The sequence below is a fragment of the Erythrolamprus reginae genome, chromosome 1 (assembly GCF_031021105.1).
Source record: "Erythrolamprus reginae isolate rEryReg1 chromosome 1, rEryReg1.hap1, whole genome shotgun sequence".
Classification (NCBI taxonomy): domain Eukaryota; kingdom Metazoa; phylum Chordata; class Lepidosauria; order Squamata; family Dipsadidae; genus Erythrolamprus; species Erythrolamprus reginae.
The window spans coordinates 331,747,126-331,858,208 of NC_091950.1; the positions used below are offsets into that span (position 1 = coordinate 331,747,126).

At 39.3% G+C, this 111,083-nt stretch overlaps 1 protein-coding gene across 6 annotated transcripts; it reads right to left on the bottom strand.

Moving 5' to 3' along the window:
* Positions 1 to 6,703: 6,703 nt before the first annotated feature.
* FRMD1 (FERM domain containing 1) lies at positions 6,704 to 63,486 on the bottom strand. Of its 6 annotated transcripts, none has more exons than XM_070733880.1 (14): positions 63,169 to 63,486; positions 44,873 to 45,076; positions 37,081 to 37,171; positions 33,173 to 33,252; positions 31,473 to 31,549; positions 27,313 to 27,499; positions 20,941 to 21,096; positions 18,556 to 18,621; positions 16,570 to 16,638; positions 14,468 to 14,642; positions 11,834 to 12,169; positions 11,512 to 11,628; positions 10,141 to 10,214; positions 6,704 to 7,410 (listed from the first exon to the last, which is right to left on the bottom strand). In XM_070733880.1, the coding sequence occupies exons 2-14, from the start codon at positions 44,966 to 44,968 to the stop codon at positions 7,123 to 7,125; spliced, it is 1,812 nt and encodes a 603-aa protein (XP_070589981.1). In that variant the 5' UTR covers positions 44,969 to 45,076; positions 63,169 to 63,486; the 3' UTR covers positions 6,704 to 7,122. The 6 variants fall into 6 exon arrangements, with proteins under 6 accessions (XP_070589981.1, XP_070589985.1, XP_070589982.1 ...); XM_070733884.1 differs by having other exon boundaries at positions 63,190 to 63,313; XM_070733881.1 differs by lacking the exon at positions 63,169 to 63,486 and adding an exon at positions 62,315 to 62,700.
* Positions 63,487 to 111,083: the final 47,597 nt, after the last annotated feature.

Here is a 111,083-nt window from a genome sequence, read left to right on the forward strand (position 1 = left end):
TTGGCTGAGGAGTGCTGGAAGTTGAGGTCCACACATCTTAACATTGCTGAGATTGAGAAAACTTGCTGAAATTGAGAAACACTGCTCTACTGAAAGGGTACTTCATTTGGAGGAGAAGTTCAAGCTATACTCAGACCATAGAAAAGCTAAAGAGGCCAAGTTAATGGCAACATAGATACTTCTAGCAAGATCAGTCAATGGTAAGGATCCATATCAGACAATCATACAACACCGAACTATTAATCCACTTTTTGTAACTCCTAATAAAATTACAGTTACACAAACAGAAATTTACTAATAAGAGTGAATAAGAGGTGTGGGAAATTATGCCAACCTTATGACCCGGGGACTACAACTTCCAGAATTCTGGAAGGTGGAAATCCATAGGTTTTAAGGTTACCATAATTGTCCACCCCTGCAATAATAGGCAATAATTGAGTTCTTTGCAGAAAATAGCAAAATGCAGTAAGGGATAATACTCTCCAGTATTATGGAAAACAAAGCTGAAGGGGAAAATACCTTGCAGAATAATTGAAAGGAAGGCCAGTTATTATTAAAGAAAGATTTGAAACATAGACTATACTTGCTTGAGGATTAAAGATAATGCTTTGCACAGCCAACCTATAAAGAAAGATCATGCAGTCTGCACAATCTGTTGGTTTCTCAAAAGTTTCAGGAAATGAAGATGTCAAAGAATAGCATGGAGAAGAAAACCTCTGAGAAGGGGGTCTGAGTAGCTATTATTAAAAGGTTACTGTGTGCTTTCTGAAAAATGAATTATTTTTAAGTTATCAGCATCCATTTTATCAAAAAAGGTTCTGTGTGTTTTAAAGCAGGGGTGCCCAACCTCCAGTATGTGGACCGCGATTGGCCCGCGACATGCCAGAACCATTGCAAACAAGCAATGCCCCATCCGTGGGATGCAGGCAGCACACGAAACCACGCCCCCTCCAGTCCACCCAACCTCTCTCCAGAGAACTGGTCCTAGTGCCCAAAAGGTTTGGGGTTACTGTTTTAGAGGAACAGAATTACAATTATTATATACTAGGGGTTTTTTTTCTTTTTATTACATACTACAGTAAAGTTACAAGAAGAGCAATAAAATGAATTTTTCTAATTGTTTTCAGGCAAAAAGAGAGCCTAATTAGTGGATCAGAACTGCCGATGTGCTTAGGTTTGGGTGTTTTTGTAGCTTGAACAAAGACATGTCTTTGCATTTATAGAAATTCACATTTGAGTATTTTTATTTGAACTATCCCTGAAATATACTGTTCAGCAGCTAATACATTCAGCAGAAACTCAGAGATGTCTGCTTTGTTTCACGTTATAATTTTGACATCTCCCTATTTTCATTATTTTTAAGCATGTACCTTGTTTCCTCTCCTCTTTCCCAGACAGTATCTGCTTTCCCCCACAAATTGAGTTTCCAGAACTTATATCACCTTCTTTTTTTCCCCTCTCTAGCATTGTATTTCCTATTTGGAGCCATTCCATTTCTGATGAGGTGAGCAAAACACAGGTAATTCAGTTTTAGGAAAAAATTATCCTGCAATCTACAACTACTACGCTGCAAAAACATATGGACCTTAAAACTTGACCAGAGCAAAACAAAACAATAGACACAATTTATATAGACTTCTGTAAAGCCTTCAACTCAGTGGTTCATGATAAATTACTTCTCAAACTGAAATCCTATGGCATCTCTGTACCCCTACATGACTGGATAATTGCGTTCCTGTCAAACAGACAACAAGTGGTCAAAATAGGGAACATTCTATCTAATCCCATTATTGTTAACAGCAGTGTATGCCAATGCTAGGACCAACACTCTTTATACTTTATATAAATGACCTTTGCGATCACATTACACATTACTGCACTTTCTTCGCCGATGATGTAAAACTCTTCAACACCACCAACAACACTCCTACCCTCCAAAAAGACCTTGACTGTGTCAGAATGGTCAAACATCTGGCAACTCCAAATCTCAATCAATCAATGCTCTATCCTGCACATTGGCAAAAAGAATCAGAACACCAAATACAACTGAATAAATAAGACCTCACTCTGTCAAAGATCTTGGAATACTCATATCAAATGACCTAAGTGCCAAAGCCCACTGCAACAACATCATTAAAAAGGTTTCAAGAGTTTTTAACCTCATCTTATATAGCTTCTTCTCCGGTAATATCACACTACTAACCAGAGCATACAAAACATTTGTCATACCAACCCTTGAATATAGCTCATCTGTCTGGAACCCACACCGCATATTGGTCATAAATACATTAGAAAATGTCCAGAGATACTTTTCTAGAAGAGCTCTCCACTCCTCTACTCACAACAGAATACCTTACGCAACCAGACTTGAAATCCTGGACTTAGAAAACTTACGTTGCCTTAGGCATGACCTAAGCATAGCTCATAAAATTATCTGCTACAATGTCCTACCTGTCAATGACTACTTCAGCTTTAACCACAACAATACATGAGTACACAACAGATGCAATCTCAAAGTGAACCACCCCTAATTTAACTGTAGGAAATATGACTGTAGCTAGAGTGGTTAATGCCTGGAACTCACTACCTGACTCTGGTTTTGTCACCAAACCCACCAAACCCCCAAAACTTTGCTCTTAGACCATCCACTGTTGACCTCACCTGATTCCTAACAGGTCAGTAAGGAGCATGCATAAGTAAACCAGCATGCTTACCGTCCCTGTCCAATTGTTCCCTCTTATCAGTACCCATCTTATATATATAAACAATGTTATATCTATGTATATTACAAATACGTTCTTGACAAAATAAATAAATAAAATAAATAAAACCAAACAGGTTGGCAGGCAAATATTCCTTTGGAGTGCCGAGACCTTCCCCCCCCCATTGTTTTTCTGTAGTAGCACACATTTGTATAGTTTTGGCTACCTTTTATTATGTAAATAGATGACTGGTGTGGAGGTTTTTTTTTTAAATAGAAGATATTTCCTTTCATGAAAAGGAAAACATTGGATATAAAAGAGGGAGATGTCATAAATATTATTCAGTTGAGACAGCTGGATTTTCTATCTTCTATAGACTATAAAGCATTTTAAAACACAAATCCCATACAATCAGTTAAGCTGCACATAAAGTAGAATCTCAGGATTGAAATTAGAAATACAGGTTGTAACTCTTGGATCAAAAAAAGTTGCGTGATAAGAGTGTTTTCATTAAGGCTTCACATCAGTTGAACCCGATTCTCATTTCCTTTCCAAAGCTTTAAAGATTCTGGGGGCACAGTCTAGCCATAAATAAAACCATGTTATGAGTTTGACAGAAAACAATAAAATATTAAATAATGGCACCTGGAAATACTATTAAACTTACTACTGAATCTCATGGTTCTCCACAAGAACTCATCCTTATATTGCCTGTGGTTTTGATATTCCTCTTTTGCCCTGCTCATCTCCTCATATCTCTTGCGGGAAATCAAGCCAAAATCTGGACACGCTGCACATTTTTCATTCCAAAAAATAATGGCACTACTTATACAGCAGATATATCACAGCCTTTTTGTAATGTGGTAGCACGTAAAGAAAGAGATTGGCAGTGATTTTTTTTCCATGCACAAATGTGAAAGTTGGTATCATTTATAATCATGCAGATACAATAAAAGTATTGTTGCAAAAAAAATATTTTGAGTTGTTGGTGCAGCTGAGTTACTGCTTTAACTGGGCATCACAGAATCCTTCTCTGTGCAAGAGAATTTTGTGGTAGAAAAGGCTTAAAGTTTTATGCTGTTCATCTGTGTACTAAAATTCTTGCTGTCATGCCTTTTACCCGGGCGTATAAAAGAGCAACAATTTTTGAACCAAGGTGCTTCAAATGGGCTAATTTACAGAATGTGTCCATAATCTGAAACCCATGACTCCTGAAGGGTTGAAATAATAATAATAATAATAATAATAATAATAATAATAATAATAATAAGTAGTAGTAGTAGTTATGGCTGCTTCAGTGTTACTGGCTGCTGCTGCTGTTATGTGACCATTTTCAACATTGGTGACAGTTTCACAGGCAGTCTGGCAACTACTCACTCACACACCCATCAGCCACTACTTACCTGACCGCTGAAAATGAAGGAAAGGGAAGTGGGAGAAACTCGCAAGGAAATTCAAGGGGGAAACTGATGGAAAATCAGAGGTCGCTCCTACAGCCAATATTTTTTTTGTCAATTCTGTTTTTCTGTTTAACTAAGGAAAGGTCTCTAAAACAATGGCCAAACAAGGAACAAGTTCTTTTAAATGTGAAATCATGAAAATAAAATAATGTCAGCTTTTGAATGAATGGATGAATGAATGAATGAATGAATGAATGAATGCATGCATGCATGCATGAATGAATGAATAAATGGATGGATGGATGGATTTCCTCCTCTGATTGAATGCAGGTAGTTCTTGACTTATGAGCACAATTGAGCCCAAAATTTTTGTGGCTACGCAGGGTAGTTAGTTTTGCCCCATTATACAACCTTTCTTGCCACAGTTGTTAAGTGAATCAGCAGGATTGTACAGGGAATCTGGCTTCTCCATTGACTTTCCTTGTCAGAAAGTCGCAAAAATTGATCACACGACCCTGGGACATTGCAACAATCATAGTGCCAAGCAACCAAATTTTGATCACCTGACCATGACAATGCAGCAATGCTTACAAGAGTGAAAAATGGTTCTAAGTCATTTTTTCCAGTGCCACTGTAACTCTGAACGGTCACTAAAGGAAAAGTTGTAAGTTGAGAACCAACTCTAATATCGTCTACACATTGTCCACATTGCCCATCTACATTGCCAAACTGACCATCTCAGATTGTCTCTCAAAATACAACTACCTTTGAGAGAAGATCATTTTCATTGAAAGAATTAAAAGGAAAATTCTAAAACTATCAAGCACATACCACCTGTATAACGTATGCTTCTTCCAGCCTTATGATTCTGTGGTTCTTGGTCATCCATTTCTTCATTATTCAGAATGAAAACTTACAATTTGCTGAAATGGCATTTATATAATTTTAATGTTTTTGTTTTTAAATTTCATGTGGGAAGTCTGGTGTGGACTGTGGCTGTGGTTGTAAAGTAGCCTTTTAACCAATGTGGCAGTTTTCCCAAAAGGGGGAGCGGAGCGAGATTTTTTTTTTAATCTGAGTGATGGGCATCTAACGTGGTCCATAGAGATTCAGAGTCAAATATATATTTCTTCAAAAATGCTAAAGGAGAATAAAAATTGGGGCAATAGTGATGAAGTCTATTATAACTTGCGCACACCTACAAACTGAAATGTTCCCTTCAATTCTATGATTTTTTTAAAATGGTGAACTTAGAGAAAATCATCTTATTGCTTTAAGGAGATTAATTCTACCAATTAGAGAGGAGATTGGAAACATATGGGAATATAGGAAAAATGAGGACAAGAGCCTATTTTTCTTTTTCCAGAATAGGTTGACTGCCAAGATATTCCTATAAGTGGCCCCATTGCCCTTCCAACCCCATCTTTGGAATGACAATGTTTTATGACACAGCATTAATATAAGGGGCCACTGAGGGAGGAAAGAGCAGTCTCCAGCCCTATTTCCCAACTCCCAATTTCTGAAAAGATTCAGAACAGACCGGCTGGCATGATGCTATCAGCTCATCACAGATAGATGGTACGGTTTAAGGAGCATCGAAATGTCTCTCAAAAGAAACACATGCTCATGTATAATAACTCACGAAAGATATGGCAACATCATGCTTGAAATGAATCAAGCATTAGCAAGCCAACGTTTTGAAAGAATGAGTAGTTAAGAGATTCACTAAACACAGTGCGTTTTCTTCCATTTCAAGCAGTGATGGTGAGCCTATGACACAGATGCCACAGGTGGCACACACAGCCATATCTGCTGGCACGTGAGCCGTTGCCCTAGCTCACCTCTAACATGCATGTGTGTGCCGGCCAGCTGGGTTTTGGCTTGTATAGAGGCCCTGGGAGGGCATTTTTGGCTTCTAGAGAGCTTCCAGGGGGATGAGGATGGTGCTTCCCTGGAGCCTGGGGAGGGTGAAACATGTGCCTACTGGGCCCTCCAGAAGTTAGGAGACAGGCAGTTTCTAGCTTCGGAGGGGTGGAGGAAGCTGTTTTCACCCTCCCCAGGTATTGAATTATGGGTATGGGCACTCATACGTGCATGATAGCACATTTTTTTATTTTATTTTATTTTATTATTTTATTTTATTGATTGATTGGATTTATATGCCACCCCTCTCCGAAGACTCTTTTGGTACCCGAGGGAAAAAAGGTTCGCCATCACTGATCTAGAGCAAGAGTCTCCAACCTCGGGCACTTTAAGACTTGTGGACTTCAACTCCCCAAATTCCTCAGCCAGACATACTGAGAATAATCATCATATAAAAAGTGCACCTCATCCCAAATCAATAAGCCATCAACACTGAAATGTATTATCCTTCAAACGGGGATAATTTTGATCTAGTTCTGAGTACCCTTTATACCAAAAATGTAGAACTTTCCAGCCAGTTACTAAAAAGGGACAACATTTGTTTGTAAATTGTTTGTGTTTCTTACATCTATTACACATATCAGGCCCCTAAAAACATTACTGCACGTTAGTTGCTTCTAACAAACAGAGACACCTCTATATAGAAGTAAATAAAACAAGAAGAGGCAAAGGCTGAAAAACAGTTTATCCCACCCAGATTGATTTATTCACATTGAAAATAGGAAAAAAAGGTTTATAATTTAAAAAAAAGTTGGAAGGAGAGTCAAGAATTTAACAACAACAAAAAGGAGAAAAGTTTATAAAAACAATGCATATTCTATCATGATGAAGCCAAGGATGATGGAACTCACAAGCTTTGGCATAGTAGATAACTGCTGGCAATAGACTGCTTTCAGGAAAACAGAAATGCCCCCTAAATTATACATAGTACAACCAGGTGAAGAAAAAGTGTCTGAGGCACCACACTCGGGGAAGACTTTTAGGTTGGACATCCACTATTTGTGGTCCTTCGCCAGCTGTATTTCCTAGTTACAAATTGTTCCAACAGTAGTACTTTGATTGTTTGGCAGATGTTCTGAAAAAGATGGTCCAAAAATTTACACCACAAATTCTTCTGGGAACTGATCTTCTCCCAAGAGATCCAAAGACAAGCAGTTCATGGACCTCTTTCCATAGAGGGCTGACTTAGTTTTACAATCGGCTGTTGAATACACACATCCGTAGCTGGCGAGTTTATCCTCTAAGGCAGAACCAAATGTGTAACTGTGAGAGGTATCCGAAGACAACATGGTACTCAGGGGTGGATGTTGACATTTGCGGAGACGGACGTCATCTAGACTTTGGCTGTGCTGCTCTGGGGACTTTGCTGCTTTGGGTAGGGCAATCTGCCAATTAAAGAATCTTTTTAAACATTCCGCATTCAGCAAACAGGACTTCCAAAATAAGTTTGTTTATGCAAGTTGCCCCAATATCCCTCTCATCCAATATTACCAGCATTGTGAAACTTGCCTCAATGAAAAAAGCTATGAAGCTATTATGAAGTTACTCAGTGCTCAATGGCTACATTCTAAGCTCCGTTCTCACTGATATATACACTAAACTAAATGTTAATCTAAATTGAAAGAATAAAGGAACAGATTTAGCAAATCACATGCATGCACTTTATTACTGATTTAATGTTTTTATTCATATATTGTTAATATTGTATTGTATTATATATTATTATGTGATCTGATTTGAACAGTAAATACTAAGATTTAGTTGTTCTGCTAAAATGTTCTACTTTTTTTATTTAAATCCAAATAATAAAGTTTGGTAAGGTGGACAGTTTACAAAAGGGGTCAAATAAATATCAACTGTTTAAAAAAGGTCTGAGAGACAGAATTCCAAAATATATGAACTTTCATTTCTGCAGGTTATTTATGAAACTGTAGCAAATAGAATTTCCGCGCACAGGAGAGACCAACACAGTTAAGGAAGAAGCTATTCTAATGTTTGCTTTTCTTTTCATTCCTTTTGGATAGTCTGGGGTTGTGACAATATTGCATTTCAATGTGTATACAAGATTTTCACAATGTTATAAATATAATGGAGATGGCAAGGACAACAATTTTAAAAAAAGGAATGGGTCAGCTAAAATATCATTTTGTATTCAGATCCAGCACATAAAGAAATTTAGATATCTTGAATAATGGGCTATGACTGAGAAGACCTCAATTCAAATCCTTTATTTTTCATGAACTGCATAGGATGTTATTTTTGTCAGTGAGGACTAAATAGGTTGTCCTTTCTTCCCACATACATGCAAGGCAATGACTGAAGATATTAACACTGAGAAGCCTTCAATCAAGAGAACTCCAAGCCCTTAATGGTAACTAGGTTATACTTTATGTTCATAAATATCTGGACATGCTCTACCAAATTTGAGTACTTTTATAATTCAACTGAAGAGATATGCAGCATTTTATTACATTTATCGAAATGTGCTACAAGACCATAGTCTTAACTGCATGTTTAACTCCCATTCTACAGTAAAACCATTATGTATAATCTCAGGTTAAGCTGTGTCTACCCAGCTAAACAAATTCAGTGTTACACAGTCATCATTTAATGTTTGACGTTTCACAATTTAAAGAGAATGAACTAAACTACCATGTTTGACGTTTCACAATTTAAAGAGAATGAACTAAACTACCATATTTTTCAGGCTATAAGATGCACCGGAGTATAAGATGCACCTTAGTTTTTTGGGAGGAAAATAAGAAAAAAACTGATTGGGGATGGATAGCCTCTCTGAATACCTTCAATCAGCTGTTCCCAGGGGTGAACTTTAGCAACAGATTCGTTGGTAGTGAGCTCTGGGTCTTGCTTTTCCAGCCTGTGAATCCTCTGTTTCAGAGGCATTTTTCTAGCCTGTGGAACCTCCATTTCAGAGGCATTTTTCCAGCCTGTCAAATCTCTGTTTTAGAGGCTTTTTTTCAGCCTCTGAAGCCTCTGTTATAGTTCCTCCCAGCTTTTTCTCTCCTAAAAGAGAGTAAAAATTTTGGGTGCGTCTTATACCCTGAATGTAGCCCCACCACAGCCTCTCAAATGGAGGTTTCAGAGGCTGGGAAAAAAAGTCTCTAAAATGGAGGTTTCACAGGCTGTTTTCAGCCTCTGGGGCTACATTCAGTGTATAAGACGCACCCAAATTTTTACTCTCTTTTAGGAGGGAAAAAGATGCTTCTTATACTCCAAAAATACAGTACCTAGGATTATTGATTCTAGGAAAATTAATAATTTTTTTGCCTTTGCTAAGCTGAACTTGACTTCACTTTCATATCTTTGTTGCTCAGGTATGCTAGGAAATGAAACTTGGGAAACATTCTTCACTGAGCCCTTTGAGCTCCCCCAATAAACTGAGAATAAATAGCAAATCCTACAAACATGTTCAGTTTTTTCAACCATGCAGTAGCAACATTAACATTACAGTGAAAAGTTGAAAGTATATTTTCATCTCTATTCAGGCCAGATTATTATTGCTTAGGCATTTCACAGGATCCTCCCTTTGGAAACTAAATCCAAAAACTAAGATTTTCTATGAATTCTTTGTTTGGGATCATATCCAGTTTCTAGAATACATTACATTAGGTTTTTAGGTGTAGAAATAGATGTGTCACAAATCCAGATTTCCTCCCATATAAGACTAGCTGATTCCTTTTGTCAGCTGGCGGCATTTAAAAACCTCTACATTTTATGAGCAATTCTTCTGTAGCTAGGGAATTTTAAAAGTACGATTTCTGGCGGCCAGTCAGGAACAATAGAATGAAATGATGATGCATGAATGGGCAATGTATGAATTTCGGCAAAAATACTGGGGTTGAGATTTGGATCCCCCCGCCCCTTCCAAATAGTTGATTCAAAACATGCTGTTTTAATTTAAATGCACACTGGAGAAAAAAAGGTAGGGGGAAAAGATTTCATTTCTCAGCACTCTGCCATCCACTGTTGTGGCAAAATTTTGTGATGGTGGCATTCTGGTGGATTCACAGAGGACTCAAAGTTCCTGGACAGAGCAGAAGAGAAATGAAATGAAATGAGATTTAATTGCACTCTTTAACGAACCATGATCTTACCTGATTAAGCGAGTCCACACTCTGGCCTTTGACCTTTATTACGGTGACATGTACCAGAGATAGGGGGTTCTTATCTGTGAAGGGCAGAGAGGAAACCAGGATAGTTGGTGACTGTTGAAAATGGAGACAGGTTCTGCAACTTCCAGAGACAGAGTTGGAGCCACCTCTCAATATAGAAAATCAATACAATTGTAATCAAAAGAAAAGACTCAATTCAATGCATGATAAACTCTGGGCTGCCAGGATAAGATCCTAAAATTATAAGCAAGTGAACCAGAATTTCAAGACTTATTGTTTGCAGAGGAACATCATAGCACTAGAGTTTGTATATGTCTCATTAAGTGCAAACCTGATTCAAAGCTTGAGTATGTCAATACATGGGCCAACTATGCTTGGTTTTAGTAGGAACTGGATGCATTGATTTCAAAGGTATGCATATATATAGATAAGAGTTTGTATCTATTTTTTAAAAAAAACTTCAGTCCAAAAGACAAATCTTCCAGTAATATGAATTTAGATTACTTCCTGAAGAAAAGGGATGATAAAATAACCTTAAATTTGTCATCCAAACCTTTTGCCCTCCTACCAATATAATTTACACCTGCTGGTCAGTCATAATGGTATGCTGCTCGCCAGTTAACACATCCAGTCTTAGAGCTATCTAATACGCTATGGTACACTAGTACTCTCAGGTAAATGCATATAAATATTTAATAAAATCTTGTAAGGCAAGTTATAGAGAAAGCAAAACATATTATAGATTTAAATTGAAGACCCGGCAATATGCTGGCTCTGTTAAAAAGTGCTATTGCTAATATGTTGTAAGCCGCCCTGAGTCTAAGGAGAAGGGCAGCATAAAAAAATCGAATAAATAAAGTGACTTTAAGTTTCTAAGATGCATAAAAAGTGCTGAATATGCTAATGGTTCATTTAGTAATTTAGGGACCCCACTGTTTAGAGAAACTGATGAATTTATTCTTTATGAAATCCAGACCACACAAAATGTTAGCCTTGCACCTTAATCAACAATGGACAAATAAACTTGCCCACATATGTCTTTCCTTACCCTTTACATATGAATCCATCCAGTTCAGCGAAAGAGTAGAACTGAAATCTTTTACATAAAATTGATCTCATCTGAATAACAGATAATCCAGCTTGTTTTAGTTAAGAGTTAAGAAATATCAACATTTTACTAACAGGAAGCAAGACCGAAACATGAAGAAGAACCATGCAAATAATAATAATAATAATAATAATAATAATAATAATAATAATAATAATAATAATAATAATAATAATTTTTATTAGATTTGTATGCCGCCCCTCTCCGAAGACTCGGGATGGCTCACAACAACAATGCCATCCTACCTTGGCACCAAATATCATCTTTTGCCTGACAATCGATAGATTCCTCATGGATCATTTCTTCAAAAAGAGATTCATCTGCAGGTAAAGTGTCTGGCTCATCCACAGTCAATTCCACCTCTAGACACAACATAAGCAGAGTTATCAAGAATGCTGCCTTTTTCTAAACCCACCTGCCAGCCATTTTTCCAGTTTCCATCTTGCCTTGGAGACAAAATGGCTACTAGTGATTCTATATAAGAGGTATATAAGTCTAAATGCTAAATGCTATTGCTATTAGACAAAACAGCTACCATACCAATGATTATGTCCTTTCACAGCTTACCATCATCGTGCAAGTCGTTTTCGGCTTTCTCTTTGCTGTTGCTATCAATTCCAGAGCTACTATAACTGATGTTGGAACTGTAGGACTGCTCCTTCAGATGGATTGGATCCATTGCAAAGGGTTCATCCACAGACATCTCCATGGAGATGTGGTGTCTTGAGTCAGCATCAATGCCAGAGGTGTGTGAACTGCCATGGCTGTCAGTAGACTGTCGAGATAGGCGGTTGTTACTCTCACGTTCTCTGCTGCTCCCACTGTCGTGCGAATGTTTATCTGATGAATCAAAATCTATCTCCAAAGTATCACTGATGTAGGATTCTCGATACCTCTTTTTCTCTGGAAGAGTGGAGGGGGAGATAAAGAAAAGTGTGAAAAAGTGAAGAGATAACCAAAGAACCGACTGGCAGATGATAATAATAATAAGACCTTGAAGCCAAAGCAATTAATGTTTGTATTAATATGTTTGTAATAATATTTATTATTATAGTATATGTATTGAGCTGTAAATATGAGATAGGTGGAGAAAAAAATAAAAAAAATATTTTAAAAAATGTGAAAAAGAAATATACTGAATTTTACATAACCATTAAAGTTATTATATTGAAAAAAAAATTACAGCCACACAATACCAAAAATATTACAGGAAAATGAGAAATAAAACCTAGCAACCAAGAACTAATTATTTTTTTGAAAAGCACTATAATTATCATATATAGCATTTGTCGTGGTGCCGCAGTTGTTAGCGTGTAGTATTGCTGCACGAATCCCAGTGACCGATTAGGTCCCACAGAGTCGGCCTTCTCCAGGTTCCGTCAACAAAACAATGTTGTTTGGTGGGACCCAGGGGAATAGCCTTCTCTGTGGCGGCCTCGGCCCTCTGGAACTCTCCCCAGAGATCAGGACCGCCCCCACCCTCCTTGCCTTCCGTAAACTACTGAAAACCCACCTATGTCGCCAGGCAGGGGGAAAGTGATTCCCCCGGCTGCCCCGCTTTATGTATGGTATGTTGAATTGTGTGATTGTTCTTAATAAGGGTTTCTTAATTATTCTGCTTTTTAACATTGGATTTGTAGACTGTATTGTTTGATGGGAGCCGCTCTGAGTCCTCGGAGAGAGGCGGCATACAAATCCAATAAATAAATAAATAAATTGCAAGCTACTTCTGCTGACTGCCACTGACTGCAATTTGGCAGTCTGAGTCTCACCAGGCTCAAGGCTGACTCAGCCTTCCATCCTTCCAAGATGGGTAAAAATGAGGACCCAGATTGTTGAGGGTAATATGCTGACTCTGTAAACCACTTAGACAGGGCTGTAAAGCACTGTGAAGCAGTATATAAGTCTAAGTGCTATTGCTATTTGTGATATGTCTCTGTTCTAGCATTGTTCCAGGAGCTGCGGTGGTGCATTGGTTAGAGTGCAGTACTGCAGGCTACTTCTGCTGCCTGCTAGCTGCCTGTGATTTGGAAGTTCATATCTCACCAGGCTTAAGGTTGACGCTTTCACGCTTCCAAGACAAGTAAAATGAGGAGCCAAATTTTGGGGGGCAATATACTGACTCTGTAAACTGCTTAGAGAGAGTTGTAAAGAACCGTAAAGCATTATATAAGTCTAAGTGCTATTGTGCCACATAGCAGTTTTCCTGGCTCTTCATTCAACCATACTTCTTTTGCATTGGAATTATTCCACGTATTGAAATTAATAAAAAAATGGACATTCTTACAGAGGAAAAATTGGAAACAGTGTGAATGCATCCCTACCAACATGCATGTAAAATGTAAAATGTGATATTTTGGGTGTGTGTGCTAATTTTAGGCTTGTTTTGCAGTTGTTTAATGTCCACTGAGCTTAAATGGACTCCAGGGGATGGTAGGATAGGAAGGCCTAGAGGAACATTGTCCATGGGGTTGTGTTGAATCAGACATGACATGACTAACAAAAAAAAATGTCCACTGAATAATATAACCCTACGCTGGAGCACACACGTCTTGAGACCACCTACTTTCCATGGGATCTGCCTATCCAATAAGATCAGGAAGAATAGGGTCTCATTGGGTCCCACCTATAGAGAAGTCATCCATAGAAACAATGGAGGAAGACCATGAGGCTGCTCTTTCTTACAGTAGGATATCTGTGTAATGTAGAATTATGTTCCTCAGACTAGAGATGGAAATTCTGATTTATTGGTGGGTAATTATTCATTGATATCATCTGTTTTATGAATATTGGGTATGTAAGCTGCTCAGAGTTTGTGATAATTGGAGGGGCCCCTTAGCTTAGTTTAAACACATAAATGAAGAATAAAATGCAAAACTGGGTCGGAAAACTTTTTCTTCTTTCATCTCAACATCTGCCGTTTTTTGCTCCAAACAAGCAAACCAGAAAAAGGTAATAATGATTAGCAGTCGTTACAGGTGTCATTGAAAGTCAATTGATAGAATACAAACTTTGGCAGGTTTCTCTAACATTGTCAATCCTTGATTTTGATCCTGCTTCACTCAAAATGGGTCAAATGGTGTATTTGGCTCACCAAATAAATATTTACAATTTCAACCAACCCACCCACCAACAAAAGCCTTAATCAGGTATCATTTTTTTAAAAATATTTTTTTTATTGGCAGTATCATTTTCATATACCTTCTGCATCTTCCATTGTCTGGATCTGTTTGACTATAGGCTGGATATTAAGAAACAGCCGGTGACTGTTGCTGAGCAGCTGTAGCAAATGGCGAGAACGGAAGGGGCAGCCTGTGTAGTAAACCAACTTACGGGCAGAAGGCAAGCCATCTGGCTGGATCACAAATTTTTTCCCCTAAATTAAAAAAAAGAAAGAAAAAAGATGAGAGAGAAGAGGGAAGCAAAAATGTAAGTCTTTGAAGGACGCTGGAATGAGTCATAGAATCTGTGGATAAAAAGAATGTCCTTGGTGGAATGGTGGAAGGTCTTAAGCATAAAACGTATCAGGAAAGACTTAATGAACTCAATCTGTATAGTCTGGAGGACAGAAGGAAAAGGGGGGACATGATCGAAACATTTAAATATATTAAAGGGTTAAATAAGGTTCAGGAGGGAAGTGTTTTTAATAGGAAAGTGAACACAAGAACAAGGGGACACAATCTGAAGTTAGTTGGGGGAAAGATCAAAAGCAACATGAGAAAATATTATTTTACTGAAAGAGTAGTAGATCCTTGGAACAAACTTCCAGCAGACGTGGTAGATAAATCCATAGTAACTGAATTTAAACATGCCTGGGATAAACATATATCCATCCTAAGATAAAATACAGAAAATAGTATAAGGGCAGACTAGATGGACCATGAGGTCTTTTTCTGCCGTCAGACTTCTATGTTTCTATGTTTCTATGTTTCACTATGATGAAGTGAAGTGAATTTGATGGAGTGAACTTCTACAGACAATTCAAGCATTTTCTTTTGAATTATGACTGCTTCCTATCAGTAAGGTTATCACCTCGGTCCCAACATCTTCAGATGTCAAGATCTTTTAAGGTTTTTATTTATGTTTATTTATTCAATTTTTTTTAATGCTGCTCTTCTCCTTAGAATCAGGGCAGCTTATAACATGTTAGCAATAGCACTTTTTAACAGAGCCAGCATATTGCCCCACAATCCGGGTCCTCATTTTACCCATCTCAGAAGGATGAAAGTCTAAGTCAACCTTGAACCGTGATGAGATTTGAACCGCTGATCTGCAGATCTACAGTCAGTTTTAGTGGCCTACCATACTGCACTCTACCTGCTGCGCCACCTCAGTTAAAAAAGCAACACATTGGCACACAAATAGGTAAAGAAATTTTGATGGGTTGAGGCTGTATCTTTGCACTATTTTCTGGGGATTTTTTTTTTGTTTTTTTGCTAAATTCAAGCCTTTTTCAAGGGTGAATAGAATAGAATAGAATTCTTTTTTGGCCAAGTGTGATTGGACAGATGAAGAATTTGTCTTTGGTGCAGATGCTCTCAGTGTACATAAAAGAAAATATACATTTGTCAAGAATCATGAGGTACAACACTTAATGATTGTCACAGGGTTCAACTAAGCAATTAGGAAACAACCAATAGTAATATAAATTTTAAAGATAGAAGCAACAAATTACAGTCATGCAATCATAAGTGGGAGGAGATGGGTGTTATGAGCGATGAGAAGACTAATAGTAATAGTAATGCGGCCTTAGTTAATAGTTTGACAGTGGTGAAGGAATTGTTTGCGTAGCAGAGTGATGGCGTTCAGAAAAAAAAAGTTTATTGTGTCTAGTTGTCTTGGTATACAGTGCTCTAAAACAATGTTTTGAGGGTAGGAGTTGAAACAATTTATGTCCAGGATGTGAGGGGTCTGTAAATATTTTCACCAAAAATTGGGACCATTTTCATTTCAACTTATATGTTTATGAAGGTTTCTTTTCTTCTCCTATGTATTCACTGCCCCCTTTTGGCATTGCTACTACAATTTATTTTATTTTAATACACTATCATTGCAATTCTATATAGAAGCTCACTTAATTCACTTGAATTAATTCCTGGTTTCGTGAATAAAGGACTGCAGGACTACAGGTTAAATTACATTTTATCTATTTGTTTTAGAATAGACACACATATGCATGCGGATTCATGTATGTTCATACAAATATATTTTATATTTAATTTATTTTTATCTGTTTCAAGCTTTTAACAAATAACATGATTTAAACTAAAAGTGGGTTTTAAACTGTCATATTTAACACTTACCAAAAATGCAACTTTCCCAATATACGACCAGGGAAAATCATAAAGCAGTTGACGAACATGGTTTATTTCCTGTAACAATGTTAAACATATGAGAATTCATTCACCCCCCCAAAAAAATATGATTCTAAAATTTGATCCCTGCAATTTTAAAGGATATTTCTGCATCTTAAAAAAGTGCCACAATTACATATTTATGTTGAATTTCTAAAATTATCTACTAATAATTTAATATTATTGTAGGTTTGCTTTACTTTTGTAAAGCTGGATCATGCAGGGTGAACTACAGAAGGAAATGTAGTTTTGAAATCTCTATGCTAAAGTTATTGTCAACATTTTAACAAGAACATTGAATACCAGTTCTTTACCTAATGTTAAAATGAAATTCAGAATGTAAGCCTCAGTAAAATGAGGAAAGAAATGTTCTGATGGCATTAACTTCATTATATACTATCAACAATATTGAAGCCAAAATTTCAATTAAAATGTCCATTAGAAATCTATCTGAACCAGAGACTTTCCCTGTTTTTATAGATTTAATTTATAACTATACAAAAGATACTTGATTGAAATTCCTTTGATCTTTTCTTTCAAGATGCATATGTAATAATCCAGTGCTTAACACATGTTTGAAAGTATCCAACATACAGTAATTATCACATTTGCGGAGTGTCTATTAATGTGAAAACCTCATCTCACATTCCTTTTTGAACTAATCAAATAAATTTAAATCTTTTAATGGTGATACTGTACATTAATGTTTAACCTCAAGTCATATTAGCAGAATATGGTTGGATATAACAGATTGTGCAATTGTTTATGTGATTTACTAAGGATAAAATATATTAAAAAATAATCTAGTCAGGAACAAGTCTTAGATGAGGTTTAAAAAAGCTTATTTTTATTTTGTTGTATTTAAGGTTTGCCATATAACCACCTGATTAAATTCAAATATATAATTTGGAAATATACAGTACTTCAACTATGTAATCAAAATTATTTAGAATAATACTGTAAGTTAATGTAGAATAATTTTTTTTAATTAAAATACACAGTTAATATCATATATACTTTTTAGTGAAACAGATGAGCAAAACATCTATAGAAAATTTCTGGCTTATTGCTTATTGTCTAATAATAATTAATAAAATTAATCAAACAGTGATAAAATCCCAAATACTCTTAATGTCCAAATCTTAAAACCATTTTCTATTACAATCTCACTGATGATGAAGAAAGTAACACGAGTACTTGTGACTAGACTGAAGAATTAACACCAATTTTATTTATTTATATCACACCTTTATTATTTTTATTCAAGGCAGAGAACATATGCAACATAACTTCCTCCTCCTATTTTCCCCACAACAAAAACCCCTGTGAATTGAGCTGGGCTGGGAGTTGGGCTGAGCGAGAAACACTGACTCAAAGTTACTCTGCCGCAATAACTCCCAGCGACCAACTAGAGCCCGCAGGGTTGGCCTTCTCCGGGTCCTGTCAGCTAAGCAATGTTGGTTAGCAGGGCCGCAGGGGAGGGCCTTCTCTGTGGCAGCACTGGCTCTCTGGAACCAACTATTCCTGAGATCTGTACTGCCCCCACCCTACTGGCTTTCTGGAAAACCCTTAAGACCTGGCTGTGCCGGAAAGCCTGGGGCCATGATCAATAGACACACTTGTAGATCCAGCCACAATAAGATTGTATGAATCTAGGTCCAGGTAGATGATATTGTTTAATCAACGGGACCTGGAGAAGGCCAACTCTGTGGGACCTAATCGGCCGCTGGGATTCGTGCGGCAGAAGGCAGTCCTGGAGGTATTCTGGTCCGATGCCATGTAGGGCTTTATAGGTCATTATCAACACTTTGAATTGTGTCTGGAAACTAATTGACAACCAGTGCAGGCCATGGAAGCATTAAGGTCAAGCTTAATAAAGTGAGATCTTATATACCTGAAGGGAAATCTGCATTCCAATGCAATGGATGTTCTTACCTGATAGATGTGTATCCCTTTAAGCGTCAAACCAAGGATGATTGTGGGACGATCCTCCTTCTTATCCTGAGAAGAAAGAGAGATTCAGCATGACAAGGAATTCTGCATCTTCACTTCCTTGAGAATTAGCGAAGATGCTATTACCCACCAAAAGACAGTCACAGCCTATAGTGATTGTCAGCCTGACACAGTTGCAGGCTAGAACTATGGTCAAGGTTATCTCCCATAAGCAACATTTCTCTTCCATAAGCAAGACACTCCTTTGGAAAATAAGATTTTGTTACATTCATCCATGCTTTAGTAACCTCTCAAATATTCTATGTAAAGAGCTGACCTTGAAGACTCAGAAGTTTTTAGCTGCCTGCCTACAGAAGATGTGGACATGTGGGAACATGTTGAACTAAATTGGGAGTGACTGCATCTGCTAGAGGGAGGTTACAAGCTCTGCTCAAGTTTCCACTTTCAATTTTTAAAGTTGTTTCCAAGCTAAAATTCCTATGGCAACAGTTATCTCAACGTACATTATCGCTCTTGGCCCTGCTTCCTGGTAAGATCTACCTTGCTGAGCAGGGGTATCAAACTCCCGGCCTATGGGCCGCTGCGTCACAAGCTGGCCACGCCCACACCCGATTTAGCAAAGGTGGGGGGGGGCGTTGCAATATGGCATGTGGCAATGCTGTGATCAGGCAAGTTTGATACCCCTGTTCTAGAGGTTTATTTATTTATTAGATTTGTATGCCGCCCCACTCCTGTGGTTGTATTCATGCAATGCTTTCAACCAAATCAGGAAAAGACCCAGCAATTCCATTTGCACACTTGACATTAATGCTAGTTGGAGTCCCAGTAGCTGTTTCATGCCTTGCCTTCTCACGCAAAACAGATTAATTTGTGCTTTAATACCTTGTGGTATGTGCTCTGTGAATGCAGCGCATGTGAATACAAGCTAAGTCCAGGACTGTTATTTTCTGTTGCTGGTTCTAAACTAAAAGATGGTTTACTCGACCATTTTAAGGAGATGCAGGATAGCAAGACTTTTTGCAATAGCATTTGAGAATGGAGCTGGACATTTCATTGATTTTTAAGAATTTTCTTTAAAAAAATCAACTAGTGAAAAAGTACTAATGTTACTGAACAGTTTATGCTGGGTCCTTTCTCTGTAGGAAAAACAAATGATCAAGAAAAGCCCTTTCAGATTTCCTCCCCAGCAATGCAAAACACTTCTTTCCAGCACTGAGAAGTTTGAGATGGAAACAACATAATACACACACACACCATTATTTTTCTGCCTAAAGGGCCACTTGCATCAAACTTTTCCAGTCATTTCAGGACTGATGAAATGGGAGATGGAGTGAGAAGAGCATTGTTTTTAAAAAGGCAAACACAGGTTGTAGCCAATAATCAGACAAGTCCAGCTCCAAAGGATTAGCCAAGACCATCACAAGATCTCTAAGAAAATCCCTCAGCAGGATGCATGGAAGTCTTTTGTTCTCCACCTTGGTTTCACTGCTAGGCAGCATCCACCCATGATAAACAGGAGCTACGAATTAGGGAATTAACAGTTTAAAGATTAGGTTTTGACTGGTGCAACTCCCAAGTAGTAATTCCAGATTTCTCTTTTATCCAATTACACTGATTATGAAAGAGCTTCTTGTGAAGGTATCAGCAGTTTAACAAATGTTGTTTTGAAATCTTAGTTTGAAATCTATGCCTACTTCACAAACAATTATCCTTCTTTCTTCTTTTTCTTCTTCAACACCACCGCCACCAAAAGCAATAGTGAAAGAGAAATAAATACAGTTTGTCCAAATATCAACATCTTGGGGGTGGGGGAGGAACGGCACATACATCATCATAATCACTTACTCACTCCCTCACTAACTCCAGTATTTCAAGTTAAGCAGGAATCCAAGTATTAAAACAACAAATTTTCAACCTGTTGCATACTTGGGCATGAGGCATGTTAGATCTTGCCAGTTTTTAGCACTTTTAGTTTACGTCAGGCAAAATCCACAAATATCTTAAAAGAAAAGGAAATATGAGAACAGATGAAGGTAGAAGGTTGACAAAAAGCGAGCTTTCTTTTACTGAGTATTCTAGAGAGGTGCAAAGCCCTGCTACTGAATCATCATCTGTCAGGTACAGCTCTTTCCAAATACATCTAGGATAGGAGTTCAAACAAGATCTATTGGCAGGCAGAATATTATAAGCAGGGATGTCCAACCATGGCAACTTTTAAAACTCACAGACTTCAACTCCCAGAATTCCTCAGCCAGCATGGCTGATTGGATAATTCTGCCAATTGAAGTAAACAAATCTTAAAGTTGCCATGGTTAGACACCCCTATTATAAAGCTTGTGGGGGGTGGGGAAAGGCCTCTTATTGCACCTTATGCAATCTGTAGAAGTGGACAGGGACGTCTTCCAGAAGACACGACTCCTTGACATACTTCAGAATTGCTTCTCTGGTTGTCAGCCCTTTCTGTTCTCGGTGCATCTCTGGTGCATGCTTCAGGATGTAATCACTCCCCCGTTTTGCAATTATCTATCCGAAGGGGAAAGAAAACACAATCAGTTTCCCTTCAAAAAACTGACAGGAGAAGGCAGCTAAAATTCAACACAAGATTGTTTAATTGTTTAACAAGATTCGTATGCCGCCCAATTCCAATGGACTCTGAGTGGCTAACAACATATAAAAACAATATAAAAATTACAGCGTCAGAATAAAATATAAGAAACAGTTCAATAACCCTATTAATAACATTCAAATATTTAGTCATTCATGGTCCCAGGCCTGCTGGAAAAGCCAGGTCTTAATGGCTTTCTGGAAGGCCAGTAGGCCAGGGATAGTGCAAATCTCAGGAGGCAGTTGGTTCTACAGAGAAGGCTCTTCCCCGTGGCTCTGCCAACTCACATTGTTTGGCAGGCGGGACCTGGAAAAGTCAACGCTATTCATATTAAGCTAAAAGTAACCTGTCTCAGAAGTTCTTTTTAAAAAATTATTATTATTATTATATACAAAAAACATGACATAACATACAAACGAATCCCAGCGGCTGATTAGGTCCCACAGAGTTGGCCTTCTCTGGGTCCTGTCGACTAAACAATGTCGTCTGGCGGGTCCTAGGGGAAGAGCCTTCTCTGTGGTGGCCCCGACCCTCTGGAATCAACTCCCCTCGGAGATTCAAACTGCCCCCACCCTCCTCACTTTCCACAAGACTCTGAAGACCCATTTATGTCGCCAGGCATGGGGGGATTAATGCGCCCCCTTCTGACTAGTAAGACTTGAGTATGGTATGATTCTGTAGTATCAATTGTTTTTTAATGCTGGTGGGTTTTTAATTTTAGTTTTAACCATTAGATTTGTACTGTATTGTTATTGTTGTTGTGAGGCACCCCGAGTCCTCAGAGAGAAGTGGCATACAAATCTAATAAATTATTATTAAATTATTATTATTATTAAACAAACAATGTTAGGAAACTTAGTTCCTATCATTGTTGCAGTTGAAGATCAGTTTATCAAAATTCATACACATATCTCATACACCTATATAATACAAGTATCATAATATATTGATGTAATGATATAATTATTGTACGCTCTTCTATATATACCCATTTGTTTTATCTTCTTTTTTGTTTTATTGTTTATATCTATATACAAATAGTAATTAGAATTTACACAATCTGTAATTCATTATCCTTGTTCTTTAACCATTCATAAAATATGTTCCATCTTAAATAATATTCGGATTCCTCTTTATCTTGTAATTCCTTTCTCATCTTATCCATCTCTGCACAGTCTAAAATTTTCCTTATGATTTCATCATTTGGTGTGTCGTTATCTTTCTTTATCTTTCTTTATTTAGATTTGTATGCCGCCCCTCTCCGCAGACTCGGGGCGGCTCACAACAAAGTGGAAAAAACAGTTTATAACAAATCTAAATTTCTACTAAAAACATTTTTTTTAAAAAAAATGTTATGTTTCCATTTTGTTGATTCTGGCCATTGTCATTATATGCATTATTAAATAATATATTTCTTTCGCATAATTACTCGTTATAATTCCTAATAAATAAATTTCCTGTTTCCAATACATACAATCTTTTATTATTTCTTCAATTATTTTACTAATTTGAATCATTTTTTTTGCTTTTCCGCATGTCCACCACATATGAAAATATGTGCCATGTGTGTTTTGATATTTCCATCAGAGGGGTGACAGCCAAATTTTGAACTGCATTCAGAGCAAAGAATTTGTGACCCTTGGCCCTTCTTTATCAAATAGAGAGCCTTGGAACATACTCAAGGAGGCCTGCCCAATGCCTTCATTACAATCTCTTTAATTTTGTAAACATATATTTCCCAAAATACATTAGTCTACAACAGTGGTTCTCAACCTGGGGGTTGGGACCCCTTTGGGGGTGGAACAACCGATTCACAGGGGTTGTCTAAGACCATGCGAAAAGACAAATTTCCCATGGTATTAGGAACTCTGTCGTCAGGCATGGGGAAATTGAAATTTCCCTTCCCCCTAGGCTTATAGAATTTATACATGGTATGCTTGTATGTTTGAGTGGTTATTTAAATTGGGGTTTTTTAGATCATTTTTAATATTAGATTTGTTTACATTATCTTTTTATATTGTTGTTAGCCGCCCCGAGTCTTTGGAGAGGGGCAGCATACAAATCTAATAAATAAATAAATAAAATAAAATAAACTAACACTTCTATTCTAGCGCCTTGGAACATAGTTTTACAATCCAACCAATCAGACGTTTACAATGAGGCTGTCCCTCTGAACTTCTTTCCAATCAGCTTAAAGCTTTATTGGGAGAATTGGCATTAGACTTATGGTTGGGGGTCACCACAACATGAGGAACTGTATTAAGGAGTAGCGTCATTAGAAAAGTTGAGAACCACTGATCTACAGTTTTCTTGGAGCATTAAGGTTTTTATGTATTTAACTGATTTCTTATTTTTAATGTGAAAAAGAATTAAACTATACAGCATGTTGAATTCCAAACAATGTGAAGTGCTGTATTCAAATGCATAAAAAACAAGTTAAAATAAATACAAATATGCACACATCTTTCTCTAAATGAGTTCGCTATTATTATTTCTCTAAAGGAGTTAACTATTATTATTATATTATTATTACATCTGTGATAAAAACTTTCTAACTTTGTTTCTCTTTACGTACATGGTAAAACTGCTCAATAAATAATAATAAAAATATTTGGGGTAGGTATATTTGTGATTTTCAAAATAATGTAAATTTAAGTAATGTAAATTTTAACCTGAACTGGAGAGAAGTTCAGCAGATGTTAGTTTTTATGTCCGACTGCAGCACAATAAAATTGCATGTAAAAACTTTTCTCTTCAAAGCAAATTTTTGTTAATGGACTATTCTCTTCAGACTTCACTACACAGGGACCTTTCAAGTGTGTGTATTGCAGTCATCCAAATACTGAACAATGGCCATGCTAATTGAATTTTGGTGATTGAAATCTGCGCACCTGGAGGGTGCCTGAATTGGGGAAGTTTAATTTAAGTTTATTTCTAGGTTTTTGTTATCTCATCAAAATGGTTATAAATGATAATTGACCTAATGTCAGCAAACTTGACTGGAGGGATGTAGAAGGAGCTCAGAATGCCCCGGGTATATTAAGGCATTTTGGTGGGACCATCACCCTAGATTTAAATCAACAGCTTCTTAGCTTTTCAGTGTGTGAGAAGCCAAAAGACCATTCTCCTGCCTGTTGGTTTCTATGACAGTTGGATTCTCTGTAAGAGAGTACAGGTAATCTAAGAAGGTTTAAGAAGTAGGTTTATGTAGGAGTTCAAAGGAGTTCTTCGATTCATCAGAAGTCTGAGCAAACACACCTTCAAAGCAATTCAGTGAAGCAAAGCAATAGGCCCCTCCTAATCGGCAAATCAGGGCCTCCTTGTCATTTTGCTTGCAGAAAAGTGGATCAACCAATCAAAGTGGAAGTAATCTCCGCATATCCCCCTCCCCCAATTAAAGGGATTAAATGCAGGGATATTCTTAAAAGAGAGGAAGAAATTTTTATCTATGCTACATTAAACTCCTGGAGTAAAGGTGGGCCAGAAATCTCACAAGACTCATTGACCTCACCTGGCAGTTTTACAAGTCACCTAGACACTTCTCAATATATGGATTATCTTTATAATACTGTATATACTCAATATATACTTATCTTTCAACTAGAGATCTTTCTTCCAACGTGATCAGCTTTGTCTCTCTGTGGGTGACCCGGACTCTAGCAATTTTTAGCAGTTTGCCTATGTATGTTCATGTTTGTTAGGGAGCTAGTATGGATTTAGGGGGCCTTTATAACAGAGACCAACTATGCTAGCATTCTTCTGCCTAATCACTGTCTGACCTTTAAAAAGCCCTTAAGATCTACCTTGGAATTCCTCCCGAATATCCTCTTAATTAGAGGGAGGATCCCTTAGGCGGCTATGGTATGTCTGTTCTTTGTGTGCCTCATCAAATTTCACACAGTGTTAATTATCAGGCTGCCTGGGGGCCTGATCTTTCTTAGCTCATCAGCTCAGCACCAAGGGTTTAGGAACCAGATTTCCAAACAAAATTGCTTGTTTGCTTGCTGCTTTTTGGCCTCTTCCCCGACAGCTACGACCATGACGACAATTCTTTACTGCATGCTGAAACAATCCTGAACCTTGGCATCAACGGAGAAGTATTATAGGCATAATCTCACTGCTATACCCAGGGGTGTGGGGTGAGGGGTTAGGGAGAGACACATCACACTGGATGCCAAGTTCCTTTCGGGTAGTAAATTACCTACTTGTCTGCTAGCAGGCAAATAATAAGATAAGAACAATGAGGTTTGAATTCTAGGTGGTTGCTAGTACCAAAACTGGCTCTAAGAACAGACCAATGCTACTCCAACAGAACAGATCAATGCTACTCCTTTCCCACATCATTGACAAGGTCCCTAAACTTGGCAACTTTAAGACTTGTGGACTTCAACTTCCAGAATTCTCCAGCCAGCTATTCTGGCTGCAGAATTCTGGGAGTTGAAGTCCACAAGTCTTAACATTGCCAAGTTTGAAGACCTCTGACCTAGGTTAATGTTACTCTCAATAGAGAATATCCACAGGAGAGAAAACCGTGGTTGGATGAGACTGAAGCACTGTACTAGTAAGATGTGTGTATGCATAATATTTAAACCATCCCTTCTTGATATAAAATTCCCTCCTGATCCCTCAGGGATGTATTTCTGGGGGTTCAGCCTATTTTTCACAAAGTTCCAGAGAACAGGTTATGGCCAGTGAAGTATTTGCTTCAGGAGAATTCTATGTGTCCCCTTATTGAATGGGAAATTTTCAGGAAGGGCTGAAGATTGAAGAAGGTTACTGGTTAGGAAAAAGGTTAATTCTATACAATCTTCTTCCTCAGTGCCATCCCCCATCCCTGGAGAGGCACAGTGTTAGCTACTTCAGCTAACCGCTAGCTGTGGTTAAGCAGTTCAAATCTCACCACAGGCTCATGGTTGACTCGGTCTTCCATCCAAATTGTTGGGGGCAATATGCTGATTCTGTAAACTGCTTAGAGAGGGCTGTAAAAGCACAATGAAGTGGTATGTAAGTCAAAATGCTATTGCTAATGATATTTTTCATTTCAAACATCTTCTGAAGCAGAACATCCAGATTCAGTCACAGTTTTGTTCCATATAATATCAACCTTGTGAACTCTCAAGATTCTTCTTTCCGATATGTATTCAAGATGGACAATGATATGCATGCATGCATGTATGTAGGTAGGTAGGTAGATATGCACCATATGTATATAGCCATGATAACGAACCTATAGCATGTGTGCCACAGGTGGCACATGGAGCTATATCTGCAAGCACGTGAGCAGTTGCCCAAGCTCAGCTCCAGCACGCACAAGCATGCTGGCCAGCTGATTTTTGGCTGGGCCAGCTCATGCCACCCCTCCTCTCCCAGGAGTCTCCATCCAGCCCGTTTTGGATGTCAAGTAATACGAGGCTCATGCAGAGACTCTGGGAGGACATTTTTGCTTTCTCCAGGTTCCTAGAAAGCTTCTGAAGCCTGGGGAAGGCAAAAACACAGGCCTATCGGGCCCACTAGAATTTCTGGCCTCCAGATGCTTCAAGGGGGTGCGGGAGAGTGGGGGGTGTCATGTACACATGCATGGGGGACCGTGGGATGGTTGTGAGTGCATGCATGAGGACAGGGCAGTGAGGGGGGGTTATGCATGAATGCACAGGATGGCAGGACGTGTGGGGGCATTGAATTATGCACTATCACTTGTGCATGTGCAGTATCTCTTGCACATGCGTGCTTTTGGGACTCGAGGAAAAATGTTTTGCCATCACTGGTATACAGCATATGTATATGGATATTATATATATCTATGTTTTTTGAGAGCAGGCAATAATTTCATTTTTAATGTGTGCCAGTGTGCCCACAGTAAAAAAAAAAAAGATAATAATATTGGATCTATCTATTGAACATCTGTAAGCAGAGACTCTGGGAGAACTCCAGAGCTGCCATAAGAAAAAGCACATTTGAGTGGCTCATCCCACAAAGCTGTGACCAGCATCAGTTGCAGGATGAATTCAGATTACTTGTATCTTGTCCAGCCAAAGGTGGAAGCAGTAATGCAAAGAAAGTGCAAAAGAAGAAAGATTCTTAAGTTTCTTTGAACTCACAAGGCCCCAATGGTTTAGCTTCATTTCCTGACTCACCCATTGAGGGAAATAGGTCTGAGGTTCAAAATAGTTCTCTCCATGGACGTTATCTTTGTAGTCACCAAGGTCAACCTGCAGACCATAAGCAGCAAGTAGGAAGTAGATTTCTTCTTTGTTGGTGCATCGTGACTTCAACACTTGTTCCCTCAGATGGCAGTAGTAATAATGCCGGGCCACCCTGTCACTGCAGAGGAGAGTAAGAATGAGGTAGGAGAAGAGGACAGACCATTAGTTAAAAGCAAAATGATAGAAGAAGGTAAAAGAGGACATGTAACCAAATTCCCATCATCAGAGAAGTTTTATGCGAATGAACAATCAATTCCATCAATTATGTTGTTTAGGGAATAGTCTAAAATCTTCCTAAAATTTTCAGAGGCAGATTCCTCCTTGCATATTATTTAAGACAACTTCTTTACTTAGTTTTCTGCTGAAATACCGAATGACCATTTTTATTATTCTCAGCAATTTAACCCTGCTACTATGCTTGGGTCTATATGACCCAAAATGAAAATTTGAGACCCTGTAGATTGAATAATTTGTCATGCAGATCTGAAACTTGTGATTAAATGACTTTTCCCCATTTGAGGGGTTCTTACTATGAGTGTTTTTTTTTATTTTTGCTACACGCTGATTGTTACATTTCGTTACACCCAAAACAGTACAAGTGTATAGTAAATGTGAACACAACAGCAGGGTTAATCAATAGAAAAAATGGCCCTATTAACTATAAGTGAAGGGAATTTTAACTATGAATTCAGGGAAGCCAGACCACTTAGAAGTTTAGCTAAGGAACAAACTCTATACTATTTTGAAGAATTAGACACAGAGGAATCTTAGAGAGAAGTCTATAGAGGGACATATGCCATATTTTGTTGCCCTAGTTCTCAGTGAAGGCTTTGAAGATATTTTAACATAAAACATACATAAAGCAACTGTGTATAAAAGTTAATATATTGTTCATCCTAGGAATATGTACTCAGAAAACCTCAATAAAGCACCTGGGTGCCATATTCTATATTCACCGCTGCTTTCGGAATCCTATTTCTTGACAGACAAAAGAATGTTATGAACAGAGAAAATCCCAGTCTAGAAAATGTTTGGAATTTTTTTTTTTTTGCTTTGTACAACATATCTGCCCTTCTGAGGATCTGGTTTCTCTTGGAAAGTATTTTCTAATTTCAGAAGAGAATTATGTCTGCTTCAGTCATTCTCCACCTAAAACAGACAGAAATGGCCCCTGCCTAGGACTCCCTGAGGCATGTCTACAGAGGCCATGAACATTCTTCCTGTGATTGGAGGTCCAGATCTTACATGGAGATAACAGTCTATGTAAATTTAAAAGTCAATCCTTTTGTTTAAAAAAAGGGGGCAGCCCTGCTAGTTTTCTGGTAGCAGAAGTCAAATTATTTCATTTATTTGTTTGTTTGTTTTGTCAAGTTTGTATTGGTGGTATACAAAGATACTGTATAACAATATCTATATATATGATACTAGTAAAAGAGAAACAATAGGACAGGGGATGGAAGGCATGCTGGTGCACTTGTGCACGCCCCTTACCGACCTCTTAGTAATCGGGAGAGGTCAACAGTGGATAGTCTAAAGGCAAAGTTAATTCATTCATCACAAAATAACTACAAGCAAATGATTCTAGTGGTTAAAGCATCAGGCTAAAAACTAGGAGGCCAGGAGCTCTATTTTCATTTTTAGCATGATGCTTGTTGAACCGCCTTGGGCTTGCCAATTACTGTACTTTCAGCCCTAAGAAGGAAGCAATGGCAAACCACTTCCAAAAATTTTGCAAAAGAAAATTCCAGGGACTTGTCCAAGCGGTTGCCAATAATGACTCAAAGGAACAAAAAAGAGAGGTGGGGGGAGTTTTCATTAAACTGAACTTTCCTTGCTACAGAGACAAATGATAAAGAAAGTTATTTTTACCTCTGTAGTCCCCACAATATAACAATGTGCCATAAAGAGGGTGTACAAAAGTGACCTCTGAATGGCATCCTAAGGGGAGGTTTTCTTATAACAAGAGAAACAAAGAGACCATTTCAACATGAAGCTGCCTTTCTAGGATTGTGGCTAAAGATATATACTTTAAGGAGCGGTCATAATTATAGAGTTTTGCTTTGACCAAGGGACTGTGGAAAGCAGGAAGGAATACTGTGAGAAACGTTCTTATAAAGGCGAGGAGAGATGTCCTTTCTTCAGCAACAGTCTTGTTCAGGTCTAAACTTTACCAGTGGTTCTCAACTTGAGGGTGGGACCCCTTTAGGGATCCGTTTCACAGGGATGGCCTAAGACCATGGGAAAAGACAAATTTTCCATGGTGTTAGGAACTAAAGCTTCTATTCTGGCGCCTTGGGACATATTTTTACAATTCAACCAATCAAGCTTTACAGTGGGGGTGTCCTTCTGTCCTTCCTGCCAATCAGCTTAAAGCTCTGTTGGGAGAATTGGCACTAGACTTATGGTTAGGGGTCACCACAACATGAGGAACTGTATTAAGGGGTCACAGCATTAAACAGGTTGAAAACCACTGCAAAAACAATTATGCAAATGCAAAGGATAAAGTTTAATTTAAAAATTTCTTGCATTTGGCTAACTGAAGGACACAAATTCAGGTTGCAGTGTGGGACTATCGCATAAATATATTCTTTACTTGCCCATTTGGAATGGAACCACCTTTTGAAATGTTATCTGTTGCTTGCAGACTGCATTCCATAAGAATCAAATCCACTCCAAGTTCTGTTTTTCCTCTACTCCTACTTTTTTTCTTCACTAATAAAACTAAGCCTCCCCCACCAAAAATATATATCTGTAATTAAATATGAGTAGAAGATAAATTGTTTGCAACGTTGTCAGATTTTATTACATATTAGTATGAAAATGAAGTAGCTGATGAAGAACATCTGGGTGTGTTCTATACTTTTACACACATCTACTGTGCTTCCTCAGTAGCATGTCTGCAATGTATTGCCCATTCCTAGATCAGGGGTACTTTAAATGGTCATTTGACCATTCCTGGTACATTTGTCAAGAATCATAAGGTATAACACTTAATGATAATCTGGGTACATATAAGCATAAGCATATCTCTATCTCTGTTTACTATATCTCTATCTATCTATCTATATGACAACCTTAATCAAACATAGCAAACTAGATTTCCATTTATAGAATATATTACATGTGATGGAACCAAATTGCCATATTTTTTGGAGCATAAGATGCACCCTTTTCCTCCCCAAGAGGCTAAAAATTCAGGTGCATCTTATCCTCTGAATATAGCTTTTTTCAAAACTTTTTCCCCAGACCTAAGTAGGTGCTAACGATCTTCCCAGCTCTTACCTTGCAGGTTCTTTCATTGTTACTCTTTGGAAAGAATGTTTTCCAAGCCCTAAGTCTTTGCAGGCTTTTTTTTTCATTGCTGTAACTTGCTCCAAATGTTTCTTTCCAGCCCCAACCAGGTGCTAATGATGTTCCCAGCTCTTACCAATCTGCAAAGTCTTTCATTGTTACTCTCTGTCAAGAATATTTTCCAAACCCTGTCTTTGTAGGTTTTTTTATTGTTCTACTTGGTCCGAATATTTCTTTCCAGCGCTAATCAGGTGCTAACAATGTTCCCAGCTCTTACTGGCTTGCAAGCTCTTTCATTGTTACTCTCTGCAAATAATATTTTCCAAGCCCTAAGTCTTTGCAAGTTTATTTTTCATTGCTCTAACTTACTCCAAATGTTTCTTTCCAGCCTTAACCAGGTGCTAATGATTTTCCCAGCTCTTACTGGCTTGCAAGCTCTTTTATTGTTACTCTCTTTGAGTAAGGTTCTTTTAAAACCTTTAACCAGGGGATAAAATAATGTGACCAGATTAAGGATGCTAGCCATATGAATCTCTGGTAAGCAGATTCTTTTCCCTATCCCCCTCCCCCCCCACAAATTAAGATGCATCTTATACTCTGGCACGTCTTATACTCCAAAAATACAGCATTATTTTGTGTTTGAAGGCGTGACCAAGCTACTTGAATCCAACATATTCACAATCCATTCATTCCTAAGTAAACTGGCTACAGAAAGCTAAATATGGCATTATATTAAAAAGAAGAACAAAAGGCTGAAAATTGATGTAGAGGTGGATTTTTAAAGTGATAATCAACAGTACCTTATAACACGTCCATTTTCAACATAGTACTGTACTCTGAAGAATGCAACCAAAGGAGGGATGAACTTTTCTGTTCCCTTTGAAATAAAAACAGCAAAAGTCAGACAACTTCCATTATCTGTCTGTCTGTCTGTCTGTCTGTCTGTCGACTGACATGAATGGTCCCAAAGAGAGGATCCCAAAAAGCAATCTGCAGGCTATATTTATTAAACTATATTAAACTATCTCTGAACCTCACTCTGCATTAGTTTGATTTTATTTAACAACAGAGATTAAAATTGTTTTATCTAGAGCCAGATTGTATTGGATGTTCCGGCCCTTCATTTTTTAAGTGAAATACAAGGAAAACAAAGTAAAAAAAAGTTTTCTATCAATAGGCACCTATCTACCTGGGCTTTCCAGCAAGTGATAAATACCTGTGTATTGATGTTTATTTGTATTTTATTTACAACTTTATTTTAATTAAACTTTTTATATTTTAGCCTCTGCCTTCTTATAGACCCTACATAATCAAACCCACATATATAACCAGATATGTTCCAGCCAACATGAAAATGTGGCTGCCAAAGTAGAAAGATAAATTGATAAAAATACATGATACTTGAGTCCCATAATGGCTCACCCTGACATTTATGGCAGTGGCACTACAAACAGTGAAGCCTACATTTAAATAACATAAATAAATAATAACTGAAAAACCTTGCTTTACTTACAGCAAGACATTGCAAACATGAGCAAATACAGAACACTAAATATTGGGACAAAAACAAGCCATGATATTTTGGATCAGTTTCCCATTGAAAGACGTATTTCCTCAACTATCACCAAAGTACATTTATATTTACTATGGAGCTTATTTCTGAATAGAGAGACAGCGTGGCATAGCAATTACATTGTTGGATTGGACTGGAGAGATTCAGATACAAGTTATCCTACTTCAAGGGATTAATTTTGTAGGAGAAAAGTAGAAGAAAGAATGCTACACACACAAACACACACTCACACACACACGCGGATGTAAGGAGACCCATTTTGGTCTTGTGGTTAGAGCACCAGGCTGGTAAGCAAGAGACCATCTCATCTTAGCCATGAAAGCCACTTGGGTGACTTTGTGCCAGTCATTCTCTCTCAGTCCAATACCTGGTTGTTGTAATAATGAGGAGGAAAGTGTGTTGGATATATTAGCTGCCTTGAGTTATTTGCAAAAAAACAAAAAACAAAAAACAAAGGAAGCATATAAATATATACATACTGTTGCCCAGTATGTGTGTGTGTATATATACAAGCTGATACAGGAGATGAGCCTGTAGTCTAATGGCTAAGGCCTCTGCCTTACAAAGCAAAGGCTCCAGGTTCAAATCCCAGTAAGGATGTGGCGACCTGATGAAGGCAAATAAGCCTGAAATAGATATATAGTAATCTCCCTTCCTTTTCATTATCAGCAAAATATGTTACACACACACACATTGAATAAAAGTCAAAATATAAATCTATCTAGCAAACAAATAACTAAAGCATAGGTTTGCATTGTTAAAATTTCAGAATGCTCCAAGAAAAGAAAAATCATTGGAGCAGACAAATGTACGTGGATTATAAAACTGACATTGGACCCAAGTTATAATTAGCTTTAGTTCAATCAGATGAGGCCTCAGCAGTACAACATAATGTATAATGTTCCCAATATACACTGAAGAACTTACTCTACTCCCTTCTTTCTTCCACTCCTTTACGAAATATTTACAAAGCTTCTGCTCCAGATCAATATATACATATTCATTATCTGGAAAGGGGAGAGAAACATCTGAATTTATTTAAATGCTCATGACTTTATAGGGAAAAAAAATACACAATTAAATATTTTGGAGTACGTTCTGCTTCCCTGCCAATTGAATAATTAAAATATCTAAGCAGCTTTGGATGGATCACTGTGATTGTGGGTACTGTTCATGGCAGAAAAAGTTTGGAACTAAAAACGTGGTACATTTTATGACAAACAGTTATTTGCAAGCCAACCAGATTAATAACATTATTTGGCATAAATTATAAGTGTGCATATATATGTTTGCATATATGTGTGTGTGTGTGTGTGTGTGTGTGTGTATATAACATATTTTTGCTGATAATGAAAAGGAAGGAAGACTACTATATATCTATTTCGGGCTTATTACCCTTCATCAGGTAGCCACACTCCTCCCCCCACAAAAAATCTCATATATATAATGTGTGTGTGTGTGTTAAAATCAATTTTATATAGCTACTCACCCTCTTGCCAGCTTTTCCCTAGTATAAATATCACTTTAAGGTGAAACTCTGTATATATAATACAAAGCTATAGGAAACCACAGCAGTTACTGGTTGAATATAACACAATTAGTTTAATCGGGTGGCTAATAATTTCTCAGGACCACAATTAGTTGAAGGGTTTCCATGGGTTGGGACGTGTCTGTAATAATCTTACTATAATCTCTCTCCATTTCACTGCTAAGAAAAGTTGATTTTTTTCTAGGAACAAATCTCCCATTGGTATTAATTTTTTCCTACAATTAGTTAATGGAAAAAACTTTTCAGAACTGAAAAAAGGAAGAACTACTCCCCTTAAACTCTTTTTGCAATGATTACATTATCAACCTACCTCCTAGCTAAAGTTGTTCAGGTCTAGGGGGAAACTCCCTATTATGCTTTGTGTGGATAATATGTCAGGGTAAAGTAACCTTCCTTCCTTCCTTCCTTCGCTCCCTCCTTCCCTCCCTCCCTCCCTCAGCTACCCTTGTGGGTTCCACCTGGAAGATTAACTCCCATTTTGTTAAAAATTGGCCTTTGAGACTATTTGTACCTAAAGAGGAATTTAGGTGTTTAATTGCTTGGTTGGGAGAAGGATTGGGAAGACCAAACATAGGAGTCAAGCAGGATTTATTTGCACCAAAAGTCAAACTCCGTAAACTCACTAAGCCATTTTGAGATTTCTGTAAACACCAAGTGACCTGCCTGCCCTCCTCTGCCAAGTGCCCCCTCCTCCTTTTACTCCTCCATCCCCAACCTGTCCCTAGTCTCACCCTGCCGTTGCCGCCTTCGTGCAGGAATGCAACCTTACATTCCAACTCTAATGAGGTTAATATTGTCAAAATGCCAACTTGCACGGTAATCCTCCGGCTACAAACCCCCTCCCCACAGCCCAGCTGTCCCCCTCCCCACCTTTCACAAGAAAAGCAGCATTGCAAGAATGTGTATTTGCAAGATTAAAGGTAAAGTTTAGAGATCCTTGTCATGTGCTTAAATTTCCTTCTCTTTTGTTTTGGGGGAGGAGGCGAGATATGTTCTCCTGGGGAAAAAAAAAGACACCTGAATGCTCATTTAATTAAGGTGGCTTGTTGAGGAGATATGTGTATGTGTAGGGTGGGGGAGGACAGGCCTGTAAATAACTGACTCCAAGTGTAACCCTGCTGAAAGCATCCCTCTTCAGCAGAGGGAGGATTTGATTCCTGATCATGGCGTGGCCACAACCACAAATGACAGCTCTATCCTTTCTCTTTTCAACCAAGCCTGATGCAATTGGGAACATGGGTGGTTATAATTTCCTCTCAGACTCTTTGGACTGAAAAAAAAGGAACACCAGGCCAGAACTCAGACTAGAGTGAAAGCAAATCCTTTAGAAATAATAAGGAGCAAGAAAGCCTCCTCAGAGGTCATGTCTAAACCCCATTGACTCAGTGTGACTGGATAGCGCAGATTTGGTAGAAAAACTGATTTTAAAAATGCATGTGGCTTCTTTTGGGAGACCACAAATGTAATTCTGAAGTGTGCATTTCTCAGTTTAAATGACAGGTGAATAACAGGTTTCATCCAGAGAAACTCTCTGAACTAGACTCTGTTTCTATATATGTGGGTATATGCATACTTGTATGTATGTATGTATGTATGTATGTATGTACGTATGTATGCATGTATTCTTTAAGTTATTTATTTATTTACTTGTTTACTTACTTACTTACTTACTTACTTACTTACTTACTTACTTACTTAATTACTTACCTACTTACTTACTTACTTACTTACTTACTTACTTACTTACTTACTTACTTACTTACTTACTTATTGGATTTGTATGCCGCCCCTCTTTGTGGACTTGGGGCAGCTAACAACAGTGATAAAAAAACAGCATGTGACATATTACAGGTGACATATTACAGGTGGAAACCCTTTGAGAGCTGTCTGCAATGAAATTTCATTTTAACGCATGCCGATTAGTGTACATTCAAAGTGAGAATAAAGTTGTTCTAACAATCTTTTCAGTCTAGGATTGTGCCTAGTGGTCAAGGTTCAAACTGTTACATATAGGTATTTTTGCATTATAATCACGTGTGCAAAATCTCTATTTTTTAACTCAGTTCAAATTTAAATCGAGATGCAAACCAGGGAGTAAATAATGTATTTTGAGAGCCAAATCCTGATCCTCCTGCTTAACTATTAATTTCTACAGTGAATAAAATATGGCAAAGGATTATTATGTTTTTACTGATGCTAAATGAATTGGGATAAAGAAGTCAACTAAAGGGATAAATTTAATAGGGATTATTAACACAAAAAGATTAGGTAATCATCCTCCAGACAGTCGAATCTCAAACATTTTTGGACAAAGCAATTGGACTAGGCCCATTCATGGTGGACTTTTATCCCAGGTGTGGAAATGTGTGTTTTCATACGTATCCCATGATACTGGGCCACTGACTTCAATGGATTTTCCCTTCTCCCAGGGACATCAAATAGACAGAGAAGAAAGCAGAGGCAATGCTCAAATAAAAATTCTGATTCCAGGTTTTCAGACTTCAGTCCCCATATTTTTTTGCCATTGGCCATGCTGACTGAAGTCGATTGAAGCCATAACTTTGAAGCACATCGAACTATCTTTAGCTGACATGCAAAACCTGAGAGTGCTCATTTTTACCCCAGGAATACCTTACCATTATAGTTTGATGGAGATTTTTTTAAAAATCACAGCAATACTCTGACATCTAAGAGAGGAAATGCTCATATAGTGAATGAACATTTGTGAAGAGAAAACAAATTCCACACAACAGTCCACCCAGTGTCTACACTATACTGGCTGAACCAGACATCTAGACACTGAGGGTCAGTTCTCTCTTATAGAATCTCTTTTTGAATTATATCACATGAAAATATTCCCAGGGTATCAAGGTGATGAGGATTAGCTACAAAAATGCTGTTTAATATGTTGGAATGATTTGTAAGCCTTTCCCATGGCATAATTTAATAAAGTTCAAAGTCCTTCAGATTTTTGTAGAAACAACATTCTTTGTAAGTTATGAAAGAAACTGACTTTGTGATGACTTTGCAAATAGCCAGCCTTCTTACACAAACAATGCTTTAAATTCTACCTAGAAGTGAAAAGAAAAGTTGGCAGAAAGGGTAGCTGAAGGTAGGAAAGGAGAGGGAGAAAGAAAGAGAAATAAGTGCAAATAAAGAGACTCCTCCTTTATTATATATGTATATAGTCACAGGTCAGTGATGAAAGGGTGTTGAGATGTCTTTCATGCCCACTTAAATATCTCTTAGTTCAAGCTATGGATATCCGTCAAATAAATGATCTTACTTTTTACAACGCTGATGCCAAAGAAGTGAGGGTCTTTAATTTTCAGTACATCACAAACTTGGTCAAAGAGTTCCTGTCCTGTGGCTTTTACCTGCAATATAAAAAACAGTATTTAAGCAATTTAGAGTAGAGTATTTTAAGTGCATCACCACTATACACTCCTTTGCATTATGTCATTACGACTAAAATTGGAACAAACTGCTACAGAGTAAATATTTGGATTATTGAAGCATTTGTGGTGGGATTCCAGGGCAATGATTATCATGAATTATATTCCCCTCTAATCAATCACCTTAAATTAGCTTAATACAATATTAATTTCTAAATGTTTTAGCAATGAGTCATGGTATTACTACAGAGTAAAACAATGATGTACAGTATTGTGTGATATCCTGCTATGCTGTTGTACACCTGAAGGATAAACAGTGGACATTGTATATATCGGAACACTACGATCCATTGCTTTGGTTCACACAATACACTAAGCCAGAATGTGATTTGCTTGGTTTCGATTAATTTGTTCAAGGAGTCTAAGCATCTGTGAGTTGCGCATAACTAATCAATTAATATTATAATGATTTAACATCTCAGATCTTTTGTGTTCTTCACTAAGAGTTTTAAGTGATTCAGACATAAAATGACACATAGACCATGTCCATTCGGCACTGAAACGATCTAATTCTATCTTGGAGTAAAAATGCTTCGCATCAAGACTATTTCATCAAAGATATCCCAATCAAATTAAGATTGCCCATAATTGATGAACTTCCAGATACAGTGACATGTTTGAGAGACTATCACATCTTCATGTACTGCTTCCCCGGTTAAAGACACAGAAATTATTTTATTGCAAACAATGAAGAAACCTTACGGAATACTGCCTACTCCACATCCTACTCCAGACCTGCCTATACCCCATATCATGCCCTACATATATACTGCCCTTTCCAATTTCAGACTTTGAACATTGTAATCTAAGGCACCTCTTCCATTTTTATACAATGATTCAACATGGCCTGAGCACTGCTGATTCTTGCTTCAGTAGATCCATATCCTACATGTCCAGGAGAAAGTGTTTAAGAGGGTTGGCCAAGGTGGCATGATCTAGAAATTATATGCAAATGACCAGGTTAGGAATAGCAAGAACAATACTTAGACTTATATACAGGGGTGTGTTCTGGATTCTCTTACTGCCGGTTGGCTCAGGGACGCACCAGGCGCATGCGTGTGTGCATGCGCAATACTAAAAAAACCTTCTGAGCATGTGCAGAAGCAAAAAACAAGATTGTGCCGCCTACGGCACCTTCTCACAAATATGGTAGGCCTGGGTCACTGTCGTCTTGAGAAACTCAGTCCACCCAGTTACTCATGGTTCTATAGAACCAATCCGAACCGGTAGGAAAACACCTCTGCTTATATACTATTTCACAGTGCTTTATAGCTCTCTCTTAGCAGTTTACGGAGTCAGAATATTGCTCCCAACAATCTGGGTGCTCATTTACCTAGGCTACCCATTCTTGCTTTCCAATAAACTGTGTTTTATATTTAATGTGTGACAAGTCATGGCCTGGATCTGAAACCAACAAACTAGGCTTTCAAATTGAAGCTTGTCTTAATTGTGTTACTTTCATGTCTTTCCCCTTTTCACTAGACCTCAGCTCCATCTCAGAAAACTTTTGTATCTGCTCTACCACAAGAATACAAAATCATACAGATGGAAGGGAAGCTGTGGAGCTTCACTTCTATAGATGGAAAACAAAACTACCAAACAATGGAAAACTACATCTGTTAAACACACCGTATTTTCAAAGCTATTGAAAAGAGAACCTAGTCATATCTTAATTCTCACCCTATATTCAATGATGCTGAGAGGAAAAAATGGTGAAGGAATGAAAATGCCTAATTCTGACCAATTACAGAATTAATGGCTAAATATCAGTATTTACCCCAAGGGGAGATAATCCATTGTTACAAAAAGGAAAAACTGGTCTGCTTCCATTATCATATTCTCAACAATTCTAAAATGACACTCCCATTTTAAAGGGAAATTATACCAGGGAAAACCCTTTTAGGTAAATAAAGCAGGACATTCCAGAAATCAAAAGGAAACACTACATTCAATACTACGCATCAGCACATCTACCGTTTTTCTTCACAATTTACGCAAAGACTACTATATCCACAAAAAAGATTCTCTACCAGAAATGCAGTGCTACAAAAAGGCCCTACCATTTCTCTTTAAAAATAGATCGATCTCACCCCGATACTGCATATTGTTTCTCTTAAAAGCTACTTAAGTAGTTGTTAAATGGGTGTGCTGCTCCTCCACCCTGTTTCTCCTGGGTGGTTTACCATTTTCATGGCTCTAGTCAAGATGATACTGAAAAGCATCCAGAAAAAGTACATTTGTACAAATGTGAAGCGAAGGATCTTGGATCTAATTTCTGAAAAATCATTTTGAAACCATCATATAATCCTGGGGTGTCAAATTGGTTTTCTTCAAGGGCTGGATCAGCAGGCCGGTGGGGTGGGGAATGGGGGAGAGAGAAGACGGGACGAACGCCTCCTGCAGTACTCTGCTGGCCAAAATGTGGCATAGCGGGTCTGCATCAGCCCCCCCACCTGTGCTCTTTTTTCGGCCTGGATGGTTTCCTGAAGCACTCTGCTGGCCAAAATGGGGCATGGAGAGGCATCAAATTTTGGCTGCCAGAGGTACCTCAAGTCGGTCCTTTGCTACATCCAGGCTGGCCCCACAAGCCAGGTTTAAGCATCCTGAGGATGCAGGCCTTGAGTTTGACACTCCTGATATAATTTAACCTCAGAGAAAGATAGAAATTTGAATATCACTGAATTAAAAACAAAGCAGTATAACTTTATGTATCAGCAGAAAAATAAAAGTGAAAAAGACCTTTTGCAAAATCAGAAAAAGGAAGAGGAATTTTAGGAATAAGTGTCCTCTGGCTCCTTGAACCCTCATAATTTATCCTTCTTGGCAGGAATATCACAAGGATTAATTAATATTTGCTCAGAGGAGGAAAAAAACTGGTTATTCCATTTTCATTTCTAACAAACGTCGGAGATCCCTAACAAGAATGTCAAATTCTTGTGAACTGGGGTTATTATTTGTTTATCAGATTTCTAGGCTGTCCTAATTGGCTACAAGTGACTTACAAAATGCAACAATAAAAAACAAAGTAAAAATTAAGTATTAGATCATTTAAAAAAGAAAGTCAGCAAAATCTATTATAGCAGCATAGACTATAATGTATACTTTGTCAAAAATGTATTATAGCAAAATATACTATGTCAATTAATCAGTGGAATGCCTTGCCTTCAGAAGTTGTGAGTGCTCCATCGCTGGAGGCTTTTAAGCACAAACTTCACAGTTACTTGTCTGAAATGGTTTAGGGCAGAGGTAGGCAAACCTGGCTCTTCTATGACTTGTGGACTTCAACTCCCAGAATTCCTGAACCAATCATGCTAGCTCAGGAATTCTGGGAGTTGAAGTCCACATATCATAGAAAAGCCAACTTTGCCTACCCTTGGTTTAGTGTCTCCTGCTTGAGCAAGGGGTTGAATTAGAAGACCTCCAAGGTCCCTTCCAACTCTGTTATTCTATGTTCTAAAACACACACATACACACACACACAGAGTAGGTGTTGGACTAGAAACTCTCCAAGGTCCCTTCCAACTGTTATTCTGTGTTCTAAAACACACATGCACATATAGAACAGAACAATTCAAAAGATCAAAATAACACTGGCTTGTAACTCTTCAAAGCAACTGCATCTTTTACCAGGATCTCATGGCTGATTCCCATAGATGTTTCATGAGTCCATAAAACAAAAACACCAGATACTTTAAATAGCTTCAGACATATGCTATAACTAAGCCCCTAAATATTCCAAAATAGATACAGCAGAATCTCTGGTCATGACCATAATTCGTTCCATAACTTTGGAAGCAAACCAATTTGGTCATGGTCAGGTTTGGGTCATGACCATAATTCGTTCCATAACACTGGAAGCAAACCAATTTGATCATGACCCAAACCTAATTTTTGAAAATTACCCAAAAATAAAATAAAAATAGCACAGAAGGAGAAATCGACCATGGGGGGGGGGGGGGAATGGATTTTTGGATTGGAATGTGATTTGGTCCTTGTCAGAAGCATTCCCAACCAGAGGTTCTACTGTATTTGGAATAATAATCCAGTCAATTAGGAAGAACTAAATTTCAAACTTCCTGGGTTTATTTGGACCTGATTTAAATTGGTGGTCCACAGTGAATTACTCCAAAGTGAAAGCCAGAACCAGTCTGGGGATTAATGTTTGCTTATATTTTCAGTTTTAAGTTTCAAATGACATCTAGTTACTACTAGTACATTGCATTGGCATCCTTCAGTCTGGAAAGACCATGGTATCATGCCCCACAGCTACACCACTACTAGTAATAATGGTGATCACAAATAATTGAAATCAATGTTGAGCTACTGGCTTCTTAAAGATCTTCACTCTGATGCCTATGTAAAGGTCCATTCTGAAGTCTTATGAAGTACATAGTCATTGACACTACAACTGAGTCTCAAATTTCTGTTGCTAAGTGAAACATTTGTTAGGTGAATTTTCCATCCATCCATCCATCCATCCGACATCTGTGCTGCCCAATCCCGAAGGACTCAGGATGGCTTACAAAATAATATGATACAATACAATACAATATTATTTATGATCTTTCTCACCACAGTTGTTAAGTGAATCATTGCAGTTGATAAGTTTAATAACCCGGTTGTTAAGTGAACCTGGCTTTTCCATTGACTTTATTTGTCAAAAGGTTGCAAAAGGTGATCACATAACTTTGGGACACAGCAGCGGTCATAAGTATGAACCAGTTGCCAAGCATCTGAATTTTGATCATATGACCATAGGGATGCTGCAAAAGTTGTAACTATGAAAAACAGTCATAAATCACTTTTTTTCACTGCCATTGTAACTTTGACTGGTTTCTAAATGAACTTTTGTAAGTTGAGCACTACCGGTACTGTGGGAATCATAGGAAACTGGAATATTTTAAGAATGATTCCATTAAACGGATTTCTCATTTTTAAGAAACAATTTTATAAGAACATTTTGCTGATAATATACTGTAACTATAGTCCCACTGGGATTGGGCGGCATAAAAGTCAAATAATTAAATTAAACTAAACTACTGAAAGAGATAATTTGAAAGCAGAAAGTTTAATATGAAGCAAGCTATAAAACACAAGGTGGCCATTCTTTTTAAAAAATCTTATTTTAAACTGGAGGGAAACATATTTTGATTTTCTTACATTCTATATCATAAGTCGTGATATAGACCTATATTCCCCATGACAGAACATAATCCTCCTCCCTAAACAGAATGAACTTGTATAGGAATATGAATGCAACACCTGTATGCAACTCATTAAAGCAATTGTGTCTTTTTTCAGAATCAAAAAGGTGCTGTGGAAAGGCTGGCTTTTGCCGCCATGCAATCCTGAAATCAGACATTCCTGAAATTCAGCTCTGGGAAGAGCATCAGTAAGGAACATCATATTAGAAGCGGAAATCCACTCTAAATAGTTTCCTATCACTGATCTCACTCACTCCCCCTCACTCCCCAGAAAACAGCTCTATACAAAATCTAGACTTCAAACAGGAGTTTGTTGAGATAGTCAGTCCCAAAGGTAACTTGAAGAACTGTTTATGAAGTATAAGTTAAAACTATATGAGGGTTATTATTCTTATTATTGCAAATTTACAAAGATTATGAATTCATTTGTGCCCTTGGCAGTTTATTGAGTAATGTATGATGAAGAGAAGAAAAGCTCAATTCAAGAAATGTACAGTGTTCCCTCAATTTTCATGGGGGATGCGTTCCGAGACCGCCCGCGAAAGTCGAATTTCCGCGAAGTAGAGATGTGGAAGTAAATACACTATTTTTGGCTACGAAGAGTACCACAAGCCTTCCCTTAACACTTTAAACCCCTAAATTGCAATTTTCCATTCCCTTAGCAACCATTTAGATTATTACTGACCATGTTTATTTATTAAAGTTTATTAAAAAATATTTATTAAAGGCAGACAAAAGTTTGGCGATGACATATGATGTCATCAGGCGGGAAAAACTGTGGCATAGGGAAAAAACCCGCGAAGTATTTTCTTAATTAATATTTTTGAAAATCATGGTATAGACATTTCGCAAAGTTCGAACCCGTGGAAATCGAGGGAACACTGTATATACAAAGTTAGACCACCCTCCCAGAGATAATGGCATTGCACCCTTCACTTCTACCTACACAGCCATTCTTCAAAGTGGTTCCATTTTGATGAACTTTAATTCAGTTTCTGAAGTGCAGTGATTTGAGGAATGATGAGACAAATAGTAGAAGAACACAGTATAGGAAATTGATAATAAAATGATGGTACAAAAGGAGATGCAAGTAAAATAAGCCAGCTAGAGTTTGGTTTAAGATAAGGGGCTCTACCTATGGTATAAATAAGTCAGTCAGTCAATAGTGGGTTCTAAAACCCGTTGCTAACAGTTTGTGCTCACATGCAACACTTCTGCTCATGCAAAGAAGCATCCTGGGCAGGTGAGTGGAGGCTTCCTCCCGTCGCTAGTACTGGTTCACAGAATTGGTAGCAACCCACCACCGGAATAAGTGCTAGATCAGTTCTCCTCAGGATGTGCATTATACCACATACACACCAAAAGAGAAAAAACTGCTTTGAATATCCAGCATTAAAAAGGGTGATCCTGATATTTGGAAGCAAGCAGACACAATGTATGAAACCACATAAAGAGATGAGCTGCAAAGGCATTGGGAAATTCAACATTTTTTTGGCTATTTATATTTGGGGTTTTTTTTAAATGTTTTTGAAGGACCATGCTATTCCAAACCAAAGTGGGAGAATGAATTATAGTCCTTTGATGGTTTACTCTGAACACACAACTCCACGCTTTATCTTCCCAGATGATTTTAAAGTGCTCAGTAAGCTTCCCATTCTTTTCTTTTTTTGATATTTTTCTCTTCGGTGATAGAACAGATTTTTAAAAAGAAAGAAATAGACAAGTCTGTGCATGACTAGAAATAGAAAATAAACATTCTGAGGAGAATCTACCTGAACAGGTGTACCTTGCACTAAAAAAACCCCCCACATGCAAATCCTGACAAAAGTTTAACTTCAGTGATAACAATTTTTTATTAAAATACAATTCTTTAAATACATGAAAAACATGGGTATTCAAACCTGCAACACTATAGAGATACATAATTCTATTGATGTCTCTAATAGGCATCGTAGATTCCAAATTACTTCATTCTCTACCTTACTACCTGCACTACATTTCAACTTTTATTTCCTACAAGGGAAAGTTTTCAGAATATAGTGCTACTTAATTTTGTTGGAAGATATACAGGATAATAAAACTCGCAAAGTATGATCCCCCAGGTTCACCATGTTGAAAAATTAACACAGCTAAATCAACAGCCTCCAAGGAAAAACTTTTTAAAGCATTCTAACACTACAAAAACATCAAACAAGTATGAAAAGAAATTTCAGAAGAAACAAATCCAACTTATGGATCAATTTTTTAATAGAAATGTATTTTTCATCTTACAAGCTTTTCCCCCCTAACTTGCAAATCCGCAGAACCTCTAGTTTATTCTTCACACTTTCTAAATAACACAGATATTATTCATTAATTAAAACAGGTATTATTCTGTATTATTCATAAGGATTTCCGAAACAAGCTTAGATACACTTACCCCGACAGTCAAACTGAGCTGGTCTCTATCTGGCAGAAGGACGCAGACATTCCTAAAATCCAAAGGCATCTTCTTTGGTAATAGCTGTTTGCTCATTGCAGAACTGGTTGTAAACTTCTCATACCGCTCCGTCAAGTAACAACACCGCACTTGGAGCCTTGGGAATCAAGCCAACTTTCCTCGGAATATTTTTTCTCCCCCGACCTGAGGAATAAAAATCCTTAGAATGAAAAGGTTGGACGATTTTGTAGCAAGAAGCCTCTACATTAAACAAGGATTCCTTTGTAGCTTGATTCTAAGAAGCAGCTCTAACCACCAAACATCTCTTCCTGAGCTCTGGCATAGTTATAACTAATCTTCTCATTAGTCAGCTCTTTTACTGATTAGCAGCTGGTTACGTTACACAGTAGGTGGAGACACTAACCAGCCGGGAAATTTATATCAGGGAGGCCCAGGAAAGTGCCATCCACATGCTTGCATTCCCTTCTTTTGAATCAGCTACTTTACCTTGTGTGCCAAGAATCGTAATCCAGAATTACCGGTGGCTGATATATATATATTTTCACTCACACTTCCCTATGTGATTCTCAGCTTTAAAACAGCAAAGTCCTGAGTCATTGGAAAGAAAGACAGAAAAAGCAGCATAAGGGGAGGGAGATAAGAATAAAGGGGAAAAAAATTACTTAGACCATTGGACCCGAGATTACAAAGTCATTAGTAAACAGCATTAAAGATGACTCAGAAGAGGGAGTTATCATGTGTTTCTGTGGGTTTTAAAGTATTAGTGGAAGTATGTGGGGGAAGTTTTTGCTTGTAATCTACCGTAGCATCTGATTTCATTGGAGCAGGAGGGAAATGAGGCATGCAATAGAAATGCCTGGTGCTACCCTAATGTGGCACCATTGTATTAGTGTCTCTCTCTAAGGAGGCAATGCCTCTACAGATGGCAATATTTAAATAGGGATAAATTAATCCTTCAATATGAGAATCAGTGTTTCTCAACCTTTTAAGATGAGTGGACTTCAACCCCCAGAATTCTCCAGCCAGTATGGCTGGCTGGAGAATTATGGGAGTTGAAGTCCACCTATCTTAAAGTGACCACGGTTGAGAAACATGGGTGCTGTTGGATAGATGAACAAAAGAGTGCATTGTAACCGAAAGAGACTAGGAGACAAATCCATATTTTCTGTTTGGAAATGGTTAAGACTCTTTCGTTGTTAAAAATGTCCTGTAACTTTTGCACTGATATTTGTTGCTCCATTGTTGCTCCATTCTATCTAGTCAATAATTCTTGATTTGCAACATGCTAACCTTATTGGATCCACTTTTTACATAGTATATGTCAATTTCATATCTGAAATGAAAATTAATGGGTTTTTTCTTTCATATTTTCACTTTATAAAGACACTAGATAACAATGTCTGTTTTCTCCTTTGATCATTAAAATTTAGAGAACTCCAGCATGTGCTATGGTGTTAGACAAGATTAAATTATTCATGGTTTATATTTTAATTCTGCAGAATATAAATTACATACCAATATTTTATTGTTGATCTCTATGTTCCATGCTTCAGTTCTAGGTTCAATGAATTTAATAATATGATCGGGAAAATAGCAGGATATTGAATTAACTGAGCCAATTCAGAATTTATGCCAATAGGTAAAAATAATTTCCATGAATTTAATTATTGGTTTAAGATGTGCAGTTAATATGTTAACTGTCTTGGCGTTCTTATTTCACATGATTATGGCAGATAATCACTTTAAACATAAATTAAAAATAAGGTATCTTTGTAGTGGTCCTGGGTTGGGCCTAGAGGCAAAAAAGGAGCTGTGACGTTCCTTAAAATATACCAGGGTGATCCGACATAAAAAAACCCAAAACACACACACACACACACACACACACACATTTATTTATTTATTTATTTATTTATTTATTTATTTATTTATTTATTTATGTCGGATCACCCTGGTATATTGAAGGAACGTCACAGATCCTTTTTGCCTCTAGGCCCAACCCAGGCCCATTTCAAGGCAGTTAATTTATTTATAGCCGACAACTATATTCTGTATGTGTCAAATTTGACATACACACACACACACACACACACACACACACACACACACCTAGTTTTGAAGGAATCTTGATTGAACTGAGAAAATTTAACCAGTGAATTCCCATGTCCACCCAAATTGAAAGTGGGTGCCCAAAAGCTCAGTAAAGGAACAGCATTTAATTAGTACACCCTATCATCTAGTTCAGGATCCAACTACAGCATGCATGACTGATATTATCCAACCTCTGTTAAAATGCATTAGGCAGAAGTACACCTTCTAAACCTAATTTAAAGTGACAGACTTGAAGGATTAGAAAATTGTGGAAGATTTACATCATCGTCCAAGAAATTTACTTTGTTGATTCCAAGGTTTTTACCATACTACCATATTAGTTTTGTTTTAAAATGTGCTGATGACCATCAAATGACCCTTAAGCACATTTACTCTGTTAACCATCTGATGTACGTTCCCTACAAAGCTGAGGTCAGCTCAGGCCAGAAAAAAGTGATAACCTTGATGATTATCATTCAGTTTCCAGATAAACTTGCAGCTAAGTTTATCAGTACAATCCTGCCTGTAGTATATCAATGGTTCCTAAATGATGGATTAGGTTTCCAAACAAGGTAGTTCTGGAATGCATGAATGATAACTAACATGCAAAGTTAAACCAAGAGGTATCTGTGAATTTACTCTGAATTCTCAAAATACCTCCCTATCCTCTTACCCCCAAATGCCAAACTCAGAAACAAACAAACAAAAGAACTTGGCACCTCTTGTTTTAAAATATTGAAAAATAATTTTAGAGGGAAAACAGCTTTAAGAGTTCCCCCATTTTTCTTCTTTTGAATGCCATTGAAAGCATCATTCTGGTTTTGATATTTAAAAGCAAAGATGCTGGACTGAAGAGATTTTTTTTTAAATGCACTTCAGGTAGATGCTTTAACAGATCTCAAATGTTCAGTTTCAGACATTACCCCATCTCCTAACCCAGGGGTTGGCAACCTTAAACACGCAAAGAGCAATTTGAATCAGTTTCCCACAGAAAAGAAAACACTGGGAGCCACAAAACCCTTTTGACATCTAAAATAAAGATAATACTGCATATATCAGTTTATACTATGTATAAAAAACCTATAGTATGTTGCATTTGTGAAATCAATGAACTGCTACAGAGAAACAAATTTTTATTTTTGCATGCAACAAAAACATTTTGAAGTCTGAAAAAAAGATGGATCGAAAAGCTCAATAAATCACTGCTGTCGGGTGTCACACATTGGTAGTTGTGATGCATATAGAGATGAAAGAGCCACATGCAGCTCCAGAACCGTGGGTTGCAGACCCCTGTCCTAACCATTCAGTACTAGTTGTATGAGCAAACAATCCTATCAGTCATTTCAAGAACCATAGTTGCACAACAGGCATTAATAAGTGATGACAGTATTATGTAGTATATAGTATACAGTAGTAGTGATATAATGACAATCTGGAAGGACTGATTAATGATCAATAACTCTGACTACTGAGCCAGTTTTCTGTAGTGTTACATCAGTAGACTAGTCCTGCCTTTGGCACAAAGACAACTGGATGACCTTGGACCAGTCATATCTTCTCTGCTCTAGGAAAGAGGCAATGGCAAACCACTTCTGAAATCTTGCCAAGAAAACTGCCAAAATTGCAGATCTTGTCCAGGTAGTTACCAGGAGTCAACATGCACTCAGATTCACCCTGTCACCCTCCAAAAAATTTAGGCTTATGGAAATATAGAAAGATTTTACCATATGGTCATCCAGTCAGATTATAAGAAACATCTCATTTTGTTATTAACAGAGCAGCTGCAGACTTTATGGGAATATTTGCTCAGTCTCTATATTAGTAAAAAGGGAAGAACCCATGCTTTTCATTAGCTGTAAAAAGATGGGAAGGGGAACACTTAGATGTAAATCTAGCGTACAACTACCCATGAAAATATATTGGAAGATGCTCCATAGGTTGGGGAAAAAATGGCCACGAGGCATACAATAAAACATCAAGCATGGAATAACAATACACAAAGGGCCAGCTATTTCTCTTCTAGAATACTCCTTTCCACCACCTTCCCATTTTACCTTCTCATATCATGAGACTGCATAAAGTCTTAGGCACGATCTAGATCAAGGCTTAGGTCTGGGGCCTCCCTGAAAACAGCTCTGAAAAGCCCCCTCCCAGTGCCTCTGCCCCCTCCCAGTGCCTCTGCCAGCAAAAATGGAGCTTCAGAAAGCTGGGAGTGGCCCTCCCAAGCTCCATTTTCCTGGCAGAGAGTTGCAGGAGGCAGCCACAATCAAAAACAGAGCCCACGAGGACTGCAGGCAGCCCTCCCAAGCTCCCTTTTTGCAGGAGGCCATTACAGCTGAAAGTGGAACTCGGGAGATCATTTTCACAGGAAGAGCACTCAGGCCATCACAAGTGTGCCCAATACGAGTGATGTCGAGCTGGCCACACCCAACCTGGCTCCCCAAGGTCAAACACAACTCTTAATGAAATTGAGTTTGAAACCCCTGCTCTAGATCATGGGTATCAAACTCGCAATGTCACGTTGCCATTACATGTTGTATCACAATGATTTTTCCCTTTGTAGAGCTAGGATGGGTGGGGCCTGTGCGTAACGCATCTAAGTCCAGTTTGACACCCCTGCTCTAGATTATTCAACACTTATAAACTTGTGCAGTGAACTTCAATCTATCATTATCTTTTTTTGTGAGTGGATGTACAAAATTGCAGTCTTTGTTACCTAAATTCAGTATAGATGATAGATCGGTAAGATTGATAGATGTGGTAGATATAGATATATGCAGATGATATAGAAATATACAGACATAGAGATTCACACATACATGCAGAGTGTATGTATATATAGTAAATATACAGTATACTATGCATACTATATTTAAAAACAATCCAAACATATTTATGTATGCATGAAATATAAATCCCATAGATTTATCAAACTGCTGAATTTGGGAATTGCTGTGAAGATTTAAATATATAAAGATGAGTGTTTTCAGTTGGAAAGGTAACATTTCTGAACTACTTCATTTAAAATTGTGTGCTTAGGGCTGCTTCAGACACTTTTTTTAAAAACCTACAAGGTGTAAACTAGGAACATTGTCATCTCAAAATATCAGGTGTGCATATTTTCTGAACTTAGTCATTTTCCTCCAATTGCCCACATACCAAATAAGCAACCTTACCTCTTTTAAGAATGAAAGGAAATGGACATTTAACCCAACTGTTTAGCTTTTTGTGAACACGGTAGTCACCTGTGTGTGAGTTGGGCAGGTATCTAAATTGGTTTAATAAAATAAATACCTGCTTGGATAAATTATTGATCTTGCTTTCACAAGGCTCCTTTAAGGCAGTGTTTCCCAACCTTGGCAACTTGAAGATATTTGGACTTCAACTCCCAGAGTTCCCCAGCCAGCAAATTTAGCAGTGAATTGGGAGAAGATTCATGCGATGAAAAAAAGAGAGTTCCAGGTTCATGATGACTGACATGTCTTTATCCCAAGCATGTTTAAACTCAGTGATGGCTGACCTACTACCTTTGCTGGAAGTCAATTCCAAGATTTCACTACTCTTTCTATAAAATAATATTTTCTAACATTAGAAACTTCCCTCCACAGGTTATGCCCCTGAGTTCTAATTTTTTTGCTCAATTAAAAAACATCGAGATGAAAATCAAAGCTACAGCATACACACATACACACATACACAGAGAGAGAGAGAGAGGGAGAGAAAATAAATGTTCTGCTTTCTCTAATTTCTATATCTATATAAATATTGTTGCCTATGAAACAAATGATTGATTGCATCACCTCCCCAAATAAATTAAAAACTAAAATTCCTTCTGATTCACAACAAACCCAATCTCTTTCAAAGCAATTAATTCTCATTAGAATTAATGAGAATGCTTCATTTTAGTGAAGCTGAAGCTGGATTAAATCTCTGGGTTAATTTCTTTCAGTGAAATCCGATTACTAAGGCACATATGATTTATTAGATGACATAAATTCAAAGGATAGAAGCTGTAGTCAAACCTCTGGCCCATCTAGATGAATACTGTACTTGTATTCGCTCTAAGATTTCAGAGGGGGCCTTTTCCCAGCCCTATCTAGAAGACCAACAACAACAAAAGATTAAACCTGAGAAACGTGCATGTATCTTTGCCATGGAGCAGGCCGCACCCAAATATCCATCATTTGAGCCTTTGATACAAGAGCCATGAACATGGTTACTGCTATGTTCCTGAAATACAATAGAGCCTCAAAGGCTTAGGTTTATTGACCTATTACTGTATATTAGAAGCCAAGTTTTTATTTCATTTTACCTATAGCACTGTTCAGTACAAAAGAGTCTATTGTGAAAGGAGGGAAATTAAAGCAGGCGATTACTGTTGATTTCAGTCACTTTCATTGTTCTGAACAATAACAACATCCTACTTGTAAGCAGCTAAGTAAAAATTGCTTGGCAGAAAGCCCAAATGTCAACCAATGGATCTGAGAATGTCACTGTTCATGAATACTTGAAATTAATGCAAACAAACAAACAGTACAAAAGATCCAGTGTCAGTCAGACAAAAATCCAAATTCACTAGTTATATTTTTATTGACTTTAGGAACTCCCTCTCCAAGAATGGAACACAGAAGGTAGCACGATTCCTGTGGTAGCCACACATATTAGGAAATTCCTGGTTCCAAATCTAAATACAGCTAAATAAACTTTGCTCTCTCAGTAAAGGTTAAGTAAGTATTTATGTTGAAAAATGGAGCAGTCAAACAAGACAAAAATGGGCAATCTCTTTGTTATGACAACACATCTTCATTTCACTACTGCAGAGTTTAACATTCATGATGTACTGAGGGGAACCATGGACATACAACCAAAATCGAACGGGAAGATATATAATAAATTCAATCCTTATGCCTTTGTCCATAAAAATGATTGATTTGAACAATGGGGCAAAGAGGTGTAGCTCCAATGTACCTGAACTCACATGTAACATTTAGAATCTAGTATGTTCTAGTATGCAATACAACCAGGCATGAAATAATTATATGACCTTCATAGGTGGCAAATCTTGGGAATATTGCATTGGCAGTTCTGTGTTAGCAAAAACTTCAGAAGAGAAGGATTTAGGGGTAGTGATTTCTGACAGTCTCAAAATGGGTGAGCAGCGTGGTCAGGTGGTAGGAAAAGCAAGTAAGATGCTTGGCTGTATAGCTAGAGGTATAACAAGCAGGAAGAGGGAGATTGTGATCCCCTTAAATAGAGCGCTGGTGAGACCACATTTGGAATACTGTGTTCAGTTCTGGAGACCTCACCTACAAAAAGATATTGGCAAAATTGAACGGGTCCAAAGACGGGCTACAAGAATGGTGGAAGGTCTTAAGCATAAAACGTATCAGGAAAGACTTAATGAACTCAATCTGTATAGTCTGGAGGACAGAAGGAAAAGGGGGGACATGATCGAAACATTTAAATATGTTAAAGGGTTAAATAAGGTTCAGGAGGGAAGTGTTTTTAATAGGAAAGTGAACACAAGAACAAGGGGACACAATCTGAAGTTAGTTGGGGGAAAGATCAAAAGCAACGTGAGAAAATATTATTTCACTGAAAGAGTAGTACATCCTTGGAACAAACTTCCAGCAGATGTGGTTGGTAAATCCACAGTAACTGAATTTAAACATGCCTGGGATAAACATATATCCATTGTAAGATAAAATACAGAAAATAGTATAAGGGCAGACTAGATGGACCATGAGGTCTTTTTCTGCCATCAGTCTTCTATGTTTCTATGTTTCTATTTTGGAGAAAATGCAATTGCAGTAAATCAATGTCTACAATCACTACAGGTCATTCTCAACTTATAATTGATTGATTAGTGACAGTTTGAAGTTAGGATGAGCCTGAAAAAGCTCCTTATAACCAGTATTCAAATTACATCATCATAATTTATGGCATTTTTGGCAGAAACCAGCATTTATTTCAAGTTTCCATTAAAAAGAACCACTCTAAGGAAACAATGGGCTCGCTTAACGGCATTCACTTAACAACCACTGCAAAAACATTTGTAAAATCTATCATGGCCACATGGTGATCAGCCTTACAACTCTCACAACATACAACCAGAATTGCAGGCTCAACTACGGTCATCGGTCAAGGACCACCTGCATCATTTCATAAACAGTCAGCTTACTGGAGACAGAATAGCTGATGAGAAAGTTTATTTCTGAGCTCTCCACAATCATCCATGTTGGTCACCAATGAAAATATCTGAGAAGCAAATGCCCCAGCCTCATTGCAACATGTTTGTATGAGACAGAAAGTACGTCTCCTCTGCAAGTTGACCTAGTTAGGGTATTTATTATACCAGGAATGTTGGAAACTGACCCAGAAGACTATGAACTTTTTCTTCCCGTTTCCCATGTTCAACAACAGCAAATTTCCAGAAAAGATTGAGCAAAACAAAGAGGAAGGGAACGCAATGCTATCGACCCATGTTGAAAGATGTTTACTAGTTGTAATATATAAGACAGTTCCTAGGATTCTTGGTGGCACAGTGATTAGAGTGCAGTCCTGAAGGCTAGTTCTGCTGACCGCCTGCAATTTGGCAGTTCGAGTCTCACCAGGCTCAAGGTTGACTCAGCCTTTCATCCTTCTGAAGTCAATAAAAATGAGGACTCAAATATGCTGATTCTGTAAACCGCTTAGAGAGGGCTGTAAAGCGATGTCTTACATGGCAGTGGCAGTGCTAACACATTTTAAAGAACTAGTTTTTTAAAGAAATGAAATGAATTGGATTTTTATAAGTTTCAATTGGTTTTCAATTTTTTTTAAAGAGCACAAAGACATACTGGTATATAAAAGTTAAAAGATCAAGGCAAGTAAAACCACCATCTTTTCTCCTATGTATTAGTACAATATGTGAAAGCAATAAGGTGAACTGCATTCAAATTCATAACATTCATTCATAGCAGCTTCTCTTGCTCTGTTCTACAATAAAGAAGCAGTGTGTTTCCTAACTATCACTGTGGTAGCACAGGAGGTGTCATGAAAAAATAATCCTGAATATATGGGGGATTATAATGAGAGAGACGAAGCCTGGAAGTCTTCAAATAGATGTCAGTTGTTAATCATTTTGCATATCCTTAGCTCAAGGTGAGAGTAGAGCTTTTATACTATATGATTTGGCTTTTGAAGAGCTGTGGGAAAAAAACAGAAAAAAACTTAGCAGATTGCTAAGTAGTGTACTCCTTTTGACAAAATTATTACATACACCAATCCACTTAAGATTTCCGTAACATTTCACAAGATGCTTTTAATGCTCCCTGCCTTGCAAGGATGTGGAGTTTCTTATAAATTCTATTTCTTGCATTTTTATCTCCTCTAAGCAGAGAAAAAACTCACCATTGCACTGAATAACTGAGGTTGTAGTCAATATCTATGCATCCCGTGAACATTCGGTTGTAAATAAAAGTTGGTCCTGTCATTACATAAAACCTCTGTATACTGTCTAGAAATATGCACATTCTTCCAACTCAAAATCATCCAATTAATAAACATTTCACATTCTTTCTTTCATCAAAAGTAGTGAACAATTCTCTTGGGCTTTTAAAAAAATATTATTACAACAGCCACTACAAAATGGGAAGTCTTGAAAAATTATTGGCCTATGCAACATCGCAGGTACCATACGTATTGAGAGAATGCCTTTGGGATGGTTAGACCGTAATGTTTTTACAGTTCATTTATAATTTAACAAAAATTATTTCATTAGCCTCTGTCAATCCTCAAGGCAGGGATTTATAACTAAAATTTTTCAAGATAGAAAGTAATCCTGTTGGGAAAAAAGGAAAGGTTGGAAAGACAGAAAACTTAGAGGTGAAAAGAACTTAAGACAGCTTTTCCCAACCTGGAATCTTTTAACCGTGCTATAAAACTCCGATCACCTGAGCTATTACTATGGCTTGTGGTGCTGTGAAGCACATGGGACCTAGAGATTTAATACTGGAGAGACCATCCGGTGGAAAGTTTTGGCTTAGATATCCACCCAACAAAAAATAGAAAAGGAAATATGGAAATGGTATAATAATAGTGTTTCTTTCAGAGCTAATGGGAAGGATGACAATGAGTTGATATTCAGATGAATGTGTTGCAGGAATTATTCTATTTTGTATACATAGCACAAATCCTTCTCAAGGATTCCACTATCAACTTAAGGTGTTAACTCTAATAAATTAAAGTTTCCTCAAATTTGACACTTTCAAAATATATACATTATGACTATGCCTGCTGAAGAATTCTGGGAAGTAAAAGTCCACACACTAACAGGAATCTGGTTAGGGAAAATTTAGTTAATCATTACCAGGGACAACCTTGAGATTTTCCAACTCTTTTCCAGTCCTTTACTCAATATCCATGTGCTAAATGCAAACATCTGTATGTATGTTTGGTTTTACAATAAGGGTTTTTAACTGTTTTAATATTGGATTGTCATATGCTGTTTACTACTGTTGTTAGCCGCCCCGAGTCTACGGAGAGGGGCGGCATACAAATCCAATAAAATAAAATAAAATAAAATCTGAGTCGCTGAATTATCTGCATATAAACCTACACCTCTCACTCTCTTTCTATCCATCCATCCACCCACTCATCTCTCTCTCTGTCTCTCTCTCTCTTTCCCTACCTTTGCGCACCAGTTACTTGGTCTTCTAGTTTCTGGTGCACATACATGCACAAAGACCAACTGACTGGCACACATGCATGCTGGAAACCAGAAGCTTAGCTTCCCATCAGTTGCATGCGCACTAGGGAACTGCTCTTCTGGTTTCTGGCACTTCTGCGCACGTGAACACCAACCAATAGAATAAGGGCTGTTGTGCCTGGAGAGATGGCTCAGCATGCCACTTCAAGCACACATGACATAGGCTCTCCATCATGGATCTATCTACTATCTATCTATCTATCTATCTATCTATCTATCTATCTATCTATCTATCTATCTATCTATCTATCTATCCATCTATCATTCTACCCATCTATCATCTACCTTCCTATCTATCTCTAATCTCTGTAGGAGCTTGAATCCTTCTTATGCAGGAATCAGACTTAACATAAAAGTTTGTACATAACTTTTTGAAACAACCATACCTCAACGCAAGGTTATCAGAATAAGGCTAGGAAAAACACAAGTTGGGCCAACATCAGGGTTACAGTTTGCTATAATTTGAATTCCATGAAGACCATCCATACCATATTGTGTTCCCCTCTTTACTGTCTATTATTCAAATTTGAACATTAATTCCCAGAGGCAGAAAAAATATCTTTTACTTCTATTTTTTTTAGCAGAGTGTTAGAGCTAGTCTATTGAAATAAACAAATCAGTCCTAGCAGTTCTTTACTTCCATAGATGAGCCGGGATGGCGCAGCAAGTAGAATGCTGTATTACAGGCCACTGAAGCTGAATGTAGATCTGTAGGTCAGCGGTTCAGATCTCAAGGTTGACTTCCATCCTTCCGAGGTGGGTAAAATGAGGACCCGGATTGTGGGGGCAATATGCTGGCTCTGTTAAAAAGTGCTATTGCTAACATGTTGTAAGCCGCCCTGGATCTAAGGAGAAGGGTGGCATAAAAATTGAATAAATAAATAAAATAGTAAGTATAAGAGCATTCTTCATTATACGAACATCCTGGATTTAAAAACCAGCTCAACCGTGAACCCTTGGGGACTCTTTTGTAATAAATAAATAAATAATGAGGTGAGCCTCTAACAGGCGCCAAGGAAGCAAGGAAAGTAAGTTCAAATTGCCCAAAGCATCAGAGTTTTACTGAGCCAGCAACTGCATCTTTTGCTCTGGTGCAATTATTTTCTTGCCATAGGAGAACCTGCTTGCCCCAATAAAGATTACATCAAAATACCTTGGCAACTCTGTAGGATTTTTCTTGGCACTAATCCATTTCTTTTCTTCACTTGCCAATCATTTTGTTGCCATTTTTTAAAACGGTAATGAAGTAGCTGCTTCTTAGCTCTAGCACTCAACCTATGACCAAAATAATTGAGCCCCAAGTTTACAGTATGTTGCTAAGGGAGACATTTGTTAAGTCAGCTTTCCCCCATTTTACAACTTTTCTTCCCCTATTTGCTAAGTGAATCACTGCAGTTGTTAAATTAGTAACAAGGTCGTTAAGTGAATCCGGTTTCCCCATTGACTTAACTTGTTCGCAAAAGGGGATCACAGGTTCCCAGGAGACTCATAAATGTGAATCTGTTGTCAAGCATCTGAATGTAAATCCCGGGACCATGGGGATGCTGCAATGGTCATAAGTGTGAGAAATGGTCTTAAGTAATTTTTTTCAATGCTGTTGTAACTTCAAATGGTCACTAAGCGAACTGTTGCAAATTGAGGACTATCTGTACTTTTTTAAACCTGTTAAATATATTTGCCTCCTTGCAGCATTAGTTTCACTTTCAGTATTACCACATGGCTGTCTCAAATCAGCTGAGGGTAGGGAATCTGATAATCAGTTTCTTGGCTTAATCGGCTCTGTTCTGTTTGCTGCAAGGAGGCAAATTGCTGGGAGGCAGAGGCAAAAGAATGGGGGTGGCTGGGTGGGATACCTTTGGTGTATAAGACACACCCAAGTTTTCACCCTCTTTTGGGGGGTAAAAAGGTCTGTTATACTCCAAAAATTATGGTGCTCCCATTTACCAAACTCACTGTTTCTTCCAGTTACTTCTCAACTGTACTGATAATGAAAGTTAAATCCAACCGAGAACCCTGGAACACTAGGTATAATTTGTCCAAATGCCAAAACGTATAAATCAGAATTGAGGAAGAATACATGAACTAGTGCCAAACCATAAAACAGTCAAAGGTGATTTTATAGGTAGATAAACAGAACATCGCTGGAAATATCATACAAAAGCAGAGACTGATAATTGAACAGATTATTCCAGACATGAGACTTAATATTTGATATCAGTTTTTGAATCTGCATTTGGAATTGGTCCCCCCGTAAAAAAATTCAATCCTTTATAGGAGACAAGGCTGTGCTTTAATCAGATAAGATGAAGAAGTTATTTTTATGTAGCTACAGATCCACAAATCACACTGTGAAAAAAGGAACTCCCAATTGTTGGAAAACAGACAGGAAATACAGATAATTTCTGGCATACAGTATTTTGGCTCATGCTGCTTTTACTAAGAGAGATACATGTTGTGGTGGTTGAAATCTGGATCAACTCAGTTAGGACTGAAGATGGAGCTATTCCCATTTTGTATTCTCCTCTGTATGTAAAAATAAATATTAAAATTGTCCACCAGGGAATTGGTTTTATAGTCTTTTTATATGTCACAATATTATCCGTACCGCTTTTTAATATTTACAATTTTTATTTGGCTACCCATGGACACAGATTCTGTGACTTCTGGCTTTTCTTCATAAGCTACAATTCGGGTGGCACACATCACCCATTTGTGCTTCATTCCCCAAATCCGTCCTTCTCCCACAGGTCCACCTTACTAAAATGCCCAGTTTTCTTCCTCTTCTTCCTCAACATGCAAATTAGCTTCTATTAAAAAAAATGAATACAATGCAACTTTTATAACAAAATATTATTAAAACATTCTTCTTATAATTAAGGAACTAGTATGGCCAATGCCACATTGGTACACTCCCACTGCTTAACCTCTTGGTGGCCTTTCAGAATGACAAGAGGGAGCTCTACAAATAGGAAAAGGTGGAGGCAGGCAGCATGCATATTCCCTAGACAAGGGGTCTCCAACTTTAACAACTTTAAGACTTGTGGACTTCAACTTCCAGAGTTCCTCAGGCAGTTCCTCAGTTCCTCTGGAAGTTGAAGTCCACAAGTCTTAAAGTTGCCAAGATTGAAGACTCCTAGTCTACACATGGTGCTACCAAAATGAAGATTAGCTTTCAGGTACAGCCCCTCTTACAATATATTTCACGTGCTGCAAAACAAGTCTACGAGAAGAATCAGTCTTAGTTTAGTTAAGCCATCTAAGTGAGTCCCATCTGTGCAAGATACCTAACTCAATAAATTTTCAATAAATGCTTAGTTCCATCAATCAGATATCCAATTTTGCCCATAAATGGCAAAATGGCACAGATGGATAGAGTTAAGAAATAGAAATAAAAAGATCAAAAAAGATAAATAAATATTAGTAAAATAAAGAATATAAATATGCAAATATGAATGATTTGAATAGGGATTTTGTGACTGTAAGAAATAATACAAATATTACTGTGATTAATTGATATGTATATTATAATAGGATTTAATGAAATATCTGATGTAGCAATGTAGAAATACTGAATGTTTGCTGATATTATAATTTTTGTTTTTGTCGTTTTTTGTTGTTTTTTGTTTTTTTTAATTGCTATTTATCATCATCATCATCATCACCACCATTATTATTATTATTTATCTGTTTTAAAATACATTTGAAAACCAATAAAAAATTTTCAAAAAAAAAATACCCAAAATAAGACATCCCCTGATAATGGGTCCGGGCTTTTGAGTGCATGGCAATAAGGCCAAGCGCTTATTTCAGGGTTCAAAAAAAATATAAGACAGGGTCTTATATTTGGGGAAACATGGGACACATCTACGATGGAGCTTGAATGTCTGCTCCTGCTTTCTTCTTCTTCAGACCTTCTCCCAATACACAGAAAAATAACACATGAATGCCTTTACCCACATCAGACTGCTGATTCTTATGTATAGCAATAGCATTTAGACTTACATACCGCTTCATGGTGCTTTACAGCTCTCTCTAAGCGGTTCAACCTTGAGCCTTCTCAAATTCCATCTGCCAAACTGCTGGCAGCCAGGGATCAGCAGTAGCTTGCAATACTGTACTCTAACCAGTATCGGGCGGGGGCGACGTTCCACTAGCAAAAATGGAGCATGCAACTCCGGGTGACCAGTGGGCAGGTGGACCTGTCAGAGTGAGATTTAGCTTCTGCGCATGCACAGGAAGCAAAATCTTACAAGAGTCCGTACAGGTGCGTGAGATTTCAGTGATTTTTGGCAATTTGGCATAACATTTTTTTGCTGAAATCTTAGAAGATTTCCTTCTTGCGCATGCACCAAACCAAAATCTTGCTCCGACCTGCCGCCCGCCCGCTGCATGCACCTTAGCACTGGTAGTGGAGGCGAGTTGCAACCCCGGCCTCCCTCTGTATCCACTGCACCATAGATAAGTATGCAAAAGATGACAACCCTAAAATCTATATTGTACAGTAGAACTACAGAAAATCTTTTAAAAGGGGGCAAATCGCAAAGCAATCCACCATGAGACTTAACCATATCAGTTGATGGTTAAATCATTAAGTGATATCTGAATTTGTATTCTATATACCTTAAAGCAATGTTTCCCAACCTTGGCAACTTGGCATTCGCTGGCTGGGGAATTCTGGGAGTTGAAGTCCAAATATCTTCAAGTTGCCAAGGTTGGGAAACACTGCCTTAAAGGAGCCTTGTGAAAGCACGATCAATAATTTATCCAAGCAGGTATTTACTTTATTAAACCAATTTAGATACCTGCCCAACTCACACACACAGGTGACTACCGTGTTCACAAAAAGCTAAACAGTTGGGTTAAATGTCCATTTCCTTTCATTCTTAAAAGAGGTAAGGTTGCTTATTTGGTATGTGGGCAATTGGAGGAAAATGACTAAGTTCAGAAAATATGCACACCTGATATTTCGAGATGACAATGTTCCTAGTTTACACCTTGTAGGTTTTTTTAAAAAGTGTCTGAAGCAGCCCTAAGCACACAATTTTAAATGAAGTAGTTCAGAAATGTTACCTTTTCAACTGAAAACACTCATCTTTATATATTTAAATTTTCACAGCAATTCCTAAATTCAGCTGTTTGATAAATCTATGGGATGTATATTCCATGCATACGTAAATATATTTGGATTTTTTTTAAAAAAAAATAAATATTTCAAACTAAAATACCGTGCAGCATCTAAATACTGCAATCTAAAAGTTGGATTTAATCTATGTAATGCAATTGTTTGTTTATTTATTTTATTTTATATTTGTCAAATATGTATATGATAATAGTATTTTGTATAAACGTAAGTAAAAAGTAACTATAAAAGAGGACAATAGGGTGGTAGGACAGGGATGGTAAGCACCATGTAATTGTCCAATACTATTGGACTACTACTACAATACTTACATTATTACTTATATGCTTATATTACATAACTTATATATATAACTACAATACTTATTGTAATTGTCCAATACTATTGGACTACTACAATACTTATATTATTACATACATTCTTATATTACATAACTTATATTTATAACTACTACAATACTTATTGTAATTGTCCAATACTATTGATACTGAAGAGGAGCATACAAAACTCAGGGGGGAAACCCCAGCGGGGGTGGAATAGGGCAGGAAGATTTAGAGTAGAGAAACTCAAGTTTTTCAGGGATTCATCTGAGCGTTTGCATCATTTCAAACCTGTTCACCTCTTCAAGGTTACAGCCAGGGAATTTAGAATTACATTCACTGTTTCTTCTATGATCTTTTTTTAAAAAAAATATACTGCTCAAAAAAATAAATAAAGGAAACACTCAAAGAAGACATCCTAGATCTGAATGAATGAAACATTCTCATTGAACACTTTGTTCTGTACAAAGTTGGATGTGCCCAACAGCCTGTGAAATTGATTGTCAATCAGTGTTGCTTCCTAAGTGGACAGTTTGATTCTACAGAAGTTTGATTTACTTGTGAGTTATATTGTGTTGTTTAAGTTTCCCTTTAATTTTTTGAGCAATGTATTTCCGACGCATACTCCAGAAACTACGGTAGATCAAAACCCAGAAGTAAAATTAAACAGTGGTTTGTTTTTCTTAATGCAGAGCTAGGCTACCTACACATTAAAACACACGCGCATTGCACAAAGCATTCTTCAGGAAAGCGCTTGATCCCAAAGAAAGCGCAACAGAGGAGCGTTCCAAGACTTCCTCCTGCTTTAAACCTGTTGCTTAGCACATGCGGCTCTCAAACGCTATTAAGCGAACGTCTAACAACAACCAACAACAACACAACTCCAGGAGGAGGCAAGGCAGCAACCAAGGCTTCAAAGCTCGGTGTTTAATGGGAAGTTTAAAAAACAAATCGTGCGGGTGGGGGACGCCTTTCGTTCTCCCCAGCCGCTCGTGTGAAACGTGGATTACACGCCGCGTGCGCGCGTACATGCGTCTGCACACGTATCCAAATACGCGCGTGAGGGACGGAGGGGAAAAGAGGGGAGGGGGAATCCAATACAGTAGCTAGTTAGTACTTACGGCCAAGTCCTGCGTGCGGAGCGGCGAGTAGCCGACGAAGGCGGCGGTGGGGGGAGCGAGCCTAATTAATTTGACTCTTGACAAATGCGGTCGCTCCTGTTTCTCGCGTGCGGCTACTAATCTCTCTCTCTCTCACACACACACACAGCATAAACACGCGCGCGCGGGCTCGGGGAACTCAAGAGGAATTAGTCAACCTGGATCCTCTTTAATGGCGAGGTACCATCGACTCCTCGACAAAGGGGGGAGAGGGGGGCAGCCGGCGGGACTTTGGCGGAGGGCGGGAAAAAAATCAGCCTCGGCAAACTGGCCCTTTGGGATTAAGGGTGAGGTGAGGAGGGAACGGTCGAGCCCTCGGCCTGGAGAACCGGGCCGCCAATCGCGGCGCCGCTCCTGCCATTCCCACCTCCCCGCCCGCTTCCCCCCCCCCTCGCTCGGTGGCGCCTTCCAAAGCCGACTTCTTGTAAACAGACGAGAGGGGCGGCTGGGTCGCTTTTTCCAAAGGAGCCCCACGTGGAGAGACGGAGTGTCCCCCCCAACCCCTCCCCCCGAAGTCACCCCGAGAAAGCCCAACATCCCCGATGTCCCTCTCACCCACCCCGGGAACAGCGGAGGACACCCCCCTTTTGGGATGAATGGGATGGGTAGGTTCCTCAATAGCATTTAGACTTGTATACCGCTTCATAATGCTTTTACAAAATCAGCTTATCGCCCCCCAACAATCTGGGTCCTCATTTTACCCATCTCGGAAGGAAGGATGGAAGGCTGAGTCAACCTTGAGCCGGTGGGGAGATTTGAACTGCTGAACTACAGCTAGCGCGCAGTTACTATAGTTACAGTTCAGGTCGTTGTACCTGATAACTTGGGAAGCTCACCGGCGACGTGCACCTGGGCAGCCGATCCCCAGAAACACGGACCCCGTCAGACTTCTTTTTCAAGTGGCTTCTTTGTGGGTCCCCTCTTCGAATATCCCTCTTCTTCCGGCAGGAGCGAGGAAAATGAGGTTTTTGAGGAGAATCTCTAACTGCAGCAGGTGTGGAGTTGAGCTGGAGACGTTTGCTGAGGACTAGCGCCTTGCAGTAGGTTTTTTAGTCCTTAGTCTGGTGATTCAGACTTAATGATTGGAGTGGATGGTGATTCATGAGGCAACTCATGCATGAATTCATTTGTGTGGCGGGGGGGGGGGAGGAGAAGGAGGCGAGTCAATGGTCACCTGGCCAATCCAAAAATGGGATAGGAGGGCAAAAAAGGGAAAATATATAGTATATATATATTTAGGACAATAAAAAATGCAAAGAAAGCAGCGTTTGGCTTGGGGATCACTGGGTTACAGGTTTCCGTGAGAGTAGTTGTTACTTGCTGGGTGGAGACTTGTTTGTTGATTTAAAAGCCACCCAACTTGGTGCTAAAACAATCTAAAATAACAATGACATAAATAACATAACAAAAACCAATGTAATGCAGTGTCGCCAAAGTTTGACTCAGACTTCACCAAAACAGGACCAGCGTGATGACCAAACTCACTGAAAATCCTGACCTAAGATACAGGGAGTCCTTGACTTACAACAGTTCATTTAGTGACAGATCAAAGTTGCAAAAAAATAACCAGTCAGGTGTTAGTGGCATTTCTGCCTAGCATTCAATTCCCCTTGGTTCAACTCAGTGCTGCTCAAATAGTGAGGCACGCCCTCCTTGGGGTGTGTGTGTGCAGAGTGATGGCAGGGGGTGCGTATGACCCCAGGGAACATGTGTGGTCCGTCTCGATTGATTCCCCCGGATGGGGAGTGTTTTCCCAGTTGCACGCTGCTCCGAGCCTGGAAGAGAAAGCGGCCAGGCAGGGTGGGGCAGCTGCGTGGGTTCTTGGTGGCTGCCACGGTAGCCATGAACGGTGGGGCGAATTTGCTGCTGGACAAGGAAAAGCATCCTCTGCAGCTGGGCGAAGGTTTTGAACAGACCCTAAAGCCTCCTTCCACCCCATTTGCAGTGAGTGCCCAGCAGAGGCGCCGCTTATGGGCCAGGCCGGGACCCCAAAACATCAGCTTCATTAAGCTGCCCTGGCCCCGTGTCAAAAGAGGGCCCTAACAACGGTAGCCTCTGCCTGCCTAACCGAAAACGGGTTCTACTGAGTTCAGTGTGACTTACTCCCAGGTAAGTGGGTAGAGCAGCCTTCCCAGCCAATAGTTCCCTTGTAGCTTATAATAAGCAAAACAATAAACATTAACACTAAAATTCCATTGGGGCCCAGATGGGAGAGTTGTGGGGGGCGTGAAATGTTTACTTCTTCCTGGGGGCGTGTAACAGAAAATAATTGAGAAGCACTGATCTAACTGCAAGTAGTCCTTGACTTAAAGCTACAATTAAGCCCAACATTTCTTTTGCTAAATGAGACATTTGTTAAGTGACTTTTTCCCCATTTTACAACCTTTCTTGCATCCGTTGTTAAGTGAATCATCGCAGTTAAGTTAGTAACAAGGTTGTTAAATGAGTGTGTTTCTCCATTGACTTTGCATGTCAGAAGGTTGTAAAAAGATCTCCCATTACCCCTAGGGCAGTGCTGGCGAACCTTTTTTTCCTCGGGGGCTGAAAGAGTTTGGGTATGTGCCATTATGCATGCACGAGTGCCCAAACCCATAATTCAATGCCTGGGAAGGGCAAAAACATCTTTCCCCATCCCCCAGAGGCCCTCTGGAGGCCGAAAATGTCCTGTTTTCCAACCTCTGATGAGCCCAGTAGGCTTGTGTTTCGCCCCCGCCTCCCCGGCTCCAAAGATTTCCCTGGAGCTGGGAGAGGGTAAAAATGCCCTCCTCCATCCCCCCAGAGGTTCTCTGGAAGCCAAAAATGCCCTCCGAGAGCCTCTATGCGAGCCAAAAATCAGCTGGCCGGCACACACCTGCATGTTGGAGCTGAGCTAGGCCAACGGCTCACATGCCAGCAGATATGGCTCCGCGTGCCACCTGTGGCACCAGTGCCATAGGTTCGCCATCACTGCCCTTGGGCATTGCAATTGTCATAAATATGTGTCAGTTGCCCAGAGTCTGAATTTTGACCACATAACCACGGCGATGCCGCAATGGTCATGACTGTGAAAAACAGTCATAAGTCACTTTTTTCATTGCTATTGTAATTTTGGTTACTAAACAAACTGTTGTTAAGTCAAGGACCAACCGCAAAGTTTGCATTCTGCACCACAGCCATAAACAATATGAAACATTTCACTCCATCTTGTCCATCTTTACTCCACCTCCATCTACACCAGTCCTTACAAGTCCCTCAGCTTTGTGAATCAGATGAAACTGATTACCATATCACCCATATAATAACCGCAGCTAGACTAGCGTACGCACAAATCTGGAAAGATAAAAATCTCCCAACAGACAATATAGTTATTAGTAAACTTATGGACTGCACCAAAATGTAACCAGAGGGGAGCAAAACAAAACTCTTCATTGCTAGGCCGCATCTTTCTCACACAAGGGTGATCCCATGGCAGTCAGCAATCATTCCTCAGCATTAACCCAAACCAGCGGTGAAATTCCCCGACTGGTTCAGAAGCACACACTTTGCTCTTCGTGCTTCACATGCACCACTGTTGTCTGTGCTTTTTCACCCATTCACAGAAGGTTTTGCACATGCACAGTGGGTTAAAAACAAGAAAACGGCTACGTTTGAATGGGTGGGTGGGGCCTTGCGCTTCCGCCCCTACCAGTTTTCCGAGTCACCAGTGGCCACCGGTACCAGTACACCCAAACCTGGCTGAATTAGTAGCATTTCACCCCTGACCCAAACCAATCCAAACCAATAGTTCTGAGAACGGAGCGTCTCCTCATCAGTTTTCTTAGAGATGGATACATCACTCCAGATATCAGTCCTTACACGTCCCCCAGCTCTGTGAATCAGATGAAACTGACAACCATATCACGCACATAATAACCGCAGCTAGACTAGCGCATGCACAAATCTGGAAAGATTAAAAAAAATCTTCCAACAGTCAATAGAGTTATTAGTAAACTTACGGACTGAGCCAAGATGTCCAGGCTCACATTCGAACTACAAAACAAACGAGAAATATTTTGATACGATATGGGAAAATTTCTACAAATGTTTAGAATTCAGAAGAAATAACTGAATAGACAAATAAACAACATAGAGACATGTTTGTAAACAAGATAGTAAAAGTGAAAATAGTTGACAATATAGATAAAGCAATAGTGATGAACATATGTACAGTCTGCTTTTCGAACTATCAGAAATGTAAACGAAGAAGTGCACATTCTTTTCTTTTTTCTTTCTCCCCCTTTCCATTCTCTTCTGTTTTCCTCTGTTTCTTTTCTTTTTCTTCTCTTTCTTCTCCCCACTCTTCTTTCCCTCTTTACTTATTTGCATTGGGTTTTTTTTTATGTTTTCTGAATTGTACTGTTGTTTTATATGTCCATAATTTTTTTTAAAAAAAATTGACAACATAAACCAACCAGGAGAACTGGTGACCCAATTACCAAATTAACCTGCTGAATTCAGGGGTCTCCAACCATGGCAACATTAAGCCTGGCAGATGTTAACTCCCAGAATTCCCCAGCCACCTTGCTGGGAGTTGACATCTGCCAGGCTTAAAATTGCCAAGGTTGGAGACCCTTTGTTCAATCTACTCACCTATTTGAATCTGATAGCGCTTCAGTATTTGTTTCACTTGCCCCATCAATGAGAGCATGTAGTTGATATGCAACAGGATTGTGAAAAATCACATGCTTTAGTTTTACCAAACTTTGGGAAAGAAAAGTGACCCACATTCTATATCTAGGACTGCAGTGCATTAGGCTTTGCAATGGAGTCCATCCCCCCCCCTTCAGCTCCAAATTTCTTCAGTTGTGTGCCAGTGTTGTCAACAAATGTTGAAAGGTGTCATTACCAGAAGTGTTCTTTAAGTAGAGGCCATTATGAAAATGCCCACATTTCCTCCCTGAAGTCAGCTTAATCAGAACCAATTGGAATTAATTTAATTCTTCTGCTGATGGGGAAATAACATTTACAGAATGACACCAATTTGCCTTGAGTGTATGCACCCATTACATAGGAATCACACTTGACATTCGGCCCTCTACATTCTTTGCTTGTTACACACTGCAATAAAGATCAACAGCAAGGTATTAATTACATGAAGTTGAAAAAAGATTGCTTGGTTTGGGGTCCTTGGCGCTCTCTGAGCTTGTTTGCCTGCATGCGTTTCATTACCCAACTGGGTAATATTATCAGTGCAACTGAGTGTGGGGTTTTTCTCTCTGTTTCTATACAGTAGCTTTCCCTTGACCCTTCTGTTGAGAAAAATTGATGGGATGTTGTAAGATGGGAAAATGAGTAATGGGGGGGAGATTGATAGAAATATTTTTATTTATATATTTAGTTATTGAATTTATATTGTCGCCTATTTGCCCATGGCGACACAAGGAGGCTTACAGAGTATAAAACTGCTTTTAAAATAATAAAACTGTTAAAGAATAAAATAAATTAATATATTATAGCATAAGTCTGCGGAGAGGGACGGCATACAAGTCTAATAAATAATAATAATAATAATAATAATAATAATAATAATAATAATAATATTTATTATTATGTCAGTACAACACAGAAAACAAGATCACTATGCTGGATTTCGTATTTCATCATCAGTCGGGCGCTTCCCAAGCATCTAGGACTGCGTGATGTAGCAGTGAATTATGTTTGCCAATCCCAGTAAAGCAGCCTTTTGCAATTGACAGATGGAGATTTTGTCAATTCCGATGGTTTTCAAATGTCCACTGAGATCCTTTGGTACTGCGCCCAGCGTGCCAAGTACCACTGGGACCACTTTCACTGGCTTATGCTAGAGTCGTTGCAGCTCAATTTTTAGATCTTCGTATTTCACTAATTTCTCTAGCTCTTCTCCTCAATTCTGCTGTCTCCTGGGATTGCGATGTCGATGATCCATACTTTCTTTTTCTCCACGATCACAATGTTTGGTGTGTTATGCTTCAGAATTCGGTCAGACTGAAGTCGGAGGTCCCACAGTAGTAGTAGTAGTTGTTGTTGTTATGATGATGATGATGAAACCATCCCCCACCCCTGTGAAAGCAGATCACACAAGCCATTTCATTGGCTCCATCTCACTCTGGGTTCCCCAGGCCATTCTGGCAAAACCAGAGTGCCTTCCAGAAGAGTGTTAGAGTGGGGGTCATTCTAATGCCTGGGGAAATGATGTTCCAGAGAGAGGGAGCCACCACAGAGAAGGCCCTTCTTTTGGGTCCCAACAGGTGTATCTCCCTTTAAAAAATAATATTTTATTGGTTTTTGCACACACATAACGCAATACAAACAACATACAACAGTGCTCTGTGCATGCGTCCCATCAACCGACTAAACATACATTCCCCACCACCAATTGGGGGGGGGATTTCAATTATTTATGAGTATATATTCTGTTATTTCCTCAGCTCTGATTTGCATTTATTTACAATTCAAAGAGTGATTTGAGTTTATTTTTCACCTTTTCGTCGCAAATTTTACTTAACATATAATCTTTCACCTTGTCCCCACCAGGTGTATCTCCCTCAGAGATGGGACCCACAACAATCCCTCAATATATAAAAACATTGATGGTCTACACCAGGGCTGTCAAACTCACAGCCCACGGGATGGATATGTCATGTGGCCATGCCCACGCTCAGTGTAGTGAAGGAGAAAGTCACAATATGTCAGGTGATGACTCAAGTTTGGACCTGGCATCGGTCTCCAAAGGCTTCCCTGGAGCCGGCGGAGGGTAAAAACACCTTCCCCCATCCACCCCTCTCCCCCAGGCTCTCTGGAAGCCAAAAACGCCCTCTCAGCTGGCCGGCACACACATGCAAGTTTGAGCTGAGCTAGGGCAATGCCTCACATGCCAGGAGATATGGCTCCATGTGCCACCTGTGGCATTCGTGGCACCCGTGGCATAGATTCGCCATCACTGTACTAGTCTTTTAACTATAATCCCTGATCAACTGCTAGAAGTAATACTTAATTGGTAAAAACAATGGAAGTCCTCATGACTTTTAAATGCTCTAACCAGTTTCAGCCACAAGTGAATGATTCAGATGTTAGAAATCTGGGTTATTTAGCCTCCATACATTCATAAATGCATATCAGTGGAAGAATATGTAGAAGGCATCCATAAGTATAAAATAATTCAAAGTACAAAACAGAACAGAACAACTCTTCAGTTATTATTTTTTTCTATTATAGGGTAGGGAATGGAATTACACTTAATTAGCTTTTGATATATTATGCTCAACACCATTTCCTCTCTGAAGTGTAATTTTCTATTCTTTAAATCTTACACTGCTTGTTGGTATCTAGAATTAGAAAACAATTTTTAGGTGCTTCAGGGTGATTATTTTTATATCGTTTCACTGAAAACACAAGCACACGCTCTTTGACAATTTCATTGTGAGGGCTGTTTTTTAAGTATGCCACGCATGCACGGAAGCAAAAAACTTCACTGGAACACGGGTGTGCCTGTGTCTCCGTGCACGATTTTGCTACCTGCATGGGCACAGAAGAATAATTCTGCTCAAACTTGCGGTACTTCCAGAACCGTGGAGGCGACCCAGTTAGGTGTTCCAGCTAGCAGCACACCCCTGCTTGTATCCTTACAATTTAAATTGACTGGTTCCTAATATGATTTGATTGCTTATTTGTACCTGGACTATCATTACGTATTGTACCTTGACAAACTTTTCTTTTATGTACACTGAGAGCATGTTCACCAAGACAAATTCCTTGTGTGTCCAATCACACTTGACCTATTCTATTCCATTCCATTCCATTCTATTTGAACAAATTGCTTGTGGTCTAGTTTCCCAATATAAATAGATTTTCAGCCAAGATCCATCATGTTGTTAATTAGTCAATCCACAAATACCCAGAGGATTAGTCTTCATTGATAAATTGGAAATAATATGATTCTAATTTTTTGGGGGGGGGGGGGGGTTTGTAGCTAGCTCCAGATTAAGATTCAAGAATACCCTTTTAAAAATTCAAGTAATTTTTGACTTTCCATATAGTTTGACTTAATCACTCTGGATAATTGAAGACACAATCTGCGATTCTGCATCTTAGTCTTACAGCATTCTGTACTATAGTGTGAAACTAAAAGAATGAAACTTAACTTGGAAAATATTTTTTTAATGGTACAATTGAATAAGCTTGCAAAGATATGCCAGGATCTATGTTAACTAAAACCTTTATAGCCCGAGAAGATCAAAGCTGAAGATCTGAACAAAAAGCCACAAAAGTGTACATTAATGTTATCATTATAGCTATGTTTATATTTTTATAATTAGGAACCACAGGGGTTGCTTGATTCATAGCTTTTCTTGCTACTGTTAGTTTTGACAATAGTATGGCTTGAATTACAAGAACAGCTATACCATTTCTAAAGCATGTATTCCATCTCATTCCATCTAGCATTAATCATCTTTTATCTGTTCCACTGTTAAATTAGCAGTTTCCTCCTTCTTCTAGTCCCATCCAATGACAGTCTCAAGGTGTGTAAAACTGTTTAAGCTTTATCATATGTTACCCTTGGAGGGAGATCATAGTCATGTGGCTGACCATGACAGAGAATACAGTGAAGATAACAAATGGTATGGGGACAGGAATTCTGTTAAAATATTTTTTTGTTGTTGACTCAAGGATGATGGATTGTACAGTATCTCAGCAAATGGGGAAAGGCTCTAAATGTATACCCTATAACAGTGATGGCAAACCCTTTTTTTCCTTGGGTGCCAAAAGAACATGTGCATGCACTATTGTGCATACGTGAATATTCACACCCATAATTCAATGCCTGGTGAGAGTGAAAACACATTCCCCAGCCCTTTGGAGGCTGGAAATGGCCTGTTTCCCAACATCTGGTGGACCCAGTAGGCTTGCATTTTGCCCTCCCCAGGCTCCAAAGGATTCCCTGGAGCCAGGGGTGGGTAAAAACACCCTCCCCTCACCCCCCCCAGAGGCTCTCTGGAAGCCGAAAACATCCTTGCAGGGCCTCTGTGCAAGCCAAAAATGAGCTGGCCGGCACACACATGCATGTTGGAGCTGAGCTAGAGCTACGGAGAGGGACGGCATACAAATCCAATAAATAAATAAATGGCTCACGTGCCAGCAGATATGGCTCCACATACCACCTGTGGCACCTGTGCCATAGGTTTGCCATAACTGCCCTATAATATCACCTATATCTATAGCAGTATAGCAGAAGAAATCATTTTGAAGCACATAGTTGTGTGCCCATGTAGCCCATCAAGCAACCCACCAACCAAATAAACAAATAAAATCATCTATACAAAACTCACATTGAGATAAAACAACTTTTTAACTTGCTATCTTTCAGACCTCCAATTCCCATCATTCCATTTCTGTCTTAGTTGGATATTATTCTATTTGTATTCCAACACATCAGGTGGGCACAATAAAAATGAAAGCGTACCTAAAACATTTTTTTTCAGTGTGGAGATTGTGTAAAAAGTACTTTTTTCTGATTCTGTGAGCCACATGGATTCTAAGAAATCAGCAAAAACCAGTTAGAAGTATTTGCATGTATGCCTTCTATGACAGGCATGCAAGTATGCTAAGGTTCTTTTAAAATCATTCCAAAAAATATGGCTTATAGGGAATTCCTCCTGCTGGCATAATTCATGCTATCATTTCCAGCAACAACATTAGCCCTAAGCACTGCAATTCAAGCAATTAGCTGGGTCATTGGAAGGTGTTAGAAGCACACATGATCTTTGGTTATGAATAAATAGAATGCTAAATTGCACTCTGCTTGTGGCGTTTGACTCAGAAAGTTTATACTGTTTAGTCTAGATTGCCTGCATTAAAATAACTTTATGTAAATGTAAATTATTTGGTACAAAACAAAATTGTTTATGATCACCTAATTATGCAAGTTCTTAAGCAAAGTATTCAATACTGTGTTTATGCACAGTTGTGTGGATGAGGAAGTGATGCAATCTGTGCCAAATTCATCTCCCTTCCTTCTCTTTCATAAGCTCCCTTTTACGATAGAACCATCCCAAGTGATAAAACTGCTTAAAAATATATCAAAAACCACCAGATGAAACTGATATTTCATCTTAATATTAAAGAACCACCAGATGAAACTGATCAGCAGCATAATAAAAAAAACGCAATAGCTTATAATTACCTCCTTTTTAGAATATTTGTTTAGTTCATTGTGATTTACCCAAACATTTTCAATAGAGATGATGATTCCATCAATGGTCATCTAAAACTGCAGTCTCCATGGAAATGATTAAAATAAAACTGCTTTTACTACAGCTTTAAGTGCTATAAAGTAATGTTAAAAATTATTTAAGGTAAACCATCAGCTGTGTTGGGCTGCCATTTCATTTCCAGAATAAGGGTAGGTTGTAGTCTGACATTTCTGGACAGTTTCAAGTTAGAGAAGATTGCGCTTGATTAATAAAGTACAACCCTTCACTGGTATTAGTTTATTCTGTTTAAATTTTCTCTTGTGCAGCTCTTCATTACTCAATGTCTCAATCCCTATTTCTTTCATTATAGCTAGTTTCATTCAAGCCTCCATGAAAATCCCCAACAATCTCTTTTTCAGACTTGGACTGGAATCAGACCTGCTTGCCTTCCCTACGGATTGTAGCTTTGGGTTTTGAGACTTAAACCTTTGCACCTTCTTTGTGGCCTCCCAGATGTTTTTTTAATTGAAAACACATGTGCAAATATGTTTAAGTGCCATAGTCACACAGGTTTGCTACCGAAGATAATAATAGGTTTCTAGTGCAACAGGGAACTACTTGGAATTTGGAATCTTGAGCAATGTTTATGTTTTGGAAGTGAGACTGCGTTCCAGTTTCACCTGGTATTAATGCCAATAAATTGGTATTGGTATTTATCTTTGTGTGTGTGTGTTAACCACTGTATTCTTTCTTAAGCAATCAGGGTTCCACGTGGCTAAAATTCCAGAACTTAAATGATATATGCATTTTATTGCAGAGGGATTAGCAGTGGTTCATTTCTGATGCTTTTTCCTGAAAGTATGTGCATTTTTTCTCTTGATTTTTTCTCTCTCTCTCTCATCCTGAAGTGCTTATTTTGATTTACAGCTTAGTATCTCCCAGATCCACCCAGAATGGAGGATCTGGCAGGTAAAGTCTAGAAACTATAATCTTGCCTCCTCCCTTTTCCCCTCCTTTATACTGAAAGAACTTGGAGAATGAATAAGGGACTGAGAAGAGGCAGACGTGACTCAAAGCAGCTCTGCACTGCCGAAGCCCTGAAATAAAAACAATTGGAAGCAATTTCTCTCACTGAAACTGCCCTTTGTAAATTCCTCTTAATTTCTCTGCAAGCCAAAGTGGGATGCCACCCCTTCTTTGGTCCCAGACTTTTTCAGATGTTGTCCTGGAGCAGAGGTCTTCAAACTTGGCAACTTTAAAACTTGTGGACTTCAACGCCCTGGAGAATTCTGGGAGTTGAAGTCCACAAATCTTACAGTTGCCAAGTTTGAGGACCCCTGTCCTAGAGGCAAACAGAGTCCCTGAAAAGCAGCAGAGGCCAGCAGAGCCTGCAAAGGAAGTGTCAAGCCAAGAAAGGTAGTAGAAAAAACAGGATGTGCAGAGATTCTTCTAGGAATTATTGCCTGAAGGGTTCATTTTAATGATACGTTTTGTTCCTTGCATAAAACTCATCTATAAAGAGTGCTTCTTGGGAGCCATTGCATTTCCACATCACTCAAAAATATTCATAATATCTCAGGATGATTTGTGAGCCAAAATGAATTGGAGTAATTACTGAACAGTGGCAGAAAATGCATCTCTATTTCCTCTGATAGATAGATGGATGGATGGATAGACAGACCTGAATTTTCTCCTACTGTCTATAACACATGACACCCTACCTTCCTTTCCTAGCCTACAGTTGACAGATGGAAAGTGTTGACATGTCACTCTTGCCCTTTTTCTCTTTAAAGAGTCTGAAAGGATTATCTCCCTTGTTAAGCTACATATTTTTATCTGTGTTGGCTTAAAGTTGGGGGAAATTATGACCGTCATTTTAAAATATAAATGCACTGCATCACTGAATGCCTTGTAAATTAGGAACATGGTTTTAAAACCCAATGTCTCCAGGGGATCAACTTGTAGCCTTTCATCTCTAAAACTGGATAAAGAATATCATAGCCTCCCCTCAAGAAAGTGGGGGTAGCTCCATGCAATAAAACCTGGCCATGTTTTTAAACAGGCTTTGGTGGCTGAGTCTTTCAAACTATCTTCACTACAGCATAAATAATGCCATCAACTTAGAAAGGAATGCAAGGTTAATCCTTTAAATTCTACAATATATCAAACAGATATTTGTGTCATAGCACGATTAGGCATCTAAAATTACACCATCTTTTTCAAAAATCCCTTTAAACTGTTAAATATTTTTTTCTCTATTGCTGCTTTTTTGTTTCATTCTATATAATACTACACACATTTTCTGATATCTTAAAGTAGCCTAAATACCAAGACAATGTATGAAAAGGTTTTAGGGAAGCCAAGATTTGCTCGATTTACTCAGTACAGGTACCATTCAATTCCAGAATGACTCTGGAAGAGTTGGGAGGAATAAAAAGCTACTAACTTTTAGAAAAAAGTCAAGATTGAGTTCAGGATTGATAAAATTGTAATGGTAAGAATGTAATGTAGTGGTAATTGTAGATTTTCCCCCCCTTTTCTAGTAAGAAAAGAAGCCCACAGATATTCAAAAAACAAGACTAATACTTGCAGGCACATACAGTACATAGTCTTAAGAAAAAAATCCATATAAAATAAAATAAGCATCTGTATTCAGAACTTCTACCGGTATTTAAAACACTATTTGTGAAGTCAATAATCTCTTCCAGGGGAAGAGCCTTCTCTGTGGTGGCCCCGACTCTCTGGAACCAGCTCCCCCCAGAGATTAGAACTGCCCCCACCCTCCTTGCCTTTCATAAACTCCTTAAAACCCACCTTTGTCGTCAGGCATGGGGGAACTGAGATATCTCCCCCGGGCCTATACAGTTTATGTATGGTATGTTTGTACGTATAAATTTTTAAATTATTAGATTTGTTATTAACTGTTTTATTGTGTTGTGAGCCGCCCCGAGTCTACGGAGAGGGGCGGCATACAAATCAAATCAAATAAATAAATAATATAATATAATAATATAATATAATACAATACAATACAATGCAATATAATATATGATAAGAGTGTATTTAAATTTGAGCAAATGGGATGGACCCAAAATTTTCAATAATCCCAGCAATTGAACAACTTCCTATTTCACTATAACTTCAGAATTCTGATAAAAAAGGTCTTCTAAATGCTACTTTTCTTCGACCAACCACCCTCCATTTGTCACAATAGCCAATAAGCAGGGAGAGAGACAACAATAGCATCCAATAGCTTGGTGATTTGAATCCTTACCCCATTTTATATGCATCCAATACATGTTACAAGATGGCAGGGCTTCTATCAACCAATCACAACCACTATTTCAATAGTTTTGACCTTCTTGTGGACGTTCTTGAGCACAGTTGCTGTAGTAGGAGAGGGATGGGTTCCTCCCAGTTTGGACCAGACTGCCTGAACCATTAGCGATGCTGGTGATATAATTTTGGTGTCACAGATCTGGTTATGTCTGTGCTCACCGCCATCTTTTTTTCTTAATTTTAGAGTGATTTTCCTGTGTTTGGATTGCTTCTCCTCATTCTGTGCTTTGAAAAAAATCCTCATGCCCACCTCCGAGTTAATACTGACCTATATTTCTTCATCTGAACCACAGCTGATCACCACCTTAGCTGTGTTTAGAGCTTAATCCACCTTTTGAGCATGTGCAGAAGTAAAATCGCACGAGGGGGTGCGCACGCGAGTGGAGCGAGCATGCACAAAACGTCATGATGCAAACCAGTGGCGAAGGTCAGTAGAACCCACCAGGCAAGGGTTCCCCATCGCTGGTGCTCCCAGTGACTGGTATGGGCATGTCCGGCAGGCATCGGTGTAAGAGTCAGCTTCTGCACATGTGTAGGAGGCCATATCTTGCACACTTATTTTGCTGATTTTTGGCGGTTTTTGCTTTGCGGAAGGAAAAAAAGTACAAAAAATCGGCAAAATCTTGTGCGCGCGAGCATTCTTGCACAAGATTTGGCTCCCTGCCATATCTCACATGGGCATGTGCACACATGCGTTGGAGACATGGGGATCCATGCACAGCTTCATTTTTGCTACTGGAATGCCATCCCCCACCCAGGATCCCAATACTGGAACCCACCCCTGAGTAGCGGTAAAAACTGAGAATTCATTTTAGAAATAACAGGGTGACGGAATCCCTTCTAATCCTTACCACTCCAAAATACAGTGGATAGTCCCATGGTAGTAGGATGCTTCCAATGTCTAAAAATCTTAATTCATTTTAAAATAGCCTGCTTTGCTTTCTGAAGCAATAGCTTCTGCACACTTCATGACATTCAAAGATGCACGCTCCTATTTTCCTTGTCCATAGATCAGTTGCAGATATGCAAGCAAATAGCTTTCATTTATTTTAGCACCATTCATCTGAATCTTGGGAGTTTTTAAGAAAATATGTTTTTAAGAAAATATGGTATAAGGACTCCTGCCTTGGGAAATAAGTTGGACTAGAAGCCCTCCAAAGTCTTTTTAAAAGTTTTTAAGAAAATATGGTATAAGGACTCCTGCCTTGGGAAATAAGTTGGACTAGAAGCCCTCCAAAGTCCCTTCCGGCCCTATGATTCTAAGTTGAATAAAATTTAGTTTTAGCCCTGGTTCCACCCTCTCTTTTATCCTGGCTTAATCTTGGCGTGAGAGTCGGACCATGGCTTGTTTTTAGCCCTCTATTTTACACAACTCTCCTGATGCATTCATCCCTTGGCACTTGGGTTTTCTTTTATGACTGCAAAGTTTCTTTTGAAGTGCAGCGAAAGCAAAGAAAGCCAGACATTATGGGAGTCTGTGTTTATGTTTTACAGCGGCAGATCTGAAAGTGAAGGAGCTGCAATTGCTGTGAGGGATAACGAGGAATGCTGGTAACTTCTGCTATCTTTGAAAAACATTAGCTGCCTCGGGTGTGCTCGAGGCATCTCTAGTCCCTGGGCTCAAACCTCTTGGAACCTGGCCAGAGTTTAGACCACTTGGCACAGGCATTGAGCTATCTGGGATAGGTACCGGCACCTTCCCCTCCCCTCTCTCTTAAAGCTTGATTCCCTATCCTTATTTCTATTCTTAGCCTGTTTTAGGAATACCTGTTGCCTATAGCACCACCTGTTGGAATTTGTGGGCAGTTTAATGATTAACAGATGATTAAACATAATTCAGACAAAACAGGATGCTGAGCCACAACAAAGCATAATTTATTGCCGTGCTAAAAGCAGGCAGGTAGAGTAGCACAAATACAAACACCATAAAACTCAGGAGTGCTAATAATTTACAGTTTCTCCAATGTTCTAAATCTTCTCCCAGAATTTGTGGCAAGGAAGAACATGGGGCATGTGTGACCCACAAACCTTTTCTGCTCTGGTAGGATTGCCTTGCCCCTGGAGGTAGCTCTCTGAGGTCCTTTTTTTTAAAGTCACTGAACAATTACCAAATGCCGTTTGAGCTTCTCCTTTCGTTTGCATACATAGCATTACATCATCTCATAAAGCATCTTTCACTCAAAATGCCGCACAATGGAAAGCAGTTGGTCCTTCTCAATTGGGGGTTAATAGTTGTCAAGGAAATGCCACATTCCAGCATCAGCTGCGAATGCCCAGAGTGTGCTGTAAGGAGCTGGCCAGGAACAGGCCATGGGAAAACTTTGTGTACCTCCCTCCCACACACACCCTACTTTCTCCAAAATAATATACAGAGGATAATAGGAATTCTTCAGTTATGCTGGGACTTTAAGGCAGGGATGAAAGCTGCATTACTAGTACTAATTCGTCTTCTCATCATTCCTATCAGCCGTCTCCTCCCATTTATAACTGTATGACTGTAATCTGTTGCTTGTATCCTTACAATTTATATTAATATTGATTGTTTCCTGGTTGCTTATTTGCACTATATGATAATCATTAAGTGTTGTACTTCATGATTCTTGACAAATGTATCTTTTATTTGTCTTTGGTGCATTTGCATCAAAGACAAATTCCTTCTGTGTCCATTTATCTTTTCTTCCTTTCAAATATGTTCACCTATACTTTTATATCTTTTCTTCTATTCTTTTTTTTAGTTATATTATTACATATATATTATCTTCAATGTGTATTATGTATTGGACAAAATAAATAAATAAATAAAATAAATAAATCACACTGGGCCAAGAATTCTATTCTTTAAAAAAAAGAGTATGGAAGCCAGAGGAATTTGTTTCATGGCATTCACTAGTCTATTTCAGTTAATCTAAAGAAAACATGGATATGGACAGAAGGGATCTGATGTCAAAGAAAGGGAGGGGGGTTTTTTTGGGGGGGGAAGCTCATTTGTGTAATAATTAACTTCTGAGAAGAGCAAAGTTCCAAATAGCTTGGCAGACAGAATTATTACATCTTTTGCCCCCACCTTTAAAAGAAAAAAAATCTTCAGCTTAGTATTGCATTTGGAAACAACAGTTTCTTGTCTCTTCAAGGCTTTTCATTCATTCTAAGCAACACTGTTTAATAATGGCTGGTGTTTTTGAAGCAATACAGGCTTTTGGGGTGTGTGTGTGTGTGTGTGTGTGTGTGTGTGTATTAGTGCTATCAAGTAGCCAGATGCTCAGTACTTAGGGCCATGTGTATTTCTCTTTTCTAAGCTATGCAGAGAGAGGAAAAAATGAGGGAAAATAAGTAACATATAAAGGGTATTGTTAAAATTGTGTGTGTATGTTCACAGCTCTAGACAGCTTATTTAGGGCAGCTTTAGCTGAAGAAAAGTTAGCTTTCAGTTAGAGAGAAAATGTTCTTGTGTAACTAATTCGCAAAGCAACAATCTGGCCTTCATATACACTGTAACAATGTGATCTTTTTAGGGTTCTCCTTCATTCAAGTTTTATCATGTCTGGATTCCAGAGTGTAGCTCTTTGACAATGGCATTGTTTGTGTACACACATGCACACACAAAGGCAATATTAGCAGGCTTGGGGGGGGAAAGTAAAATCTAGACCATTGTGTTTCAAGCCTTAGCAACTTTTAAGATGTGTGGAATTCAACTCCATGCTGGCCGAGGAATTCTGGGGGTTGGAAGTCCATACATCTTGAAAGTTGCCAAGGTTGAAAAAAATTTGCCTAGGCCTGGCGTATCAAACTCCCAGCCTGCGGGCCAGATGCATCATGTGCCAACCACGCCCATGCTTGGTTTAGCAAAGGGGATACGATCCATCATATGTATAATACATCTGCCCCAAGTCTTTGGAGAGGGGCGGCATACAAATCTAATAAACTATAACTATAACTATCATATACACATGGTTTATCTCCTATAAAGCCCTACATGGCTCAGGGCCAGGCTATTTATGGGACAGTCTCTTGCCAGAGACCTATAAGAACACAAAGAGTTGGTCTCCTCCGGGTCCCGTCGACCAAGCAATGCAGGTTGGTGGGGCCACAGGAAAGGGCCTTCTCTGTTGTTGCCCCAGTTCTATGGAACCAACTCCCCTCCCCGAGGTCCGTATTGCTCTCACCCTATTGGTTTTGCCTGGTTTTGCCAGCAGGCCTGGGCCACATGAATTTAAGAACTATCATGGCTGTATTGTATGAATGTTATGTATGCATGTTTATGGGTTAGTTATTATGGTTTTTAATTAAGATTTTATAGTTTAAATTTTATATTTGACTTCTTAGTGTTTTTGTAATTTTTATACTGTCCTTTGGGATTGCACGGCATAGAAGACGAATAAATATGATGCCCTGAGTTTGACATCTCTGCCCATGGTAAATAAAAAAAGAAACCACACAAAAAATTCTTAGAAGAATTCCCCCTCCACCCAATAAATAAACAGTCCAATGAGGAAAATGTAGGATGCACAATGAGGGAATGGAAATATTAGAATTCTGAACACAGAGCTGTTTCACACCTCAAAAATTCACTGTTATTCCTTACTGTCTATTCTTTATATTTTAAACAATGTTTGGAAAAATCCTCCAACTTCAATGATTGCAGTTGTTTTCGTGCTCTCTTTATGGGCTTCCCAGAAGCCTCTGGATTGTCATAATGGGCATAGAGTGCTGGGCTACAGAATTCTTTGGTCTGATCCAGCAGAAGTTGTTTTTTTTAATATCCTTGGACTGTGATGCTCTTGATTGGGGGGGTGATGCATTGGTTACATAGACAGACTGTAGTTTGGACTGACCAAAGCTTTTCCTAAGCTCTATCAGCCTTGAGTTGATATGGGGAACACAGTGGCCTCCCATGGATAGGGGAAAAAATCCTTGCAATAAATGAATGCTGTAATCTGCTGGTCCTTGCACCAGGAAGGGGCTCCAACTAGGGATGGGCTACTGCCCGGACAGAGGGAGGGGGCACAGTGGGATAGTGAAAGTGGAGCTCCACCCCAGAACACCCAATTTGTACTAAAAGATGTTGAAAGAAAGTGCACAGAGTGGTAGTAAAAGTGCACAGAGTTGTAGTAAAAATTTTGGTAGCCCTTCACTGGTTCTAACTTACCTCGTAGCCTGTTCACTTTCTCAAGATGGCGACCATATCCACAGTGCCAGAAACTTGGCTTCTGCACATACTCAGAAGAAAAATAAAATTTAATTTAAAAAAATTCAAAAGAAAAAGAAAAGAAAGCAGAAAACAAGATGGCGACCATATGCATAGTGCCAGAAACTAAGCTTCTGCACATGCTCAGAAGAAAAATACTGTAAAATAAAAAATAAAATTCAAAAAAATAAAATTCAAAAACATTAAAAAAAGAAAGCTGAAAACAGGATGGTGACCACATGCACAGTGCCGGAAACTCGGCTTCTGCACATGCTCAGAAGAAGAAAAAATGGATTTTTTAAAAAAATCAAAAAACGATATGGCAGTGTTCATGGATTGGCACTGACTGGTGACATCATTGTGAAATCACCAGCAGTCACTACTGGTTTAGGTGAACTGGTCCAAACCAGGAGGAACCCACCCCTGCCTTGCACATAGAAAAGAGAGGAAAGAATGTAGGAAATCAGCAGCCAGGAAAGTAGAAATAAAATTAAGTTGCAGTCCCAAATTTCAAAACAAAAATCATGTATAAACTTCTGTGTTGGGTGAAATCTGGACATACAGTATTCACGGATGAGGCAAAATATTAACAAATAATTAACAGTGAGAGCCAGATAAGAATCTGTTAAACAAAAACAATTCGTTTAAAAAGAAATGATATGGATCAAGTCAAATGTTAAAATACTGGTGTCAGTATGAAATTAAAGGGTACTCCCTTCAGCACCGTCATACTGGCTAAACTTTTCTTTCCAAAATGATTACATGTAGAAAAGGAAACTATAATTTACTGAATAGTTTTATAGATGGAGCCTGCAGAACAGAGAACTGCTTTTTGTTTTGGCTCGGGAACCAGGAGGCAATGACCAAGAAGCAGAAGACAATTGCATTGTTACAATAGAGCTCAATGGAATTGATAGAGCAGTGGTGGATTTCACTGCATGCAGAGTGCTTTTGGTGGGTGGGTCGAGCCTCCCGCTGCCACCGCTACTGGTTCACCCAATCCACGGTGAGCCAGTAGCAACCCACCACTGAGGTAGAGGTAGCAACATTTTGAATTGTAACCTGCCCAGACTCATTGGCTGAGATGAATGACTATAGAAATTGAATGAATGAATGAATGAATGGAATGGAATGAATGCTGAGATTTTGTTGGTGTAGCAATAGCAATAGCATTTAGACTTATATACTGTTTCACAGTGCTTTGATTTATTAGACTTGTATGATTGATTTATTAGACTTGTATGCCGCCCCTCTCCGGAGACTCGCTTTATCGCCCTCTCTAAGCGGTTTACAGAGAGTAAGCATATTGCCCCCAACAATCTGGGTCCTGTAACCTGTAGTCTTATGTAACCTGTTTTATGAATACAGTACACTGAGTTCAAGTGCAGCTGGGTTTCTATTTTTTGTTTGAAAGGCAGTGGCAGCTTTTTCTTCTGTTAATGCCATTTCCAAAAGTTCTTGCTCATCAGTGAATTATATCCATTTGAGTACCCCTGCCGACAAAAAATAAAGCAGATTTCCTAATGTTTTGGTATTTCTTTTGATTATATGAAAACAAGATGTAACCTAATTAGCCGTCAATAAGATAATGCTAAGTTAAGAGTAAAAATGCCTTTATATTATTGAGAAATTTTGTCTTTAGCAAACACTATGCACTGATACTAATAAAATAACTTTTATTGTAACTTTTTTATGTGAACACACTGGCACACATTAAAAAATGAAATTCTGATACCTGCTCTCAGAAGAATTTATCTTCCTTCCTTCCTTCCTTCCTTCCTTCCTTCCTTCCTTCCTTCTTCCTTCTTCCATCTTCCATCCATCCATCCATCCATCCATCCATCCATCCATCCATCCATCCATCCATCCATCCATCCATCCATCCATGGGTTCCTTCCAGTTTGCACCGGTTCTATAGAACAGTGGTCCCCAATGTTTTTTCCACCAGGGACCAGTTTCAGCAAGACAATTTTTCTATGGCCCAGTGGGGGCGGAAAGGGGCATGGTTGGGGGTGGGATTAAGCATGGGGGTGCTGGCCCTCTTTCCCGCCATCGTCCTGTGGCCGGCAGAACCTGCCTCCCAAGCCCTCTTGCCCAGCGGGAGCTAAGTGCTGGAGAGAGGGGGTCAGGCTGGCCCTCCTGCCTCCCCCCAGCCAAAAACGCAAAAGCGCCCCGTGGCAGAAGCCAAAAAAGGCTTGAGCCTCTCGGTCCTTCCCGTCCCTCTGTCCCATCCATCGTCCTGTGGCCGGCAGAACCTGCCTCCCGAGGCCTCTTACCCGGCGGGAGGCGAAGCGCTGGAGGGAGGGGGTGGCGGCATGAGGACCGGCAGCTGCTGACTCCACGGACCGGTGCAACATGCCCCGCGGCCCGGTACTGGTCCGCAGCCCGGTGGTTGGGGACCCCTGCTATAGAACCAGTGGTAAACCGATGGTGATGTCACAGAGCCAGTTTTGTCGGTGCTAGTCCATGGATGCTGCCATCTTTTTTGGTGGGGGGATTTTTGCACAGAATCTGAGTTTTTGGCACTGTACATGTGCTGCCATCTTGCTTTCAGCTTTTTTTAGTGCGATTTTTTGCTTGTTTTTGCTTCTGTGCATGTGCAGAGTTTTCGCCACTGCGCATGCACCTCCATCTTGTTTTTGGCTTTTTTTTGCTTGTTTTGTTGGTTTTGCTTCGTGCATGTGCAGAAGCCAATTTTTTGATATGAGGATATGTGCGTAACCTGTGATCTTAGTTACCTCTCCCTCCCAGCATTCCTTTGAAGCATTGATGAGGGGTGAGGGACCTGAGGTATAGCCACATTTGGAACATCAAAAATATGTTCATTTCCCCCACTCTCCCATAGCCATTTATTCATGGGAACTCATTATTGGAATGTCTGTGCATTGACCCCAAGGACCTTCATCAATGTCAGTCACCTGGAGGAATGTTCATCACCTTGACCAGCATTGTGTCAACAGATAAAAACTTAGCATTGAACATTCCACAGCTGCGGGAACCCTTTGAAGCTTTCCAACATTTCATTGCCACCGACAAAAAATAGATATATCACTAATGCAATTTTCTCCATTTGTTCTCCAACCTGCCAAAAAAGCAATGGACATTGTGCAAGACTCACCTTTCCAGAGTTTTGGGAAATTTGGAACTTGTGTAGCCTAGGGCAACAAATCTGTTTAAAACCACCTTTGGTTTCAGTTGTAGGAATGTTACATGCTTCAGAAGCTGTTCAGGAAATGAAAAATTCCAGTGTAACCAATACATCTATGAAGAATTACAACTAACAACATTCCCAGCTGTGTTTATATCTGGAAGTTTCAAAGGTAAAGTGATTCAGACTCATCCTGACTGGAAATCCTTGGAATTGAGATACCCATCTTCGGCTTGACTTAAGCGTAGTTCATAAAATTATCCATTACAATGTCCTACCTGTGAATGATTACTTCAGCTTCAACCACAACAATACACGACCACACAATATAGATAAACTGAAATTGAACTGCTCCAAACTCGATTGCAGAAAATACAGCAACAGTGATCAATGCCCGATACCCAACACTGTAGTTTCATCTCCAACTCCCAAAAATTTAACTTTAGACTGTCTTACTGTTGACCTCACCCCATTCCTAAGAAGTCTGTAAGGGGCGTGCATAAGTGCACCTGCATGCCTACCATCCCTGCCCTAATGTTCCCTTTTACTTTTATTCAATTCATGTATTCAGATTATGTACATTCTTATATGTATTATCTAATACAAGATTGACAAAATAAATAAACTAAATAGTAGATCAGTCTGGGGACATGCAATGGATAAAGCCATACTTGATTGACAGATTGACCAATAGTTCTATTTAACATAAGGTAGCTTCTTATGTTCCTAGGAACAGCCTAGCATGTTTCCTTTTTCAGTTTTCATAGTGTGGATATTTTTTTTAAATCTGTAGATAATTTTTAAGGAACTTCAAAAGAAAATAATGTTATTTCCAACACTAGCAAGGCTACCTTCGTCTCCCAGTAGCTTCATTTCTTGTATGATGAGGATCTGCTCTAGAATTTTTGTTTAGCACAATGGTGGTTTGGTTTCTAAATGGTGGTTTCTAAACAAACATCTATGATCCATCATTCATTCATTCATTCATTCAATCATTCATTTATTAGATTTGTATGCCACCCCTCTCCGGAGACTCAGAGCAGCTCACAGCACAAAACAGTACAAATCCAATGATTAAAACAATTTAAAACCACAGTGTGGTAGTAAAATTTTTGGGAGCCCTTCACTGGCTGTAAAGCACTACAAAGCGGTATAAGTCTAAATGCTATTGCTATTGCTATCATTGTTATAGTTGATAACCCTCACCATACTGACCTAATGTTGTATGAAACCAAAATGCTATCTTCTCAAGCCATTAATATATAGTATATGTATCTCATGACTCTTGAGTTTGATTTATAAAAAATTACTGATGGCAAACCTCTTTTTATACTTTTGTCAGCTCATCAGATAGGCCGCCATGCAACAAAATAAACAAGATAGCCTGAAATGCCATGTCCCAGGGACATTTAAAAAAAATAAAATATTATAAGATAAGTAATACGCATTAGTGTCCAATGCTGAGGATATTATAAAACCACAGCATCCAAAGTCTCAATTGGCTGAATTTATCACTGCATAATGCAGCATCTATGTACTGCTTCACAGTTTTGGCAAATCAAATCATACCTGACTTCTGCTAGCATTTTATATTTATCTGTTTGCTTACTTATTTATTCTTTCAATAAACCGATGCTCCACAAAATAATGCAGCACAGAGAGACAATCTATAATAAAAATCTTGCTATAATGGGATAAATTTCCATGTACTCACACAACAATGCAATTGATTTTCTTCTCCGGCAGTGTAGTCACACATGCCCGAAGGGCAGCCGAGAATCAAAGCTTCAAGGTCAGAGGTCAGTACAGCCTCAGCCTTTTAAAACTCTTCAGTAGAATCTTACATAAACAGCCTCATCTTAAAAAAAAAATCTTACATAGACTCAGATACACTTCTTAGATAGGATGTACACATTTAATATAGAATGTATTTTCTTTACAGTGACTACTCAACTGTTAAGACAGAGACAGGCCTATTTATTAAATAAATTAATGTTAAGGGAGGTAATTAGCCCTACATGGCATCGGACCAGGATATCTGCGAGACCGCCTTCTGCTGCACGAATCCTAGCGACCGGTTAGGTCCCATAGAGTTGGTCTTCTCCGGGTCCCGTTGACTAAACAATGTCGTCTGGCGGGACCCAGGGGAAGAGCCTTCTCTATGGTGGCTCCAACCCTCTGGAACCAGCTCCCCCCAGAGATTAGGATTGCCCCCACCCTCCTTGCCTTTTGTAAACTCCTTAAAACCCACCTCTGCCATCAGGCATGGGGGAATTGAAACATCTCCCCCTTGCCCATGTAGTTTTTGTGTATGATTCGATTGTGTGCTTGTTTTTTATATACAGTAGTACCTCTAGATACGAGCTGCTTCACATGCGAGTATTCCAAGTTACGAGCCACGACGGGAACGAAATTTCTGTTCCACACCCGAGCTCAAATTCGGGATACGAGCCGAGCTTCCACTAGGTGGCGGAAGAATCCTTGCTTCTGGTTATCTTGGCAGGGAAAAATAAAGTCTAAAGCCATTTGTTCCAGATACGAGTTGATCGACAGACGAGCTCCATTCTGGAACAAATTAAACTCATATCTAGAGGTACTACTGTATTGGGGTTTCTTTTTTGGATTTTTTAACCTAAAACTGTAGTTTAGATTGCTAAATATTAGATTTGTTACTATGTACTGTTTTTTACCATTGTTGTGAGCCGCCCCGAGTCTGCGGAGTGGGGCGGCATATAAATCTAATAAATCTAATCTAATCTAATCTAATCTAATTACTCTTTTTTCAGTTTGACTCCCCTTGCTCTACTCACTTACTTCCTGCATCCATAAATACACATTTATATTTACCTTACTATAAATCATATCTATAATTCTGTTACTTTAAGACAATTGGACGTTAATTCTTATCTCAGAGAGGTACAAGTAGACCTTTGGACTTTGTTTCTATACTGCTCAAAAAATAAATAAATAAAGAGAACACTCGAGTAACACATCCTAGATCTGAATGAATGAAATATTCTCATTGAAGACTTTGTTCTGTACAAAGTTGAATGTGCACAACAGCATGTGAAATTGATTGTCAATCAGTGTTGCTTCCCAAGTGGATTTCACAGAAGTTTGATTTACTTGGAGTTATGCTGTGTTAAGCAGACTCATTGTTCTTATGTGTTTGTTTGGCAATCTTTTCTCCCAATGCCACTAAGACAATTGTCCCAGCTATGCTAAAGAAATAGACTTGAATCCCTTTGTCACTCTTTAAAAAAAAAGAATTATTTCTCCGTGACTCTTAAATGAACAACCACTTCACAAATATTTGCTTTTCTCAGAAGTGCCTTTACCATAAAAAAGTAAAAGCTTTTAAAGCTCCATGTAAAAACAATATAAAAGAGAGTTATTTCAGAGGACAGTAACTAGGGGGGGGGGATCCATCCCAGATTTATATTACCCACATTGATACAATAAAGAATAGTGGCAGTAATGAAAATGAAACAATGATGTCAATCAAAAGATAATTTGGAATTAAGCCACAAAAAGCTAAACACTTTCCTCCTTTGCTTCTCTCTGTGACAATTGGTAGTTTTTTTCCCTCCTCCAACCCCTTTTCAATTGCCTTTTAACACTGATGCAAACTTCAGATGTCCCAAGCTCTTCCTTTCAATTAACACTTGGCAGAAACAGTTGGCAAATTTCCTGTTTTAAATCTCCCAAGAACGATAAGCAAAAGAACGTCTTGGCATTATGTCCACAAACATCACAGCAGAGAAGTCACATGTTGCAAGATGCTTCGAAGCACATCTTAGCAGAAAAGGGGCAACCTGACAAGAAGTTAAAGAAAGGCTCCTTGAAGCAATAAACCTGAAACAGCTCACCCGTACAAGTGCTTCTTCTTGCTGTGTTTCTCTCACCAAAATGAAAAGCCATTCACTGGGAGAAAGTGGGCCCCTATTGCCTGTTGTCAGGACATATCACACAGGAGGATTCATTGTCTTCTGGTAGTTGAAGACATAATAGGACAATTTAAAATGAATAAATTGATAGTTTACACTCAGTAGATTACAGCGAACCAAGATACATAAAGTGGAAATAGCATCTGTATTGGGATGGAGACTCAAAATCCGCTTATTGGTGGTTAAATATCACAATGAAGGCTCCAAGCCTTTTGAATATCTCTGCAACTTTAGGGTCTCCTGCTTCAGCAGGGGGTTAGGCTAGAAGACCTTCGAGGTCCCTTCTGTTTTTCTGTATCCTGTACATATACAAACATATTCCATTTTTGGTGCATGATTTATCTAGCTTATTTTCTGCTCTTGATCCCTATCTACATCTGAACAAATGAATATGTGCAAAGGGGGCTGAAATATTTATCCTTGAGTAGTACCACACAAGCATTAATTCTATTTTCAGAATATTTTTTTTTCTGTGCATGAATATCTGGATGTATATCAATGCCTTCCAGACTTCACTTTCTTTTTAATATTCATCATCAGAAGTTGCAGTCAAAGGGGAAAAAAAACTTCTTGAAGAATACAAGGTTAGGAATGTTTTTATCAAGGTAAATCTATGGTGATAGTTCTCATATATTACGTTTCACCTTTTAAGTTGCATTACTGAAATAAATGAACTTTTGCACATATTCTAATTTTCCGAATTTCACCTGTATGGGTTAGGCTGAGAGGGAATGACTGGCTCACAATCAACCAGCCATCTTTCATAGCTAACAGAGGTCTACAACTCATTGTCTCCTGGTTTGTAACCCAGCATCACTATACCAAATGACTGTCATTTAAAGTTGCTTATTGCACATAGACTAGACTGGACTGGACTGGAGTAGAGTTGAGTAGAGTAGAGTAGAGTAGAGTAGAACAGAACAGAACAGAACAGAACAGAACAGAATTCTTTATTGGCCAAGTGTGATTGTACACACAAGGAATTTGTCTTTGGTGTATATGCTCTCAATGTACATAAAATATATCTTTGTCAAGAATCATGAGGCACAACACTTACCGTAATGATTGTCATAGGGTACAAATAAGCAATGAGGAAACAATCATTATTAATATAAATTGTAAGGATACAAGCAACAATTTGTGTCCATTGTGTCAGTTTGGGAAGCCATTTTTTTTCTTTTTGCTTCCTGACTGCCACACATTTTAGCCTGAGAAACTGAGAGGGGTTTCTTTTGGTTGGAGTGATAGAAACTTAACATAACAACATTCCTTATTTAAGGACATTTGCCTGTACCTGCTGGGGCCTGGAGATTGTATCCAGTTGAGCATGAAGATTTGGTTGGACCATGCAATAAACTTGTGGGTGTGGGGTAGGGTTGTGAACTTTCAACTGGGTGGGGAAATCCTGGAAGCTTTCAGATTTGGGTTTCCCCAGATGTGTCAACATGACATCTCTAATAAATTTGAGCTTTGAGGAACTTCCAGCTTCGGAGTTTTATTTCACGTTTTCTGGAACCTTGACACATTGCATATAATTGTTCAGTCACTATACAGCAGTAAGCTTTTTTGTTTCATGCATTTTCTTACCAGAGAGGAAAAAAAATTACTGTAGCTTCTTCACTGATGTCAGCTAGACTTATGTCAATAGGGTAACAGAATAACAATTGAAAGGGGCCTTGGAGGCCTTCTAGTCAAAGCCCCTGTCAAATAGGATACTATTTCAAACAAGTGGCTGTCCCTTCTCTTCTTAAAAGCTTCCAGTGATGGGGCACCCACAACTGCTGAATTGTTGTTCCATTGGTTAATTGTTGTTACTGTCAGGAAATTTCTCTTTAGTTCTGTTGTGGTTAGCTCTGGCCCAGCTCCTGCCCCAAGGACTGTGGATGTGGGGGAGACATCCACATGCTGCAGGCCTGTTTTGCCCCCCCCCCCCGGTGGAATCTGCTGATGAAGGCTCCTCTGACCAAAAAGACATGAGTGACAGGGAGGAGGAGTGTGTGGCAGACAGCTCAGAAGGAGATCAATTATCTAGCTCCTTCTTGGATTCAGAACAAGAGTTAATGATACAGTCATGCATGCAGAGAGTGATGCATAGGCAACAACAACTGAGAGATTACAGTAGTCCCTCACCTATCGCTGGTGTTACGTTCCAGACCTGGCCGCGATAGGTGAAATCCGCGATGGGGAATTTATTGACTGATAGTACTTATTTAAGTATTTATATTGTAATTGTTTGGTAAGTTTTCATTGTTTTAAGTGTTTATAAACCCTTCCCATACAGTATTTATTTTAGATACAGTATTTAAATACAGTATTTACAATTTTAGATATATATATATTTAAAAAAACCCTGCCGATCGAGTTCGGCGGGCTGTTTAAATCTGCCGATCGACTTCCTCAGAAACCCGCGATGAAGTGAAGCCGCAGTAGGTGAAGCGCGGTATAGCGAGGGACTACTGTATTATCAAAGAAAATGAGGCCACCTGTGGTTGGGTGGGGCTGTGGTAATTAGTGAGGCTGCTATAAATAGCAGCCTGTGGGTTTGGCCATTGTGGAGGATTATCTGATCGTTGTGTTTCGTGCCTGCCTTGCTGACTTTGACCTTTTGTGTGCTGATTTTTCCTCCCGCTTTGAAACTAAACCAGAGCAAAGTGTGTTTCACTTTGTGAAAGAAGAAGGACTGTGAATTGCCTCACAGCTGCAAGCTAAGTATCACAGAACTGATAAGGGACTTGTACAAATTACCAGTTTGTTTGGAGACCAGTGCTCTTTTTTATTTATTTTTATTTTATTAATTGAGTTGAAAGGGACCGTTAGGTCATCGAGTCCAACCCCCTGCCTGAGCAGGAAACCCTACAGCACCCCAGCCAAATGGAAGTCCAATCTCCTCTTGAAGGTGTCCAGAGTTGGGGAGTTCACCACCTCCCCTGGCAGGCAGTTCCATTGGTTGATCGCTCTGACCATCAGGAAGTTCTTCCTTATTTCCAGGTTGAATCTCTCCTTGGTCAGCTTCCAACCATTGTTCCTCGTCCGGCCCTCTGGTGCCCTGGGGAATAAAGAGACCCCCTCCTCACCGTGGCAACCCCTCAAGTATCTGTAAACTGCTATCATGTCCCCTCTAGACCTTCTTTTTTCTAGGCTGTCCATGCCCAGTTCTCTCAATCTCTCTTCGTAAGTCTTGGTTTCGAGTCCCCTAATCATTTTGGTTGCTCTTTTTTGCACCTTCTCCAGAGTTTCGATGTCTTTGCTATACCAAAAGAGGGCTTAGTTTAAGTGAATTTTCATTATAAAGAACATTGTTTTGAATTTTCAAATGTGTGGGTGTCTGAAATTTGTACCTGTGAATTTTCGGGAGGAGTCTACCAGAGAGCCCGACAGAACAAGTTCTAAGTTGCTTCTCTCTTTTTTTCAAGTTGGATTGAATCCATCTTTAGTAATTGCAGAGCAGAATAACTGAATAACAGAATTGGAAGGAACATTGAAGGTCCTCTAGTCCAACCTCCTGCTCAGGCAGGAAACCCTATAGCATTTCAGACTAATCTCTCCTTAAAAAGGATTTGTTTGCCCAGATTCGCCTGGTGCACCAGTTGCGGCTCTACATGGACCGGGAGTCACTGCTCACAGTCACTCATACCGTCATCACCTCGAGGTTCAACTACTGTAATGCTGTCTACATGGGGCTACCTTTGAAGAGTGTTCGGAAACTCCAGATCGTGCAAAATGCAGCTGCGAGAGCAATCATGGGCTTCCCCAGGTATGCCCATGTTACACCAACGCTCCGCAGTCTTCATTGGTTGCCGATCAGTTTCTGGTCACAATTCAAAGTGTTGGTTATTACCTATAAAGCCCTTCATGGCATTGGACCAGGATATCTCCGGGACCGCCTTCTGCCCCACGAATCCCAGCGACCGGTTAGGTCCCACAGAGTTGGCCTTCTCCAAGTCCCGTCGACGAAACAATGTCGTCTGGTGGGACCCAGGGGAAGAGCTTTCTCTGTGGTGGCCCCGACCCTCTGGAAGCAACTCCCCCCGGAGATTAGGACTGCCCCCACCCTTCTTGCCTTTCACAAACTCCTTAAAACCCACCTCTGCCATCAGGCATGGGGGAACTGATTCCCCTGGGCTGTCTTCGCTTTACGTATGGTCTGTATGAGATGTATGATTGGTTTTTTTTTTATATTAAGGGTTTTAAATTGTTTTTTAACTATTGGATTTGTACTGTTTTATTGTTGTGAGCCGCTCCAAGTCTTCGGAGAGGAGCTGCATATAAATCTAATAAATAAGTAAAACAAATAATAAATAAATAAATTCACACCTTTTGAAGGCAAGTTCCACTGAGTATTTGTTCTAAAGAAATTTCTCCTTAGTTCTAAGTTGCTTCTCTCCTTGATTAGTTTCCACCCATTGCTTCTTGTCCTGCTCTCAGGTGTTTTGTAGAATAGCTTGACTCCTTCTTCTTTGTTAGCAATCCCTGAAATATTGGAACACTGCTATCATGTCACCCCTAATCCTTCTTTTCAAACTAAATATACCCAATTCCAGCAACGGTTCTTTATATGTTTTGGCATCCAGTCCCCAAATATCTGTTTTGCTCTTCTCTGCATTCTTTACATAGGGTACATAATAGGATAAATGATATATGAGAAATAAGTGAACACTTACTAATTGAGAGAGGCACCTCATCAATTTAACTTTGCTGTATGGTTTGATAAATGACCTCATGGCGGTGGAAAATGTACTCTTAGAACTTAGGGCAATTTTCATCGGTTGAGGTAATTTGTTTTGAGATAAGGGCCACAAAAGCATTGCGTTAAATCAAAGAGACTAATTCTTTGGATAGATATGGTCAGAGGGAATGTAAACCAAGGACTAAGCACAAGAACAAATTCCAGTCTTTTGCTTTTATTTAATCCTTGGTTGCTCATCCTGGCACTAAAGAAACAAAGAAGGGATAAATAGTAGTAATTCAACTGTTCTACAAATGCAAACAAGGCTAAGGTCTGTCAGTCAATAAAAACTAGCCAAATCCTAGACAACTCACCTTTTAGGTCAAGTGGTTAAATGCAGTGATGGTTTTTGGAGACAAAGCAACGAGAATATGTTTTGCTAAAGGGAGGTGGAAGTTGAAAGAATAAACCAACGTAAACTTTTATGCTGGGAAATGACTGCCAGAACCAGAGCCCTGTGGGTGGGGAGGAGATAAAAAGCCCACGCAGGTATTGAGTGAAGTTAAATCAAGAATCCTTTGCAAATGTAATAAGGGTCCTTTTATTTGTGTCTTAGTCCTTTTTAACTCATGATTAGAAGGGAATGAAACTAGCCTAATTGCTATTGCTTTTCAAAGCTATAGAAAACGAGAAAATAACAACTGATTTATTTATTTTTTTTAACAACTTGGAAACAAAGTGTATTACATTACTAAGATAGAGATTCTTCCCTGTAGCAGACATTAGGAAAAGAATTTATATCTTAGTGATAAAGTACATGCTTCGCATGCACAAAGTTTCAAATTAAACCCCCAGGATCTCCCCACGGGGCCATAAACATTCTGCAGCACTCACTTATTGGCACTACTAGGCTAGACAGACCAATATCTGACTCAGTATATTGCGGCTATATTTTTAATAGTGGATGTTAAAGAAATACATTTATAAAATAGCTGAAAAGTTAGCTTCATTATCTTACTCATCCATGGAGCCTGATAAGGTTATAGTGACCTAATGGAAGCCAATTAAATGCATCCTATGGTTTACCAAGCAGTTTGTATTATCTCACTCTTGTAAACCAGGTGCTCTAGTGCAGGGGTGTTAAACTCACAGCCCAAGGGATGTCACACCCACATGCTGGCCATTTTAGCAAAGGCAAAAAAGTTTGTTTGTTTGTTTGTTTGATTGATTGATTGATTGATTGATTGATTTCTATGCCACCCTTCTTGAGGTGACTCAGGGCGACTTACAACATTATAAATGGAACAATATGTAAAGAAATCTAATGACTATAAAAATTATACAAATTAGTAAAAAGTATTAAAACCCCCATATACAATCATGCACATTCATCCATTTTATTTATTTATTTGTTTGTGTGTTTGTGTGTTTGTTTGTGTATTTATTTATTTATTTGTTTGTTTGTTTGTTTGTTTATTTATTTATTTTGTATGCCGCCCCTCTCCGTAGACTCGGGGCGGCTCACAACAGTGATGACAATGTGATGCTGCAAGTTTGACACCCCTGCTCTAGCAAGTCCTGATGTGTAAGGTCATAACTTAGCCATCTGTCAAAACTCACCTATTCCCCATCATTAGAATAATGAGTGACTGATTTCACCTCCAAAAAAAGTGTTCTTTCTCCTATCTTTCCCTAACTCCTTTTGAATTAAAACAGTGCAGACAGAACCAAATGCCTGCACTACTGATGATGAAGAATAGGTTAAATGACATGACTAGCAAAGGTCTAAATGTGCCTTTAGATGTGCATCATCAAATCTTGTGAACTGAGGCCCAGTTCTAGATTATCTGTCTGTCTGTCCGTCCGTCCGTCCGTCCGTCCGTCCGTCCATCCATCCATCCATCCATCCATCCATCCATCCATCCATCCATCTATCTATCTATCTATCTATCTATCTATCTATCTATCTATCTATCTAGTCAGACATGTACAAAATAGTAGGTATTGGTAGAAACATAAACTTTAGCAAAATAAGTACAGGTAAATTAGTCAATAGAACAGTAGGACAGGGACACTAGGCACAATGGTGCAATTTAACAGAGGTCCTTGTTAATTCCTTGCCAAAATGTTCAGGAATTACACTTCACAAAGGCATAGTCAATAAAAATATAAATTTTAAGATGCTTCAAGATTCTATGTTTTTTTTAAAAATAATTTTGGTATTATTGTTTATATGCTCTGACAATGAAAGTGAAATACTGTAATTTGATCGGTCCAAGGATAAAACTGACACTTACTATTTTCCCAGTGAGTGGGGGCCACCCCGAGTCTTCGGAGAGGGGCAGCATGAAAATATAATAATAATAATAATAATAATAATAATAATAATAATAATAATAATAATAATAATGCCAGATGGAGAATGCCAGAATGTAGAAGGCTGCTTTAGCAGAATTCATGTTGACAACGCTGAAAAAAGTTGTTACTGCTACAGTATATTCCTACCTGTATATAAATTAAATGAAATTATTATTATTATTATTATTATTATTATTATTATTATTATTATTATTATTATTATTATTAATTAGATTTGTATGCCGCCCCTCTCTGAAGACTCGGGGCAGCTCACAACAGTAATAAGAAACAGTGTAACAATGGGACAAATCTAATAATAAAAAATATATAAAAACCCCAACAATTAAAAACCCTACAGCACATACATACCAAACATGAAATATAAAAAGCCTGGGGGAGATGTCTTAGTTCCTCCATGCCTGGCGATACAGGGGGTTCTTGAGTAACTTGCAAAAGACAAGGAGGGTGGGGGCCGTTCTAATCTCCGGGGGGAGTTGGTTCCAGAGGGCCGGGGCCGCCACAGAGAAGGCTCTTCCCCTGGGGCCCGCCAAACAACATTGGTCGACGGGACCTGGAGATGGCCAACTCTTATCAGCCGCTGGGATTCATGTGGTAGAAGGGGGTTCCAGAGGTATTCTGGTCCAATGCCATGTAGGGCTCTATATTCTTAGCAAGTATGGTTGAAGAAGACAGTATAACTAGCAGTGGGTTGCTCCTGGTTCGGAACAGTTCTTAGAACCAATAATGGCAGCGGAGGGAGGCTAAGCCCACTTACCTGAGATGCTTCTGCGCATGTGAGCGTGCATGCAAACCAGTGACGATTTAGTATACAGTGATCCCCTGGGTATTGCGCTCCCGATGATTGCGAAACGGCTAATTTGCGATTTTTGAACCCGGAAGTAAAAACACCATCTGCGCATGCGTGCCCTTTTTTTCTATGGGCACTCATGCGTAGATGGCGCCGGGCAGATCAGCTGCTGGGCGGCTTCCCTAGGTCTTCCCCCTCTTGGCGGGCATCAGCGAGGAGTTTCCCCACCGCCCACGCAAACTCCTCGCTGCTGCCACTTCGCTCGGGCCGCTTCCCAGCTGAGTACTCAGCTGGGAAGCGGCCCGAGCGAACGGCTTGTCCGCAGCCTGCCTGCCCCCGCGCCCGCGGCTCGCCCGCCTTTCTCCCGCCCACGCCGTTCGCTCGGGCCGCTTCCCAGCTGAGTACTCAGCTGGGAAGCGGCCCGAGCGAACGGCTTGTCCGCAGCCTGCCTGCCCGTGCGCCCGCGGCTCGCGCGTCCTTCTCCCGCCCACGCCATTTGCTCGGGCCGCTTCCCAGCTGAGCACTCAGCTGGGAAGCGGCCCGAGCAAACGGCTTGTCCGCAGCCTGCCCATGCCATTCGCTCCCCCTCTTGCTGGTGGGAGGGCGAGAAGCCCTCCCCAGCACCCGCTCGCCCGCCCTTCGCCGCTCGCCCGCCCTTCGCCCGGCCACCCGCCGTTCGCTCGCTGCTCGCCCGGCCACCCGGGTTCGGGGGTGGTGGTGCTGGCAAGCCGCCCATGCCGCCGGCGACATTTTAAAACAGCCGCGCGGCTTTCCAATGAGTCCCGAAGACAAACGCGGAAGTTTGACGTTTGTCTTCGGGACTCATTGGAAAGCCGCACGGCTGTTTTAAAACGTCGCCGCCAGCATGGGCGGCTTCCTAGCAGCCCCCCAAACCCGGGTTGGGGGTCCGGGGGGGTGCTGGCAAGCCGCCCATGCTGGCGGCGACGTTTTAAAACAGGAACCCCAATCTTCGGCTCCTCGCTAGCGCTGCGGGAGTAAAAACACCATCTGCGCATGCGCAGATGGTGTTTTTACTTCCGCAGCGCTACTTCGCGAAAACCCGATCATTGCTAGGGGTCCTGGAACGGAACCCTCGCAATGATCGGGGGATCACTGTATAACCATTAGGTAAATATGTGGTAACCCTAATCTTGGAAGCAAATATTGAAGATCCATAACACTTGGCCTATAGTTTTACTCAGAAATGGTACTAGGAGATAAGGAAGCCTGCATGCCAATGAATATAGAAGACATTGTACCAAGAAGAATGTAGAAGACCTTTGTACCAAGCTATTGACCTTGGTGCAAAGATAGCATCAGCAAATCCATCTGCATTTTCCTGATTGAGACTCAAGGGGTATTGAGATGTATCCTATGGTGTTGATATAATTTGTGCTCTTCTGCTCCCCAGAGAACTAAATAGTTTGTTCTTTCCCAAATTATTACTTCTGCTAATTAAAATAAGGCCATATCTTCTTTGTGAAATCAAAATGAAGTTTTATTTCCTTGGAGGTAAGATTTTCATGAAGGTTATTTATTTATTTATTTATTGATTTGATTTGATTTGATTTGAATGCCTCCCCTCTCCGTAGACTCGGGGTGGCTAACAACAGTAATAAACAGCATGTAACAAATCTAATGTTTAAAATAATTTAAAAAACCCTTATTAAAACCAAACATACACACAAATATACCATGCATAAATTGTATAGGCCTAGGGCGAAAAGGGTAGTTATGGATATGTTAAGCTTAGAACTTACTGCAGAGTAGGGTTATCAGATCTGGGCTGACAAAACAAATAGCCACTAGTTGATAGCAAAGGGACAGAGAAAAGTCTTTGCTGCCATCTAATGGACATTTGGATTTTTGCAAACCAGTTAGCCTGACTCTTCTGGTGATCACTGAATGCTGATATCTGCTAGGTTGGGCAAAGCTAAACTCTGTGATTCCTTTCTCTGGGTAATATCTGTATTCTGTATAACATACAACTGACTCAGGCTGCCACTTGAACTTGCTTAATCACAACTTGAGCCAATTAACAGATAAGGAAAGTTGTTGATATGTCTGTGCCTGCACATACACACGGTAATGTAAAACTTCTTTTCTTCCAGTTCAAGAGTTCTGAAAAGTGATATATTTTTAAGCCTGTCACCTTGACATAACAACAATAACATATTAAATTGTTATACTCCTGATTTTTACCAACTCTGGGCAGTTCAGATGTAAATAGTGTTTATTTAGCTGCATTTTTCTTTGCATTTGTATTTTGAACATGGAGCTGTTGAGGATGAGTGGTTCACAAGATCTTAGGACATCCCATAAAGGAGCTTCAGCATCTTGGTATTAGTTGCAGAAACTTAAGGGAAAATGTCTGATTTATTTTAGCATTTGGAAGCACTGTTGTTATGAGTGAAAACAACTGCAGGAAGAATTGTTAACATCCTTCAGCACTTCCTCAAACCCAAAATACTGATGCAAAATTGTCTCTTTCTGCCAGCTATCTTGAACTGTTTATGCTTTCAGGACAGTGTTAAGGAAGGGAGTAAGATCCAGCACCTTCAATGACGTCCTTGCCAATTCAATTCTTTAATTTCTCCAAAGCAAGGATCAAAGTTTGCCTTCCCCTTTCTGATGACATCTCAGTGTTTTGGGGAGGCTGTTTTGACTGTTTGCAGATATATTTGACATCAAAATTATGTGATTATAGCCAGTGAAGGGCTGCCATTTTTTTACTACCACACTGTGGGTGTGGCTTATTTTGTGGGTGTGGTTTACCAGCCATGTGACCAGGTGGGAGTGGCTTGACAATCATGTGACTAGGGATAGCTTAAAGGTGGCCAACTTGATGTCACTCACATCAATGATTTGGGTTAGGGTTAGGGTGCCTGGCCTCTCCTCGCTTCAAAGAGATACAATTTCCCTATCTATTTACTATTACTGAACATCCAAAATATACTATTTAATTCTATGTATATATGTCATATGTGTACATACATATTACACAGAGTGTCACAGTACACAAAAATATAGAGTATCTACTATATAAAGCGTATGTGTATGTACAAACACGCACATACATACATACACACACACATATGCACAGCTCTTCTAATATTATACACATTCAATCTCATTTACTGCGATAGGAAAACCATACCCAGAGCTCAGAAGGGAAAAAAAAGAAAAATATTCAAAATGTTTCTACCGGTTCTGTGTACCTGACCGTACCGTAGGAGCCCATGACTGATTATGGCCATGTTTATTTGTATGCTCCTAGAAACCCTATCATCAATTATTTCTTGCTATTGTTAATAGTGGAACACTGAGAACTTCCAGTCTGTAAGTGGTTATTTGGTAGCTGTCACTTATATATTTATTTAAATTTATTTCAGACGTTGCTCCACTTTCCACTGCCTTTTTGTCCATGCATGTTCTTTTTTTCCTATGTTTAGGTAAGGAAATATAATTTGCTCTTTAATACTGTATTTACTTTCTGATTATTTGATAATGTATACATCAGAGTTGAGTTGATTTCCATATATGTTGTGACACTCTATATACATCGGGAGAATGGGAAACTTGCTAGATACATTACAGGGAAGGCATAATTGGCTAACTATATTTTAATTTTCCAATACTTTTTAAAAGTTTTTTTTAAAAAAAAAATTATGTAGGCAATAATGAAATTTTAAAAAACAAAAATATTTAAACTAGCTGCTATAAATAATATTGGTTTTCTGCAAAACCACAGCGCCACCTAGTGGCTTTTATTTTCTGCTCAGCCTTTTTACAAACTTATCTGACTAAACAGGAGTGCTTAATCGATCTTCCTGTCATGTTTAGTTAGTGATATTGCTAACGAATAGCTGCAGTGCCATAAATCTTCATGATAGGCTATTTCTGCTGCTTCTCTTAAAGCAGATCTTAGTTAGATGTGCAATTATTATTTTTGGCATCACAGAGAAGAGAAAGAATGATGCTGATCCCAATTTAATAGAGCCAATGGCTTCTAACAATAACTTTAATCAGTCATGTGACTTTGATAGTTAACAAACACTTGTCTTTGGCTCCCCCCCCAAAAGAAAACAAGATCAGAGAGTGCCTGGAGAATGTTGGGTGAATGACCTGGAAAGAAAAACAGGGGTGAAAGGTCACAGGGTCATAGCAAGGGCCAGAGAATTCCAAGGAGATTAAATTTCACCCATACTTGGCATAATCCCTTTGCCTTCAAATCTGCAGGCAACACAGCTGTGTGGGGTTTTTTTAATTGCACAGTGCATGGCCATGCCTACTTCTTCCTGACCGGTGCCATGACACTGTTTTCCCAGCTGCTTGCTTCTTCCTTCCATTCCAGTTCCTATGGAAGAAAAACTAAGGCTGAGTGAGTAGAAGAGGAATTCAACCTACTTAAAAAAAAATTCTATCTCAAAAACTGCAGAGTTTGGAGAAAAAGTGAGTTATGCACCAGTGAGGCCAAATTTGGAATACACTATGGCATACAATTCTGTTCACTGTGATACAAAAAAGAGGATGAGATCCTGCAAAATGTATAGAGAAGAACAACCAAGATTATTAAGGGTCTGAAGGCTAAATTGCATGATGGACAATTGAGGGAACTAAATATTTCTTGTGCAAATAAGAGAAAGACTAACAATAGCAATAGCACTTAGGCTTATGTACCGCTTCACAGCACTCTACAGCCTCCTCTTAGTATTTTACAGAGTCAGTATATTGTCCCCCAACAATCTGGGTCCTCATTTTACTGATCTCAAAAGGATGGAAGGATGAGTCAACCCTGAGCCTGGTGAGAATCAAACTGCCAAATTGCAGTCAGCCGGCAATCAGCAGAAATAGCCTGCAGTACTGCATTCTAACCACTGTGCCACCACAGCTCACAGGCTGGAAGTGATATGATAGCTGTTTTCTGGTGCTTGAGGAGCTGCAAAGAGAAGAGGCGGTTGACTTATTCTCCAAAGCATGAAAGAACAGGAGAAGAAATAATGCATGAACCTTGATAAAGAGACATCCACCCTAGGAGAAAGGAAAAGTTTTCTGATAGTGAGAACAATTAAACAGTGGAATATCTTGCCTCCCAGAATTGTGGGAAATCCATCACTGGAGATTTTCCAAAATGGCCAGAACTACCATTTGACCAGGATGGTATATGTTTTCCTTCTTGAGCAGGGGACTGGAGTAGAAGACCTCTTAAGGTCTCTCCCAGTGCTATGACTCTATGTTCTCAAAGTTCGTCCGAGGTTTCTCACAGCAACTGTTCTTAAGTCACAGTGGAAACCTTCCTAGTTTCTCATCCTGTAACAAATTTGAATCTTTTCCTTGCTGTAAAGATAAGACTTTGCCAAGAGAATTTTTTGAAACTGCTCCATTTGTGCACTTTCCAAATGTGTCTCCCAGGACTGATGTCTAAAGGCATAGGATGAGAGAACTGGAGATGACCAAGTAAATCATCTAATCTTGTCCATGCCAGAATTTCAGCATTCCCACCGATAGCTATTTGTCTTGTATTTGAAAGCTTCCAGCAAGAGAGAGACCACCATCAGTCTCAGCAAATGACGGAGTCGGCCAAATGCAAAACTATTTCATTCATTTTAAAGACTATGCCAATTTTTTTCCCAAAGGACAGTGTCAATGGATGTGTATCAGGAACATGTTCTAAATTCAAATTAGATAGGAAGACCTCCCTGAAGTTGTACATATTTGGTTCTACTATCAAATGTTTTTTGGCCTCTATGAGTCACTCAGATCCTTTATTCTAGACTATTGAACACAGATTTTCCCATGTATAGGATGGGAACCCATGAACAGCTATTTAAATCCTAAAATCCACTAGAACCTAGCCAAATTTGAAAGCAGAGTGGTCCATGTAGAATTCAGTATGTTTTGCAGCAGACATTCTGCGATCCACTGTTTTCCAGCTGGGAAGCTCAGGTTTAACAGCTGGCTGTGCCATATAAACTATAAACATTTTTAATATTTTCATTCTTTGCATTTCTTCCAGTCTACTCATCATTTAATGTTTCCCTGCAACAAGCAATCTTCAATTGAAAGGACAGAATAACAGAGTTGGAAGAAAACTTGGAGGTCTTCTAGTCCAGTGGGTTTTTTTTATTACCTTGAAGGGGTGACACCAGCCTTGAAAGCTTTAAAACACATTTATTTTCCCAAAACCTAAGGAGGGCCCCTTTTAAGGTCCTCCTCATGCCCTTTTTGCTTCAGTGGTAGCTTTTGCATGACAATTGTCCACTCTGCAGCTCTTCCTCCTCTTCCAAGGTCATTCCTTTGCACATAGTGAATTTATCACTTTAAAGGTGAACATTCAGTGCATGCATAAAATAAAGCTGAATTCGATGGTTGGGGTTGATATTTCATATTGGAACAGCGTACATATACAAATCTATTTAGTTACTGTATTTCTGGAGTATAAAACATACCTTTTCCTCCCTAAAAGTGGCTGAAAATTTGGGTGCGTCTTTTACTCCAGCTAAGCTAGAGTAACTCTTCCCTTTGCCTGCTTCTTTTGTTGCTGCCCTCTCCAACAAACAGCTGAGCCTTTTTCAATCCTAATGAGGTGCTAACAGTGAGGCAATTTTCCCTGCTTTGCTAGCAAGCTTCCACCTTTTTTCCCCAGCCCTAACAAGGTGCTAAGGAGCGAAGCAATCTTCTCTGCTTTGCTAGGGAAAAGAGGGTCCTTTTGCCTGATTTTCTCATTGTTTCTCTCTCTGAAGAGAGAGAGAGAAGTGAAGTGTTTTAGAAACTGTTTTTTATCCCCAACCAGGGGATAAAAAGCAAGCACCTGAGCTCGAAATCATCAAACTAATGTGCTGGAGCTGACCAGACTAAAGACTAGCCAGATGAATACCTGGTAGGCAGATTATTTTTTCCCCCAATTTCCTCCCTCAAAACTAAGGTGTGTCTTATACTCTGAAAAATTTGGTATTTTTCAATATTGGTTGGTGAGGCAGGCTAGTTCATTTGCACAGCAAAAAATATGTTGGGATAAGAGAGAAAATGCAACTTTAGAACTGCAATAGCTAAGAGTGGACTTTTAAGCTGCTTTATGGATAGCAGTGCCAGAAAAAACTTTGTGTCTTTGGAAAAAGTAAATGAGAAAGAGCCGGTAGAAGTACGCAAGTTTGAATTCATTTTGGTTTGAAGTCTTTGGTGGGTAAGGTCAGACCTTCAGGCACATTGTGATGATGAGAGAAAGCTGTAAATTGGTTTAAAGCAAATAGGCCTCCTTTTTTGCCCCTGAACCACCCTTGCTAAACTGAATATTGTGGGTAGGACCCATCCCTTACCTCACCATTTATTTTTCACCATCCAGATTGCTATGGCAACGTATCTCAAGGTATTTGCAGACAAGGAAGCCAGGAGAAGATGGACTGGGAAGACTTTGCTGGCAGCCTTCCAGTTGCCAGGATAAGAACTAGACCGTAGCCAGTTTCCCTATCATCCCTTTGCCCAGAGGCTTAGACACATGTTGACAGGGGGATAACCATAGGTTCAGAGTGTTCTTTCCCTTTAGAAGCATAGACACACAGTGGGCAACCTATGTATACATTCACACAGACACACCCACCCTACCTGTTAGGGAACTATTCACAAATATTTCTCAAGCTCAGCATAAATAATACCCCAATCTTTGTTCTTCTAAGAAATTCAGAAACACTGCAGAATGCAAGCTGGAAAAGAAGGTCGCCAAGTCTTTGTTAGTACCATCATTAATATTTTTTTTAAGAATTGGCTCTCCCTAATGCCTGTGATAATGTGGTTGCCCCCCCCTCCACAGGGGTGAGCTTCTAGCCAGAACGCTAAATTGGGTTCGCCGCCGCAGCTCGTGACTGCTTGTGGGGCCAGCGCGATTTTTCTTCTACACCTGTGGAGGTAGCAAAATCACACACTGAACCACAGGTGCGCCTGTGTTTCGGCATGCGCAGAAGCAAAAAAACCTTGCTGAAACACAGGCGCATGGGCGATTTTGAGACATGGTCAGGTGTGCCATGGGGAAATTAAATATGGGTCCCCAAACTATGGCCCCCATGCCGGATACAGTCCACAGAGGCCATTTATTAGATTTGTTCTACTATAATATTGTTTTTATTATTGTTGTGAGCCGCCCCGAGTCTTCGGAGAGGGGCGGCATACAAATCTAATAAATTATTATTATTAATTAAATGCAGTCTGCATTGGTTGCCGATCAGTTTCCGGTCACAATTCAAAGTGTTGGTTATGACCTATAAAGCCCTTCATGGCACCGGACCAGAATATCTCCGGGACCGCCTTCTGCCGCACGAATCCCAGTGACCAGTTATGTCCCACAGAGTTGGCCTTCTCCAGGTCCCGTCAACTAAACAATGTCGTTTGGTGGGACCCAGGAGAAGAGCCTTCTCTGTGGTGGCCCCGACCCTTTGGAACCAACTCCCCCCAGATATCAGAGTTGCCCCCACCCTCCTAGCCTTTCGTAAGCTCCTTAAAACCCACCTCTGTCATCAGGCATGGGGGAATTGACACTTTCCCTCCCCCTAGGCTTATAAAATTTATGCATGGTATGCTAGTATGTATGATTGGTTTCTAAATTGGGGTTTTTAAATTAACTTAAATATTAGATTTGTTTACATTGTATTATTATTGCTGTGAGCCGCCCCGAGTCTGCGGAGAGGGGCGGCATACAAATCTGATAAATAAATAAATAAATAAATAAATAAAAATATCCGATCCGCTGCCAGCCGCCTCCATCCGAACATAAACATTCCCCTCACAATCCCTCCAGCTATCAGCAACAGGAAGAGTGGAGGCACAGGGAACGCTCACTGACCAATCACCTTCTAGGATTCATCCCGACCAGTAGCGATGAACCAATAGCAGGCCGCCTCTCATCCACACCCAGGAAGGTCCCCACTCAGGCTACCGCGCACTTGTCATTGTGTGGCCGCGGTGAGTAGTTGAAGCTGCTACTCCTCCCCATGGTCCCGATTTCTAATCCTGGTCAGGATTGAAGGTAAATGTTGCCACCACTAGATGAAGCCTCAGCCTCAGCTGGTTATGTCTATCCTGATGGTGTATATAGATATTTGACCTTTTTCTTTTTATAAGAGGCCCCCTCAGGGTGATATACAATGCATCACTAAGTGAGTATAAATACATTTAGAAACTATATTATTAACTATATGTTTAATATGTACTGTGTTAGAGTATCATTTTGTGTCATTTTGGTTGGTGGTGCGCCCCAGGATTTTGTAAATGTAAAAAATTTGCCGAGGCCCAAAAAAGGTTGAAAATCACTGCAGTAAAGGATGCCACACCGGTAGCAAAAGTTGAGCTGCGTGGGCTGCTCCTGGTGTCTTGCGTGCACATCCCAGTGTGGTTTTGGTTTTGCACATGTGCAGGAAGCCAAATCTCACGAAGCAACATGCGCATGCGTGAGATTTTGGCGATTATACACAAAAGCAAAAAAAAAAAATTGCCGAAATCTCTCTCGCACACACATTGCCCCACAAGATTTTGCTTCCTGTCCATGCGCAGAAGCAAAAATATGCTGGGATGCACATGCGCATGCGTAAGACACCTGAAGCTGCACTTGGAGTACACCAATAGCGTCGCTAGGAGCGATCCGCCCCTGGAGTCACCAACAACTGGTTCTAACCTTTGCTACAATCAGTCTTGGGGGTGAGGTTGGAGCAGGTTCTTGGGAAACTCTTGGGAATACCTTCTCAATGAGCCTCATGCATCTCATAGCATCGGAACCTGGGCATTCCAAGATGCAACCATTTGTTCCTTCACGGCCACGGAAAATAATGCAATATTGCTATTTTGATATTCCTATGGTTAGAGTTCTTAGGAAGTTCTCACATGATTTCCAACCCATTGAAGAGGACAACTGCCTCCACAAAAGTCAGTTTTTGTACAGGAGGGGGGAAGGAAGTGTTTTGTGGAGTTTCTTGCTTTATTGTGCTAAAGAGAATATTGACTTATGGGAGGGCTCACAGTAGGGGTTCCATGAGGTCATTATTTCCATTTTCAGATTAAAAAAAATAGGAGCAAGCGATGCAGATGAGGTGCTTGGTCCTTCTGGCATCTACAGCCAGCATGGTTATGGACAATCCTGCAGTGGACAACCAGATGGCAGCAACTTCTAAAGGTTCCTTCTCCAGGCAATCTAGAGTATTGTAAGGGAAGGTCTTCTGCCAGCAAAGGACAGCAAATGCTTGTTTCATGCTGGAACACCTCACCCCAACTTTAGTCTGCTTCAACATCTAACTGGCCATGAACTGGAGATTTGGCTGTCAGGATAAGTCCTTAGTATATAGCAGGGCATCTTCACATTATACTAAAAGGGACATGTGGATGAACACAATGAGAATTGTCTATCTTGGTAAGCTTCTTCCTATTTCAAAAGAAAAACAAGCAACCCCCCACCCCTTTCTGGTTTATGTGTGCGTGTGTGTGTCTGTATACACATATAAAATACGTATACATATATGTATACATAGACATATACATATACATACAGACTATTTATGGGACTGCATCCTGCCTCATACCTCGACCAATAACAGCCCACAGAGACAGCCTTCTCCGGGTCCCATCTGCCAAACAATGTCAGCTGGCAGGTCCACGGGGAAGAGCCTTCTCTGTGGTGGCTCTGACTCTTTGGAATCAACTGCCTCCAGAGATCTGTACTATCTCTACCCTACTGGTTTTCCAGAAAGCCATTAAGACCTGGCTTTTCCAGCAGGCCTGGAATTAGGAATGATTGTATGGCTTTTTAGTTTTTTTTGTATTTTATAACATTGTTTTATTACTGTTGTATTCTTATTGCTTTTAGTATTTATGATTATTGTTAGCTGCCCTGAGTCCTGTTAGAGTGGGTGGCATATAAATACAAATGAATAAACAAACAAAATAATAATACACACACATGTTTATTTGTTTGTTTGTATGTTTGTTTATGGTTTATATTTTAAATGCAAATCTGTTTCTAAAGGATATGGTGCTCAGGAAGAAAATAGCCCTTGAGTTGATTCCGGTCAGAAATGAATGGATTAAGTTGCACATTAACTCCCAAGTTAGATTCAACACCTCTAAACTGAGATTATTTTGCCTGAAAGCACACACTGTGCACTGGAGCGTGTACTGCCGATAGCAGTAGTCTGTATCAAAGGCCAAGAAAATACTCTGCAGTTAATAGTCATGTAATCCAAGGAGCCATCACACAATCAAATATCCATTCCTATTTGCTTCTATTGAGGTGAGGGTTAGAGTTCAAAGGCCAGCCACATACCCTCTGAAGAGGCCGGGTCTCTGGCAGTGAATGGAGATATTCTCCCTGCGCCACATTATTCTACACAGAGACTCTTTCTTGCTTCTTTTGGCTCAGATCCTCCTGGTCTTTTTCTCAAGGAAATACACGCCTGCAACCCAAGAACTTCAGTGTAGCAATCATTTGCACTCCGGGCCCAGTTAAATGGAACCAGACAGTCTCCTTTATGCTACTTGTCACTCCTTCAGTTGGAACTGAAGCCTGAAGTGTGTTTCAAACGAAGCTCAGGACTCATCTGCAAACTGGCCGCCTCAGGCAATCTGTTTGATCACAGCCACCACTCCTCAGACAAAAATTCATTTGTAAAGGAGCACAGAGAACCCTTGTGAAGATGCCAACTGCGTGGACTCTTTACAACCGAAACGCGCTGCACTTTGTGTAAACCTAAAGGAGGTTAATTATCCTTTCTCCTTTCAGCATAAGGAAAAGTAAAGTTGTGTGAGTGACTCTCATAAATTGGCGGGGCTGAGGGGAAGCACAGAAGGAACCCTTTGATACGGCCATGTTGTTTTATGAATGGGCGGAACGACAGGTTGGTAGGCTTACTGAAACACCAGTGATGGGCTCTTACGGGTATGGTCGGGTACGCAGAACCGGTAAAAATATTTTGGTCAGGTACGGCGAACCAGTAGAAAAAAATTTAATTTTTTTTTCTTTTTTCCCCCTTCTAGGCTCTGAGTATGTTTTTCCTATCTCAGTAAATGGGGTTGAATGTGTATAATTGTAAAAGACCTGTGTTTATATAGTAGATAATGTATATTTTTGTGTGCCTGCGTGTAATATGTATGTACATATATGGCATATATACATAGAATTAAATAGTATATTTTGGAGGTTCGGTAATAGTAAATAGAAAAGGGAAATTGTTTCTCTTTGAGGCGAGAAGAAGCCAGACACCCTAATCCTAACTCAAACCCTTGATGTGAGTGATGTCACGTTGGCCACCTTTAAGCCAGTCACATGACCTTTAAGCCACCCCCGGTCACATGATCATCAAGCCACTCCCACCTGGTCACATGGCTGGCAAGCCACAACCACAAAATAAGCCGCGGCCACAGTGTGGTAGTAAATTTTTTTGCAGCCCTTCACTATGAAACACCATCGCCAGAGTATCAATAATAGGTATTGTTTGGTTTTTAAAAAATATATATATAGGGGAGACAAACTGTTGATGTTGTTGTTTTGGAATTGCTAGTCTGGGTTCTTGACTAGAAAGCCTGAGAGGATGCTGCAATGCATTGGTTGCCTATCAGTTTCCGGTTATGACCTATAAAGCCCTTCATGGCATCGGACCAGAATATCTCCGGGACTGCCTTCTGCTGCACGAATCCCAGCGACCAGTTAGGTCCCACAGAGTTGGCCTTCTCTGGGTCCCGTCGACTAAACAATATCGTTTGGCAGGACCCAGGGGAACAGCCTTCCCTGTGGCGGCCCCGACCCTCTGGAACCAATTCCCCCCCAGAGATCAGAATTGCCCCTACCCTCCTCACCTTTTGTAAGCTCCTTAAAACCCACCTCTGTCATCAGGCATGGGGGAACCAAGATATTCCCTTCCTCCTAGGCCTATACAATTTATGCATGGTATGCTTCTGTGTATGTTTGGTTTTTTAAAATAAGGGTTTTTAAAATTATTTTAAATATTAGATTTGTTACATGTTGTTTCATTATTGTTGTTAGCCGCCCTGAGTCTACGGAGAGGGGCGGCATACAAATCTAATAAATGAATGAATGAATGAATGAATGAATGAATGAATGAATGAATGCTCCTTTTATCAAGATAACCTGAATCACTTGGAGTCAGATGGCATATTGATTTGGTAGATTAAAAAAATTCTAAGTGGCTCTTCTTCTAAAAAAGAATTCCCAGCATCTGAGACGAGGAAAAGATTCCCCAACCCATTCTCCAACCATCTTATCCATCTTCTGAGCCTCGTACAGTGCTAACACAGGATGGAAAACAGAAAGCAATAGTCAAAAATGCATATTTTACTCAGTGGAGGTTCTTTATAATTGTTACTAACACTTAGTTGTTATTTTGTTAATTGTTATTTTTTTAGTATCTCTCAACGAAGAAAGTGCCACGGTTCACCAGAATGTGGCAGGACTGTGCTGTAATTCAGAAGAATAGAATCCTATCTTCTCAATCTACCTTTAGCTGGTTTGGGCAATCCTCAGTTGTATTAGGTTACAACTTGTCAAATGTAGGAAATGTGGAGTCCAGGCAGTCAGATGAATGTATAGGTTTATTGTAGGCTAAAGCTCACCTTTGGCCCTCACCTGTCACTCAGCTCTCATCTGTGGCTCCTAGTAGCTATAGCATAAGCAGCGGCCATACCCCGGGCAACAGCTTTGACAGGCTGTCAAAGCCATTGAGAGTAGCTGCTGGGTCACTGACCTTAGGTAAGATAGGGACTTGTCTATCCTGAGCATGGGAAGACAGATTCTGGTGGACTGAGTGGATGAAATCTACTAGATTAGGACAATGATCATGAAGCGATGTGGTGCACTAAGCGGATGAAATCTACTAGATTAGGACAATGGTCATGAAGCGATCTGCAAGTGATATGGTGCATTAAGAACATGGCAAGACATAAAAGACACCCTGGTCAACTACTGCGCCAGAACATCTCCAACTGTCTCCACTCTTGTTCTGCTATTGGAGCAAGATGGAATTTGGGAAGAGAGAGTGAGGTTGACTATGCACACCTCTCCCTCCCTTTAATCCAATTCATGTGCAAGTCTTGACATCCCCCTCAATATGTCAAGGTCCTCTTCGAACACGATAGATGAACATCGTCATCATGCTTAAAGCTCTCTACAGGAATCTGAACTACTAACAGTCAAAGTAAATTGGTGGTAGATAAGAGTCAATGGAATTCATGATGGGCTGGAGATAGACTTCTTGTGGGCGTGAAAGGACTTGAAAGTGGTGATGTGTTTGGCCCATCCTTTAGGCTCTGCCATTACAGGAAATGCATCACAACACACTTGGAGAGCAAACCGTATGTAATCAGCTGTCTCAGATTTATTTATTCATTCATTCATTCATTCATTCATTCATTCATTCATTCATTCATGCCCTCTTTCTCCTGGGACTCAGGGTAGCTCACAGTAAACAAATATAGAATATAACGAAATCTTTATATTCTATATTTGTATTGTATTGTATTGTATTGTATTGGCAGTTCTGTGTTAGCAAAAACTTCAGAAGAGAAGGATTTAGGGGTAGTGATTTCTGACAGTCTCAAAATGGGTGAACAGTGCAATCAGGCGATAGGGAAAGCATAGCTGCAAAGCTAGAGGTATAACAAGCGGGAAGAGGGAGATTGTGATCCTGCTGTATGGAGCGCTGGTGAGACCACATTTGGAGTACTGTGTTCAGTTCTGGAGACCTCACCTACAAAAATATATTGACAAAATTGAACGGGTCCAAAGACGGGCTACAATATACCTTTCTTCTATTCCTATATCTCTTCTTCTACTCTTTCATTGATATGTTCTATTACTATATCTTCTTTTCTATTATTTCTTAGATATATTTTACTATGAGTATCTCCTTTATAACCTTCATCATGTATTTTACTATGTGTATATAGATATATACCCAATAAAACCCTCATTGTATATTGGACAAATTAAATAAATAAATAAATAAATAAATAAAAGAATGGTGGAAGGTCTTAAGCATAAAATGTATCAGGAAAGACTTAATGAACTCAATCTGTATAGTCTGGAGGACAGAAGGAAAAGGGGG

Excerpts from the sequence above, each read along its gene's own strand:
- FRMD1 (XM_070733880.1), bottom strand. The coding sequence starts at position 44,968 with ATGAGCAAACAGCTATTACCAAAGAAGATGCCTTTGGATTTTAGGAAT. Across the intron at positions 18,622-20,940 it reads ACTTCTACAGATTGCATAAG|GATAAGAAGGAGGATCGTCC; the intron begins GTGCAATAAGAG and ends CTTTCTTCTCAG. Across the intron at positions 14,643-16,569 it reads TTGGGAAAGTTGCATTTTTG|GGGAAAAAATTTGTGATCCA; the intron begins GTAAGTGTTAAA and ends TTTTTAATTTAG.